Source organism: Ochotona princeps, chromosome 24 (assembly GCF_030435755.1).
Source record: "Ochotona princeps isolate mOchPri1 chromosome 24, mOchPri1.hap1, whole genome shotgun sequence".
Lineage (NCBI taxonomy): Eukaryota > Metazoa > Chordata > Mammalia > Lagomorpha > Ochotonidae > Ochotona > Ochotona princeps.
In genome coordinates, this window is record NC_080855.1 from 34,718,053 (window position 1) to 34,862,231 (window position 144,179).

General features: G+C 42.2%; 1 protein-coding gene and 2 pseudogenes across 2 annotated transcripts; 1 reads left to right on the forward strand and 2 right to left on the reverse strand.

Moving 5' to 3' along the window:
• Positions 1–18,907: 18,907 nt before the first annotated feature.
• On the reverse strand, positions 18,908–30,016 carry LOC131483166 (zinc finger MYND domain-containing protein 19-like; annotated as a pseudogene).
• A 164-nt stretch (positions 30,017–30,180) lies between these two features.
• On the reverse strand, positions 30,181–32,490 carry LOC131483167 (ras-related protein Rab-6A-like; annotated as a pseudogene).
• Positions 32,491–34,411: 1,921 nt separating this feature from the next.
• Positions 34,412–92,900, forward strand: LOC131483202 (cytochrome P450 3A6-like). 2 transcript variants are annotated; one of them, XM_058680612.1, is made up of 14 exons: positions 34,412–34,473; positions 43,757–43,854; positions 45,813–45,827; positions 50,400–50,436; positions 55,346–55,445; positions 59,438–59,551; positions 59,894–59,982; positions 61,907–62,055; positions 84,361–84,488; positions 84,673–84,739; positions 86,044–86,204; positions 87,927–88,153; positions 91,050–91,212; positions 92,823–92,900. In XM_058680612.1, exons 1-14 carry the CDS (start codon positions 34,412–34,414, stop codon positions 92,898–92,900), a joined length of 1,488 nt encoding a protein of 495 aa, XP_058536595.1. The 2 variants fall into 2 exon arrangements, with proteins under 2 accessions (XP_058536595.1, XP_058536597.1); XM_058680614.1 differs by lacking the exon at positions 45,813–45,827 and having other exon boundaries at positions 43,757–43,850; positions 50,384–50,436.
• Positions 92,901–144,179: the final 51,279 nt, after the last annotated feature.

Genomic DNA, 144,179 nt, shown 5'->3' on the forward strand with positions numbered 1-144,179 from the left:
GATAGGAAACAGCCCAGAATAGGCCATGGAAAGTTTCCCACTGACATACACATGGCATGGGTTGGGGCAGAGCAGGCTGAATCAGTTCAGTTCATTTGCATCTATGTCCCCTCTTAAGTCCATCAGCAATTGCTTCACGTAGCTGGTTGCACCTGTGTTTGGTGTGTAGAAGTTTATAATGGCAATCATTTCCTGCTGGAAGGTTCCCTTCAGCAACATGAAATGTCCATCTCTGTCTCTTTTGATGTTTGTCACGTTGAAGTCTAAATCATCTGAGATTAGAACAGCTCCTGCAGCCTTTTTTTTTTTTTCTTGTCTATTGGCATGAAATATCTTTTTCCATCCCTTCACTTTCAGTTTCTTAGCATCTTTTTTTGTTAGATGTGTCTCTTGTAGGCCACATATGGTTGAGTTCTGTTTGTTGATTCATTCTGTTAGTCTGTGTCATTTGATTGATGAATTTAGGCCATTTGTGTTTAGGGACTATATTGAGAGGTTGTGATTTTGAACTGCCATGAGCATGTGTAAGCATGTAAGTGTGTATTTGCGTCTTTTAGTATCTTTGATTGGTTGACTTTCCTCGTATGGATTTTATTGGGGAGGTCTTCCTATTTGCCATCTTTGATTTTGGTTTTCATTTTTTCTTTCTGGGTTTAGCACCTTCCTAAGGAGATTTTCTTGAGCTGGCTTCATGCTGACATATTCTTCGAGTTTCTCTTTACTGTGGAAGAATTTAATTTCATTCTCAAATACAAATGAAAGCTTCACTGGGTACATTATTATTGATTGGTAGTTGTTTCGTTTCAGGATTTGATAGGTTTTACCCCATTCTCTCCTTGCTTGGAGTGTTTTTTCTGAGAGACTGGCTGTGGTTTTTGTTTGCCTTCCTCTGAAATAATCTTATCCTTTCTTCTTACTTGTCTTAGAATAGTTTCCACTCCACAACTGGCCGCAATATCTAGTGCTGAGCTCATCTAAAACCAGGAGCCAGGAGCTTCTTCTGGGTCACTTATCTGGGTGTTCTTGGAATATCCTCAATTGCTTTTGCATGAGCTGTGTCACATTATAAACATTTAATTATTTGTAAGCTTGTGTAGAATTTTGTGTTTTTGTCCTGTAATTTGCCTTTAGGAACAGGAGCCTAGATGTGAACCAAGATGTGAAGTGAGAAACATCCTGAATCTTAAGTCTAGAGTGCCCACAGATTGCTGTGATGTATCACTTAACTCTGGTGACAGCAATTTGGTATTTTTGAAGCCAGTGAAGGTAAGAATTGTTACCATGTCAGTTTCCGCATGTCTATCAGTGCCCTGTCAGAATAAGTAGGTAAAATTGTAGTATGTTTCTCATATAACAATTCATACCAATAAGAGAAAAAATTAAAAAAAATAATCTTTTAGTTAAGTGTCAATTTTTGTAAAAGATTTATTTATTTTATTATAAAGTCAGATATACAGAGAGGAGGAGAGACAGAGAGGAAGATCTTCCATCCGATGATTCACTCCCCAAGTGAGCACAACAGCCGGTGCCGTGCCGATCCGAAGTCGGGAACCAGGAACCTCTTCCGGGTCTCCCATGCGGGTGCAGGGTCCCAAGGCATGGGGCCGTCCTCGCCTGCTTTCCCAGGCCACAAGCAGAGAGCTGGATCAGAAGTGGAGCTGCTGGGATTAGAACCGGCGCCCATATGGGATCCAGGTGCACTCAAGGCAAGGACTTTAGCTACTAGGCCATGCCGCCGGGCCCCAGTTAAATGTCAATTTAAAATGTGCTCTTGCCTTAGCTTGAGACTAGTTTTGCAACGTTGGGTGCATCAGTTAACTTTTCTGTAGTTTAGTTTAATTGTCTATGAGGTAGAGATAATAGCATTACCTATTTTGTGGGGTCTGTTGAACTGATTAAGGCAAACAGTATGTAGAGTGATACATTTTATTTATACTGTCTGAGATAGAGTTTGCATGTGTCTCTCTGTCTGTCTCATATTGTCTTCTCAGTAGTATAAGCTGCCACCTGTAACACTGGCACCTCATATTCATACACAGGTTCTACTCCCATCTTCTCTGTTTACAATCCAGGTTCCCATTGATGTGAGAATGCAGCAAAAGACAGTCCTTTTGCAGAGAATGAGAGACATCATGCTAAACAAAAGTATGGGATGTCAGTAGAAGGTTTTGTTTTCCAAATTTAGCGATACCAGCTACTGCTATACTCCTGGAGATACTATTCTCCTCAGCCAAAGTCAGAAGTTTTTAAGCTCTTACCTCCAATCAGATTGAAATTTTAGGATTTTTTCCCCTAAAATATCTATTCCCAGGTATTTGATAGCCTACTTACATATTTGAATATCAAGAACATTTTTGCAAGTATATTTCAAAATTAAGCCTCAGCTAATTCAAGTATTAGTGTATCAACATAAGACATTCCTCTCAGATCTTCTGTGACTTTACCACTCCCTTTCCATTGCAGGATAATGTAACCATTCTCCTGTTGAAAAAATACTTTAGAAGACACCCAAAATTTTCTTTCTCTCTTTCCCAGACATTTCTTTTACTGAGGACACATTTTCAGGCTTGCAACCATGTTCCAGCTGCCAACGTCTTTGATTTACATTTTTAAAAATAATTTTACTTAGTTGATTAGGGTACAAAGGGTAAAGGGCTACAGGAAAGTGAGTAAGACCATTGTTTCCACAATAATGCCATCACTTCCCCACCCTCTGCTTCGGGGGTCAGGAGAGAAACAAAGGGAGAAGCCCTACCAAGCATCCCACCCATCCCAGGTCCCCGATGTGAGGCACGCTCTGAGGGTCCTTCTTACGCAGTTTTGATAGTGCAACAGTACAGAATTGCTGCCAATCTTGGTGTTCTAAACACGATGAAATCTTTTCAGAATCCACTGGCTGACATAATCTCTTCATGGTTGGGGTAGTGAGATCAGCAGTTCAGTTGGGGGAATCTCCAAAGAAACTTCACCCGAGAGTATCTCAGACCTGATTCTTGTGTGTGCTTGCCACTACAGGGTCTGGCATAGTCCATCGCGCCAATCAGCTTATGCACATGCTGGTCAATTCTTTTGCTTCTTCTTCATTCATTCTGCATTTCAATAAATTTCTAATGTTCTCCACTGTGTCCTTCATTTCTAAAGATTTTGCTTGGTTTTGTTTCAGTGTTGCTGTTTCCTGTGTGACATATTACTTAAATTTATTGAACTCATGTATGTGTTTCTCATTATTGCTGAAAAGCTGTAACAATTTATCTGAATTCTGTGTCCCCTTTTCCTTGATGTCTTTTTCAGTTCTAAAGTTGGCAAAGGCTTGTGCTTCTTTGCAGGAAACATTAATAATATTCATTTTGCCTCTGTCTCATTTGCTCCTGAGCACCTTTGCCTGCATAGCCTTTCTCCCACTCCCAGTTTGAGAAATTTGCAGAATTACACATATACCAGCTGTCTTACATCTCTGGGTTTTTGATGATGCTCGTTTTACCAGAACATGCTGGACTTCAGTTCTTAGAGCCACCTGGACCTATGTTAGGTGGAACTGGTTGCATGTCAGTTTGGTACTTTTTTCTCCATCTGACCAGTGCAATGTGCCCAGCTAAAAGTGAGTTTGTTTTGACCTATACAGCTTTCTTTAGGGGTTCCAGGTTCACAGCCTTTGCCTTAGTAAAAACAAAACAAAAACGAAAACAAAAAACAAACAAAAAAACACCTGATGTGGCACTGTTGTGGCTCTTGGTTTGCTGTCCATTAGGTTTAGTTCCACTCAGTTTTTTGGGGGGTGGAATCTGTAGGATTCTATGTGGGAAAGGCTTTTAGGCTTTTTTTTTCCCTGTAGGACCAATTCAATGTACTGAGCTGGAAGTGAATTAATTCCCAATTTAGTGCATGCACAGTTGACTTGTCTCTCCAGTCCCACATCTTTTGTGTCGGTACACAAAATGGCATCTGGTGTGGCACTGTTGGATGTGGTCTATTTAATGCTCAGTTTTCCTTCAATATCCACTCTGTCTCTGCTCATTTTTGAATTACACAAATCAGCAGAACATGCAGTTCGATGCCTGGTTCAGCTCCTGGGTTCCCAGTGTACTCTGCTTGCCACCTGGCTGCAGGTAGAGCTCTGATTACCTCTTGCTGACTGCCACTTAGGTGTCTAGTCATTGCAAAATCACTGTTATCTTCACTGCTTCCCAGTGTTTGTGAGAGTCCAGGTGCCCTCTGCCAAAGGCCAGTTCTTTTCTGTTTCCTGGAATGTGCCCTCTGCTTCATCCTGGCTAATGGTTCTCCATCAGTTTCACCATGTACATTTCAAAACCTGAGAAATGCTTGATAATGGATCATACTGGTTTTGGTAAGTTTTTGCCAATGTTAACTGGTATGCATAATTTAATACATTTTGACAGGCAGTTAATGCTTTCATACTTCTGAAAAAATTACTGACATTTTGGTAGATGAAAATAATCAGGTTGAAAATCCCTCAATATTTGTATTAATTTCTTCAACAAGAATTGAATATTTCTATTTTTTCTGAAACCATTGTGTTAATATTACATTTCTGCTTTAGTCTTGTAATGTGATGTCATGTTTGTGTACTTTAAGTGTTAATCACACTTGAATTCAGAGTAAAAACCAATATGTCATGGGATATCCTCTTTTGATACATGTTACGTGTAAGCTGGTCTACCTGCTATTGAGAAGACGGAGTATTGAAATATATTTCTGTCTTAGCCGGTAACTAGTTGTGTCTCTTTGGATGCATCAGTTAATGTTTCTGTGGCTAAGTTTAACTACCTATGTAATGTTGATTATAAAAAATCCCTACCTCATGGGGTTCAATTGATGAGTACACACAGTACATAAATTGAAATTGTATTTATATGTGACTGAAGGTGCTGAAGATGAGCAAGAGAGAGAAATGGTGGGAGGGAAGCAAAGAGAGTGATAATGAGAAAGAGGGAGGGAGGGATGAATGGAGGGAGGCATGAAAGCAGGGAGGGAGGAAGAGATTGTTTAAATACCTGCAATCTTAGTTGAGCAATCAAAAATCAATCTAGGACTTAGAACCCTGAGCCTGGAAGTCTGTACTTTGACCTCAAGCTGCTCCATTTCTTTGCTGATGCCAAATCTTTTTCTCAGTAGCCCTTGATGCTAGTCTGATTGGAATGTATGGCCCACAACATCAGGAGAATAAGGAGTGGGTGCGTATTTTTGAACCCTCGAGAGACCCGAGGTAGACAGTCCTAAAGAGTGGTTGTTTATGAAAGAAGGAGTACTTTGGTTCTTTTAGGTCAATCCAGGTCATTTTCATTGGGATATATGAACAAAGAGATGCAGGCCTGCTCAAAGTCCACCACGTTGCATTTATCAAGCACTGAGGACCATGGTCTTGTCTTGAGGGAGAGAATTAAGGAAAGAAGGAAGAGTTGCTTATGTGGAGTTACTTATTAATGACTCCAACTATATTCCTTTTGATACAGGAGTTTTGATCTCCAACACTTAGGGGATAGCATGTTAATATTTCTTTATTCTGGAACTCATTAGCAGTACCACATTACAAAGTAAATAGCTTGGAAAAGAGGGTTGAGGGGAAGGAATGTGAGGGATAGAAGTAACAGGACTTAGCTTGATTAAGTATACATTTTTTAAATGTTCATTTTTGATGATGCTTGCAAGTTGATCAGGGTGGGGAGGAGCAAGGGTTAGGGGAAAGTCAGGGAGACCATTTCTTTGCAAATTTCTTTTTCTTCTTCTTCTTCTTCTTCCTTTATCTGGGAAAATGGGTATGTAGGGGTCTCACTACCCAGACTCCCAACCATATCAGGACCCAGCGATGGGGAATAGCTACCAAAGTCTCTAATATGGTGCATGTTCCAAGGGTTCTTCTTAAGTGGTTTTGGTAGTTATGAAATGCTGTCAGTCTCTGCTCTAAGGCTGTTGAAATCCTTACAATGTCTGTTGTCTGACATAGTCAACCTGAGAGTCCCCATTCGCCCTTACATTTGCTGTCATCAGTTGGTTGGAATAGTTGTATGAACTATTGTACCCTCTTCCCTATGCTATGGTACCAGATATCCTGTGAAGGCCCTGATGGGTTACCATATGCTTGGTGTGTGTCTGGGCCTGCCATTCATTGCTCCATCTTTTCCACTGAGTAGGGTGCTCTGGACCTCCTGACACAGGCCTTGCTGGACACCCACACTGGAGTTCATGAGCCAGGCACCTACTGTGCAGGTATGCCAAAAGACCCAGATCAGGTGAGCCAGACTCGCTGCCTTAACCCCTTCCCCCAAAACTCATGTACTTGGCACCAACTACTGCACAGCTGGGCCTGAGGCTTCAGGCCAGGAAACTGAGTCCTACGGACTTCCCATCTCCAGGTGCACATGGAATCAGCAGTTGCCTTACCCTCCCACCCCCATTTTTTAGAAAAAAGATATGATAGGCACATTGATGTGGTTAGCACAGATTTAACATTAACCATGCCCAGGATGCCTGCCAGCTATTAAATGTTTTTTCACAGCAGTGCAAGACTTACCTAGGTACAATGCAGCCTAGGTTATTGTCCACAATTGGAGAAGTATAACACTTTCAAAAAATGTTTGGGACCAAGGATTCCTTGAAAGCACTGCTTATTTCTGCAGATTTTTTCCTGAAATCATGTAAAGATAGAATGAAAATAGAGAATCTCTTGATAACATGAAGAGGTACTATCTTTTTTTTAATATTCATTTATTCATTAATTACATTGTATTACATGACACAATTTCATAGGTACTGGGATTCACCCCCCCTTCACCCCAAACTCTTCCCCCATGGTGACTTCCTTCACCTTGATGCATAACCACAGCTCAAGTTCCGTTGAGATTCCCTAATTAAAAGCTCACACCATACAGAGTGCAGCATCCCATTTGTCCAGTTCAAGTTCAATGGCTTCTTAGGGAGGCTCTCTCAGTTTTGAAGGCAGGGCCAGCAGAGCGTCACCTCAATCAATTAGAAGCTCCAACAATCCAGCAACAATCCAGGTATGATGAGGCTGGTGCAGAGTCCACTGATTGACATAGTCCATCTTAGAGTTTCCCCTTGTCCAGTTTTCCACTGGAAGCATATAGCTGAGGTGGTTGATTGATCTACTCCATTTTCCATCTTTTCTTGGTTAGTGCTTTGATTCCTTCATTTTGTTCAGGGGAATCCCCTAAGAAACTTTGAGGCATTCCCAGTCCAGGCTCCTACATGTACTACTAGTAAGCACAGTGCCCGCCACCGTCCATCACTCCGATCAGCTGGTGGTTTTAACCCCTGGGTTGGTTCTATTCTGAGCCCCGACCTCCATTAGAACCAATGAGTATCGCAGCTCTCCCTGGCTCTGCCCATCACACTCTCGTCCCTCACCTAAACCAGTGGGAAGTGTGCTGGTCGGGTGTTGCATTCCCTACTGGCACAGGCCATTTCACCTTGGCATTTTGTGTTTTGTACTTTTTTTTTTTTTTTATTGCACCCAAACCCGGCCAGGCCCCCTCACAGTTTCAGCGCTTGGGCTTGCCAGTGGATGACGTGAACTGACTCAGCCTGGTCTGCCTCAACCCGAGCCAAGTGTATGCCAGTGGGTCACATTCCAAAGCCTCTTCTGGGTTGTTTACCTCCATGCTTCTTGTGTTTATTTGTAGGGTCAGTGTTCTGTCAGAGGAACTGTTCAGATTCTTCCCTCCGACTCCTTCCTGGTGTCAGGCTTCACGCATACCAGCAGGTCCTTTGGCCAGCTCCGCTCTTCAATCCATCCTGGTTCCTGCTGTTGAGAGTTTCAGCCCAGTCACGGCTCGTCCACACCCACGTATATCTCATATATGGCTCAGTTGGGGTTGAGGCCTAGCCGAGCCCATCCCACATCTATCCTGGTCCTCTGGAGCATCAAACTGTGCTGCGGTCTAATCCGGCATGGTGCGTCAAGTCCAAATCGATATTTGTGCCAAGGGATTACAACTGTGACCCGACCAGAACTCAGCCCCATTCCAGTTCCTGCGCCCCTTTGTGGTAGGCTCCACGCAGCCAAGGCCTCCGCCACGCTCCCCAACCAGGCCTGTTGCCAGCCAGTGTTAAGCATGTCAGAGGTTGCTCTGGGTCAGCCCAGCATGCCCCATAGACTGTCATGCCTGCTGCATAGACTCCACTGGCCCTTCTAAACTGTCCAATGGGGTCAGAGATTCCAGGGGATTGGTCAACGCATGCTTCACACATTCTAGCCCCGAGTATGGTTCTCGAATGCTTGGCTGTGTTAGGCTGGAATCGTGGCGGGGACCCGAGTACCCAGGCCGCATGGCTGCCCGGGGTCAAGCCGCTCAGGACCCCGCCTGGATACTGCTAGCTCCTCCCCCGCTCCAGCCACATGGCGCGCTGAGGCGTTCCCAATCCGCTCCTCAGGATCCCAGGACAACCTCCCCACTCCCAAAAGGAGGCCATCAAACCAGGACCCCGGCAAATCAGGAAGCTGCCGGAGAGCCTCTCACCCCATGTACACATGTGCGTGGTGGAAAGCTTGGCTGTGTTAGGCTAGAATCGTGGCGGGGACCCGAGTACCGGGGCCGCATGGCTGCCCGGGGTCAAGCCGCTCGGGCACCCGCCTGGATCCTTGAAGAGGTACTATCTTTTTTTTTTAAATTAAATTTCTTCATTAATTACATTGTGCTGTAATTACATAGAATCTGGGATTCTCCCCACACCCTCCCCCCATGGTGGGTTCCTCCACCTTGTTGAATAACCACAGTTCAAGTTCAGTTGAAATTCCCTCTTTGCAAGTATTTGCCAAGTTAGAGTCCAACATCTTATAGTCCAGTCAAGTCCAACTATTTATTGGGTAGACCCTCTCTGGTCTGAGGGCAGAGTCAGCAGAGTATCATCCCAGTCAAATAAAAGCACTAATATACCATCTGCAAAAATTAACATCGTTATGGAATTAATTGACATGGTATTGAACACTCAATATGTTAAAAATAAATGCGCTTTCTTAACCACTTTCTGTGACCCCCCATTCACAGTTCAATTTTAGTTTATATACTACATATGACATAATATCCATAACATAACATGATATGCTTAACATCATATCACCTAAAATTAAGGCAAACATGTGGTATCTAACCTTTTGGGATTGGTTCATTTCCCTTAGCATTATGGTTTCCAGTTTGGTCCATTTGGCCACAAAGAACTGCATTTTATTTTTTTTAATAGCTGAATAGTATTCCATGGAGTAGATGAACCATAGCTTTCTTATCCAATCCTCTGCTGATGGGCATTTTGGCTGCTTCCATGTTTTTCCAATTACTGATTGTGCTGCTATGAACATAGGAGTGCATGTTGGTTTCTCATAAAACAAGTGTTCTGGATATATTCCTAGGAGTGCTATAGCTGGGTCATACGGTATGTCGATTTTGAGTTGTTTGAATATTCTCCATACTGATTTCCACAGAGGCTGTACCAATCTGCAGCCCCACCAGCAGTGGAGAAGGGTTCCTTTTACCCCGCAACCTTGCCAGCAAGTGTTGTTGGTGTTTTTCATGTGGGCCACCCTTACTGGCGTTAGGTGGTATCTCATTGATGTTTTAATTTGGATTTCCATTATTGCCAGGAGCTTGAGCATTTTTTCATATGATTATTTGCCATTTGGGATTGTTCCTTTGTGAAATGTCTGCCCATTTCCCATCCCAATTTCTTGAGTGGCTTGTTTATTTTGGTGTTTTGGCTGTTTTGTAATTCTTTGTATACTCGGGAGATTAGTCCTCTATCACCTATGTCGTGCGTGAAGATCTTCTCCCATTCTGTGGGTTGCTTTTTTACTTTGTTGATTGTTTCCTTTGCTGTGCAGAGGATTCTGAGTTTGATGAGGTCCCATTTGTTTATTCTGGTCTCGATTTCTACTGCTTTTGGTGTCCTTCTTAGGAAGTAGGGACCTACCCCTAGATATTGCAGAGTATTTCCAACATTTTGTTCCAAAAGTTGGAAGGTTTCTGGATGCAAGTTTAGATCTTTTATCCATTTTGATTTGATCTTAGTATATGGTGAGAGATGTGGGTCTATCTTTTTGTTTCTACAGGCTATCAACCAGTTGTCCCAACAGCATTTATTGAAGAGACCTTCCCATTTGCCTGGATTATCGTTTGCCCTTTTATCAAAGATTATTTGACTGTATCTGTTTGGGTTCCCTTCTGGTGTTTCTATTCTGCTCCATTGATCTTCCTCTCTATCTCTGTCCAGTACCAGGCTGTTTTGATAACCACTGCCCTGTAGTATGTCCAGAGGTCCGGGACTGTGATTCCCCCTGCTAACTTCCTGTTCTTCAGGATGGTTCTAGCTATTCGTGGTTTTTTGTGTTTCCAGATGAACCTTTGGATCATTGTTTCCAGTTCCATGAAGAATGTTTTGGGCAATTTGATTGGAATTGCATTGAATGTATATATGACTTTTAGCAATATAGACATTTTAATGATATTGATTTTACCTATCCAGGAGCATGGGATGTTACTCCATCTTTCGAGATCTTGTTCAATTTCTTTTTTCAGTAGTTTGTAGTTTTCCTCAAATAGGTCTCCTACATTTTTGATTAGGTTTATTTTCAGATACATCATGCTTTTCTCTGTTATTTTGAATGGTATCTTGCTGGTTAGATCTTTTTGCAACTTTGGGCTATTAGCATACACTATGGCTGTTGATTTTTGTTCATTAATTTTGTACCCTGCCACTCTACGAAAATCTCGTATAAGTTCTTGTAGTCTCTGTGTTGAGCCTTTTGGCTCTTCCATATAAAGAATCATGTCATCTGCAGATAGTGAAAGCTTGACTTCTTCATTTCCCATTTGGATTCCTCTGATTTCTTTTTTTGTCTTATGGCCTCAGCAAGTACCTCTAGGACTATGTTGAATAGCAATGGAGAAAGCGGACATCCCTGTCTTGTTCCAGATCTCAGTGGGAAGGGTTCTAGTTTTTCTCCATTCAGTATGATGCTGGTGTTGGGTTTTTCATATATTGCTTTGATTATGTTGTGAGTTTTTCCATCTATGCCTACCTTGGTTAGGGTTTTTTGCAAGAAGTTGTGCTGGATTTTTTCTAAAGCTTTTTCTGTGTCTATTGATACTATCATGTGATTCTTGTTTTTCAGTTTTTAGATGTGGTGTATCACGTTTATGGATTTTCTTATGTTGAACCATCCATGCATTCCCGGGATGAATCCTACTTGATCCGGATGAATGATCTGTCTGATGCTTTTTTGAATTCTGTTGGCTAGGATTTTGTTGAGAATCTTAGCATCAATGTTCATCAGAGAGATAGGTCTGTAGTTTTCCTTCTCTGTTAGTTCTCTGTCTGGTTTTGGGATTAAGGTAATGTTGGCTCCATAGAATGAGTTTAGAAGGGTTGCCTCTTTTCCTATTGTTTTGAAGAGTTTGTAGAGGATTGGGGTTAGTTCTGTTCAGAATGTTTTGTAGAATTCTGTAGTGACGCCGTCTGGGCCTGGGCTTTTCTTTGTTGGGAGGTCTTTAATCACTGATTCAATCTCTACTTCAGTTATGGGTTTTTTCAGGTCGTTTGTTGCCTCTGGGCTAAGTTTTGGCAGGTTGTGTGAGTCTAAGAACTTTTCCATTTCTTGGTGGTCTTCTGATTTGTTGGAGTACAGTGCTTTGTAGTAATTTCTAATGATGTTCTTAATGGTTGTAATGTCTGTTGTTATGTTGCCTTTTTCATCTTTGATGCTGTTAATTCTTGGTTTCTCTTGTTTTGTCTTTGTCAGTCGGGCCAGCGGGGTGTCTATTTTGTTTATCTTTTCAAAAAACCAGCTTTTTGATTCATTGATTTTGTGTATAGCTTTTTATTTCTATCTGGTTGATTTCCTCCCTTGTTTTGATGATTTCTTGTTTCCTTTTGTGTTTGGGGCTCATCTGCTGCTGCTTTTCCTATTCCTGGAAGTGTGTGGTTAGTTCCTGTATTTGACGCCTCTCTTGGGCCTTGACATGAGCTCGAATTGCGATGAGTTTACCCCATAGCACTGCTTTGGCCGTGTCCCACAAGTTTTGGAATGTTGTTTCCGAGTTTTCATTGGTTTCCATACATTTTTTGATCTCATCTTTAATTTCTTCCCTGACCCATTGTTCATTCAATAGCATATTGTTCGGTCTCCATGAGTTTCTGTATTTCCTTGGGCTTTTTGAATTGCTGATTTGCAGTTTCATTCCGTGGTGGTCTGAGAGGGTACATGGTATGATTCCGATCTTTTTGAAGTTATTTAGATTTGCTCTGTGTCCTATCATGTGGTCGATCCTGGAGACGGTGCCATGCACTGCTGAAAAAAAAATGCATAATCTGTTGTCTTAGGATAAAAAGTTGTATAAATGTCTACTAAGTCCAGTTGTTCTAACGTTTGTATGAGCTCTGTTGTTCCTTTGTTGAGTTTTTGTTTTGTTGATCTGTCTATAGTTGTTAGCGGAGTGTTAAGATCGCCCACTATTTTTGTGTGTGTATCTATGTCTTCCCTTAAGTCTGTAAGTAATTGCTTCACGTAGCTTGGTGCATTGGAATTAGGTGCATATATGTTCACGATTGTAATTACTTACTGATGGATCAGTCCCTTCACCAATATATAATGTCCTTCTCTGTCCTTTTTGATGTCTGTCAGCTTGAAGTCTAGGTCATCTGAGATTAGAACAGCTACTCCAGCCTTTTTTTCTCGTCCATTGGTGTGATATATCTTTTTCCATCCCTTCACTTTAAATTTCTTACAGGCTTTTCTGGCTAGATGTGTCTCTTGTAGGCAACAGATTGTTGGGTGCTGTTTGATGATCCATTCCGTTAATCTATGCCTTTTGATTGGTGAGTTTAGGTCATTTGTATTTAGAGATAATATTGAGAGGGTGTGATTTTAGGCTGCCATGAGTGTGTGTAAGTGTGCAAGTGTGTATTTGCGATTATTAGAGTTTCTGATCGGTTGACTTTCCTTGTATGGATTTTAGTGCGGAGGTCTTCCCATTTGCCATCTTTGATTTTGGTTTCATTTTTTGTTTCTGGGTTTAGCACCTTCTTGAGGAGATTTTCCAGAGCTGGTTTCGTGTTGATGTATTCTTCGAGTTTCTCTTTACTGTTGAAGTTTTTTATTTCATTCTCAAACACAAATGAGAGCTTTGCTGGGTACATTGTACTTGGTTGGCAGTTGTTTTGTTTCAGGATTTGATAGGTTTTACCCCATTCTCTCCTTGCTTGCAGCGTTTCTTCTGATAGATCGGCTATGATTCTGATTTTCCTTCCTCTGAAAGTAATCTTATCTTTTTGTCTTACTTGTCTTAGAATAGTTTCCTTGTGTTCACTTGAGGACCACATGTCTGGGTGACGATCTGTTTGGAACGTATCTACTGGTGGTCCTTCCTGGATTTGTGCTGGATTTATATTTTCAGTGTTCTGGAAGTTCTCCTGTATTATCTCATTGAGCACCCGTTGCAAGCCTGGCTCCTTTTCCACTCCATTGGGAAGGCCTATTATTCTAACATTTGATTTTTTGAGGTTGTCTTTCATTTCCTGTATGGACCTGTTGGCTTTCTCTAGATTTGTCTCCAACTGCTTGATGAGCTGCTGCCTTTCATTCTGATTGTCTTCCAATTCTGATATTCTGTCCTCTGCTGTGTTCATTCTGTTGGTTAGGCTTTCAATTTTGTGTTCTATATCGAGGATTCCCTTTTTGACTTGATTTATTTCTGCAGTGACATGGTTTTCGAATACCTTGGACTCTTCCCAGTGCTTCTCCCTGTCTCTGATGAATTTCATCACTAGTTTCTTAAAGTCTTTATCTGGTATTTCCTCTATGTCTTCATCTTGCATCTCAGATATTGGGATTAGTTTTTGGTTGTATTGGGAATGAGTACTTGATCTTTCCTCTGGGTCATTGCTTTTTCTGATACTTCTCATTGTGTTTTTATTTCTTGTTGTTTTGGTATTTTAGCGTCAATTCTGCTGAGCTGGCTCTGGTTTGGGTTCTCTGGCTGATCCTAGGAGTGTGTACTGCCTGAGTCACCAGCTACTTTCAGGGTGTGTAGATCACTGCCCCTAGCTGGGTTAGGAGGCTTTGTGGGCCAGCCCTAGTGCCAGGCCCCTTCCCTTGTGGCTCCCTCTCAAAGGCGGTGCCCTACAGATTCACTCTGCCAAGCCGTGCCTCGGCTCTGGGTCATGGGGCTAGCACAGCGGGGGTTTCTGCCTCAGTGCTGATCCGAGACTCTCCTTCAGGGCTTGAGGTTAGCACAGCAGAGGCCCCTGCTGATCGAAGCCTGAAATCCCCAACTCCAGTCGGGCTGGGCTGGTCTAGAAATCTCCGCTGGCCCCAGTGCCGAACTGCGCTCTCCGGGATTCCCACTCAGAGGCGCTGCTCCACTGACACTGCAGGCAGGTCTTTCAGAGCGGGCTCCTGCTGGGAGAACCTGTCAGGCCAATTCTGTGGAGCCTGCTCAGGTCAGGCCTTTCCAGCTGCGCCCAGGATGGGACTCCGCCCCAGAGAAGCCACTTCCTCAGCTGCACTCTCTCAAGGGTGAAAGCGGATCACCGAGAGGCATAGGACTGTGAGGGGCACGCAGACGTTCCCCCACTAGTCTGCTCCTCCGCCCAGGACGTGAGATCCCTGTCGGGCGTTGCCCAGCCTCTGGAGCTCAGTCCGAGCCCAGCAACAGGATCCACTGGACTCCCCAGCAGCCAGTCCACAGCTCGGAGCCGATATGGGAATCTCTGAGCCCCAGTCCCACAGCGCTGCTCTTGTTCCCTCTGCACTCTCCCAAAGCCCCTGAGCAGCTGAGAGGCAAGCCTCTGGGAAATCTCCCCTGCTTGTCCTCCACTTCTGCAGGGGATGATGCCCCCAATGATCAGTCCAGTAGCCTCCTTTCGGGGCTCCTGCCCTCCAGAGGACTGGTGCCCCTGTCGGTGTGGGCGCCTATCCTTCTAGCTGCCTCTGTCCTTGGGACGGTTGAGTCTCTCCCACCTTCCCCCTGCCTGGGATCGTGACTCACCAAGTTCCAAGGGCAGTGTGCTGTATATTCTTTCCCACTTTTTGTGGCTGTTCCTTCATGTCGTGTAGATCTTCTTGCTTTAGTGAGCTCCAGTGACCTTCTCGCTCTTCTCCCTACAATTTTCTGTTTCCTAGCCTGTTTCTCTGCTGGATCAGTTCCCCTCTTTCCCTCCTCCAACCTACACCAGCTCTCTGTGGTCGGCCATCTTTTCCGGAATCTCGGAGAGGTACTATCTTTTTTTAATTATTATTAAATTTATTCATTAATTACATTGTGTTGTTTTACACAGAATCTGGGATTCTTCCCCCTAACCTCCCCCCATGGTGGGTTCCTCCACCCCGTTGCATAATCATATTCAAGTTCAGTTGAAATTCCCTCTTTGCATATATTTGCCAAGGATAGAGTTCGAAGAGGTACTATCTGACCAGGTATGATTCATCAGTTAAGAAAGGTTGATGAAAAGAAAAATTTCAGGCCAGACCTGGATCCCATGTTCTCCACAGGAGTGGGAAATCCCAGTGTGTGTGTGTTTTGGGGGGGGGCAGAACACAGTAAGTGAAGGCCAGGAATTACTCCAGAAAGACTACAAATATCAAAAGCACTGTCAATGCAGGTAAGCGAGAGGACTGAGAGCTGGTGGTTTGAAGTTGGTGGTCAAGAAGACCTTTTTGGTTCAGACTGATGCTCCATCCCACATGAAAGTTCTGAGTTCTACTTTAACAATAGGTCTTTGCTTACTACCACACACTGCCCACATGAAAGCTAGGGCTTCGGGCCTATCTGGCAGGGCTAAATCCCAGTACATATCAGTGAGTGTCAGAACAATGGACAAGTCTCATTATGCTGCTCCATGACACCAACCATCACGCAAGAGAACCAGGTCTGAAGATAGATACTGTAGGTTGTATGTGAGCTTATCCCTGTGGAGATACAAGGCCCTCAGGTTAGTTTACCAGTTGGGGTGGTGAGGGGCTGAGCTAGGTGAGACCATGGAATCTGTCAACATTTACAGATACTGGACTTGAGAACAGGCTCAGCAGGTACAGGCTGAAGCACTCACATAAGCACACTAAAATGAGAAAGAGTAGGTCAGGCCAGATTGTTTCATCCACCAGCTCATACAAAGGCTAGGAAGGATGGGGTGGACTGTGCAAGGTGGGGGACTGGAACATGCTGGAAAGTGAGAGATCTGGGTTTGAAAGTGAGCCAATTGGGTGTACCTGGGCAACTCCCCCAATGGTACATAGCTCCTGCTGGCAAGCACATGATCCAGGCCTGGGTGTTGGGAAGGCTGGGTAAGGTAGATCTATCTGTTGACAAATGCATGGGCTTGTTTTGGAAGGGGACAGATCTGGCAGAGCCATGCAGAAATTAGCCAATTGGCAAGTGCAGAAACCAAGTTGGAGTGCTGATCATACTGGGCTAGGCTACCACACCTTCTTCCAGTTCACAAGAGCCAGGGATGGGAGCAGGTTGAGTAGGCACAGGTTGTAGCATTCACCAGTGAGAGTACAGGTCAGACTGCAACATCCAAAGGCAAAGGCCAAGACAGATGGGGCCTATGCCAAGCGAGAGCAGAGCAACCACTGGCTCGTGTGACATCTGTGACTGGACATCTGGGAATAATCCTGGTTGGGGAACTCAGAGGAAACCCTGGCAGGGTTGTGGCTCCCACTGGTGAGCATGATGTCTGGAGTGGTGGCAGCTATCTGATTTGGATATGGTTGCAGTCTCCCTTGGCATTTCTGTCAATTGGGTCTGGGGTGTGACAGACTGGTCTAGAATCCAACACTCCCTGGAGTTTGTGAGAACCAGAATGGGTGTAGGGTGGGGTTGGCTAAGTCTCTGTCCCTCCAAAGCCACAAGTGTGCTGTATCTGGATATGGACAAGGCTAGGATGGGCTGTAGTATCCAACAGTAAGAATAGGAAAGAGTAAGTGCCAGTCAAAAAAGGTCTCTGTTCCTGCTACAATAGAAGGTGGACTAAGCTGGGCTGGGCCATGAACCCTCTGATGTGCATGTGATCTAGCATTGAGACATAATCTGATGGAGAAATTTGGGAAATTTTTCCATCAGGACACAGTCCCTGCAGGTGAGTGCAAGAACCAAGAGAAGGAGCGGGCCATATCAGGCCAGGGAATGGTAACCACGGACATTCATTTAGCTCAGTTACAGGGTGAACCATTCTGGACCAGTTTGTATCACCCACTGGCAAGTCCAAGAACCAGAATGGGGTGTGGAACAAGTCAGGTCAGACCACAATACCAGGCAGTTCACATTAGGGTCTAGATGGGGGGGCTCCCTTGGCTAAGCTAGGCTGTATGCCCCACCAGCATGAGCTGGAACTGGGGGTGGCACTGAGCCAGACAGGGCTACAGCACTCACTGGAAAATGCTGAGGTGCAGTGGGTCATGCTGAAATGGGCTAAAGCTCTCAATCCGCACATGTGACACTTGAGGGGTAGGGAGCAAATGAACACAGTAAGGGAGGACATGCATGGAGCTCCTCCGCTGGATACTACTCCCACTGGTATGCATGAATGCCAGATTGGAGACAGACCAGTCTGGGGACAGCTACAATACCATTTTGCCTCATGTGAACTGGATTGAGGGAAAGCCATGCTAGGTTGACTGTTTTTAATGGTACATGCATAAACCAGAGTGGGTGTGGGTTGTCTGTGCTTTGTTGCAGACACTGACCCAGAGAGCAAATTCTGTCTAATTAAACTGCAGAACCACCTGGAGATTGCAAGATCCAAGGGTAGGAGTGAGCCCAAAAGGGAACAATGGGTACCTCTCTTCTGGGTTGCCAGTCTGATTGGTGAGTCTGAGAATCAGGACTAGAGGCAGGCATGGCTAGACAGAGAGTTGCACCTGCCATCATGTGTGTGGTCTGGATAGTGGGGCTGGTTGGTTTGAACTAGCATTTAGTGCCCATTGACATGTATGAGAGTTGAATGAGATGTGAGAAAGAATGCACCGGTCTGCTGTACACATTGATAAGCATGTGAACCAGAGCAGGGTAGTGGATCTGGTGTGCGTCATTGCTGTTTGCCCCAACTAGGCTGCAGCTCTCACTGGTTTATGTGTCCATGTGTGTGGTGGACCAGGTTTAGCTGCAGTACCCATTGGTTTGCGTAGAAAACATTGCTGGAGACAGAACCGACCCAACAATTGCAACCATCAGTGTTTCTTCATACGGTGATTGGGGTGACAAATTGTACCAGACGTAAGAATCAGGTTTGGGATCACCTCAGACATTTATTTGACTGTTAGATTCAGAACCCCAACCATGGAGAGAATCACAAGTTCCATGGTCTGACTGTGGAGTGCTTGAGTCAGTGCCAAGCAAACTCAGTGGATTATACTAAATAGTGGACAGCATAGCCAATTGCAAATAGAGGGTATGGTGGTACATTGAAGCCTGCAGAAGATATCTGGTACCATAGCAGAGGATGGAGAATGGAGTGCATTGATCAACTACCCCAGCCATGTATTGGCAGTGCATAGTGGTGCAAACAGAGACTTCGAGGTGAACTTTGTCAGCCAGTGAGTTCAGGAGTGATTTCATCATGTTTGGAGTGGCGAGACTGACAGCAAGTCAGACTATTGGACTATCAAAACCACCTGAGTAGTGTCCTCAGAGCCTACCCCCGATCAGAGACTCTGTGATGGCTGGGAGGCTGGGTGTGACTTCTCCCTTCATCTCCCACTTCCCTCAGAAACAGGAAGGAATAAAGGGAATTAATTAATTGATTAATTAATTATGCCTGGCCCTGTGCCATCTGAGGATCTCAGTAAAGTATTTTGCCACTTCTGCTCTTCCCTCTGCGTGCCCCCCAAAAAAACTGCACATGTATTTGCAAACATATTAACATATAAATAATGAGGGCATCAGGGGGTACCCAAACCCTGCATCTGGACTGGCACATGCTTCATCTGTGCCTTCAGTCCAGGCTCCAGTCTCATGGCACACCAAAGAGTAGCCCCACAGCCCAGTGATCGCTCGGGTTCCAGCTCCTGCAGGCAGCGGCAATTTTGCTCCTGACAGCCCTTCCTGTGGGCGGGCCAGTCCTTCTGCTTGCAATGGGACTCATAGTAGCGGGTCATTGGTAGCACCCATAGAAATTTTTTTTAATTATTTATTATTTAACTTCATTAATTACATTGTATTATGTGACACAGTTACAAAGATACTTGGGTTCTCCCCACCCCTCCCCAAACCCTCCCACCATGGTGGATTCCTCCACCTTGTTGCATAACCATAGCTGTTTCTCAATCACCGTGAAGAACAGATAGTGCCGCTCCTAGTAGTTGAATGAGTTCTCCTCTTCCTCCACCACATTCCTGTTGGCATTGTAGTGCAAAGTTATGCTCAGGATGGGGAACTGCTCTTCTATAGGATCTGTAGCAAACTTTTGAATCAGGAGCCAAAACAAGCTCTGCTGCCTCTACTTGCTAGAGGTCTCCTTGGCTTGGGGCAGCCAGCCCCAAGGCATGAGCTTCAGGTTGTGCAGGCAGTTGTCCATGGTCACAGCATTGAACGCACCACCTTGAAGCCAGCACCACCCCAGTGCTACTCCCACAGCATCTTGTGCAGGAGCCTGACAAATATTGGCCCTGGTTCTTGTCAAAGGTGTGTACAAAGATCTTAGCAGCATTTCTATTCACATCTTTTTTTAAATGTGTCTAGATACATCTTTCTTTTTTTTTTTACTTCTTTTTTTTATTATTATCATTTTATGATACAGTTCCATAGGCTCTGGGATTTTCCTTATCCCCTACCCAACTCCCTCCCTCTCACTGAGTTAATGTATATCATTACTAGAGCAGAGTTCTTCATGCACAATCATATGTACATCATTGCAGGCAAGACAATGGCAGAGAGTCCAACATCCTATTGTCAAGATATAGTAAACAATTTCAGTGGGAGTTCAACTTTGGAAGTAGAGAAGCATACTGCATTGTATCCCCGTCACTGGATATGATAGTCTCCATTGCATAGTTTCTATACATCCCGTTAAATGAAAAGTCACAAAACAAAATCAATAACAGAAAAAAAAGAAATTAACAACACCATGAAGCTAAATAACATGTTACTAAATGACTAATGTGTCATTGAAGAAACAAAAACGAAAATCAAGAACCTCCTTGAAGAAAATTATTCCACTGTATGACAAAATTAACAAAAAAATCTAAATGCATGAGATAAAGTTTCTGCTGATCTTTGTTGGTGAAATGTGTCTCTTGTAAGCAACAAATAGATTGATTTGTTTTTAAATTTACTCTACTAATCTATGACATTGATTAATGAGTTTAAGTCATTTACATTCAGGGTTAATACACATAGGTGATAATTTGATTCTGTCATACTAGCAATGGATTGTTCACTGATTTAGTATTCTGTTGATATTTTATTGAGATGTTCTTCACATTTGTATTTGGTTTTGCTGGGTGCTATTCCTTTTCTCTGTGAAGAGAAAACCTTAATCATTTATAGGCGAGGTTTGAAAGAGGCATAGTCTTGTAAGTTTTCTTTACTGTGGAAGAATTGTATTTCATGGTGGGGGATGCCCCTGCCGGGTCGGACCCAAAGCTGGGGACTCACGCCAAAGACACTGCTGAAAGGCAGTGAACGAGTCCTCGGCCTCCCCCAGGACCCAAGAGAGCTCTTCCCTCAGGGTAAGCCCGCATGAGGGAACTTGGGAACTAGGTTAAAATTCCTAGCTCTGCCCTCCCACTATGATCTTTTGGCTGGGCGAGTTTCGGAGGGGTTCGGGCCTTGTGGTTGGGGGCAAGTGCAGCTCCCTGCAATGTGGCACCTGTGGGGGGTGTCCCTTTGCCTGCTGGCCGCCCAGTGGTGAACTTTGGGTTTTTAAGATATCTAGTTGCTTCCTGGGGTCAGCCATTACTAAGGCCTGTTTTAGTGCAGGTGAGTAATGAATTTTGGGTGATTCGCAGTGATAGGTTCATGAAAATTTCAAGCATGCGAGGCAACTGAGACCCAGTGGCTTGGAGGGAAGTATTAATAAGATAATTTGGGTTAGACAGATTCTCCAGCCCATTTAAGAATCCAGAGATGGGCTGGTAGCATAGAACATCCCTGTTCACTACTCACCAGCCCACACCAAAGCTGAGAATGGGGGCCTCCTTAGCAGTGTTGGGTACTATTACCTGGCTTGGTGGTGGAGTGGTCACATTTGGCAGGGTCAAGACACTATCCAGCATGTGAGAGAACTTGGTCTGAGGTAGACTCTGTGGGATTGTGTGGGCCTAAACCTGTGGAAATACAAGTTTCCCTGGTTAGCTCTCAAGCTGGGGTTGCGATGGAGTAAGCTAGGTGTTACCATGTCACCTGCCATCACTCACAGGTAAGGGAAACCACAAGAGTCAGGGCAGGTCAAGGCAGCAGCACCTGAATGTGCCTCCTAAAACAGGGTATGGGGTGGGCAAGGCTGCCACTGGAAGGGGGCAGAATGGGCAGGGCCGAACAAACCTTAACTCACAAGAAACAACAGAAATCAGGTTGGAGCACAGGTCTTGCCAAGTAGGTCCTTGCACCTACTGGTCTGCATGAGACAGGGATGCTAAGCCACAGCATCTAAGGGGCCAGGACAAGTGGGGGGCTCTGCCAAGCTGAGTCAGAGCAACCACTGGCCTTCACATGATCTAAGGCTGGGAATAGGCCCAGTTGGAGAGCTAAGGCAACACCCTAGCTGCGTTATGTAGCAGAACAATGTGGCCCTAGAAGGTCAGGGAGCACAGGATTACAGTTGATTGGGTAACATTTGCAGGAGGACAACAAATGGCTACCGTTTGCATACCTGATTGGATATCATTTGTATAAGAACAGTTGAGTGGACAGCATGTGTATGAGAACACTTGGTGGAATATACAAGACAAAAGGAGTTCCAAACAAGAGTACAGAAACAGTTCATGGGTTTTGTTGCTAAGCTCAATACCTCCACCCTTATCCTATATGACCCTCAGTGTATAAACTCTGATGCCACTAATAAACTTCAGCTTTGACCATCAGTCAGGGTTCATGCGTGTTTTTATCTGCTCCGTGCACCAAGTTCATCGCTGTGGGACAGCGGCAAATACCTGTGCTGCTCCTTCGGGAATTTGTCATTAAGAAGCGAACTCAGTTTATTATGTGTCACATGCACATTCAGGCATATGTGCTGCCAGAACAGATGTTTTCAGTGGTTGCAGAAAATGGTTTGGGCGCTGTACTTCTCTCTGGATGTGGAGTTGTTAGCTTGTTGAGTCAGGATGTACATCCTTGCTTAGTGTGGGTGCTCAGCATGCTTGATTTCATCATCCTGGGCTCAAGGTGCATTGGCCGAGAAATGACCAAACAGTCTTTTCCAGATATCTGCTAGTGACACTGATGAAATGATAAGTTAATGAGTCAAAGGCAAGATTTTTCACACTGGAAGATTGTGCTGCTCCTTCTGAAAGTTGCCATTCAGAAGCACACTGAATTCCCTAAGTGTCACATGCACATGCAGCCATATGTTCTGCCAGAGTAGTTGTGTTCAATGGTAGCTGAAAATGGTTTGGGCGCTGAACTTCTTATTGGACATGGAGTACTTGGCTCATTGAGTGAGGATTTACATCCTTGCTTATGGTGGTTACTGAACAGGTTTGATTTCATCACAGTGGGCTCAAAGTGCATTGGCCGAGGAGTGACAAAAAGGGTTTCCAGGAGATCTGCTACTAACACCAATGAAATGTGAAGTTAATGACCCAAGTGGAAGAATTTTGACACTGGAAGACCCATGCTGCTTCTTCTGGAAGTTGCCATTCAGAAGCACATTCAGGGGTTTAAACTTCCAGCAGCTTCCTGGCTGCTGGTGGGCCTCAGGATGGGGCATCTTACTCAAATCCCGACTCCAGCCACCATGTGCACATGGTGAGCTGTTCCTGGGCCTGCTTGTGTTCAGGGGCTGCTTCCTTTGGGGTGAGTACACTGAGGGGGTAATTCTCTGTGACTGGGTAGGTCCGGGGCCCACCCACTGCCCTCATTAAGTGGTGAATGGGATTGGGGAGGGGCTCGACCTTGGGCCTGGGGGTTTAAACTTCCAGCAGCTTCCCAGCTGCTGATGGGCCTCAGGATGGGGTGTCTTGCTCAGATGCTGATTCCAGCCACCATGAGCACGTGGTGAGCTGTATCCAGGCGGCCAGTGCACCATTTGGCACCGGGCTCTGTCTCCTGGCCATCCGGCTGGGGAGCTCTGGTATTTTGGTTCTTTGAATCACTGCTTAGTTAGCTCCAGTTTGATCCCACTGTGCTTCTGGGATCTGAGTCAATCCTAAAGATTCCCAATGACAATAACTCTTCCTTTGAAGAACTTGTAATCACTGAACAATGCTGACCACTGAGCACGAGTTCATGCAAAAGCTAAGGGTTGGGGCTTGTCTAGCAGGATATTCTATTACCTGACACGATGATGGATCAGCAGACTGGTCACATTAGGCAGGGCTATAACATTAATTATAGTGGATAAGTGTTGGTTGGGCTTAGCCACAGCATTAGCTGGCTGAGGCTGGCACTGGGAGCTAATTCTGTTAAGTCAAATGCCAGAACCACCTGGAGAGTGCACAATCTGGGAGTGGGAGTGGCCTAGAAGGGAAATAGTGGGCACCTCCCTCTTGGTTTACCATGCTCACTGGACAGCACAAAAACCAGGACAGGGGCCAGGGTGGCTAGACAGAAATGCACCTGGTAGTAGATGTATGGGCTGGATAGTAGGTTTGTTGTGTTGAACGAGGCTTCAATGCCCATTGATATGTGAGATAGCTAAATGGGATGTTGGACAGACTGGACAAGCCTGCAGTACATACTGGCAAGCATGGGAACCAGGGTAGAGGACAGAACTGGTGGCAGTTATGGGGAGTCGCCCCAACTGGGCTGTATCTCCAACTGATTTGCGTGAGGACTGAATATAAAGTGAGCAGGATCAGGATGGACTACAACACCTGTTGGTTCACGAGGGAGACAGGGCTGGAAACAGAACGGACCCAGCAATCACAACAACCAGCATGTGCATAAGCTGATTGGTGTGACGAATGGTGTCGGACTCTGTACTAGCAAACTTGCGCAAGAATCAGATCAGGCCAGGGATCATCTCAGATGAAGTTTCTTTGGAGATCCCTCCAACTGAACTGCTGATCTTAGAACCCCAACCATGGAGAGAATGTCAGCCAGTGATCTCTGAGTAGGTTTCATCGTGATTGAAATGGCGAGATTGGCAGCAATCTAGAACCGATGAACTATCAAACCTGCTTGAGCAGGACCCTCGGAGCGCACTGCCTGTTGGGGATCTGGGATGGATGGGAGGTTGGGTGGGGCTTTTCCATTTATTTCTCCCCTAACCCCAGATACAGGAAAAAATGATAATATTAGTGTGGAAACAATGGTATTACCCACTTTCACCCTGTAGCCCTTGACCCTTTGTACCCTAATCAACTAAGTAAGATGATCAAAAATTAATTAAAAAATAATTGTATTTCATTTTCAAACACAAAAGAAAGCTTTGCTGGATACGTTATCCTGGGCTGACAATTTTTTTGTTTGTAGAATCTGGACTATGTTGCTCCATTCTCTTCTTGCCTGTTGAGCTACCTGTGAGAGGTCTGTGAGTTTACTTGTCAATCCTTTATATGTGAGTTGATTTTTTTACGTGCACATTTAAGGTTCTTTTCCTTATGTTCAATTGAAGAGAGCTTGATTATCATGTGTCTTGATGAATATCGCTTTTGGTCAACCATGTTGGAGTTCTGTACCCCTTCTGGATATTGTTTCCCAATCCTTCCTCTAGACTTGGGAAATTTTCCCTTATAATATCATTAAATATATTTGTAAACGCAGCTTCTGTTTCTGCACCTTATGCGAATCCCTTACTTTTGTATTTGGTCTTTTAGTAGTGTCTTTCAATTCTTGAACAGTTTTTTTTTTTTTTTGCCTGATCCAGCTCTGCTTCCGGTTTTGTTATTGTTGTTGTTGTTGTTGTTTATTTCCCCCTCGTGAAAGGAAATATCTTCTAATTTTGACATTCTTTCTTCTGCCTTCTTCATTCTGTATTGGTGACTCTCCACTGTACTTTTTTCTTTTTAAAGATTTATTTTTATTACAAAATCAGATATAAAGAGAGGAGGAGAGATAGAGAGGAAGATCTTCCGTCCGATGATTCACTCCCCAAGTGAGCTGCAATGGGCTGGTGAGCGCCGATCTGATGCCGGGAACCAGGAACCTCTTCCGGGTCTCCCACGCGGGTTCAGGGTCCCACTGCATTGGGCCATCCTCGACTGCTTTCCCAGGCCACAAGCAGGGAGCTGGATGGGAAATGGAGCTGCCAGGATTAGAACCGGCGCCCATATGGGATCCCGGGGCGTTCAAGACAAGGACTTCAGCCACTAGGCCACGCTGCCGGGCCCTCCACTGTACTTTAAATTTGCTCCACACTATTCTTCCTTTCTAATAAATCAACTTTCATTTTATTCATTTCCAGTGTGAAATATCCCTTAAATTACTTGAATGCCTGGTTTACATGCTTCTTGTTGTTGATAGGAAGTTTTATAACAAGTGTTTTGAATTATGTATACCCCGTTTTCTTGATGTATTCCTCAGTTAACTCTGAAGTTGGCAGAAACTTTTGCTCCTTGGCAAGGAAGTCTTCAGTAACATTCATTGTGCCTCTGTCTCTTCTTTTCTTTTGGTCATTGTACTTCTGCTTTGCAGATTCTTCTCCTTGGGGCAGGGTTCTAAGCTCTTCCATCCACAAGTCTACAGTTCAATTTTACTTATTGTGCTTGGGTTCTTTGTTTGCAGTCACTTGTGCCACTACCTCCAGCAAGTTCCTGGTCTGGACTCTTTTGTTAGATTTCCACCATGGTCTCTGTAGCCCTAGCTCCTGGCTCACCAGTCTCCTTCCCTCCTGGGATACAGTGCTGAGGCTGCAAAATTTGTCTGAACAACCTGCCTTCCACTCCCAGGTGGAGCAAGTCCCGGGATTATGAAGACAAATGGTGTCCTATATAAAGAGGTTGTTGGTGATGCTGATCTTGCTAGAACCTGTTGGCCATTTGGTCTGAGTGCCACACGGACCTATTTTGACCTGTATAATGCCATAGATGGTATTATTTTGTGGGACCAGTGCAATGCACTGGACTCAGTGATTTCTTGCCAAGTTCAGTGCATGCACAATTCATTGCTGTCCCCTGCATTCTTACGTTCTTTGTCACCCTGCAAGAAATGGCACCTGTTCTGCCACTAGTAGTGTTTTTGATCTGCTGGCTATCAGGTCTGTGGTATACTTCAACCTATCTTGGATGAAACCTATAGGATGTCATGTTGTTGCAGTTCACTGCATCAGAAATGAGTTCACACACAGCTCAATGCATGAGCAGTACTGTGCATGGCCTTGACTCCTTAAACAAAATGGTGCCTAATTCTGCTCTAGAAGGCTGACTGGGCTGTGAAATATATTCTGTTTCTGCACTGCCCACCTGAGATCTGCTGCTCTTCCCCTTCTCCTATGCAAATCAAACAGACCAGCTGGACGATTTGGCCTTTTAGTAGTGTGTTTTAACTCTGAATAATTTTTAGTGTGATCCAGCTTTAATTCCAGGTTTTTGATTGTTTCCCAATTGTGAAAAAGATAGTTCCAAATATAAGATTTCTTGTTCTGAATCCTTCATTTTATTATTGAGAATTTCCAGTGAATCTTTAATTTGCTCTATTGCATCTTTCATCTTCAATAATTCTGCCTGATTTAGTTTCAGTGTTTCTATTTCATGTGTGATATACTCCTTTAATTGTTTGAACTCCTTTATATTCTTTTCCTTCTTGATAAACTTTGTAATGAGTTTTCTGAATTCTGTTTTCCCCATTTTTCTCAATGTACCTCTCAGTTACCTCTGAGTTTGGCAAATGCTTTGTCCACTTTGTAGGGGAGTCTTCAATAACATTTGTTGTGCCTTTGTTTCATACTTTTTTTTTTTTTTGGTCATTTTAATTTTGGTTAGCAGATTTTTCTCCTTTTCAGGCAGGATTCTAAGCTGTTTCACTCATTGTTCTAAAGTTCAGTTTCACTTATTGCAATTGATTTATGTTTCTTTGTTTCCTGTCACTTGCACCACTCCCTCCAGTGAGTTTCACATCTGGGTTCATGTTAGATTTCCACCATGGTCTCTGTAGCCCTCACTCCAGGCTCACCACTCTACTTTCTATGATCCCCTGTGTATGCTGCACCATTGTCTATACAACCTTTCTCCCACTTCCACTTGGGGTATGTCCCAGGAATAGGGAGTCACAAGGTGTCATAAAGAACTAGGTTGTTGTTGGTGCTGGTCTTGTTTGAACATAAGATGTTAAAGTCGGTGTTATTTTTGACGTGGAATCAGTGCAATGCACAGAGATCAATGTATTCCCTCCCAGCTAAATGCATGCACAGCTTAATGTTGTCTTTGCAACTCTCATAGCTTTTCCCATTGTGTACAAAATGTTGCCTGTTGTGCCACAGGTGGAGTTCTGCATCTGATGGCTATTAGATCAGGGATCTCTCCAGAATAAGATTGGGTGGAACTTTGTTGCTGGTGAAGCTCTGGCTGCCCATGAAATTCAGATTGCCTTTCACTGGCTGCTGCTAGGGTATCTGATCACTATATGAGCACATCATTGTCTCTGTTGCTTTCTGTTGTCATTCAGTCTCCAGGTACCTCTCTACCATCAGTCTGTCTTCTCTGATTTCCTGAAATGTGCCGTCCCTGCTTCTTTCTAATATTTCTCCATCTGTTTAAATCTTTTCTTATCCTTTTCTGTCATCTTGATTCTCAGACACAGAATTGCATGCACTGGTTTGTTCCCTAGTGACTGCAACATCCAGAGCTGATCTGATCTGAATGGTGTCCATTTTTGCCCGTGACAATGTAAAGAAGAGCAACTGATATGGAAATGGTTTTTATTTTCTCAAATGATTAGGCCTAGAGATACCACGTAATCCAAAAAATGCTATATTTGGTGATATTCTGAAGAGAATGGAAAAGTCTAACTGTAAAATACATGCTCAGGCTCACCTCAATCAATTCTGAAACAGTCAAAAGTTAGGACACCTGAAATATTCATAAATTAATGAGTAGGAAAATAAATGATATATACATAATCTGTAACACCATGTAACCATTATTACGATTCATACGCATGACGATTGACATATTATGCCATCTTAGTCCACATGTTGTTTGATCTTCATGTGAACTGTCCAGAATGGGCCGACTTGTCAGAACAGAGCACACAGTATTACTTTCCAGGAAGTGAGAGAAGGAACGCGAGGAAAGCATTTAGTGGAACAGGATTTTCTCTTGGAGTGATGTGCATATATGAAATGAGATTGAGAGTTTGGTTGTCCAAAAATGTGAGGTTTATAAGTTCCAGTGGTTGTTACTTTTATGATTAATTCAAAATTGTGGGGTTTTTTTTATTTGAAGTATGGAGTTAGGGGAGTGAGAAAGAGAGAAAGAGAGAGGGAGAGAGAGAGAGAGTTTATATACCATTTTCCCTTCCCAAATGACCTCAGCATCCAGGACTTTGGCCAAATCCAGGAACCTGAAATTCCATCCAGGTTTCCCATCTGTGTATCATGGACCTAAGCATATGGGTCGTATTTTTCAGGTGTTTTACTGGGGTGCTTGTTCAGAAATGTAGCAGTGGGAGTTGAACAGGTGTTTCTGTGGGAAGCCAGTATTATAAATAGTGACTTAATCTCTTACACCACAATGCTAGCCCCTAAAATGTTTGATTTATGGTGTGTGAATTTCACCTGTATAGATTTTCTAATCTCTGATGCAAATGCTTACAAGTATGAGACATGTCACATTGTGCCTACTAAGCGCAGGGGCATTGTGGTGAGTCCTGCAGAATTCGGGTCTGTTTCTGACAGTCCCAGTGCTGTGTTTTTAGTATAAAACCCAAGATTCAGAGCCTGGCCTGTATTTTGACTGCTTCCTTATTGCCTGTGTATTTCTAAGATTCGTTTCCCTGTGTAATCTTTTCTTTCTCATATTTCTGTGCACTCAGGCTTGGGTATTTTTAATTTTTTAGTTAAAAGGTAGAATTAGAAGGCGAAATAGAGACCTTCCGTTGTCTGCTTCCCTCTCCAAATGGCTGCAACAGCTGGGATTGAGGCAGATGAAGCTCCATAGCCACAAGCTTCAAATAGTTTACCTACATGGTTGCAAGGGCCTGTAAACTTGAACCATCTTCTGCTGCCTTCCCAGATGCATTAGCAAGGAGATGGATTGGGTGTGGAATAGCTGAACTCAAACAGGTACCCCAAAGGGATATAGGCTCTGTGGGTAGGGGATTACTTTGTCATACATTCTAATCTTTCAGTTACATGGATTGACAGTCACTGTGAATTTTCTGTTGGAACTGTGATTGTTTGCAAGTGGGGCCCTCTCTCCATCTATATACTGAGGTAGTTGATAAGATTTCCTAGGGAGAGGATGCCATGGTCAATTCCTTAGATGTAGATAGGAATCCACTGTGTTGTACATGCACTGGGTCACTATGGCCTGGCGAAACCCAACACATGCAAGGAAACATCTACTTATAACTTCTGGGCAACTTGAAAGGAAGCAAAAGATGCCATTTGCTTCAAATATGGTCTGCACATGGCTAGGTGGACTGAAACAACACTAGTAAGTCATTGGACAGATCAAGTGTGGTCTTGCAATGCTGAATGCATTCAAAATATAACTGTGGGTGTTGTGAGCTATTGCAGGGACTGAAGCAAAGGAAGGACATTACACAGTGCATGCCCTATCTGGAGGTTGACCAGAGGATGGCCTTCATAATGCCAGGCTGGGATGACTAAGTAAAGGTGAGGAAAGCATGAAGAGCTCAAGGAGGTAGGCCAAGTGCTGCTGTGAGCATATTGCTTCTTAAACAAGCCATACTGATACTACTGCTGAAATTTCCATGACTTTGTAGTACATGATCATATTAAAAAAGGAAAAAAATTAAGAAAAGGTATCTAATTTTTCACTGGACTATGCTGAACCTTTTGTCTTTTTGTAAAATACAAATAATGAAGACACTGACTTTAGTAACTGTGAGACTAAGATATCATCTCCATGAGACAGGTCGCAATGAGGAGCTGTCATATGTTATTACCGAAGCAGAGAGGGTCAAACCAATATTCACATTGCAGCCAATGAGAGGAAGCGGGACAAATTGGTGGGCTTTGGGAGCAGGGTAAAGTGAAGGTGTGGCCGGCATTAGCAGGAACAGCATTTGCTGACTGGCTGTCCTGAGGCTTTTCCAGGTTTATGTCAATCATATCTTTCCTCATTCTGTCCTGTGTATTTTCTATTTCAGGCAAAGCTGTTGCCACAAGTCAGAAGAGCTTCTTTACATTTATTTTGCTTTCTCACTAGTTTCAATAAACATGGCATTTAGCTCATTGGCTTTCCTCTTTCCCTCCTCAGTAGACACTTGCTTCTTGTCAACAAGATCTGTTTTAATTTGTGCTAGCATGATGATATCATCATTTCCTCTTTCTGTTCTGATATTATCAACCCATTTTGGAGTTTGCTGGAAGCCATTAACATTTGTAATATTGTGAACTACTATACCTGCAAAAGAATCAAGGATGTCACTGGGAATGAGGCTATGAACATGTGCCTGACCCACAGTATTCCACACATTAGCCTGGCTTTTCTATCCTCCAAATACATTGTCTCTGATTTAAAAAAAATAAAAAGAAAGAAAAAACAATGCCAGGTATTGCCTGATATATGATGTCTAAAATGTCATGCATGAATTTGGTGATGAAGAATGTCTTCCCAATGTTCTACTCCCCCAGGACACCAATTTGAATTTCCTCAGCAGAATCCAGAAGTGTCCTCTTGTAGATATGATGGAGCCAGAGGAGATGATGCTGTCTTGTACCAGAAGTCTTCCCTTACTGATACCTGCTCCCACCAGCTAACCATGAAGAGAAAGCAAGCAAGAAAGAAAGAAAGGAAGAAAGAAATAGAGAAATAGAGAAAAAGTGGAGTTCCAACGCAACAGTGGGTACAAACCCTGGGTAGGAGCAAGGCTGGAGGGCAGCAGCCTCCACTGCTCCCCTGCAGATTCGCCCACTAACATTGAGGGAGGCCCATGACTTGCGGAGGTGGAGGACAGTGTTGACAAAGCTAAGGCTGCTCTCATGGTGCCCAAGGCGAGTTCCTTTCCCTGCCTCAGCACCCAGCATGGAGCCCAGCGGGGAGAGGCTGAGGGTGGTGAAGCGGCATCCTCAGATGTATCTGGGACCTCTCACACAGAGCTCTTAGCTCCCACAGCTGCCTACTGCCACCATTGCCACAGGCCACAGGCCAGAATGCCCAGTGTACAAGCCTCTGGCGCCACACAGAGCAGCCTGGGTGTTAGCTTGCTACCTCTTTGGCCGATGGCTTCTTGTTTTAACTGCTTGGGAAAGTCTCTCTTCTATTTGTTTGATTCCACAATGACAAAGTGTGCCGGAGACCATCTCCAGCTGACTTCAGAGCTTGCAAAAGATGCATGGATTAGCTAAAAGACAAGAAGAGGTGGCGACTTGGACTGCTACGACATGATGCTCATATTGGACAACTCAAGAAAGTTCCCTCCATGACTTATACACAAATCATCATGAGCTTTTGCACATTCAATTGTTTCATGTTTACTTCATTATAAAAGGATAATTACAAAAATAATCCTAAAACCATCATTATTGTTTTGCTTCAGGGAAAATATTTTCAGTAAGCTATTACTCATTTAAACCTGCAACCATCCAGCTGAAGCCAGAGAGTCCACGGTTCGCAGCACATGTGGTTATTTAGTGACAGGTGGTTTGCTTATATCCAAAATCAATTTTCACTAAACCTAAACTAATATTACTTAAAATATCAAAAATACTAAATTAAAAAGAAAGCTCATAAATGAAAGGAATTTATAAAGACGTGTATCACAAATTCTTTATTAAATTTTTGATCACCTGATCTAGTACTGGTTCAATTGTTTTTTGTTTTTGTTTTGCTTTTTTTTGTTGTTGCTAAATGGCAGTGGAAAGGATCAGGGCAACTAAGCCTTGCTATGAATAGAAGGCTTTTACAAGAAACATCTTTTTATCTTTTTAAACTATTTTCTTCCCCTATATATAAGTACAAATATAAGTTTCAACTTTTAAGCCATTGTTATTTGAAGTTTCACATTAGTCTCCCTTTATAAGATGCACCATATGCTTTGTGCTTTCCGTGGTGAGAAGCCAAAATGTGTCATTTCATGTGTTGTAACAGTTGAAACCTGCAAATAAACAAACTCTTTGTACCTCAATTATTGCCATCTGTTCCAATACATCATCAAGACATTTCTTGAGGAAAACAATCCTTATATTATGGCAAGCTCCAGGCCAAAGATTGGCACGTAACAGGATGTTGGGGAACATTGTGGCTCAATTACATTATTGTATGCTTTTAGCTGAGTATCATTGACTTAAGTTGTTAAAGACGCTTTTACCATAATCTGATTGATTAGTTTCAGGTGTTAAAGCAGTTACAAGAATCATTTCAAATTTGCAGAAAAACAACACCACCAGCCTCAGGAGAATTCAATGAAATATCAGACAGGTGATTGAGTATCCATACAATGGGGTGAGGCAGCAATGAGGTGACCAGACACATTCTTTCGGGATTTGCCACGCAGCCAAGAATCCCTCATAGCCTTGCTAACCGAGAGCAATGCTCATTTCACACCCATGTCCTCTGACACAATTGCATGACTTCCCGCAAAGGTGGGAACCAGCACATTATCACGACTGCTTATCTCCTAGGGCTGCCATGAGGATTGATTAAGAAAGGTGTGAGATATTTTGTAAGCCATGCAGTGCTGTGGAGAGGCACAAGAGTTGTCTATTATTAGAGAGACATTGCAGGAGGAACTAGAACATGTGCACTAATGATAAAGTCCTACTTGACTTCTGCTCAATGGCTTCAGAGCAGTGCAAGGAGGACAGAAGGGACATCCTATGCCTTCTCCCAGCCTTTGTGGGCTGGTTTCCATATCAGATTAAGGTATGGAAACCATCCATTAAATATGCCTCCTACTGACTAGAAAGTTAGATGGTATGTTTTTCTATCCCTTCAGTCCCAAAGAAGAAATACAGAGTTATCTTTTTAAAACTCTGGGTGTAGTCTATGCTACCTAAGGTGACATCTACCACAACGTTGATGGCCAAGGTAGTAGAGATCCATGTGGATATTTGGCCTGTTCTCTTGTGTTTTTACTTCACACCCATTCTTGGTGTACATGAGCTTCCTGTAGATAGAGAATCCAAGTGAATGAAATCTAATTAATCTATTGCTGGGCTCTGAGTACACAGAACACAGCCTGAATTAATGTAGCCCAAAGGCAGCAAAGATTCCATCTGCCCCACACTTCAGGAACTCTGTGGCAACAGAATCCTAGTGGATCACCCACCATGTTAGTCATGGGGACTGAGGCCCTGATAGCTCCTCTTGCTGTGGTAATAATCCAGGAAGATGCAATGTTCTCCACAGAGTCACTGAGAATGGTTATAAAGGGTCTAGCAATATTACCTGACTCAACCAACCTGATGACACCCACTGTGCTAGACACTAGAGGTATAACAGAGATTGAGAACCAGGGCATGGCTTTGAGATGCTTGTGATGTGGTAATGAAAGCACAGGTGGAGGTGATGGTGATGCTGGAGGGCAATAAGGACAGTGACACAAATGAATGTATGGGTCTGATGATATCTGGAGGAGAGAGTGCTGGTGTGTTTGAGGAGTTTGGTGAAGAAAGATGCTACCAGTAGGGTTTCTGTGTGCTTTGGGATTTGAGGGAGGAGTAGCAGAAGGTCTACTCCTATCTATTGGCAGTCAGAGGAAGCTTCATGAGTAAGATGCCTTGGTGTAGGTTGTTTGTGTGAATTTCAGATTATTTAAATGTGGTAAGCTGTAGAGACAGTGGTAGTTTGAGGAGATTTGCTATCATAGTTTCACTTGTGTTTCTGATGTAACTAGCAAATTAATAGCATTTCTTATTTTTTTCAAATTGATTTCACACAGAATATGAGCCTAAGAGATAACCAAGGGGTGTCTAAGATTCTTTGCCAACTGCCAAATTGGAGCGAGCCCAGATGGCAAGCAGGGCAAAAGTAAATCATCTACTCTTGCAGTTCCAGCCACACCTAATTTCTCAGTACATAAATATTCCAGTCACCTTGACTGGATCACAGCTTACAGGGCAGGGTAGCTGTGCACACACAGCCCAGCAAAGAGCAGCACACACAGCTTCAGAGAACACTCAGAGGAGAGAGCTGCAGTAGTGAGTGGCAACGGACCTGATGTCAGACATTTCCTTAGAAACCTGGGTTCTGGTGGCTACAAGCCTGGTGCTCCTGTATCTGTGAGTAGTTGTCCATCTGATTTCTCCTGTAGTCTTGCATCTGGAACGGTAATGAGGCTTGCATTGCATTTGTCTATTTTGATGAAAGGAGAGGAAGTTGTCCAAAACCTGAGTGACAGCAATAGCACGGTAATTACTGATTTCAGTGAGACAGCTAATGTATCCAGTTCCCCATCTCTGTTTGTAGGAATGCTTAATGACATCTGTTTCTGAGAAAAGATGCTGATTGACTCTCAGTTTGACCCATGCTGTCTAGTTATAATTCAATTGAGATAGGTTATAAAAACATGGCTGCCAAGTGCAATGAGATCCTCAGCAAGGACCTACACTCTAGAGATTCTGAGGGAAGAAGAGGTTTACTTGCACTGATTTGGAGTAGCTTTGCCTTCTGAGTCTGCATCAGGGCTGGAGGTGTGTGGAAAATCATTCCCTGTGTGTTTGGTTGGCTTTTTTGTTTCTCCTTTCCGCTGCACAGGCATCCTAGACACCAAGCAATCTAGTGCCTCAGATTTCAGTGGAGGCTCAGAATCTGTTCTTCTGCTCCTCAGTGCTCCCAACCCAGAACTCCCCTCCTCTCAGCTCTCTCCTATGAATTGAATCCTCAGCCTTGCACTAGGTCAGTGGTGATTTTCAGAGAGGGGCATACATGCCAGTAACCCCACAGCTTTCTTTCCCTTTTTCTCATGGTTTCTGTGAAATTGGCATTTAGTATAGACATTTATTTTCCCTCTGATATTCCTCTCCAAGTAAGCCTCAAGAAACCAGAACACCACCAAATCAAATTTATATTTTCTTTTTCATTTTTTAATTTTTCTTTTAATAGTTTTCATCATTGGGAGGGATCCATGTCCATTTATTAGAGTTCTGCTTAGGGTGAGAGACTGAGGTATGGAGGAATGTGTGTGTGACATATGCTTCAGTGTTGTTTGTTTGTTTGTTTGTTTTGTCCTGAGTCTGCAGTGGAGTGAGCAGCAGGTTTTATTCCTTGATGTCAGACTACCTGAGATGTTAGGAATGGGGATCAGTCTTTTGATGATGCCTTAGAGAACCACATTTGGGAAGAATGTCTCAAGGATGTTATTTCTGTAGTTTTGATACTTTTGAGAAATTGTTGCTTTCTTTACTCTAGTGGAAATTCTGTCCAAGGTCTGATGGTTGACAAGGTCCACCTATTGCATCCACAAACCTAGGAAGATGTTGCAATGCTTGGCCAGAATTGTCCAACCCGTTCTGTTTGCCATGCTCAGATGAGTCATTTGATATCCACTACTGGCCTAGAGCAACTTACTGTCATGACACAGGCACGCATCTGGACATGTTGTCAACCATACAGGCATCAACAACTGAAGCAGCCCAGTCCCAACACATGTTCCCCAAAGTTGCACAATATATCCTGTGATTTTCCTTGAGGCCTGCTTCTGAATCTAGTAGTTTCTTTGGAGTCCTCTAAGAAACCTCACTTGGAGTAACTCATTCTTGATTCTTGACTTTCAGTGAAGGTCAGGTGTGCTATGTCGCTTATTGCAACCAACACATAGAGCACTGCATGCAACTGCTTGATCAGTTCCCCCAAAGACCCGAACAAGGACAGCTCCCAGCCCTGGTTTTTGCCATCTTCTGCTGCAGCCTAGCCCTGCTCAGTCCACAACATATCTGGTTGTCATGAACACCTGTGGATGCAGTGGCTTAGCTCAGCCTGCCTCACTTAAAGACCCAGCCCTGACATGCGCCAAGTGTCACCACTGTCTTGTCCAGCCTGGCCCACTTTCAGCCCTGGTTCTTGTGCTCACCAGCAATAGATATAGCCTAGCAGGTGAGTGGCCATAGTTCCTAAGCCAGGGATGTTCACAGCACCGAATCATATGCCATCCAGAAGGTTTTGCAGTTCAGCCTAACACAACTCATAAACAGTACAGGCACATGTTAGCTTGTGTAGCAGTCCAACTCTGCCCAGCCCAATTCCAGATGGGATCACCCACAGTCCCAGTTCTCACACTCTCCAGCTGAGGCAGCAGATAAGCAAGGGAGGCCCTGAATTTCCCCACTGGACTTGCTCCCAGACCCTGGAATTTTGTGTGCCATCAGGTGCTGTAGTCCAGTCTGAAATGGCCTGCCCCAAATTTCAGCATTCACCAGCAAGTGCTACAACCTGGCTCAGCCTGCTGATCCCCAGCCCAAGATCCCACTGACAGTGTAGCTACCTAGCCCATACTCAGCCTTCACGCGAGCTGGCAGGTATTGCAGTCCAACCCAACTTGGCTTGCACCCTGTCTTGCCACCCACTGTCCCGGCTCACATGTATGCCAATCTGTGCTTCAGCCCATCCTGGTCTAGCCTGTTTCTAGCACCAGATCTTGTGCTCACCAGCAGGATCTGTGCCCAGCAGTGGTGATTCCCACGTTACCCTGCCAGGCCTGCTCTAGCAATAGTTCTTTCGTATGTTGGCAGGTGTTGCTACCCAGACTGGCATGGTTAGACTCAGTCCTGGCTCTCACTAGTGGGCACTTTGGCTTAACCCAACTGACCTGAATCCATTCTGGTTCATAGTAATGGGTACTACAGCCTAATGCAGCCTGGCCCACTCCCAAACCAAGCTTTCATGTGACTCAGTAGGCCCTGTAGCCTAGCTCTGCCTGTCCCATACCCATTCTGTCTCCCTGAGGATCAGTGACTGATGGAGTGTAGCCCAGTTCAGCCTGCCCAAACCCAGTCAGTGCATGTTGATGGATGATGGGGCCTTGCCCAGCATGGCCCACCCACAGCCTTGGTTGCCATGTTTACCAGTGAGAGTTACAATCCAGATGAGTAGTCCTGAGAGTTACTCTACTAGGCCTGGATCTTTTGTGTTAGCGAAGATTGTGGGTGCTTCAATTCAGCCAGGCATGGCCCCTCCATAGTCTCAGCTCCCACTGGCAGGTGTTGTAGTCAGCCCAGCTGGATGACCCATACTCTGTACTGGCTCCTGTGTGTTGCAGCAGGATCTGTGGCCTGGCCCAGCCTGACCTCTCCCCAGACATAGGCAGACACAAATGCTGACAAATGCTGCAGACTTACCTGACCTGGCCTGACCTCAACTCTGACACTTGTGCTCCCAAGTGGGATCTGCAGTTGAAAAGGAACATTCTCTAAGTTCCACTACCAGGCCAGCTCCCAGCTCCAGATCTTATGTGTACCCTGCTTGCCATCATCTGCTCTCAGTGCTGGCCCTTACATGTACTGGTAAGTGATGCAGAATGGCTTTTTGTAGCATCTCCCAGTCCCAGCTCCCACAAGAGTCATTTAGATTCCTTTCAGGTGAGTTATGTGGTCCAGCCTGGCTTGGCCCTTCACTGCCCCCAAGCTGCAGGTGCTGTAGTCCCACAGAGGTGAGCCCATATGTTCCCTATAGAATCTAGCCCCAGATCTGATTTCCTTGCATTCTGCTGTGTTCTGTAGTTGAGCCAGATGTGTAGTAACTCCTGCACTACAAGCAGATGGGCACTGTGACCTAGCCTAGCCAGTCATATTCTCCAGCCACAGCTTTTGGGAGTACCAGCAGGTGGTGGACAAAGCCATTTAACCCAGCCTGAATCTCTCATGTGTGTCAGTGCCTTGGCCTTATGCAGAAGTGCCCTACTGTTTTCCCCACTCCTAAACCATTGTATATTGGTTCCCTCACCTACCTGCAAGTTCAGTGGTCTGGAGGGTGGAAGAACCCAGAAGTCATTCCTTCCTTGTCAAAATGCACTCAGCAGTTCCTCTTTCCCAGGCCAGTCACAATGCTGCCTGCCATACAGAGACCAGAATGATGCATGCCTGCTGGGAATCCTCTGTATTCTTCACTAATCATGAAAAAAAAAATCAGAAGCTTTCCTGGCATGCCGGTATAGGTAATGCAGATTTGGCATTAGCCAGGCCCAAATCTTTGCAAGCTACTTGTACTTGTTTTCCTCAGCAGTGTAACACTTGCCTAGGTACAAAGCAACCTATGCAGTAGCATGGAGTTGGGATCCATTTTCAAGTGTTCCCCTACCTAAACAGTTCTCACACAAGAGCATGACTAAAAGCCGTCTAGGACATCCAAGAGAGGAATTGGATTTTATGGTAAGATTCCTTGTCTCACAGAGCAGTTGAGGAACAGGATTGAGTATGGGAGAGGCATCATTCATGTCACATTTGATCTCTACTTCTTGTATACGTCTGTGTGGATTGGTGAATCTTACTGAAGCGAAACTAAGAGCTGCAAATCTTGACACTTGAAATAAGGTTTAGGAATTCTTGTGGTAAATACTTAACTTTCTGATGATATTAGAGTTTTGCTTTGTTTACATAGTATTATTTTTTTGTGTGCTTGTTTGTTTGTTTTGGTTTTTGCTTCTTTTTTTGACAATAGGAAGCCAAGGATTCCCCAACCTACACTATAATTTTATGTTGTCTAGTGTAAACCTACTATTCTTTTTTTAAGATTCATTTTTATTTATAAGGCAGAGTCAACAGTTTTAAGGAGGTACAGGGCTTCCTAGCACCTGCTTTTTCATTCCCAAATGATCATAGTGACTGAAGCTGAGCTGTTTTGAAGCCTGGATCCTGGAGCTTCTTGTAGGTCTCCCATACTGATGCAGGTTGCAAGAACTTGAAAATCCTCCACTTTTCCAAGTCACATGCAGAAAGGTGGATCTTACTAGTGAAGCTTTACATGAACTGCTCCCATATGGGATGCTGGCTCCAGAGGCTCATGATTAAACTTCTACTCAACTGTGCTGACTCCTGAACTTATGAATGACATAGTGTCACCCTACAGAGCTGGTGGCAGAATAAATTATTTTCTCAATTTCATTTGAGAGGTTATGTGACAGACGGAAAGATTAGAGATTTATTATATGCATATATTATATACATTTTATGTATAATAAAAATGATTATTATACATAAATAATGAAGGATTACAGAGTGAATTCAATGAGAAAAAGATTTTTCATCTGTTTGTTGATTCAACAAGTAGCCCCAACAGCTGATCTGATGCCAGATGTCAGAACTTTTCTGAGTGTCCTATTTGTGTTGCAGGGGCCCAAGTACTTGGATGACTTTGCTTTACCAAACACATTATATAGAACTGGACTGGAAGTGGAGAAGCCAAGACTTGAACTAATGTTTTAATAGGAAGCTGGCACTGGAACATAGTAGAAAAAAATTAATTTATTGGCCATTGTGGCAATAATACAGCATGTAATGGAATGGGAATAAGCAAAGCCCTTCAGCCCTGCAGAATTTGGCACCTGGTATCTTACTTTCAATACTTGTCCTACTGGAGGGATCCCAATGCCCTATTGTAATAGCTTGGGGTGTCTGGCAACCAAATGCATGGGTGTTCATACAGTTTTTCAGTTTTACGAAATCCCATAAGATCTACTGAGTTGACAGTTTGGTACCCTATCCTGCCCTAAAGACTAATATCTCAAGAGGCTTAATCAAAACTCACATCATATAAAACATGTCATATGTATTCCATAATGTATGCACCTGTTACTGTGAAGAAGAGTGGAAGACTTGTTGCTAACAGAGTGGCTGTATATGTGAAATCATTTGTAAAAAGTTTGTACTTTGGTAACACTTGCTAAATTTCCCACCATGTGGCCATCCATGTAGATTTTACAGCTTCAGCCTTAAAGTAGTTTCCACTTCTTCTGCTTCTCTTCCTCTGGTCTGCTATCTCAGTGTCACTGTAGTGAGCATTAACAAGGCTCCAGGACCTCAAATATTGGAGTCTATATATGACAGTAAAACCAGGTATCAGGTAAGTATGGCCTGAAGTGCATTGGTCTCCATGGTTTTGGTTCAGAAATGGTTGAAAGGCAGAAGAAATAAAATTGGTGCTTTGTGACTGAACATCTTGAAAAGAGTGAATGTGCCTGGTGTTGTTTACAAGGTGAGTATCAGCAGTTGTAATTGTGGTTTTCATGAGAGAAGGCATGGCTTGGGTATGAATCCTTGAATGTTAGTTAAGGGAAGATATGCATAGTCACATATTCCCAAGTTCAGATCAGCTAGATTGTCTTAAGAAAATACTTACATTGGCCCTGACATGATGGTATAGAGTTTAAGGTCCTCACCTTGAATGCACCGGGATCCCATATGGGCACCAGCTCTAATCCCAGCAGCTTCACTTCCAATCCAAATCTCTGCTTGTGGCCTGGGAAAGCAGTCGAGGACGGCCCAAAGCCATGGAACTCTGCATCCACATGGGAGACTTGGAGGAGTTTCCTGTTTCCTGGCTTTGGATCGGCACAGCATTGGCTGTTGTGGTCAATTGGGGAGTGAAGCATTGGAAGACCTTCCTCACTGTCTCTCCTCCTCTCTGTATATCTGCCTTTCCAATAAAATAAATAAATCTCCTATTTACCTTTTTTTTGCCACCATTAAGATTTTATTTTTTTTGTTTGTGTGTTTGTTTTGTTTATTTATTATTTTTAATACATTAATTACATTGTATTATGAGACACAGTTTCATAGGTACTTGGGTTCTCCCCACCCCTCTCCAAACCCTCCCACCATGGTGCATTCCTCCAATTTGTTGCATAACCACAGCTCAAGTTCAGTTGAGATTCCCCCATTGGAAGCGTATACCACACATAGAGTCCAGCATCTTATTGTCCAGTCAAGTTCAACGGCTTCTTAGGTATACCCTTTCTGTTCTGAAGACAGAGCCAGCAGAGTATCATCCCAGTCAATTGAAAGCTCCAACATACCATTAGCAAAAATTTACATCACCATGGAATTAATTGACATAGTAATGAGTAACCAATATGGTAAAAGTAAATGCGAGTTCCTAGCCACCTTCTGTGACCACCTCACTTACATTTCAATTTTAGTTTATACACAACATATAACATACATAACATAACAAGTTATACATAACATCATACCATCTTAAATTAAGGCAAACATGTGGTATTTAACCTTTTGGGATTGGCTCATTTCCCTTTGCATTATGGTTTCCAGTTTGGCCCATTTGGCTAAAAAGAACTGCATTTTGTTTTTTTTAATAGCTGAGTAGTATTCCATGGAGTAGATGAACCAGAGCTTTCTTATCCAATGCTCTGTTGATGGGCATTTTGGTTGCTTCCATGTTTTTGCAATTACTGATTGTGCTGCTATGAACATAGGAGTGCATGTTGGTTTCTCATAAAACAATTGTTCTGGATATATTCCTAGGAGTGCTATTTCTGGATCATACGGTATGTTGATTTTGAGTTGTTTGAATATTCTCCATACTGATTTCCATAGAGGCTGTACCAGCCTGCAGCCCCACCAGCAGTGGAGTAGGGTTCCCTTTTCCCCGCAACCTCGCCAACAAGTGTTGTTGGTGCTTTTAATCATGTGGGCCAGTCTTACTGGCGTTAGGTGGTACCTTATTGATGTTTTAATTTGGATTTCCCTTATTGCCAGGGAACTTGAGCATTTTTTCATATGTATATTTGCCATTTGGGTTTGTTCCTTTGTGAAGTGTTTGCCCATTTCCCATGCCCATTTCTTGAGTGGCTTGTTTGTTTTGACATTTTGGTTGTTTTGTAGCTCTTTGTATACTCTGGAGATTAGCCCTCTATCACCACTGTCGTGCGCGAAGATCTTCTCCCATTCTTTTTTTTTTATTTTTTAAAATTAATTACATTGCATTATGTGACATAGTTTCATAGGCTCTGCAATTCCCCTGTGCCCATGCCCATGCATCCACCCCCCATGGTGGATTCTTCCACCTTGTTGCAGTATTACAGTTCAAATTCAGGCAGGATTCTTTCGTTGTAAGCCTATACCAAGCATAGAGTCCAGCATCTCATTGTCCAGATAAATTCATCGGTTTCTTCAAAACAACATCTCCGATCTTAAGGTAGAGCTAGCAGAACATCATTCTGATCAATTAAAAGCCCCAACATAACATCAACAACAATTTATAACATTATGGAATTAATTGACATGGTGTTGAGTAACCAATATGTTAAAAAAATACAAGTTCTTAACCACATCCTGTGACTGCTTCATTGACATTTCAATTTTAGTTTTTATACAACCAGCTTCTATGGCAATAAGGTACTATTCAGCTATCTTGTGTCTATTTTCACTTTAGTATTTAGCAGTTTATAGTGTTGAAGCATAATTTTGCTGAACCTGGCAGTTTTTAAGGTTATAAAACTGACTTATAACTCTAACAAGGCATATGCTAACAGTTTAGGTGCATAACAATTTTAGGAGAGGTGTGCAGAGAAAGCTTCAATACCCTAGTGAGGAGTAACTAATCATTTGTCTCCTACCTAGTAAGATATATGTAAATCCACGCAATAAATAAATATTAGAAAAAGAATAGAAAGGAAAATACATTGCTAAAACTGCTCACATTTTCATGGCCAATGAAACCTGCAAACACAACTTTAATTTTGTGGAAATGGGGATGCCAATAATTCATTTTGAGTAGTTTTCTCCCTGTTCATATCTTACATGTAGGGCAGTACCCCCAAACATGAATTTCAAACAAAAATTTTATATGTAATACATGTAATGTATTATATATGTAATCTATGTAATATATTATATATGTATATATAATATATAATATTTAATATATAATTTATAATATCTAATATAAAACATATATTATATAATATATGATATATGATATATAATATATAATATATAACATATAATCTATAATATATAACATATAACATATAATATATAATATATGACATATAACATATATAATATATATGTATATTATATATGTGATATCTAATATATATTATTTATATAAAATTAAAAATGCTATATATATATGGTGTGAAGGCAGATTTAAGAAGGGCCATGTCCTAAATAGGATATGGCTTATAGAAACAGAATGCAAAGCCTAAAATTGAAAGCAAACTGCAAGAATAATGACATCAGAGACTCTTAGTGACTCCCATATTTGTTGGAGGCAGTTATGCAACAACTTGTACTCAAAGCAAAGAAAAATTATTTTCCCCAGTTTGAACCCAGAACAGGAATCTTTACTGTATTTGAGTGAATGAAATAACTTGCAGGCATTCCAGCCTGAACCTCTCAGTATCATTGTCATTTGGGGGAGATTTTCAGGGACTCAGTCCAGGATTGGGGCTTTGAAGACTTCAGAGTCTTTACCAAGTCATTACAACTTCTTGGTGGAGTTGTTGTAACGAGGAAGTAGATAACGAGATCTGCTGTTAATCATTTGGCTATGTGTTACCTCCCTAGCTTGTCTATGCTGGTATCTGAGCAGGTGTCCACTACTTTACAGATATGGCACCTCTACACATGGCCTTTTTAAGAAGCTGGGAATTCCTGGGCCAACACCTCTACCTTTCCTGGGGACGCTCATGGAGTACCGCAAGGTGAGTGTCATTTGAACTGTTGTTTTTCTTCACATATTTGCATAGACTGTTGTGGTTTATGAAATGAAGTTCTCCACAGGGGACATGTTTTTTTTTTTTGACAATCTTCACATAATTAGGGTAAAAACCTTCAAAACCTACAAGAAGATGGGTAAGACAATTAGCTCCGTATTGTTTCCTTCATATATCTGATGTAAAAGGGGATTTTAAGGCAGAAGCCCCACCCAGTCTCCCACTCACCCCAGGTCCCTGATGTGGGGCATGCTCCGAGGATCTTTCTCAAGTGGTTTTGATAGTTCAACAGTTATGAATTGCTGCCAATCTCGCCACTCCAAGCATGATAAAGTCGTTGAAGAATCCACTGATTGACATAGTTCATCTTGGAGTCTCCATTTGCCCAGTTTTTCGCTGCAAACACATAGCTGAGGTGGTTTACTTATTCTGCCCTCTATCTTTTCTTGGTTAGGGTTCTGAGTCCAGCAGTTCGATTGGAGGGATCCCCAACGAAACTTTGCCTGAGGTGTTCCCAGACCAGATTCCTGTATGTACTAGCAAGTCCAGGGCCTGGCAGAGTCCATTGCCACGATCAGCTGGTGGTTGCAACTGCTGGGTTGGTTCCGTTTTCAGCCCTGTTTTCCACTGAAACCAATGGGTGCTACAGTCCAGCCTGGTTCTGCCCAGCACTACTCGGCTCTCACACAGACCAGTGTGGCCTCAAGTCTAGACAGAGCGACCCACAATAAATCCCCCACCAGGCCCACCCACTACCCTGGTTTGCCAGTATGTGCAGCAGACCAGACCAGTCTGTCCCACATCCCATTTGGCTCTCGTACATGTCAATGGATTTTGCAGCTTAGTTCCATCTAACCAACTCAACTATCCAGCCCTCACGGATGATGTTGGCTGTCTCTGTCTAGCCACCCCAGTTCCTGTTCTACTTTGTGTGCCCTTCCATGCGGGTGGTAACCCAAGAGGGAGGAGCCCTCTATTTCCCTCTATTTCCCTCCCTGGCCACTCCCACTCCCCGGATTATGCACTCTCCAGGTGGTTCTGTGGCTTAACTTGACAGAATTAACCCTCAGTGTCAGCTACTGCTGTGGCTTAGCCCAAACAACCCTCACCCACTCTAATTGTAGATTACACCAGTAGGATCAATCAGCCAGCCTGGTTTTTCCCTGATCTGGTCCACATGCAGTGCACAGGTGTTGTAGCCCTGCCTAGTCTGGTCTGCTCCCATCCCACCTCACGCTCTCCAGTGGGAGTAGTTGTCCAACAAGGGAACCACCCCTTATTCCCCTGCCGGCTCTGCCCCCTCACTTCTTGGTTGTCACATGTGCTGTTGGGTGCTGTGGTCACATCCGGCACAGGCAACCTCACCTTGGCTTTCTGTGTTGTGTACTGCTTTTGTTGCAACCAAACCTGGCTCGACCAACACTGTTCTGGCATCTGGATTAGCCAGTGGATGATGCGAAGTGATTCAGCCTGATCTGCACCCAACCCTTGCCAAATGTATGCCAGTGGGATAATTTTGATAGCCTGTTCTGGGCTGTTTCCTTTCATGCGTCTTGTGCTTACTGCAGGGTCTGTGTCCCGCCAGAGGAGTTGCCCAGGCTCCTCCATCAGAACCCCTCAGAATGTCAGATTTAGTGCACACCAGTGGGTCCACGAGCCAGCACCACTCAGTTCACCTCCTGTCCTAGTAGGAATAGTGGCTTTTCCTGACTGTCCCTCAACCCAATCTGGGTCTTGCTGTTGGGTGTTTCAGCCCAGCCACGGATCATCCATACAGCTCACACATGGCTTAGTAGTGGCTGAGACCCAGCCTAGTCCATCCCACATCTACCCTGGTCCTCCAGAACACCCGAAGGTGTTGCAATCTGGCCTGGCCCGTTGCATCCAGTCCACACTTGTGCCAAGGGAGACTGCAACTGTATCCTGCCCAGAACGCAGCCTCTCTTCAAGTCCATGCACCCTTTGGTGGGCACCTCAACCCAGCTAGGGTGTTGCCTTAGTTCCCCAACTGGTCCTGTTCCCAGCCATAGATGGTTGCTCTGACTCAGCTTGGCGCTGCCCCTCACCTGTCCCGACCCTTGCCTTAGACACTGTGGCTTAGTGTCAGTGGCTCACGTAGACCAGTAGGTGCAAGAACCTAGCTCGGTATGTCTTGTGCTCCATCCTGGCTTCTGATTTTACATATGGGCGAAGGTTTGCTCAGTTTTGCCCAGTATGCCCATTCCATTGCCATTTCATACATTGACCAGCTGTTGGAGCAACTTTGCCCAGCTTGTCCGACTCCCAAATCTGAATCACGTGTTCACCAGTTGAACTATGACCCACCAGGGGAGTTTTCCAAGTTTCTCCACTAGATTCCCTCCCAGACGAAGTTCTCATACATGCCATTGGGTTTTAGGCCAGTGCCCGGCATAGTCTGGCCTTCCTTTTGGCCTTGCATGAGCTGGTGAACATTGCAGCCCAGCCCACCCCACACCCTATTCAGAATGCACATTCGGGTTCTACTGCCTTGACCAGTCTAGACTGTTGTCAGTTCTTTAATCTGTGATTGATGACAGGCTCCTTGGTCACACCTAGTTTAGTCCATCACCACTCCATCTCTTGAACTAACCCATGGGGTTAAAATTTCCATATGGTTTGGTCCACACATCCCCCACAGAATCTTCCCCCTGATATGGTTCTTTTTTTTTTAATTTATTATTTTTATCACAAAGTCAGATATACAGAGAGGAGGAGAGACAGAGAGGAAGATCTTCCATCCAATGATTCACTCCCCAAGTGAACCACAACGGACTGGTGCGTGCCAATCCAAAGCCGGGAACCAGGAACCTCTTCCAGGTCTCAGATGTAGGTGCAGGGTCCCAATGCATTGGGCCGTCCTCGACTGCTTTCCCAAGCCACAAGCAGGGAGCTGGATGGGAAGTGGAGCTGCCAGGATTAGAACCGGCGTCCACATGGGATCCCGGCGTGTTCAAGGCGAGGACTTTAGCTGCTAGCCCATGCCGCCGGGCCTGCTGATATGGTTCTCAAGCGTGTTTGTTAATGTCATGGCCCTGCCTAATGTGACCAATCTCCACTGGGTCCGTTCTGTTTCCAGGCCTGTCATCCACTTGAACCAATGTGTAATGTGTTCCAGCTCAATCCTGCCCACTTCTTACTCCATCCTCACGCAAACCAGTGGGAGCTACAGCCTAGTTGGGGCGTCTCCCCATAACCCCCCACCAGGCCTGCTCCCTTCCCTAGTTCCCATGCATGCCAGTATGTACCACAGGCTTGTTTAGTCTGTCCCACATTCCATTAAGCTCTGGTACTTGTCAATGGGCATTGAAGCCTGGTTCAACTCAACTAACCTACTATCCAGCCCACACACATACTGGCAGGTGCCTTTCTGTCTAGCCATCCCTGCCCTTGTCCTGGTTTTCATGCTCTCCAGTGGGAATAGCTAACCATGAAGGAGGTGTCCAGTATTTGTCTACTAGGCCACTCCAACTTCTGGATTACGCACTCTCCAGGTGGTTCTGACATTTAACTTAACAGAATTGGCCCTCGGTGCCAGCCTCTGCCATCTGATGTGGCAAAGCCCAACCAACCCTCACCCACTCTAATTTCCTGATTTCTGTTCTTTTCTGTGAGTTGAGGATTGCTTCATCCTATCCAGTCCACCCTCTTCTGGTCGCATCTCGGCCCACCCACATTCTATTTTAGGATGCACCTTCGGGTGGTGCTGCCTTGACCTGCCAGATTGCCATCGGTTTCTTTACCCATAAGTGATGGCAGGTGCCATGGTCACTCCTAGCTTAGCCCATCGCCACCCCAGCTCACGAGCTAGCCTGTTCTGGTGCCAGGCTCTGCCTGCTTGTGGCCCAGCAGCAAGCTATATTTCCATAGGATTGGGCCCACCATTCCCCCATAGAGTTTACCCCTCGACTAAATTCTCTCGCTCACTAGTTGGTATCTTGACCCTGCCAAATGTGACCAGTCCACTATTCCATCACCCAGTCAAGTAATTGTACCTAGCCCTGCCAGACGGGCCCCCATCCACAGCTTTGGTGTGGACTGGTGTGTGGCATTCAGTGATGCTTTATGCTAACAGCCCATCTCAGGATTCCTAATTTGGCTGGGGAATCAGTCTGGCCCAAATAGATCTTTTGTATATTCCCCTTGAAATCATCAGATCTCAGTCCGACTCTTGCCCTGAAGTTTCCTGACCATGTTACTGGTAATCACCAAGAATTCATGCCTCTCCTATACTAAAGCTGGCCTTACTCATGGGTGTCCATATTGTAAGAACCCCAGAGCTTGCCACTGGGCCACCAGCAGGCAGAGCCTGGCACCAGTTGATGGGCTGGCCACCCAAATCTAAGGACTCAGTCACTGCCTTTCGGCAGCGGCCTTGGCCTGAGTCCCCCGCATAGGATCCCACCTGGCAGGAGCATCCCGCCACAGCCACACTGTGGGGAATTGCAAGCTGCCCCCAGCCCCCAGTCCCAAGGCCCGGAGTCCTGGAATCCTGACAAGTTTTAATTTACTAACGTACTGACAGATGTTTGGATCACTTCCAGGTGATGGAGAAGTTTAGTCTGGGCTCAAAATCCTATTTGCCTCAGTAAAAGAGGACATTTTGGAGTCTGGTATGGTGGCCATGTAGCTAAAGTCCTTACCTTGAATGCTCCAGGATCCCATACGGGCTCTGGTTCTAATCCCAGCTGCTCTGCTTCCCATTTAACTGTGTTTGTGGCCTGGGAAAGCAGTTGAGCATGGCCCAACGCTTTGGGACCTGCACCCACATGGGAGACCTAGAAGATCTAGTGGATCATGGTTTTGGTTCAGCAAAGATCTGGCCATTGTGGTCACTTGGGGAGTGAATCATCAGACACAAGATTTTCATCTCTGTCTCTCTTCCTATCTATCTTTCTTTCTATCTGTTTGACTTTGCAATAAAAATAAATGCATAATTAAATAGGGAATGTTTGTGTTTCATCAACACTCGATGCTCAGCTGTGACTTGATATTTACACTGTGTGAGCATTATGAAGAGAACTTTCAGTTTTCTTTGGCACTTTCTCAGGAACATAAAGCAGAGCTTGGTATTTGGACAATGCAGCATGTGGACACCATGTTGACTCATGAAGCTGTATGCTCAAGATTCCAGTTTTCCTGACTGTAGCAGAGGTCATAATAATGTTTGGTCTCTTCTCCATGCATAGCTTTGAAACTTTAGTTTATTAGGCACATAGCTATTTACAACCAGAATATTGAACGTATTTTGTGTATTTATTTGTTAACAAGTAGTTCGGGGAGAGGAGATTCAGCTTTGATGTGCATGTGTACTCTGCAAATGCCTTCAATACCCATGACTACACTGGGTCAGAAGTTCAGACGTTCAGCTGAATCCGGGTCTTCTGAGTAGAATGGAGGTACCCTGTTAGTTGAGCCATCCCTCATGCAGCCTAGGATGTGTAACAGTGGAAATTTAAAGTGAGGAGGCAGGCCCAGATATGTGACACAGATACTCAACTATAAGAGAAGTGACTTAGCTACTATGCTGGAATACAGGTCCATATGCAGTTATTATAAGATCCTGGGTCGGTTTTTAGCCTAGCAGTTAAAAACCTTGCCTTGTAGCACAGGAATCCCATATGGGCACTAATTCTAATATCGGTGGCCCTGCTTCCCTTCAACTCCCTGCTTGTGGCCTGCAAAAGCAGTAGAAGATGGTCCAAATCTTTGGGACCCTGCACCCTTGCAGGAGACCCAGAAGAGGCTCCTGGCTCCTGACTTCGCACTGGCTTAGCTTAGGCCAATGTGATCACTTGGGGAGTCAATCATTGGATGGAAGTTCTTCCTCTCTGTCTATCTGATTTTGTAATAAGAACAAATATATCTTTAAAAAATAGTATGCTGGGTTCTGTGTGTAAAGGTGATATTTGCTCCTCTTGCCCATACTGTGATCCAAAACTGGAAGGTGAGTTCACATGCATTCTTTCACCAATGCATTTTCTTACTCAAAAAGCATACCCAAGAGTGACCTACATTTTTGAGAACAAAAGAGATTAACTGATGTCTTTAGCTTCTTAATTCTGTCAGAAGTCTAGAAATTTCATGAGATCTAGAGAAGTGAGTGGATGGATCCCTGTGAACCTCACAGCTTTCCTCAAGTCTCAGTTTCCTCAAGTGCTTATGGAGGAAAATAATTGCTGGTTTAGGAGATTTATGGAGACCACAAAGGCCCAGGAAAATTCTTCACAGTGACAAGGGTTGCGTCATATCTGTAGACAAGGTTAAGCCACCGGGTTTCCACAATATTTAGGGAAACTCAAGATTGCCTTTAAATTCTGTACTTCAAATGTCTTCTTTCTTTTTCTCCCAGGTATCTGCAAATTTTGAGATTCTGAATAATTAATGTGTAATAGTATTAAGCTAGTTGTAATTGCATTTTGTTCAGTTTACTTCAAATGTATCGATATCAAGTTTACTCTGTTTACAATAATAATCACATATCATTTCATTTCCCTTCACAGGGTGTGTTGGATTTAGACATGAAATGTTTAACCAAATATGGAAATATGTGGGGGTGAGTATTTGGAAAGCTTCCTCATTCTGGTGAGGTACTCACTGTATAAGGGACAACCTTAGCTCAGAGCCTTTTGATTTAAGCTTATCCAGGTTAAAGTTGTAAAGGCTTGTTCTACCAAAGACTGCATATACCCCACGTGTCAGTGTCTGAATTTGGTGTAAATGTTGTAGGTCATCAACGTTTTCAGCTGTTGTTGACCAAGGGACCCCAATTTGAACAGGGCATGGTTGTTTTATATTTTGGTTACTTTTGGATCAATAATTGAGTATAATACACTTTTCCAGGACATTCTAATATGCGATTGTGTCCACATGATAGCATATCTTCTGTCTGTTGATTCCTTTTATTTATTTTTTGAAGGTTATTCTATTTTTTTATTATATTTTGGACAATCTTGACATAGTTAATTATGGTAAAAAGGTTCAAGGGCTACAGGGAAGTGGGTAAGACTATTATTTCCATATTGTTTCCTTCATGTATCGGAGGTAAGGGGGGTTATTGAGGGAGAGGCCCCACCGAGTTTGCCACCAACCCCAAGTCCCGGTTGCAGGGCATGCTCTGAGATACTTGCTTAAGTGGTTTTGTTAGTTCACCAGTTATGAATTGCTGCCAGCCTTGCCACGCCAAGCACTATGAGGTCGTTGAAGAATCTACTGGTTGACACAGTCCAACCTAGGGACTCTGTTTGCCCAGTATTTCGCTGCCAACATATAGCTGAGGTGGTTGATTGACTTGTTCTTTCTTCTTTCTTTTCTTGGTTAGGGTTCTGAGTCTGCCATTTCAATTGGGGAGATCTCCAAAGAAGCTTTGCCTGAGGTGTTCCCAGACCAGATTCCTGTATGTACTAGCAAGCACAGGGCCTGGCACAGTCCATCACCACAATCAGCTGGTGGTTGCAGTAGTTGGTTTGGTTCTGTTTTCAGTCCTGACTTGCACTGGAACCAATGTTGCAGTCCAGCGTGGTTCTGCCCAGCACTACTCGGCTCTCACACAGACCAGTGTGGCCTCAAGCCTAGACAGAGCGACCCACAATAAATCCCCCACCAGGCCCACCCACTACCCTGCTTTGCCAGTATGTGCGGCAGACCAGACCAGTCTGTCCCACATCCCATTTGGCTCTCGTACATGTCAATGGATATTGAAGCTTAGTTCCATCTAACCAACTCAACTATCCAGCCCTCACGGATGTTGCTGAGTGCCTCTCTGTCTAGCCACCTCAGCCCCGTCCTAGTTTTCATGCCTTCCTGTGGGAGTAGTGACCCAAGAGGGGGAACCCACTATTTTCCTCCCCATTCTCTCTCAGTCCCGGTTTATGCACTCTCCAGGTAGTTCTGTGGTTTGACATGACAGAATTAGTCCCCAGTGCCAGCTTCTGCCAGCTGATGCTGCAGCTAAGCCCAAACAACCCTCACCCACTCTAATTTATGCTTGCACCAGCAGGAATAATCAGCCCAGCCTGGATTTCCCCTGATCTGTTCCACATGCAGCGCACAGGTGTTGTAGCCCTGCTTAGTCTGGTCTGTCCCAATCCCAGCCCACGCTCTGCAGTGGGAGTAGCTGTCCGGCGAGGGAACCAGCCACTTAATACCCTTGCTGACTCTGCCCCCTCCCTTCCTGATTCTCACACGTGCTGATTGGGTGCTGCAGTCACATCCAGTACAAGCAACCTCACCCTGGCATTCCATATTGTGCACTGGTTTTTGTCGCCACCAAACCTAGCTCGACCCACACTCTGTTCTTGTGTTCAGATTTGCCAGTGGATGACATGAACTGATTCAGCTGGGTCTGCCCCCAAACCATGCCAAGTGTATGCCTGTGGGAAACTTTTCATTCTTAGGGTGGGGGGTGGCCTGAAACTTCTGCAGGGTGGCGGCTGCAGGAGGCACCCCTTGGAGGTGGAATTCGGCCAGGGACCCAGGCCAAATCCATGGCCCTGAGGTGGTGGGCAGGTCCTTGGCTTTGGGCAAGCTCTGAGCTTTTTATGATACGGAATAGCTGCTTGGGGACACCCATGAATAGGGCCAGCTTTAGTGTAGGTGAGACAGGATTCCTGGTGCTATCCAGGAACAGGGGCATGAAACTTTAGGGCAACAGTCATAGTTCCCCTTGGCACTAGTGTGGACTGGGACTGGATGCACCAGGCCAGGCCAGACCCCAACACAGTCTGGTGTCCTGGAGGACCAGGGTAGATGTGGAACAGACTAGGCTAGGTCTTAACCCCTACTGAGCCATTTGTGAGCCATATGTGGGTATGGACGAGCCATGGCTGGGCTTAAACATCCAACAGTATGAACCAAAATGGGTTGAAAGTCAGCCAAAAAAAAGCCACTGTTCCTGATAGGACAGGAGGTAAACTGAGTAGTGCTGGCTCATGGACTCCCTGGTTTGTGCAAAATCTGGCACTGGGAGGGGTTCTGATGGAGGAGCCTGGGCAACTCTTCTGGCAAGTCACAGTCCCTACAGGTAAGCGCAAGAAGCATGATAGAAACAGCCGAGATTAGGCCATGGAAAGTTTCCCACAGGCATGTTGATTGCTTTTAACAAAGTATCTAAATTCTGTTACCTAAAGAGCATATTTAAAATGTGATTTTGAAAGAATGATTATTGGTCAAGCTGGCATGTGGTATAGATGGTTATTTCTCCACCTATTAGTCATGGCATTTTATATGAACTCCAGTGTGTGTCCAGCTGCTGCACTTCTGATCTGACGCTCTGCTGACTGCTTGGGAAAGCAGTGGAGACTGACTCAAAAACTGGACCCCTAACCCACATGGGAAACTAGAAAGAATCTCCTGTTCACATGTTTGCTTCAGTTCAATTCTGGCATTTATGGCCAATTGGGGAGTGAATCAGAAGATTGAAAATTTTCCTCTTTGCATCATTCCTTCTCTCTGTGGAATTTACTTTCAAAAAATGAATGAATGAATTGAATTCTTTAGAAAAGAGAGAATAACTGAGAGATACAAGTAAATATGTTGTATATATACATAATATCTATGCAATATATATGCCTATATGTATGTATTAGTCTCTGCAAGTGTATGGGTTTTTTTTTTTTTTTTTTGGTTTTCAAAAATTTAAACCAATAGCTTTTGCAAAGATAAGTATACAAATTTCTTTGCCTTTTTTCCCCCTGAATCTAGTGAGTAAACATAGGGTTATTTAAACTACTTGGTCCTCTCTTGGGTTGATATACTTGATGACATACAGGGTACACTTTTCATTTTCAGCATTCATAAAGAGGTATAACTGATAGGATTGGAACCTATGTGCAAATGGGAGAAGATTTCGCCTCTTCCTATTTTTTTTTTTAATTTCAGATCTTGTCTCATCAAACTCTTAGAGCTGGTCCAGGAGCTTCTGAGGTAACATGGCGTACAAAAGTGTTCTAAGAACATGCAGCACTGGACCTCTTTTCACTCAATCCTAAATTCCCCTTGCAGGATTTAGTATTTGTCAGTCTTAAATGATTCACTTGCCTTTGTGTTTTAATTGCATAATACCATTTTTTTAAAAATGCAAAAGAAGAGCATCTCTGCCATTAGTTGTTTCATGCCACCAATGCCAAAGAATGCTGGGGGTGGTAGGTGGGGGGAGCCAGGAGCATAATCCAGATCTCCCATGAGGGTGACAGGAAGCAACCACCTGTGTGATCACCTTCTGTACCTCAGGATCTTCTTTGACATAACATGGAGTCTGGGGTTGGATCTTCAAATAGAACCTAGCCAATGCAGTATAGGATGTAGTGACTGACTCCCATTGTCACTAGTAGGGAAATGCTCACTCCCTTATTTGACTTCATGCTGTTGTAAATTTCCTATTTTTCTTCCTGTTCTTCATCTTGTTTTATGGATTTCATGTAAAGGTATGTATGGTAGCTGTGTAAGACAGACTATCATATCCAGACATGAAGACACAATGTAGTATGCATCTCAATTTCAAAATCACAAATGGACTCACAATGAAAGTGTTACATATACCATAACAACAGGATGCTGGACTCTCTGCTACTATGTATACATATAATATCAGGATACTTAAATAGCAGAATGTTGGACTTGTGACTGTTTATGAAGGACTTCACCATAGTAATATAGTGGAAGGGTAATCTAAGCATTTATGGAACTGTATCATAAAATAACAAAATGGGAAGCTGAAAAAATAATGAAATACATAGTATTACAAAAGGGTTTGTTGAAATTGTGTATGATGAACAAATTATGCATAAGTTAAAACTTTACCTCAAATTCAACTTATCTTTTACTTAGTGAAATTTGAAATCCTCTTATCTTTTAAATTCTTTGAACCTAGATCTAAGAAATGCTCTAAAATTCTTTCAAAATATTTATTGATTATGTTTTCATAATCATAATGGCAAAGAGAAACAGAGAAAGAGATATTTTCCCTTTGGGTTTTGAGTCCCTGTGTGGCCAAATAGCTTGTATGAGACCAAGGAAGGCAGGAGTCAGGAGGCTTATTCAATCTTCAACATGGATGTCAGGATCACAAACACATGGGCCATCTTCTGCTGCTTTCCCAGGCTGCTACTTGTGAGCTGATTTTAATGTTGAGCAGACTTTCCAGTGATGATTTTCAATTGCTATGCCACCATGGCAGCAATCTAGTATTATTTCTATATGTGTGATTTTCATGATGAGCTGTTTAGTTTCTAAATTTATTTTACTTTTCTTAGGTGATCTTGCCTTTATGAAGACAAGTGTGTCTTCTGTGATTGGAATCTTACTGTACATCCTACTCTAACTTGAACCAAAAAGGGATGTTGCTGTGTGTTATACAAAAGGAGTATGAGAAACATGACATCAGGATCCAAGTGTGGTTCCTGGGCTTGGCTGTGGCTATTGCATTAAGCTTGCTGTGTTTAATCATTTCTGTTTTCCCATAATAGATTGTATGATGGTCGACAGCCTGTGCTGGTCATCACTGATCCAGAGATGCTGAAAACAGTGATGCTGAAAGAATGTTACTCCAGCTTCACAAACCGACGGGTAGGCATGCTTATTATTCAAGTTTAAGTATTAATTGTTAAGCTTTTATTCTTAAATATTATATAGTACCAAAATTATCAGGGAAGTTTCATGTGTGTTTCATTTTGTTTTTCATTTCATTTCGTAATTAGTGTATTTCTCCAGTGGCAAGTAGAAAACAAACATTATTCAGATCAGATTTCATTTTTCACTTCTCTCTCTCTCTCTCTCTCTCTCTCTCTCTCTGTGTGTGTGTGTGTGTGTGTGTGTGTGTAGCTAGCCACATGGAGCAGATATGTAGATTTGTGTAACTAGCAGCACAAACAAGATGAGAATTCTTTCATTACAGAGATTCCCTCTTACTATTTTGTTGGAGCCACAACATGCATCACATCCATTACTTTTAATAGATTCCTTAATGGATTCCTTACAGGAATTTTTACTTTTTTACTTAGATTTTGCCTAATGTTCATTTTATTTTTTCAAAGTTGAAAGAAAAATATTTATTTAAATTTTTAATTTTTAAAACTGTTTTTTGGATAAAGTTTAGTTGGCGCTGGAGTCTCTTCCCTTTCCTCCAAGTTCTCTCCCCTCTCCTCTTTTATCCTCTCCAGTCTCACAATGTGTGTCTTCCATGAATTTTCCCAAGTCCATTATGATGCCACTGGAGTGTCTCCCAATCCTGTAGGAGACAATGTCCCTCTTCTCACTATTGCTTGTACTGCCCATAAATAACAAAGAGCTAGTTCTGTTGCACCTTCCTTAGGGCCCTGGTATACAAGAATTAACTCACAACAAAATGACTGACAGTCTCATGCATGCCTTTTGTTCATTGTGCTTTTGATATCAAATCTAAAAATTATTTGCCTAGCACTTTTTTTTTCCAATTTTATGGCTATGTTTTATGCATATAATCTATTTTGACCTAATGTTTATGTCAGGTTTGAGGTTTAGACTAGTGTTAATTTTGGGCTATGTGCTATCCAATTGTTTCAACACTCCTTCACTCACTTCCTCAAATTGCTTTATCACCTTTGAAAATCAGTTAGTACTGATTGTGTGGGTCTAGGTTTCATCATCTGTTCTGTTGTACTGATCACTCTGTCTAATCCTCCAATAATGCCATAGTGTCTTGGTAATGGTAGCTCTATAATAACCCTTAACATGTAGAGTGAATTCTCCCGTTTTATTTTTCAGAACTGGCTTAGCTGTTCTTGGTCTCTTGTCATTCCATACAAAGTTAGGATAGTTCATTTTTATCTACAACAAACCACAGATGAGCTGTGTTAGAGTCTGTGTCCTTAGAGTTGTGAGTCTGTCAGTCTATGACCATAGCATGCCTCTCCATTGTGTTAGGTTTCTTTGATTCCTTTCATTAACATACTGCTATCAGTATATATATATATATATATATATATATATATATATATATATAATATATATATATTCTATCTATCTACCTATCATCTCTGTCTCTATATATCAGCATCTATATCTATTTCTGTATCTGTTAAACTTTCTACTTAAATTGTTTATTTTTATCAGAAGTGACTGAAATTGTATTTGTATGATGTCTTCATAAGTTTTTACATGAAGGTGATTTCTGTGCATTGGTCTTGTGTTCTGACTGATGGGAATGGGAACTATTGAGTTTCCCCATTACATTGTGTACTGACTGAAAGACTTTTCTTGTGTTCTTTTTGTATAACAGCATGTTTGTTTTTTAAGATTTATTTATTTTATTACAAAGTCAGATATACAGAGCGGAGGAGAGACAGAGAGGAAGATCTTCTGTCCGATGATTCACTCCCCAAGTGAGCCACAACGGACTGGTGCACGCCGATCCGATGCCGGAAACCAGGAACCTCTTCCGGGTCTCCCACATGGGTGCAGGATCCCAATGCATTGGGCCATCCTCGACTGCTTTCCCAGGCCACAAGCAGGGAGCTGGATGGGAAGTGGAGCTGCTGGGATTAGAACCGGTGCCCATATTGTATCCCGGGGCTTTCAAGGAGAGGACTTTAGCTGCTAGGCCACCCCGCCGGGCACATGTTTTTTTTTTCTTAATTAAGTTGAAGAAATTTGCTGTATTTCTGTATTTAGGTTTTTTAGGCACAAGTATTGGAAATGTTCATTTTAAAACAAAGTATAGTTTTACAAGTTGGAAAATGTTTCCTAGAATTTTGAATTGCTAGACCAGTCTGAGGATGGTCGATATAATTCTCCTTTTCCTTTTCTCTTTGTGGTGTGAGACAAATGGACTTCCATGCAATCTCATATTTCTTCAGAATAGCAAATAAGTTTATTTTTTTAAAGATTTATTTATTTTGTAAATGAAGGGCAGACTTTATAGAGAAAGAAGGTGAGACAGAGAGGGAAGTCTCTCATTTACTGGGTCACTCTATAAATGGCCACAATGGCCAAAGTAAATTTAATCAAAGCTCAGATCCAGGTGCTTCTTTTGGGTCTCCCATGTAAGTGCAGGTACCAGATGACTTCACCATTCACTGCTGTGCCTCTAGGGTATATGCAGGAAGCAGGATCAGAATGCTGATCTAGCATGTAAGGGTTGATATAGGATGTCAGAACTGTAATGAGTGAGGGTTAGCATGCAGTGCCAAATACTGGCCTCATGATAGGTTTGCAGTCTCAGAGGTATTATCTACCTTAAAAAGTGATCATAAAAACTATGTTTTTGGTTGCATATAATACATTTTTTAAATTTTACTGTTGGTATTTCAATAAAAGTAGAATCAACTGATTAGGTAGTGAACATGTTTACATGTTAACATGTTTAGAGTTTAATTTTGTAAAGGATTTTTCATTTAAATATGCCAGAAGCCTGTTACTGAAAAAGATGGTGGCAGGAGAGAAAGAATAAAACAGAGAGTGAAAGAGAGCAAGAGTGAGACAGAGCATGAGTGTCCATCCATTGGTTCACTCCCAGATTGCTGCAATGGCCAGAGTTTGGCCCATATGAAGGTCAGAGTCAGGAGCTTCTTGGTTTTCCACATGGATGCAGGAACCAGAACACTTTGGTCATTCTCCTTTGCCTTCCTCTGCCATTAGCAGGCATCTGGATTATAAATAGCACAGTAGGTGCAGTTATGGGGTCCCACTGATACTGTTCCTTGTATTTTCTTGTAGTTTTCTTTATGCCAGGGCTTATGAGTTTTTCTCTTTCAGTGTTTCATTCAATAAAAAAATAAGTTGTTGTGAAGTATAGATGTGCCACTCTGTATCAGGATGCTGAATCTTATTACGGCACAGTGTTATGGTGCCTGCCATTCAACATCCTTCTCTATTTCCTCTTGCAGTGCTTCAAAGCCTCCTTTTTGTTCAGAATGTGTTATAAAAATTCTACACATGAGAGAAAAGTTTGGTGTTTGCTTTTCTGTGTAATGTTTATTTGTTTTAATATAATAAGCTTCCATTCCATCCATTGTGCTGTGAATAACAGGATTTCAGTGTTTAGTTCTTTGTTTGATACTATGATTTCATGGTTTGGTGGGGGAATAAATATCTCAAAGCAGAATATCTAAACCTAAATGAAATGTATTTTTACTTTGTAAGGAAAGTTCTCTTCTTTTATCAGTTGTTGTTCATGTGCATGTTTTTGTGTATAGAGAGTAGGGCAGAGTGGAAAACAAAATTGTTTCAAAGAAACATACAGGCTTTTTTGGCCATCTGGATGTCCACCAGCAATTCGTATCTGTTGTGCTCTATATTAGAGGATGTTTCTATTTCTGTTTAGTCTCCTGGAATGACAGATTCTCTGATATATGGCGAATTGATTTTTATAGGAAAATGGAAAATAAATGCCTCAGAACACAGCGCATCTACTCTCTTATGAGGCTAGGGATTTAGAATAATATTAATGAGCACATAATCTTAGCATACCAAGTGGTAGACTTCTACTAAATAGTTTGAAATGCCTGATGTGCATGTAATAAACACAACAGTGATGATCTTCAGAACTTATATTGGGCAAAATATCTTTATTTGAATTTTAGTCTTTTGGACCAATGGGATTTATGAAAAGCTCCATCACCGATTCTAAGGATGAAGAATGGAAGAGAATAAGAACACTGTTGTCTCCAACCTTCACTAGTGGAAAAATCAAGGAGGTAACAAATTAGTATATGTTAATTACAAACTTAACTGAGTCTGGAAAAAAAATGGAGAGACGATCCTAGTCCATTTGAAGCGGAAAGTTTATTGGCACCAATGTTCCTTAAACTGAGCTTTTCTCTTTATAATCTAGAAGAGAATCGCATTCATTAAAAATGTTGATGAACTACCTCTGCTTTGATAATCCAATCCTTTTGACTTGAATATTTACTTTTAACTGTGGATGAAGTGGTGTGTATAGAGTCATTTTATCACTCCTGCTTCGTTAGAAAACTATTTCCTTATGTGACCTGGATCTCTGCATCTCACTGTGGCTGGTGTTGTGTGTGTGTACTTAGATGCTACCCATCATTGCCCATTATGGAGATGTGTTGGTGAAAAATTTGAGTCAGGAAGCAGAGAAAGGCAAGCCTGTCAATTTGAACAAGTAAGTAAGAATGTATTTGTGGGGTTCTGGGCTCTTTCAGTACATGGCATGGAGTTGAAATTTTCCTTCGGGAATCCCTAGAGTGAACATACGAAAGAGTGTATGTTGTGCTACAACTCCAGTGATTCCACCAGAAAGGATAACATACAACACAAAGGAAGTTGGGGACAGACTGGGTTTTCTTGGAATAGAGCACATAATACAGTTATCAGCTTGGCTGTCACTTTGGCTATTTGAGAGACAAAATTCATGTGTAGAAAAAAGGAATATGATTCTGTGGAAGTTTTTTTTTTGTTTTTGTTTTGTTTTGTTTTATTATGTTTTGTTTAAGTTGGTATGGAATTGGGATTGCGAACTAAGGGAAGAATTTGGTACAAATCGGGAAGCAGGGTCTACGCCAGGAGAGTCCCAGTGTGTGTGTGTTTGTGTATGGGAAGAACCAAAATGCCTTCATGGAATTGCTGATTATATTAGAAAAATGCTAAATACTGAAGTATATGTTTTACTTCAAATTTCTTGAATATGTGGAGAGAGAAGGCCCAGAAAATCCTTTGGGGATGGCAACAAAATAATTTGTTAGCTAAACTTGAATATTTATTTATATTATGTATATTCATTTGGTGTGACAAAAGAACTAGAGCGAGATATATTCTGTGTCATGATCCTAAATATCTGCAACAACTAGGGATTAGCCAAGCTTAAGCTAAGAACCAGGGATTCAATCTAGTCTCACCTGGGGTTGGAATGACGCAAGTGCCTGACTTAATACATGGTATCTCCAAGAATGTGCATTCGCTGGAATTTATTAGTGGAACTGCTATTTGGACAGAGGACTAACATATGGAATATGGCATCAAAATTAGCATCATTTGAAATTTTTGAAAATTTTGCTTTCCCAGTCAGAATGTACTAATTTTGAATTATTTAGGAGTCTGCTTTGTAAACTATGAATTCCTGGAGAAGCAGATAGCATTTCACACAGTTATGAATTCTTCTTGTTAATAAGTTTAATGTAGAGTTATCATATTTAACCACAGTCATCCTTGGATATACCTTTTAACGGGAATTCTACCCTCAGGGCCACCTCAGATTCTGGAGATGGAAAAGAGGGTGTATTTTAGAGCTTTGTCAATGAATGAAGGGAAGGATTGATTGTTCTGTAATTCAGATCAGAGTGTTGATATTTAGTAATGTGTTAGGAAAAAATCATCTTTCCAGAAAGTTTCTAAGGTGAGGGAAGACCTGGATGAGCGCCATCTTCATGAGTTCCAGGGAAGAGTGAATTATTCCAGCTATCCTGCTAAAGCTTAGGTCTTACATCCAAATACAGAGTTCTGTAACCTGTGTGATTATGGTCTTTAACTCTGCTTGAGCTTAGATGCATCTCTAATTTTACTAGAGTCCCTGCTACCCAGGGCAAAGACAACTGTATCTTCCACCCTTGATATGTTTCAGTGTGAGTGATAGTAGTAATGATCATTCTGATGATCTAGGTGGTAGTTCTATTTTTTAAAATAAAGATGTTTATCTCAATGAGACATGAGAGAGAGAGAGAGAGGTAGAGAGGGAGCTATCTTCCATTTGCTGGTTCACCAGACTAGGTTGTTTGAACGCATGCATGTGCTGCATGTGTGATAGGGAACCAAGCTGTTAAACTACCATCTTTTGCATACTGGGATGTGTTAGCATGAAGCTAGATCAGAAGTGCGGTGGCTGGATTTGAAACAGAATTCTGACTGGTGATACGTGCTTACTAAACCTCAGCCACTGAGCCTCAATGCCTGCCTCCGGATGTGGTCCAGGAATTGTTTGGCTCTCTGCTGTTTTGCTTGACATGTGCTTTCTCAGCACTTCCTGCTGCATGTGTGGCTCAAGAATGGCAAGTAGGTGCTGGTTTTAATTGTCCTTGTATCTCTCTCCACAGAATCTTTGAGGCATACAGCATGGATGTGATCACTGCAACATTATTTGGAGTGAACCTTGATTCCCTTAGAAACCCACATGATCCTTTCTTAAAAAATCTCAGGAGGTTATTAAATCTTAATTTCTTTAGTCCTTTACTTTTCTCAGTCAGTAAGTATTGCACCATTTCTTCCTCTTTTTATAATGTCTTTGAGAAGTAATTCAGAAGCAACAATGTACCCATTTTGTTTTTTTATTTTTTTTTCTTGCACTCTCCCTTTTCCTTTCTTTTTTAAAATTATTTATTATTTAACTTCATTAATTACATTGTATTATGTGACACAGTTACATAGATACTTGGGTTCTCCCCACCCCTCCCCAAACCCTCCCCCCATGGTAGATTCCTCCACCTTGTTGCATAACCACAGCTCAAGTTCAGTTGAGATTCCCCCATTGCAAGCGTATACCAAACATAGAGTCCAGCATCTTATTGTCCAGTCAAGTTCAATGGCTCCAATGTACCCATTTTAAATGTACAGTTGTCATCACTGTTGCCAATTCTAGAAAATTTTTGTCACTCCAGCAATTCTGTTCCTTCCCTCATCACTCCTTGCCCATGTACCACTAATCTTTTATCTCCAGATAATGACTATTTCTTAAATTGTGTTCAAATGGAATTGTGTAATACATGTTCCCTTGTGATTGGCTTATTTCAATCATTGTTAGGTTGTCAATGATTTTCTATGTTGATGTGTGTGTGTCATAACATCATTTCTATGTAGCAGCAAGTAACATTATTCCATTATGTAACTTTTCATTTTTTTAAATCAATGGATTCATTAGTTGCTGGGCATTTGAATTTTTATTGCTTTGGCTTGAAAACTGTGTTCATTCTTTAAAAATTTATGTTAAATTCATGATTTTATATCCATTTCAATCTTTTGAATGTAAGTTCAGTAGTAGAATTTGTGGCAATAATTCTATTTAGCTATTTCAGTAACTTTCAAGGATTTTCCATAAAACCTGTATAATTTTGCTTTCTCACCTAGAGTATGTAAGGTTCCAACTTTTTCTCTTCCTTGCCAGTGCTTGACTTTTCCATCGTTTTCATCATATAGCCTCTCTAGTGAATAGAATTCATAACCCATTTTGGTTTAAATGTTCATCCTCAAATTGATAATCACATTAACCAACATTTACCATTTTCATGCCTTCTCTCAATAATTGTCTACTTAATTTCCAGTGTCATAATACTTGAATTATTTTTTCTGTGTTTTTGAGTTGCAAGAAATCTTTATATTTTAGATAAATCTCCTGACAAATAAATTGCTTGTAAGATTTCTCCTGATTTTTGTCTTTTACCACTCTTGACAGTTGCTGTGTAAGTATGAATAATTTTTTGTTTATTCCAGTTTTATTAATTTCTAAATTTTTATCTTATAATACAATTCCATAGACTCTTGAATTTCTTTTACCCCTCTTCAAATCCTCACTTCTCTGATGTCCCCTATATTATTGCAATAGTATGTTGATTAATAAGCAATCATATGTCACTCATTGTGCTATTTAGACATGCCTTGATCCTGCAGGTATAGAAATGGCAAAGGTTGCAGCATCCTACTTTTTCCAGTTCTGTGGGTATCTTTTAGCTGTATAGATAGTAGCTGTGTAAGTGCAAATGATTAACTTTTGGTAATGTAAAATTTATGTGTTTCTTTTTACTGTTTGTGATTTGGGTATCAATTCTAGGAATCCATTTCCAAGTCTGAAACCATGAACTCAACCCTTATGGCTTTTATGCTAGAATTGTATAGTTTTATATCTGCTGTTGATGCATTTAATGTTTTAAAGATTTATTTTTATTGATTTGAAAGACAGAGTTACAGAGACAGCGAGTGAGTTGGGTGTAGAGGTGAGAATGAGGGATTGAGAAATTTTCATCTCTGATATGGCTTATTTCCTAAATTGCCTCAAGTACTGGGGGCAGGGCAAAGCCAAATCCAGGAGTAGGAGCTCCATGAATGTCTTTAAATGGTGCATGGGCCTGAGAACTTGTGCCATTTTCTGCTGCATTTCCAAGGCATATTAGCAGTAGCCTAGATGGGAATTGGTTTCAGCAGGACTTGAACCAGAACCCATATGAAATGCCTCTGCTGCAGAAAATGACTTAGTTTCTCACAACACAGTGCCAGTCCTTGAAGTTAGCTTTGTACAGAATAATAAATAAGGATCTGACTCTTCTTTTGGCCTGTCACTATCCAATTGTACCAGCACTAAATGTTGAACTTAATAGCCCATCTCTTATATGGAAATAAATCATTCATGCTATTCAGTGGAAAAATGGAAATAATGTTTACTTCTGGACTCAACTTCCGTTATTTTGATCTCTGTCTATACAGAAGGCCATGTCCCATTTGCTGTGGTCTTTTAGCTTTCTGTATGTTGAACCTGGGAGTTATGAGAGAGTGATTTTTTGTCTGCTGATTCCTTCCTCAAATAACCATAACACTTGGAGTTGAGCTAATCTGAAGCCAGTAGTCAACATCCTTTTCTGTCTGTTGCAAAGATTCATTTATTTATCCGAAAGTCAGATTTACAGAGAGGAGGAGAGACAGAAAGTAAGATTGTGCATGCGCTGGTCGACTACCCAAACGGCCATAACAGCAGGAGCTGAGTTGATCCAAAGCCAGAAGCCAGGAGGTTCTTCCCTGGATTTCCATGCAAGTACAGGGTCCCAAGGCATTGGGCCACCTCTACCGCCTTCCCAGGCCACAGGCAAGAATGGATAGAGGAATAGCAGGAATACAAACTGGTGCCCATAAGGGATCCTGGCTTATGGAAGGCAAGAATGTTAGACACTAGGCTACTCTGCCAGACCCTGATTGAGTCATTTAATCTGCAGACAGATTATTGGTCAGGTTACCTCTGCACAGACCTTGATATCTAATGTTATTATCAGAGCAATATTAGTTTCATAGTATGAATCTGAAAGTTTCTATTCTTCCAAGTATTTTTAAGTAATTAATTTTATTAGTTTTTGATGCAGTTCCATTGTTTTTGGGATTTCCCCTCCCACCTCCTAAATCACCTTCCCTTTCTTAGTATCCCTTTTAGTATTACAATAGTATATTCCATCATAAACAGTCCATCATTCTGTTTTTAAGTGTATCCTGACATTGTAGGTATGGACAATGGCAGAGAGCCATCATCCTATTGTTAAGACATATTTAACAGTTTCATTGGAAGACCATTTGTAAGTTGAAAGTAGAGTTGCATACTGCATTGTATCTTCACTCCTGTTCAAGAAAGTCTGTATGACATAGTCATTAAATATACCGATAATAAAAAGCCATAGAAAAATCAAGAACAGGAGAAATATAGATAATTTACTCCATGAAGTTAAATAACATTCTACTGAATGACAAATGTGAAACTGAAGAAATGAAAAAGGAAATAAAAACTTTCTTGAAGAAGCTATGCTACTGTGTGGCCTATGTGTCACTGAATAAATCTGTAGGAAAAAAAACTTAAAAAAAAATAAAAAATATCACAACTCATGATATGTGGCCAAAACAGCATTGAAAGGATATTTATACCATGAGATGCTTACAAAGCAATCAAAATCTCAAATAAATGACCTGATAATGCATCTCTTTTTTTCTTTTCTTTTTTTCTCTTATTAAATTTATGCATTAATTACATTGTGTTCTAATTTCATAGGAAATGGGATTCTCCTCACACCTCCCCACACCCTCCCCCCATGGTGGGTTCCTCCACCTTGCTGCATCATCACAGTTTGAGTTCAGTTGAGATTCCCTCTTTGTAAGCATATGCCAAGCATAGAGTCCAACATCTTATAGTCCAGTCAAGTCCAACTACTTCTTGTGGAGACCCTCTGTGGTCTGAGGGCAGAGCCAGCAGAGTATCACCCGATCAAATAAAAGCACTAACATACCATCAGCAACAATTAACATCGTTATGGAATTAATTGACATAGTATTGAGCAACCAGTACATTAAAAATAAATACGATTTCTTAACCACATTCTGTGACCACCCCATTCACATTTCAATTTTAGTTTATATACGACATATGACATAACATCCATAACATAACATGTTATGACTAACATCATATCATCTTAAATTAAGGCAAACATGCGGTATCTAACCGTTTGGGATTGGCTCATTTCCATTAGCATTATGGTTTCCAGTTGGGCCCATTTGGCCACAAAGAACTGCATTTTGTTTTATTTTTTTAAATGGCTGAGTAGTATTCCATTGAGTAGATGAACCATAGCTTTTTTATCCAATGCTCTGTTGATGGGCATTTTGGTTGCTTCCATGTTTTTGCAATTACTGATCGTGCTGCTATGAACATAGGGGTGCATGTTGGTTTCTCATGAAACAAGTGTTTTGGATATATTCCTAGGAGTGCTATTGCTGGATCATGTGGTTTATTGATTTTGAGTTGTTTGAATATTCTCCATACTGATTTCCATAGAGGCTATACCAATCTGCAGCCCCACCAGCAGTGGAATAGGGTTCCCTTTTCCCTGCAACCTTGCCAACAAGTGTTGTTGGTGCTTTTATTCATGTGGGCCAGTCTTACTGGCGTTAGGTGGTACCTCATTGATGTTTTAATTTGGATTTCCCTTATTGCCAGGGAACTTGAGCATTTTTTCATATGTTTATTTGCCATTTGGGATTGTTCCTTTGTGAAGTGTCTGCCCATTTCCCATGCCCATCTCTTGAGCGGCTTTTTTTTTTTTTTTTTTGGTGTTTTGGTTGTTTTGTAGTTCTTTGTATATTCTGGAGATTAACCCTCTATCACCTACGTAGTGCGCGAAGATCTTCTGCCATTCTGTGGGTTGCTTTTTTACTTTGTTGATTGTTTCCTTTGCTGTGCAGAAGCTTCTTAGTTTGATGAGGTCCCATTTGTTTAATCTGGTCTTGATTTCCACTGTTTTTGGTGTCCTTTATAAGACGTCGAGACCTACACCTAGATCTTGCAGAGTATTTCCAACATTTTCTTCCAAATGTTTGTAGGTTTCTGGATGTAGGTTTAGATGTTTTATCCATTTTGATTTGATCTGAGTATATGGTGAGAGATGTGGGTCTATCTTTTTGTTTCTGTAGGCTATTAAACAGTTGTCCGAACAGCATTTATTGAACAGATCTTTCCATTTGCTTGGATTGTTGTCTGTCTTTTTGTCAAAGATTATTTGGCTGTATTTGTGTGGGTTCCCATCTGATGCTTCTATTCTGCTCCATTGATCTTCCTCTCTATCTTTTTTTATTAATTATTTTGCATTATGTGACAGTTTCATAGGCTCTGGGAATCCACCCACCCCTCCCCACGCCCCTCCTCCCCCTCTGGTGGATTCCTCCACCTTGATGCAGTATTACAGTTCAAATTCAATCAAGATTCTTTCCTTGCAAACGTATACCAAGCATAGAGTCCAGCTACTTATTGTCCAGATGGGTTGAACAGTTTCTTGGGGAGACCATTTCTGGTCCAAAGTTAAAGCTTGTAGAATATCATCACAGTCAATTAAGAGTCCCAATATAACATCAACAGCAATTTGCAATGTTATGGAATTGACATGGTTTTGAGTAACCAGAATGTTACAAAAAAAAAAAAAAAAAGAAAAGCAATTCTTAACCACAACCTGTGATTAGCTCATTGACATTTCAATTTTAGTTTATATACATGACCGGCTGCTATATACCTCAAAATGGCTATAAGGCACCATTCAGCTGTCTCATGTCTATTTCATTTTAGTATTTAGCCATTTGTTGTGTTGAAGTATAATTTTGCTGATCTTGGCAGATTTTAGGATAATCTAGACTGGCTTGTAACTCTAACAAGATATTTGTCAACATTTAAGGTGCAGAACATTTTTTGGGGGGCAGGTGTGCAGGAAAATCCTCAACACCATGGTGAGGAGTGACTAATCTTTGTGTCCCACCCAGCGAGGCATGAGCCAATCCACGCCAGCTCTTTCCTGTCAGATGCCAAGCTCTACTTTTTGTTGTTTGTCTATTTACTTTAGGATTTTGTAGTTTGTATGATTATTTGTTTGCTATGAGGGGTTTTCGGAGTGATCCCCATGGTCACTGCGAGGGAGGGTGGGGGTCCAGAGGTGGAGCCAGGCTCGGACCAGAGAAAGCTCTCCTCCCTGGTCCCGAAGGACATTTATTGTTCTTCTGTTTGTGCGGACCGCTCAGGGCTTCTGGTTGTCTTTCCGATGATATTGGTTTCTGCACGGTAGAGTTTGGACTTCTTCCATCCCCTGTGGAAGCTCCAGTTGGGGGTGGGTGACCTCAGAGTACTCGGCCTCCGAGGGCATCCAATTCCCTGTGGCCTCCTTGGCAGTTGGGATATAGTCCTTGTTGCTCGTATTAATAATTTGTGGTGAAGGTCTGGGAGTCTTCGTGGTTGGGATCTAAGCGTCCTCCTTACCACCTGCTCCACTCTGGAGTGCCCCCCTGCTTCACGCACATGACCTCCTGTTAATAACGTCCATCCACAGAACGTCCATCCACCAAACAATGATCAATTACCAACAGCCTCAAAAACTCAAGCATATGGCACAGCATAATTATAATTTCTCAATATTAACCCTCAACACAAATGGCTTAAATTCATCACTGAAAAGGCACCGATTAGCCGACTGGGTTAAAAATCAGGATCCAACTTTATGCTGCTTGCAAGAAACACATCTAACCAGAAAAAACTTCAAGAAACTAAAAGTGAAATGGTGGAAACACATATTCCATGCCAATGGATGAGAAAAAAGGCTGGTGTGGCAGTCCTATTCTCAGACGATATGGACTTCAAAGTAAGGAACGTCAAAAAGGACAGGGAAGGGCGCTACATTTTCTTGAAAAGGAGGATTCAACAAGAACCAATCGCCATTCTTAACATTTATGCTCCTAACCTGGATGCACCCAGCTACATGAAACAACTACTTTTGGACTTAAAGGTAGACATAGATGAACATACGATCATTCTGGGAGACCTGAACACCCCACTAACACCAATAGATAGATCAACACAGCAAAAGCTCAACAGAGAAGCCACAGAACTCACACAAACAATAGAACAACTGGTCCTAGTAGACATCTATAGAATATGTCATCCTAAGGCTACAGAGTACACCTTCTTCTCAGCAGTTCATGGCACCTTCTCCAGGATAGACCACATAATAGGACACAAAGCAAGTTTAACTAACTACAAAAATATCAGAATCATATCATGTACCTTCTCAGACCATCACGGAGTGAAACTGGAAATCAACAACTCAAAATGTCCCAGGAAACATGTAAACTCCTGGAGGCTGAACAATATGCTATTAAACAAACAATGGGTTAGAGAAGAAATTAAAGACGAGATCAAAAAATTTATGGAAACCAACAAAAACCCAGATACAAAAGTCCAAAACTTATGGGACACTGCCAAAGAAGTGTTATGTGGTAAGCTTATTGCAATTAGCGCACACGTCAAAGCCCAAGAAAGGCAACAAATGCAGGAATTAAGCACACACCTCCAGGAACTGGAAAAGCAACAGCAGAAGGACCCCACAAACAAGAAGAAACAAGAAATTATCAAAACAAGACAAGAACTAAATCAGAAAGAAATTTAAAAAAACCATTCAGAAAATAAATGAATCAAAAAGCTGGTTCTTTGAGAGGATAAACAAAATAGATACCCCACTGGCCCGAGTGACAAAGAAAAAACAAGACAAAGCAAGAATTAGCAGCATCAAAGATGGAAAAAGCAACATAACAACAGACATTGCTACCATTAAGGAAATAATTAGAAATTATTACAAAGAATTATATGCCAACAAATCCGATAACCACCAAGAAATGGAAAGATTCCTAGACTCCCACCATGTACCAAAACTCACCCCAGAAGCAACAGAAGAGCTGAATAAACCCATTACCGAATCAGAAATACAATCAGTGATTAAAGAGCTCCCAACAAAGAGAAGCCCAGGCCCAGATGGTTTTAAAACAGAATTCTACAAAACATTCCAACCGGAGCTAACCCCAGTCCTTTACAAGCTCTTCAAAACAATAGAAAAGGAAGCAACTCTTCCAAACTCATTCTATGAAGCTAATATCACCTTAATCCCAAAACTGAATAGAGAATTAACAGAGAAGGAAAACTACAGACCGATCTCCCTGATGAACATTGACGCTAAGATTCTCAACAAAATCCTAGCCAATAAAATACAAAAAAACACATGAGATAGATCATCCATCCAGATCAAGTAGGTTTCATCCAGGGAATGCAGGGATGGTTCAACATAAGGAAATCCATAAATGTGATACACCACATCCAAAAACTAAAAAATAAGAATCAGATGATAGTATCAATAGACGCAGAAAAAGTTTTCTACAAAATCGAACACCACTTCCTACTAAAACCCTAACAAAGTTATGCATTGAAGGAACAATCCACAACATAATCAAAGCAATATATGAAAAACCCAACGCCAGCATCATACTGAATGGAGAAAAATTAGAACCCTTCCCACTGAAATCTGGAACAAGACAGGGTTGTCCGCTTTCTCTATTGCTATTCAACATAGTCCTAGAGGTACTTGCAGAAGCCATAAGACAAGACAAAGAAATCAAAGGAATCCAAATGGGAAATGAAGAAGTCAAGCTTTCACTGTTCGTAGACATGATTCTTTACATAGAAGAACCAAAAAAACTCAATACAAAGACTCCTAGAACTCACACGAGAGTTTGGCAGAGTGGCAGAATGCAAGATAAATGAACAAAAATCAACAGCCATAGTGTATGCAAATAGCCCAGAGAGGGAAGACGATCTAACCAACAAGCTGCCATTCAAAATAACAGAGAAAAGCGTGAAATATCTGGGAATGAATTTAACCAAAAGCGTAGAAGACTTTTATGAAGAAAATTACAAAACACTCAGAAAACAAATAGAACAAGACCTCGAAAGATGGAACAGCATCTCATGCTCCTGGATAGGCAAAATTAATATCATCAAAATGTCTATACTACCAAAAGCAATATATACATTCAACGCAATCCCAATCAAATTGCCCAAAACATTCTTCATTGAACTGGAAAAAACGATACACAGATTCATCTGGAAACACAAAAAACCATGAATAGCCAGAACCACTCTGAAGAACAGGCACTTAACCGGGGGAATCACAGTACCGGATCTATGGACATACTATAGGGCAGTGGTCATCAAAACAGCCTGGTACTGGCACAAAGATAGAGAGGAAGATCAGTGGAACAGAATAGAAACAACAGATGAAAACCCACACAGATACAGTCAATTAATCTTAGACAAAAGACAGACAATAATCCAAGCAAATGGGAAGGTCTATTCAATAAATGCTGTTGGGACAACTGGTTGATAGCCTGTAGAAACAAAAAGATAGACCCACATCTCTCACCATACACTAAGATCAAATCTCAATGGATAAAAGATCTAAACCTACATCCAGAAACCTTCAAGCTTTTGGAAGAAAATGTTGGAAACACACAGCAACACTTACGAGTAGGCCCTGCCTTCCTAAAAAAGACTCCAAAAGCAGTAGACATTGAGACCAAAATAAACAATTGGAACCTCATCAGACTAAGAAGCTGCTGTACAGCTAGGGAAACAATCAACAAAGTAAAAAAGCAACATTTCTCTCTATCTTTGTGCCAGTGCCATGCTGTTTTGATAACCACCGCCGTATAGTATGTCCAGAGGTCTGGAACTGTGGTTCCCCCTGCTAACTTCCTGTTCTTCAGAATGGTTCTAGCTATTCGTGGTTTTTTTGAGTTTCCAGATGAACCTTTGTATCATTGTGTTTCCAGTTTCATGAAGAATGTTTTGGGCAATTTGATTGGGATTGCGTTGAATGTATATATTGCTTTTGTCAGGATAGACATTTTAATGATATTGATTTTACCTATCCAGGAGGTTGGGATGTACTCCATCTTTTGAGGTCTTGTTCCATTTTTGTTTTAAGTAGTTTGTAGTTTTCCTTAAATAAGTCTCTTACATTTTTGGTTAGGTTAATTCCCAGATACTTCATACTTTTCTCTGATATTTTGAATGGTATCTTGCTGGTTAGATCTTTTTCCATCTTGGGGCTGTTTGTATACACTGTGGCTGTTGATTTTTGTTCATTAATTTTGTACCCTGCCACTCTACCAAATTCTCATATAAGTTCTAGCAGGCTCTGTATTGAGTCTCATGGTTCTTCTACATAAAGAATCATGTCATCTGCATATAGTGAAAGCTTGACTTCTTTCTTTCCCATTTGCATCCCTCTGATTTCTTTTTCTTGTCTTATGGCCTCAGCAAGTACCTCTAGGACTATGTTGAATAGCATTAGAGAATGCGGACAACCCTGTCTTGTTCCAGATTTCAGTGGGAAGGGTTCTAATTTTTCTCCATTCAGTATGATGCTGGCGTTGGGTTTTTCATATATTGCTTTGATTATGTTGTGGATTGTTCCTTCAATGCATAACTTTGTTAGGGTTTTAGTAGGAAGTGGTGTTCGAAGTGTTGAAAACTTTTTCTGCGTCTATTGATACTATCATCTGATTCTTGTTTTTTAGTTTTTGGATGTGGTGTATCACATTTATGGATTTCCGGATGTTGAACCATCCCCGCATTCCCGGGATGAATCCTACTTGGTCCAGATGAATGATCTGTCTGATGATGTTTTGAATTCTCTTGGCTAGGATTTTGTTGAGTATCTTAGCATCAATGTTCATCAAAGAGATAGGTCTGTAGTTTTCCTTCTCTTTTGGTTCTCTGTCCGGTTTTGGGATTAAGGTAATGTTGGCTTCGTGAAATGAGTTTGGGAGGGTTGCTTCCTTTTCTATTGTTTTGAAGAGTGTGTAGAGGATTGGGGTTAACTGTGTTCGGAATGTTTTGTAAAATTGTGTAGTGAAGCCGTCTGGGCCTGGGCTTTTCTTTGTTGGGAGGTCTTTAATCACTGATTCAATCTCTGCTTCAGTTATGGGTTTGTTCAGTTCATTTGTTGCCTCTGGGCCAAATTTTGGCAGGTGGTGTGAGGCTAAGAACTTTTCCATTTCTTTGTGGTCTTCTGATTTGTTGGAGTACAGTGCATTGTAGTAATTTCTAATTATGTTCTTAATGGTTGCCGTGTCTGTTGTTATGTTGACTTTTCCATCTTTGATGCTGTTAATTCTTGATTTCTCTTGTTTTTTTCTTTGTCAGTCGGGCCAGTGGGGTGTCTATTTTGTTTATCTTCTCAAAAAACCAGCTTTTTGATTCATTGATTTTGTGCATAGTTTTGTTTGATTTCTATCTGATTAATTTCTTCCATTGATTTGATGATTTCCTGTTTCCTGTTGTGTGTGGGTCTCTTCTGCTGTTGTGTTTCCGAATTCCTGGAGGTGTGTGTTTAGTTCTTGTATTTGGCGCCTCTCTTGGGCCTTGACATGAGCTCCAATTGCGATGAGTTTGCCCTTAGCACTGCTTTGGCCGTGTCCCACAAGTTTTGGAATATTGTGTCAAAGTTTTGATTTGTTTCCATAAATTTTTTTTGCAAGATTTATATTATTTTCATTACAAAGTCAGATATACTGAGAGGAGGAGAGATAGAGAGGAAGTGGAGCTGCTGGGATTAGAATCAGCAGCCATATGCGAGCAAGGCGAGGACCTTAGCCACTAGGCCATGCTGCCAAGCCCCAAGTTTCCATAAATTTTTAAATTTCATCTTTGATTTCTTCTCTGACCTATTGTTAGTTTAATAGCATATTGTTCAGCTTCCAAGAATTTCTGTATTTCCTTGGGCATTTTGAATTGTTGATTTCCAGTTTCAATCCATGGTGTTCTGAGAAGGTACATGGTATGATTCCTATCTTTTTGAAGTTTTGTAGATTAGCTTTGTGTCCTATTATGTGGTCTGTCCTGGAGAAGGTGCCATACACTGCTGAAAAAAATGTATAATCTGTGGTCTTAGGATAAAAAGTTCTATAAATGTCTACCAAGTCCAGTTGTTCTATTGTTTGTATGAGCTCTGTTGTTTCTTTGTTGAGTTTTTGTTTTGTTGATCTATCTATTGTTGTTAATGGGGTGTTAAGATCACCCACAATTATTGTGTGCATATCTATGTCTCCCCTCTAAGTCCGTAAGCAATTGCTTCACATAGTTAGGCGCTTGGAATTTGGTGCATATATGTTCACGTTAGTAATTACGTCCTGAAGGATCAATCCCTAACCAATATATCATATTCTTCCCTGTCCTTTTTGATGTTTGTCAGATTGAAGACTATATCATCTGACATTGGGACAGCTACCCCAGCCTTTTTTTCTTGTCTATTGGTGTGACATATCTTTTTCCACCCCTTCACTTTCAGTTTCTTCGCATCTTTTTTGGTTAGATGCGTCTTTTGTAGGCATCATATGTTTGTGTTCTGTTTTTTGATCCATTCTGTTAATCAGTGTCTTTTGATTGGTGAGTTTAGGCCATTTGTGCTTAGGGATTATATTGAGAGGTTGTGATTTTTAGCTGCCATATGTGCGTGTAAGCGTGCAAGTGTGTGTTTGCATCTATTAAAATCTCTGACTTGTTGACTTTCCTCATATGGCTTTAATTGGGGAGGTCTTCCCATTTGCCATCTTTGATTTTGGTTTTCAGTTTTTCTTTCTGGGTTTAGCATCTTCCTGAGGAGATTTTCTAGAGGTGGTTTCGTGCTGATGTATTCTTCTAATTTCTCTTTACTGTTGAAGGATTTCATTTCATTCTCAAATACAAATGAGAGCTTTGCTGGGTACATTATTCTTGGTTGGCAGTTGTTTTGTTTCAGGATTTGAAATGTTTTACCCCATTCTCTCCTTGCTTGGAGTGTTTCTTCTGAGAGATCGGCTGTGATTCTGATTTGCCTTCCTCTGAAAGTAATCTTATCCTTTCTTTTTACTTGTCTTAGAATAGTTTCCTTGTATTCGCATGAAGGGAGCTTGAGGACTACATGTCTGGGTGAGGCTCTCTTTGGGTTGAATCTGCTGGGGGTTCTCTGTCTTTCCTGGATTTGTGCTGGATTTATATTTCCAGTGTTCTGGAAGTTCTCCTGTATTATCTCATTGAGCACCCATTGTGAGCCTATCTCTTTTTCCACTCCTTCGGGAAAGCCTATTATTCTAATATTTGATTTTTTGAGGTTGTCTTTCATTTCCTGTATGGACCTATTGGCTTTCTCCAGATTTGTCTCCTACTGTTTGATGAGCTGCTGCCTTTCATTCTGATTGTCTTCCAATTCTGATATTCTGTCCTCTGCTGTATTCATTCTGTTGGTTAGGCTCTCAATTTTCTGCTCTAGATCGAGGATTCCCTTTTTGACTCGAATTATTTCTGCAGTGACATGGTTTCCGAATTCCTTGGAATCTTCCCAGCGCTTCTTTTTGTCTCTGATGAATTTTATCACTAATTTCTTCAATTCCTTATCTGGTACTTCCTCTATGTCTTCATCTTGCATCTCTGATATTGAGATTAGTCTTTGGTTTTTTTTTTTGGGGGGGGGAGAGTGCTTGATCTTTCTTCTGAGTCATTACTTTTTCTGATACTCCTCCTCATTGTTTTGTTGTTTCCTGTCGTTTTGGAATTTTAATCTCTGACTTGCTTGTCAACAGCTGCTGCCCTCGGTGCTGTAGCCTATAGGAGGTGTGATTCAGCTGCTGCTGCATGGAACGTTGGCATAAGCGTAATTCTTCTTACTCTACTGTTGACAGCAGATGATGGTGGGGTGGGTTTTGGGTTGTTTCATTTGCGCCTGGGTTTATGTCTCTGCAATCTAGTTCCGTTGCAGCTAGTTGCTAGGTGTTGTCTTGCGTATGCCAGTGGGGATAGGGTATAGATGAGAGACTTTGCAACCTCGGGCTTCTTATCTTTGCTTTGGGCAGATGTAGAGCTTGCGGTTCCATACCCTGCTATACCTTCACAAACGTGCTCCCCTGTTGGGAAGCACACTGCCATGGCCCTGCTTGCCTGTGCTTCTTCCCGGATCAGCAGATCTGTTGGGTGGCAATACTGCCTTAGGGGCTCTAGCTGAGCACAATAGTGGATTCTGCCTGATTCTCCAACTGCTTGTTGCTTGGAGTCTGCAGTTCACAGCCCCGAGCTGGGTCAGGAGGCTCTGCGGCCCTGCCCTGGTGCCAGACCCCTTCCCCTGCAACTGCCACTCAAAGACGTTGCGCTTCTAGGAGACACAATATTGTGTCCCCGCTAGACCACATAGGCAGACTGTGCCGAATAGGTTCCGGAGGTTGGATCCAGCACAGCAGGAGGTTCTGCCCCAGCCTCTAGCTGCCCACAGCTGCTGGGAAACACACTATTGTGTCTCTGCTAGTCCACATTAGTAGACTCTGTCGAGCAGCGTTCCTCCTCTGGAACTTAAACCTAGTACAGTAGGGGCCTCTGTCCCTGCCTCTAGCCACCCGCAGTTGCTGGGGGACACACTACTGTGTCTCCACTAGTCCACATTAGCAGACTCTGCTGAGCAGCATTCTGCCTCTGGAGCTTGGATCGAGCACAGCAGGGGGTTCTGCCCCAGCCTCTAGCCACCCACAGTCGCTGGGGGACACACTATTGTGTCTCTGCTAGTCCAAGTTAGCAGACTTTGCTGAGCAGCGTTCCGCCTCTGGAACTTGAACCGAGCACAGCAGGGGGTTCTGCCCCAGCCTCTAGCTGCCCACCACTAGGTATCCACAGCCCCGAGCTGGCTAGGAAAGCTCTGTGGATCCAACCCTAGTGCCCTGCTCCTCTCCCTGTAGCTTTCTGTCAAAAATGCTGCCCCGCTGGGGTTGGCAGATTTTTGAGCAAAGTCCTGCCTCTGGGGTTTGAGCTGAACACAGCAGGCTAATCCACCTGAGTCTTCAGTTATTTGCTGCGCCCAGTTCACAACTCTGCCTTGCTCCCATGCGAAGCTTCTTTCCCTGTTGCATTCTCTCAAAGGAGTGGAGCTGTGGAAGGCACGTAGCTGTGCCCCTCTTAGCCTGCCCTACCATCCAGGTTGGGAGGCTCTGGCAAGTGTTGCCCAGCCTCTGGGGCTCTGCCTGAGCACAGCAGGAGATTACACTGGAGTCTCTAGCAGCTAGTCCACAATTTGGAGCTGATTCGGGGATTGGTGTGACCCAGCCCCAGAGCGGAGCTCTAATCCCTTCTGCACTCTCTCAAAGCTGCTGACCTGCTGGGAGGCGCATTGCTGGAAAACACCCCCTGTTTGTCCTCTACCTCAGCACCGGTTGATGGCCCCTATTTTCAGTCCTGTAGCTACCTTTAGGGTCTCCAGCACTCCAGTGGCCTGTGCCCCTGCAGGTGTGGGCATTTTTTTTTTTAGCTGCCTTTGTCTTCTCTGGGTCAGCTGAGACTCCGCTGCCTTCCCCCTGCCTGGGACCACGACTCACCAAGTTTCATGCAGTGTGCTGTCTTTCCTTTCTGTCGTTTTATGGCTGTTCCTTCATGCTGTGTAGATCTTCTTACTTCAGTGAACTCCAGCGACCTTCCCTTTCCTCTCCCTGCAATTCTGTGTCTCCTGCTTTGTTTGTTTGCTGGATTGGTCCCCTCATCTCTCTACTCCACCTTATACCAGCTCTCCACGGTTGGCCATCTCAGTCCCTGATAATGCATCTCATGGATTATTAAAACATAAAAAGTGAACAGGAAGCAGGAAATGATAAAAAAATCACATCAAAATGAATTGAAACTAAAAAACTACACATAGCAACGGAAATGAGCAGTTTTTATTTTTGTTTTTTTTTTGAAAGTTTTTTGGTGATGTTTATGTCAATTGAAGTAGAAACGGTGTAGGATCAGGGCAAAATGGGTGAAACCATTGTGTCCACATTTTCCTCTCCTTCTTCCTGTATATGGGGAAGGAGAGAGTAAAGGGAGAAGCCACAGCCGGCCTCCAAAACACCTCAGTACCGGAGGAATGGGGCATGGCAACAGATGTCATTGCAAAGTCCTTGAATTGGAGCATGCCTCAAAGGTTTTGCTCAAGAGGTTTCAACATTGATCTCACAGATGCAAGGATGAGGATATCTTTCCAAGGTTCATTGGTTGGCACAGTCCACCTCTAAGTTGGCTCTGATGTGTGCTGTCATGCTTCATTGGGGTAGTTGTCCAGTTTGTTCTGACCTCTTTGCTATGGTACTAGGTGTCCTCTGTAGGCTCCAATGGCCTGACATATCCTCCATGTGCTTCTGGATGTGCTGTCTACTGCTCTGTCAAAGCCACTGAGGAGGCCCAATTGGGACACATGCACCTCCATTGACAGACCGCTGATACTGCCACTCTCTCCATGGTTGGAATTATGAGTCTAGCAGTTTTGCTCTGGGATCCTGGAAGCACTCTTGTCCCCTGTGGTATCAGATCCAACTCTTCTGTATGCACCCACTCTTATGGGTACAGATTGTTCTTTCTCCCATATCATCCTATGTTCACAATGATAATTGCAATTACTAGGTCAGATCCATCTCGAGCCCCCTTTATTTTTAGGTTTATTTAATTATTTATAAGCTTTATTATTATTGTTATCATCATTTTATGAAACAGTTCCATCAGCCCTGGGATTTCCATTATCTCGTTCTCTAACCCCACTCCACCCACTGAGGTCTCCCATAGCACTGCAACAGCATAGTTCAAAATAGAGTGTCACAAATCCATCGTTGTGGGCATGGACAGCATCCCATTGTTAAGTCAAATTTTCAACAGTTTCACTGGAAGTGCATTCTCGATCCAGAAGTAGATTTGCATACTGCACGGTATCCTCACATCTGAACATGTTATTCTCCACTACACAGTGTAAATCCCCCAAAGTGAAGGGCCACCAAACAAAATCAACAACAGAAAGAAAAGAAATGAAAAACACCATGAAGTTAAGTAGCATGCTACTGCATGACTAATGTGTTGCTGAAGAAATAAAAAAAGGAAATAAAAAACTGATATGAATAAAATGATGCTACTGTATGACCTGACTCAGTAAAGAATAATGAGAAAAATAAAACATGTTTTGAAGAAATGTAATTAAAATATCAAAATCCATGAGATCTAGTTTCCGCTGATTTTTGCTGGTGAGATGTATCTCCTGTAGGTAACAAATAGATGGGTTTTGTCTTTTTAATCCAGTCTACTTCTCTATGACATTTGATTGATGAGTTTAAGCCATTTACATTCAGGGTGAATATAAATAGGTGGCAATGTGGTCCTCTCATTTTAGCAATGGGTTCTTCATTGATTTGGTCTATTGTTGTTTTCTACTGCAATGTTCTTCACATTTGTCTTTCATTTTGGTGGTGCTATTCCTTTTTTTCTGTCAAGATAACATCTGTAACTATCCCTTGTAGGGCAGGTTTGGAAGAGGCATATTCGTTTAACTTTTATTTATTGTGGAAGAATTTTTATTTCATTTCAAAGACGAAGGACAACTTTGCTGTGAACATTATCTGGGCTGACAATTCTTTGCTTTTAGAATCTAATATGTTGCAACATTCTCTTCTGACATGTAGAGTTTCCTGTGAGAGATTAGCTGTCAATTTAATTGCCATTCCTCTGTATGTCAATTGATTATTTTCACTAGCATATTTAAGGAACCTTTGCTTATGTTTGATTGAAGAGAGCTTGATTTCCATGTGTCATGGTAAAGATTGCTTTGATTCAACCCTGTTGGGAGTTCTGTGCCCCTCCAGAATGTTGTTTCCCAATTCTTTCTCCAGATTATGCAGGATTTGTTTTATTATATCTTTAAATATGTTTTTTAAACCCAGCTTCTCTTTCTGTACCTTCTGGGACTCTCGTAACAATTATATTTGTCATTTTAATAGTGTTTCTCAGTTTTTAATACATTTTTCAGCTTGACCCAGGTCTGCTTGCAGCTTTTTGTTTGCTTCCCCTTGCTGAAAGGAAATATATTCAAATTCCGAAATTCTTTCTTCTGCTTCCTTCATTCCATTTTGAAGATTCTCTACTGGACTTTTAATTTGCTCCACTGTATTCTGAATTTCTGATCTATCAGCTTTCATTTGATCCATTCCTGCTACTTCCTGTGTAACATATTCCTTAAACTCCTTGAACTCCTTCTTTAAGTGCTTCTTGTTGTTGATAAGAAGCTTTATAACAAGTGTTTTGAATCCGGAATCCCCCATTTTCTCTATGTCTTCCTCACTGATTCTGAGGTTGGCAAAGATTTTTGCTCCTCTGCAGGGGATTCTTCAGTAATATAAATTGTGCTTTTGAGTCATCTTTTGTTTTGGTCATTTTACTTCTGATTATCAGATTCATCTCTATGGGGCAGATTTCCAAGCTCTGTCACCCACAGGTCTGCAACTCAAGTTTACTTATTCTGGTTGGTACATGGTTGTTCGTTTGCAGTCACTTTTACCACTTCCTTCAGCTAGTCTCATATCTGTGCTCTTATGTTAGACTTCTACCATGGTCTGCGTATCTCAGCTCCTGGCCCACCACTCTCTATTTCCTGTAACCCTGCACTATTCTTGCACCATTGTCTGTTGAATGCTTCTCCCAGTTTCAGTTCACGTAATTCCCAAGATGATAGCATATGTGCAGCACACCCTTGTCCCTAGAGTGGCAAAGCTTTTGCCACACTGTACCAAATGACAGCTCATGTGAAATTTGTGGAGTTCTTCATCTGCTGGCCATTAGGTCTGGGGGCCACCTGGACCCATTTTGGGTGAAACTTGAAGGATGGTACATTGTTGTAGTTCATTGAGCCACAAATGTGTTCACTTACAACTTAGTTCATGCACAGTTCTGTCTCATAGCCATTACCTCCCTACACAAGAGGGCACTCGATTTGGCTTTAGTGGACTTAGTTTATAAAATCCACCCTGTTCCTGCACCACCTATTTGAAATTTGCTGCTCTGTCTCTACTCCTGGTCAACTCAAACAAACCAGCAGGTTGGGCAATGCTTTGACTGGGTTCACCTCCTGAGTTTTCAAGGAGTCCCGCTTCTCACTTAGTTTCTGGTGGATTTCTGGCTCCTGGTGCAGTTCAGATCACCACTTGCTGAATGCTACTGATGTATTCAGTCACTGTAGCACCACACCATTGTATTCACTGCTTTACTATGTCTATTAGTCTCCAAATGCCCCTCTGGTGTTAGTCTGTCCTCTCCTATTTCCTGGTAGGTGTCCTCTCTGCTTGACCCTGGCTAATATTTGTCTATTTAAATGTGTCATAGCCTTATTCCACCAGCTTGATTTTCTCCAGTCCCATTTCTTACACAAAAGAATGGGTGCTGTGGCCCACCCCAATCCTGTCCTCCACATAGTTAGCCCTCATGTACACCATTGGGAGCTATAGTCCATTCAGAGTGACCTCCAAAAACTTCCACTGAGCTGGACCCGAGTCCTAGTTTCTGTGTCTGCCAGCATGTGCAATGAATTGGTCCAGTCTGTCTTACCTTCCCTTCAGCTCTTGTACACATAATTGGCCATTGAAGCCTAACTCATCTCAGCTGACTCCACCCTCCACCCCACACTCTTGCCAGTGGATATCAGCACCTGTCTAGTCAGGTCTGCCTCCAGCCCTGGTTCTCAGGAAAAAGCTATTTTTTAAAAGAAGTTGAACAAAGCACTGTTTTACCCAGAGTAGCAAAGAAAAGCAAGAGAAAAAACAAGTTAATTTAGAAATAAAAAAAAAAACATCCTAATAAACCTGTCAGTTGATCTCTTCTTGCTGTTTGGATTCTTTGATCACTGTGTGCTGTTCTTTATTGCTTTAAATGTTTTACAGTCTAGCATGAGCCCCTCACATCGGCATTTGCCAGTTGGTGTTCTACCATGGCTCAGCCTTGCTTTCCTCCTCCCGTCCTGGCCATAATGTGAACTGGTTGGTATTGTGGTCCAACTTGTCCAACCCACACTGCATTGTTGTGCTCAGATTCGCCAGAGGGTCATATGAATTGGCCCATCCTGGCTTGCCCCAGACCTGAGCCATAAACTGGCCTGGTCTTGGCTGCTTCCTGCATTGAATCTTGTGTTTACCTGCAGGGACTGTGTACCAACAGAGGAGTTCCCTAAGCTCCTCCCTCAGATACTGTTCCAGTGCCAGGTCTCTCACATACAGGTGGCTCCATGCCCAGCCAACATAAATATACCCTATCCTAACAGGAACAATGGCCTTTCCTGACCTGACCTCACACATTGTTGGGTGCTTAGCCCACCAAAGCCTGGTCCACACCCAGGCATGGCTCACGCATGGCTGTCCTTTATCCACCCTGGTTCTCATGAGCACCAGTGAGTTCTGAATTGTAATCTAGTCTGTCACACACCATATGTAGTCCACACCATTGCTGAGGTACATTGCAGCCATGTCCAGACCAGATTACAGCCCCCACTCTAACCTCACACTCACCAGATATGACATTATTCAGCCTGGGCATCCCCTTAACTCTGCAACCAGGCTTGTTCTCAGGCACAGATGATGTGCATGGCACTCGTTGCTCTGGTCCAGCTTGGTATATCTCCTCCCCTGTCTTGCGCTTTGCCTTCAGATGCCGTAGCCTAGCCTGACTTGGCTTGTCCTACTCACAACTTTTGTAGGTAGTGCTGCATCCAGGCCTTACTCAGTCTATTCCCATCTCTGCCTCATGTAAACTGGTAGGTATGATAGCCAAGCCTGGCATGACCCAAACTACTGCATAGTTTTTGCATTTGTTATTTCGTTAAGGTTTGCTTGGCCTTGCCTGTTCCACAGCCTTTCAAAACCATTCTACACTTGTCATTGGGTGGAGCTACCATGCAAAGCATGCCCATTATCCAGACCTGAGACATGTGTTCACTAGCGAGAACTATGGCCCACCAGGGGAGTTTCCAATGTTCCTCACCTTGTCCAATTCCAGACCTAGATCCCACACATGCCAGGTGGTATAGATCCATACCTGGCATAGCTTTCCTTTTCATCCCAGCCTTTTCATGAGCTGGTTAATGTTTTGGCCTGGTCTGCCCCATACCCTGTTTTGTGGTGCATATACAGGTGCTGCAACTGGAACCTGCTGTGCCTGTTCCTACCCCCACTATCCATGAGTGCCAGCAGGTTTCATGGTCATGCCTAGCTCAGCCCAGCACTATCCCAAATCTTCGGCTAACCAGCAGTAGTTGTGATCCCACAGGATTAGGCCCACATATCACCCACAGAATCGACCCCTGGACCTGCTTCTCTATTGTGCTGGTGTCATGGGCCAGCCTAATATTACCATTCCCCTATGATGGCACTGACTGTCGGATACTGTGATCTAATCCTGCCAGGAAGGACCCTAGCCCTAGCTTTTGTGTGAGCTGGCATGTGGTGGTCAGCAGTGTTTCATGCTAACAAGCCCAACTCAGTTCTGCCATTTTGCAGTCCATCAGCCAGACCCAGACCTAGCCTCTCCCTCCATATGGTCAGCTCTCAAGTACAATGGCCTTGTTGCTGGGAGTTCCTCAGGAATCATTTCTTAATGCAACAAACTCCCTGAGTGGTCCTGCCTTCCCCATATCCCTTTGCCCCTTTCCCTAATGAATCCACAATCATTGTGCCCATCAGTGCCTGGGTTCTCCAGCTCAACCTTTGCAAGCGTAGTGAGTGGTGTGCTGGTCCAGAGCTCTACCTGCCCACCGATGTCCCAAGCTCCTGGTACATGCACTAGCCTATTGCTTTACCCCTTTGCCCACCCATAATTCATGCCTATTGAAGTATTCCAGGCCTGGTCAACAAGCACACCAGGGCAGCATATTGCCCTGTGGCTCTGCCTGCCCCTATCCTCACCTCACCTGGCACTAAGAACATGAGGAATACCCAGGTTTGCTTGCCTGCTTAGATGTGAACTCTAAGGCCCTCATGTGCCCTGCTGTGATATGTCCTCCTCCCCCTACCAAGCCCATATCCTCAGACTCCCATGAGCTGTTACAGACCCCTCAGCATCTCAGCAAAGGAATGTCAGTTTTAAAATTCTGTATCCCCCATTTCCTCAATGTATTCCTCAGATTACTTCACAGTTGATAAAATTTTTTACTTCTTTTTGTGGGGGAGGCATTATAATATTCATTGTGCCTGTCTCTTCTTTTGTTCTTGGTCATTGCACTTCTGATTAGATTTCTCTTAGGTTGTTTTCTAAGTTGCGTCACCATGGGTCTACAGTTCATTTTAAGGAATGTGTTTAGTACTCTGTTCTTCATTTGCAGTCACTTGTGCCATTCTATCTAGTGAGTTTCAGTCAAGGGCCCTTTCATTGCAAAAATGGAGAAAAGGTCATTGATGGTCCATTCTAGCAATGGCCTCTGTATGTGGTTGTGCAATTGCTCAGTATTTGTTCTGGAAAACTAAAGAAAATGCTGAGGGAATGCTTCCTTGTTGAGAACCCTGAGGACTTTCACTGTCCTGATTCAGAGATTGTAATTCCGTCACATAAATTTTGCTTTTCATTATCATTTCTTTTTTTTTCTTTCTCCTGTAGCACTCTTTCCTTTCCTTACCCCAGTATGTGAAGCATTGAATATCAGTAGGTACCCCAGAGATGTTACAGATTTTTTGAAAACCTTTGTTGAAAAGATTAAAGAAGAACGTCTCAAAGATAACAAAAAGGTAAATCTGATGCTACTTGTATGAGGATGTTCTTTTTTCCCCCAGGTTTTGGGGTTTCAACCATATGATCGTTTTGAGATATAGTATTAAGATGATGACTCAGGCCACTCAGAGAGCAGCCGCAGTGCTGAGCTCCTGATGGACTTCTGATATGGGGTTATCTTGTCTTTGACCTCTCTTTCAGCACCGAGTGGACTTTCTGCAACTCATGATTGACTCCCAGAATTCCAAGGAAGTTGATTCCTACAAAGGTAACCAAGAATGCATGGGAAGCTCAGAGGGAGAAATGGCTGTGTCAGATGGTAGATTTATTTTCAGAATTCTGAAGAATTTCCATGTTGTCCTGTGTAATTGTTGCTGGAAATCTGAATTTTTCATGAGCTCCTAGGTGCAGTTCATCATTGGACTACATTCTAAATGTCACAATTTTATTTGTAGCCCCTTCTTGTCCCCTTAATTTAACTCACATATACGTAAGTGAAACATCCTTTAGTTTTTATACAGTAAAATCTTATTATTTTACACTCAGTGTTTACAAATATTTTAAGTAGAATTTAATGTATTTTCCTTAAGGACAATGCTACCACATATTATCCAAATGGTGTACAGGTTGCACTGTGCACGTGTGACAGGGAAGCTTTCTCCTGACATCACCTAACTGAATTTCTGGTAAGGATAGTGTAATAAAGAGAGGATAGCAGTGCATGGGATAGGCTGGGATAAAGTGAACTCAAGGAAATATTTTATTTCCTGACTCTGTGTGAATAACATTCATCTGTTGACATTGAATTTCTTCTTTATTTTTTTTTCTTTTTAAAAATGTCTATTGGAAATGCTACTCAGATTTACAGAGTAAAAAAAAGACAGAAAAGACTTGAACCACTGATTCACTCTCTAAGGGCCACAATGGCAAGAGTTTAGCCAATCCTAAACCGAGAGTCAGGGGCTTTTTCATACTCTCCCTTGCCATTGCATAACCCTTACCTTTGATCCTACTCTGTTGCTTTCCCAGGCTGTAAGCAGGGAGCTAGATGGGAAGTAGAAGAGCTGGGATAAGTCCTGGCAGTGTGATGCTGGCAATGGGAGGTGAAGCATTAGCCAATTGAGCCAACCTGCTGGGTACTTTACGTTTTTTTCCTACAAGAATTTTGAAACGTTTGAGATCTTTTTGTTCCTTTAAGTATTTATTTATTCAAAATAAGAATTAAAGTGGGAACCAGAGAGTGAGTATTCCTCCATCTCTGGTTGATTCCACACATGACTGCCATGGCTGGGGCTGGGCAGGGATAATCCAGGAACCTGGAAATCTACTGTGCATGTTCAGAGGCACAAGTAGTGTAGCCATATATTTATTCCTTTTCAGAATCACTACCTCAATGCTGAACTGGAATCAGGAACCTAGACATGAATTCAGCAGTCAAATGCAATGCTGTCTCTGTAGGCAGTAGCTTAACTTGATGTACAGTAACATCTGTTCATATATGGATTTTTTCATCTACTCTAGGGTGATTCACAATGACCTATTTTGCTTAAAATGTTTTTCTTCTCTTGTTAGCTCTGACTGATACAGAATTGGTAGCCCAGTCAATTGCTTTTCTTTTTGCTGGCTATGAGACCACTAGCAATATTCTTTCTTTCATCATGTATTTATTGGCCACTCACCCTGATGTTCAGCAGAAGCTGCAGCAGGAGGTTGATGCAGCTTTTCCCAATAAGGTGAGTGAATGAGTGGTACTTGGGATGGGTTCACTGTGGGGCAGGAGTAGTGTCTTGATAAAATGCCTCCAGAGCACTGTTCAGGGGACTTCTTGCAAAGTATGCAGTGAAGATACTTCATTTACCAGTAAAGGAATAATCTAAACAGAAAAACTCATGGGGAAAAAGGGCTGAAGGTGCTACTTACAGAACTACAACAACTTCGTAAATCAGTGTTTGTCCTATGTGTCAGTTACAATAATCCACAAAGGCACCTAGAAGGAGTCTTTGTTACTCAAGTCTGTGGCCATTAGGTCTGCTTCATTTGGCTGGATTTTGTTTGTAGAGCTGTTGCATGAGTGAAGCTGCCAAGGGCTGTTCAGGGCTGGCCAGGGTGGCAGACTCTGTTCTGTTTCCTGCCATTCTCATTCTCCATTCACACCACCAGTGTTAAAGAAGACATGAGATGATCCAGGGTGTGTGCTGTCGATTTTGCGATTGTGAAGGAGCCTGGAATCTAGTGTGGCATGGCTGTTTGATGGCCAGATAAACACAGCCTTAAGCTATGCATAAGGGACTGTTCTAGAAATAATATGTGGAGTGAAAGTGTTTTCTTTTCTCTGTAGAACCTCACTTGACCTGAATTTATTGTCATATTAATATATATATAATGGGTATCTAGTAGGACAATTAGAAAAACCACTTCTTTCTTCATTTATTTTAAGAGACAAATGCAGAGAAAGGAAAAAGAGAAGGAGGGATAGGGAGATATTTCATTTTCTTGCCACTCCTTTATGTCCACAATGCCAAGTGTGACATCAGGATGAAGGCAAGAGTCAGAGTTGCTGATGGTCTCCCTTAATGGTGACCAGGACAGAAAGTCCTGGAATGCACTATGTTGCCATTTCCAGATCATTACCTGTGAGATGGATGAAAATGAAATAGATACCTCCTGACCTTCATGAGGGATGGTGTCATTGCAAGTGGTGGCTTCACCTGCTACATGCCAAGCTTGGCCCTTTCCAATATTTTATATGGGGTCAAAGCAGTTTCTAACCAGCATTTTTGAGGAGAAAATTCTGAGGCAGATTAAGGAATTTTCTGCTTTTAATGTTCCATTTTGTTGGCAGTGCTGTAGCCTCTTTTTGAGAGGTGACTGTGACTTTGCATATTTTTTTAAGCACAGTGTTCTACTCTGTCTTTTCAAAAATGATTTGTCATTTTTTTAAATTGAAAATTGGATATACAGAGAGGAGCAGAGACAGAGGGGAAGATCTTCAATCTAATGATTGATTCTCCAAGTGGCTGCAACAGCCAGAAATGAGCCAGTCTGAAGCCAGGAGCCAGGAGCTTCTTTTGGGTTGCCCATGCAGGTGCAGAGTCCCAAGGCCTTGGGCTGTCCTCAACTGCTGTCCCAGGCCACAAGCAGGGACCTGGAGGAGAAGTGGGGATGCCCTATTTAGATCCAGCACCCATAGAGGACCCCGGCACATGCAAGGTGAGTTCTTTAGCCATTAAGCAACCACACCATGCCCAATGTTTATCTCTTTCATACGCACGAGGCAGCATGAGTGTTGTAAGGCCATGCTCATGTTTTCTGGGCCTGGTTAGGGGTTTGTCTCAAAATCTCCTTGTTCACAACTACTTTCCACATCTGAATGCACTGTTCATTAAACAGGATGGAGGACACATCTGTTTTAATTTCAAATCTCATTTTGTCAAAATCTGTTTCTTTCTACCCAGACACTTGTCACATCTGATGCTGTCATGCAGATGGAATATCTGGACATGGTGGTGAATGAATCATTCAGATTATACCCAGTTGGCAGCAGAATCAATAGGACATGCAAGAAAGACGTTGAAATAAATGGGGTATTCATTCCCAAAGGGACAATTGTGGCAATTCCGATGTATGTCCTCCACCGGAATCCAAAGTACTGGACAGAGCCTTGTGAATTTTGCCCTGAAAGGTACAGGATCCCTGGAAAGGGGAACCTATGTTGAAACAATTTAGTGCAAGCATATGTGGTAAATCTGTGTGAAGACAAGGAACGCGTGAGAACAGAATCATTTGTGTCCATTATTTTTAGAAGCTTTTCTTATGGAGAAATAATGATTGTTTTCAAAATTGTTCAAAGTGATAACTGGAGAAAGGGTACTATTGTCATCCTTAAATCCAAACCTTTGTTGCATCTGGTGAGCTTAAATTACACAGGAGGCTCTGAAAATGCTATGCAATTTTCTATTAGGGACTTGAGTGTGTGAATTGTGTGTTATTGTGGATCCTGGATGCTGTCTTCTACTGATATACATAGAAAGTATATACATATAAATATTCATATAGTTTTTGCAATATTTGCATTTAGCTGTAATTTATTAACTATAGTTTATTTTAGGTGTACAGTCTTTTAAAAATTCTTTCCAGTTTTCCTATGCTAATTACTTTGACTGTGAAATGTCGCAGTACTTATAGAAAAGCTTTCCACCTTGAATCTGGTGGACTCTTCCTGTAAAGCAATTGTAAAACCACAGGCTGTGCTAATGAGAAGTCCTCATTGCGGATGGACAGAAGAGTCTGTCAGGTCAGAAGAGTCTGGGTACCCTGATCCTGGTTCTAGTTGCTATCTTCTGGCAGCCAACAAACTTACTTAACAGTGAGTGAATCCTTCTTTCAGTGTGAAGTCACTGGCTCTCAAAGCTGTTTGCTACTCTTGGAAGTAGTAATATAGGTCAGGTTTGGGATATTGTACACTTTGGAAATGGTTGCTCAGCTACCATTGTTGTTTTGGTAAGGAAAATGAAGAAATTTGTAGAACACTGGCTGGCAAGTCAGAAGTCTTGGGATGCAGACATTTTTATTACATACAGATGGATTTTCTGTTGACAGAAATTTTGTTGTGGGCATGTTGTCCCTACTGATGGCACAGAATGCTCATGTGGTAATTATAAGTCAAGTAAATTAGTGGTCACATAATCCTTTGTTTTCAAAGCCATGAATTCTTTGTATCCTGAGGCCAGGATTTCTACTTTCTGTAGCTTCGTTCATGTTCGGCGATAAGTACATAGGGTTCTCTTCGATTGCTTTAGTCACCAACCTTTAAGTGTCAGTGCTTGGGCCAAACAATGAGAACATTGGATGTTATCAATGTTGAAGCTGGAGAATGTTTGAAATATTCCCATATGTAATAGAGAAATGCAAGTCTATGGGGGCACTTCTACTGCATCTGCATGGGCCTAATATTTGTACAAATACCCACAACCTATGTCAGCTCTCTCATACACTACATTGCTCTGATGATATGCTATTGTGACTAAAATATTTACTGCCCTCCCTCTGTTGGTAAGATATTGTGAGCAAAGCAACCAATAGTGCCCCAGTGCATTGGCATAGCAGCTGAAGTTTTTGCCTTGCACACACCGGGATTTCATGTGAGTGCTGGTTAGTGTCTGGAAGCCCTGTTTCCTATCTCACTCCTTGCTTGTGTCCAGGGAGGCAATCAAGGATGGAACAGGGTGTTGTGAACCGGCACTCATGTGGAAGACTTAGAGGAGACTTCTGGTTCTTGTCTTTGAATTGGCTCAGCTACAGCAATTGTGGCCACTTTGGGAGTGAAAGAGCAGATGGGGATCTCCCTCTCTGTCACTCCTCCTATATGTATATCTGACTTCCCAATAAAAAATGATAGATTAATCTTTCAAAAAGGAAAAAACCTATAGAAACCTAAGAATATTGTACAAAACTGTAACTCTATTTTAAAATCAAAGAACAATATTCCATGGTCATTCTCCCAGTATAAACATTATCTTCTCAATACCATGAACTATCCATAAATAAATGATGGCTTTATATTCAAATAATTTTTTTAAAAGATTTATTATTTTTATTACAAAGTCAGATATACAGAGAGGAGGAGAGACAGAGAGGAAGATCTTCTGTCCGATGATTCACTCCACAAGTGAGCTGCAACGGGCTGGTGCGCGCCGATCTGAAGTCGAGAACCAGGAACCTCCTCCTGGTCTCCAATGTGGGTGCAGTGCCCCAAAGCATTGGACCGTCCTCAACTGCTTTCCCAGGCCACAAGCAGGAAGCTGGATGGGAAGCATGGCTGCCGGGATTAGAACCGGCGCCCATATGGGATCCCGGGGCATTCAAGGCGAGGACTTTAGCTGCTATGCCACGCTGCCGGGCCCTATATTCAAATAATTTATGACCTGATTGAAGAGATACATATCACTGATGTTATTGAAGTATGATAGCATCAAATGTCATGTCAGTATCTCACTTAAACAATTATGGCAAGAGAGAAGGAGTATGCTGGTGGGGAGTAATGTCAAGGAGTATTTGATGGAGAATTTGGAAAGAGAATAAGACTATGGATACGGAGTGTAGTGAAAGAAAGGTGAAAGAGAATGAGGAGGAAGACAGGTGGGAAGGAGGTTGGAGTAGAGAGAAAATAGGGGTAGTTTAGTTTAGATACCAAGAGGCATCATCTTCCTTAGTTAACATATGTCCATATGGTTGTCAGTTGAAGCAGGAACCCGCTTTCCCTTCCACCATTCTTACTTCTCATATGTGTTCCAAAATGTGATCTCATCACCACCTTCAACATAATTTTAAAGTGCAAAGGTAAGTGTCTTTTTAAATAGCACTCACATTATCTCACCAGCGAGACAGAAAAGTCCTGTGTGGTGAGGGTAATTGCTAACTGGAACAGCTCTCGAATATAGAACTCTTAAAGCTCAATAACAGTAAGATTTGAATGGCCAAGCCATAATTATTTCAAAGGTCCAATTGATAACTCCAGCTAAGTGATTCTTGTGGTTCTACACATCACTAACGTGTGCTCATTTCTGTTGTGGAATCAGGTTCAATAAGAAAAACAAGGACAAAATCAATCCTTACACATACCTTCCCTTTGGAGCTGGTCCTCGAAGTTGCATTGGCATGAGGTTTGCTCTCATAAATGTAAAACTTGCTCTCGTCAGATTAATACAGAACTTCTCCTTCAAGCCTTGTGAGGAAACTCAGGTTAGTGTACTTCATGTAATGAGAATGCTTTTCTGGCATTTTTTAAAAAAACTGAACACTGTTGTGTTCGAATAGAATATTTTGTCATTACATCATTAGGTTTGGTTCTGCTTTTCCTACATCCCTGAATGCTGCCCTAAATCTATACTCTTAAGTGTCACTTTTGTCCTTGAATAAATCTTCAATAATGTGTTTTAGGGGGCTCATCCCACTGATAGCATGCAAAAAACATGCTTTAAGAATGATTTGACTTTGATTTGGAATTTACTTGAAACAATATTACCAAGAGATCTGTGTATTTCTCCAATGCATGTGTATAAATGGAATTTCAAATTTAAATATGATCACTTGTTATGTTCATAGTAAACAATGATCTTCTGCCTTCATGTCCATTAATGTGAGAATTTATAGAACAGAATCAGTGAGAATCAATAGCTCATTATATTTGATCATCAGCATCACATGTGTCAGGTTTGTTTCAGAACTTCAATGTGACGATCAAGATAGATGAGAACTAATCTGTGACTTTGCCTATGCCTTAGGAGGCAAATTAATTGTTATATTTTGATGTTCTGAAGTACATACTTTCGTAACCCTCAGGTGAATATTAGCATTTTTACAATTAGTTTTGATTTGGTGTTTTTAATTCCTCTCCCAGGATGTTTCAGTTTATAGCCTTCTTGATTCTATCTTCAAATGCCAACTGTTAATGCCATGAAAATGCAGTAACAGAGGTTTGAACTGCCATGTGATTGTGTGGAATGGCTGCTAAAAATCCCAGTTCCAGTGGTTGTCAGGAGCTGTCCAGTGTTCATCTTTTTCCATCTTTCTCTGGATTTGGTCCTGTGTTGAGCTATTGCAGAGTGTCATTACAGAGTATGGGCACATCGATTCCTGCTAGGGAAGGCCTTAAGAAACTTATGTCTAGAGTTTAAGTTGCATTTAATATTCATCTCCTTGACCTCAGTATGTTTTCTGCAGAGGAACCTAGGAGGGTAGAATTGGTCACCAGCTGAAATTCAGTGTGTAAGTTTATAAGTGTGTGAAGAAATGGAGTCATCACTTGGGAAAGCAGGTCTCTGCCACACGTGCTATGGGATACCTCCTCCTTGGCAGGCTTCCAGTCATCTTCACACTGCTCTTCCTCATGTCTGTGAGGAGTTGATGCAGCTTGTCTTTACTGAGATGAGACCTACTGCATGCTTTCCCACACTAAATGAATAGATCCCTGATAATGGAGCTAAGAGGATTCAAGAAAGCTCTTCAGAACTTCAGAATTCCCGCATTTACAATTCATAGTACAGTTGGAAAACAAGAGGGAATGTTAGAAACAAAAAGCACATATTTTCTTTTGCATCCTTAAATGCAATTGACTTTTCCATAAGGTCAGAATTATTTATACACTTGAAATATGTTATCCACTCAAGAGTAATTTACGTTTCAACATAGAAAAATTAACTTCATGAGACTTTTCTAAATGTGTCAACCATATGGTCAGGAATGATGTTAGCATTTTTCTGTATCATTATTCTTGTAGCTTTTCTGTTTTGCTTCTGTTATTGATTGTGTTTAATTTTCTGTTCCTTTGTATGTTTACTTCATTGTTGCAGATGCCCCTTAAATTAACCACACAAGGAATCCTCAAGCCTGAGAAGCCCATTATTCTAAAGATTGTGTCAAGAAATTGAACTGTACATTGTGCTTGATTATCTGTGGAGTTCGTCTTTGCTGTTCATGAAAGATGTACACAAACCACCAGAGACCTCAATGCATTTTCATAATAATGGTTGGAAATAATGTTGTAACTAAGCTGTGGCACACAAAGAAGCATTGCAGGGAATGGGCACATACAACCATCTGTGTGTGCAGAGTACTTTCTTTTGTGTAATAGAGAGGAGCTGACTAAATCAGTGCCAGATATGTAGATTCAAACACTCTGGTTCTTGTTGATCCTCTCTCTTCCTCTTCTTTTAGTCTTCTCATCACTTGCTTAGCTGGATCACACAATATAACATTCTTAGTAGTTTACCAATAATACTAAAAACAAAGATTTGAATAAATGAGGTCACCCAAGTAGTGACATTTGTATTTTTTCTTGCTTGTATTTACTAGAATAACCATTAAACATGCCAATTTCTTTAAATATTTTTTCTTCTAATACATTCTTGCTATTTAAATGGCAATCTATGGTACTGAATCAGTGAGAACCAATGGCTGACATTTTACATCCACATGAACACACTGTGTGATGCCACTTCAGGAATTCCAGATTGATTCTTAAGGTATATTACAGGGAGAGGATATTTAAACACTGTTCATCATTTTCCAGATCATATAAGGAACTCAACAGCAAACCCCAAGTACCTTGATCAAAAACTAAGAAATTAACAGAAAAAAGAATATGAGTAGATTGTCAGTATTTCAAGTCACCAGGCAATGCAAGTCAAAACTACAATGGAAAGTAACCTCCTGCCAGTTATAATGGCTATTTTCAAGAAAAACCTATAAAAATTGTTGTGAAGTTGTGGAGAAGAAATAGAAGAGGTAGTGTTTTTCAAGATTGGACAACAGGTCCCAAAATGGCTAAATGGAAGGTATAATTGTGAATGCTCCACATCACATTCTGCTGGGTGACTGCAGTTCATACTAACAGTTTTTTTGTTTGTTTTTAATAAAGAGCTAGAAGAGATTAAAGGCCCCAAGTGTAAAGCAGTGGTGTACAATGTCAGTGCTAATTAATCTGACTTGATCAATACATGCTGTATAGATGTATTGAGACATCAGAGTGTGGCTCATTATTATGCATCATTGATGTGTGCAAATCAAATAATTTCTTCCTAGAGTGCTCAATAAGTTTCATAAACAATGTGGTAAGTTCAATGTTCCAGATCAAATCCCTGGAGTTCACTGCTCAGAGTGACTAGCTGGATTCTGGAGAGAAATTTCTGAGTTTCAGTCATTCCCATTATCAGCCTCAGAGATGTTGCCCTGTGAGTTGTGAAGAAGAGAATTTTATGGCAACACTCTTGACTACTTGTATTTATGGACTAAAGAACTACCCCAACATCTTCTCCCCCCAATTGTCCCTTTCCTTTCCCAATCTCTGTGCCATGTGGCAGAGTTATGGGTTATCCCTTAAACGCATTTTGATGATTTTTCTTTCTGTGGACTCAGTGTCTGATCGGACAGAGAAATGCAGTGAGGGACTCTCCTGGTCTCATTGTGTTGATATCGATATTATTCAGGACACGTACTTCTACCGTACAGACTCTTGGCATTGGGAAAGCAGCAGAAGGAAGGTCAGTGTCCCCTACCCTAGTCATTCTCTCCTGAGTCAGATCATAAAACTCTCCTGCTTGAGTGTGCCCCTCTGTATTTTGAAAAATGAAGCATTGCTGTTCCCAATGACACAGAGGTGACTATGGTTAAATAGATTCTGCATGTTACATCCTCTTGCACTTCGTGTGTTTTTTTCCTGTGAATTTGTCTTTTCATGGAGAAGCTTCAGATGTGAACCTGTTAGCGAGCCAATTCTGAATATAAAGTTCATCATTACTTCAAACTGGAAAAAGGAGACATTCACTCTGGTGGCAACAGTTGGGAACTGTGGTGAAGACAGTGAAAATAAGAATTGTTGCTGCATTGTTCTCACATTTCTGTGATGTATAGTTAGCAGGAGGTAAAATTCCCATGTGCTCTTTTTATTTTAAGTCAAATTAGTAACAGAAAATCTTTAAACATGTGCTTTGACTTAGGTGCACATTTGGTATATACTGTACTTTTTTTGTGTTCCCTGTTCTAGGGACAGGCATTATGTTTCTTTTGGTGTACTGTTGGGTCCTAAGGAATTGAATAAAATTTTTTTTTCCTCTCAGGGCATGCACAACAATGATTCTGTGTTTGCAGACACCCGATTGCAAACTGGAAATTCAGTGATAAAACAGCACAGAAATGTAGTTTGTGTCCCTTGTACAAGTGATTTGTTGCTTGTTATCAGTCCTAAACAAATGCTTTGAGGCTTTTCCCTGTGTCTCTTTTTCATGGCTTTCTGTACAGAATTTCTTGGCCTAAGGAATTCCTGCTTCCATTTTGGGCATTGTTTTAAATTCTGTTTAATTTGAAATGAAGAGAGTGAGAGTGAGTGAAAGACCCCAGACCCCCTCCACTCTGCCATCCCCTGTTCATCTGAGCAAGATCCCAGGCTGACTCTTCTAGCTCCCAAGTTAATCCACAGGTCACCCGAGGCTGCCTAGGAGATTCAGGGGGTGAAACCAAGCTGCCGCCAGACACTGTATGGCCAGATGCAAATCTTCCATCCTCTACTATGGTTCCATTTGTTCTCTGCAGGCTCCAGTGTAAGGCATATCCTCCATATGCATCTGAATATACTGTCCACCGCTCCTTCAAAACCACTGAAGAGGCCCAGATCTGACACATACATTCCATGTTCAGACCATGGAACCTACAATTTCCTCCATGGTTGGAGCTTTTTAGCCAGCACTTCAGTTGGGGGGATTCCAAAAGAAACTATCTGAGGCAATCTCAGACCCAATTGCCAATACAGGGTCTGGCACAGTCTGTCATCCAAATCAACCTATGCACAAAGAGTTAATGCCAATGGCTGGGTCAGTAATCTCAAATCCTGTCTTCTGAGCAAATTAATGTGTATTGCAGCTTAGCCACATCCTTTTCACCACACACATTTAGCGTTCATGCAAACCAATGGGAGCTGCAGCCTAGTCAGAGTGAGGTAGAATAACCCCTACCAGGCCCAGCTTTGTATAGCTTCGCACCTGTTTTGGCCTTTGACTTTGGGATGGGTGCCACAGTCAGGCCTGATCTTGCCTGCAACCAGTCCTGACACTTGCAGGCAGGTGCTGCAATCTGACCCTGCTCAGTCTGCTCCCATCCCTGGCTCATGTAAGGCAGTAGGTGTGACACCTTAGCACAGCATGACTCACATTCCAGCCTGGTTTCTGCACTCACCAGTAGGCTAAGGTTTGCTCAGCCAGCCTATTCCACCCACATCCAAAACCAACCCACAAACTTGCCAGTGGATGGAACTATCTTGCCTAGGCTGCCCAACCCAGACCTGGACCACCTGTTCACCACTGGATGCTTTGACCTACCAATGAAGTTTCCCAAGTTCTCCCATTTAGCCTGCTCCAAGATATGTCACACATACCAGAGGGTATTAGGCCCTTGCCTAGACATCTGGTCCCCTACCCTCACCATAGCCTTGTATGAGCTAGGGGATGTTGTGTCCCAGTCTGCTCTACATCCTCTTTTATTGTGTTCATGTGGGTGCTGCAGTCTGGACCTGCTTAGCCTGAGCCTATTCACAGAACCCCAGTGTTGGCAGGTTCCATGGTCATGCCTATCTCAATCCCTCACCTCCCAAACTCTTAAACTAGCCAGTGGGACTTGTAATTCCACAAGGTTAGACCCATATATCCCCTAAAGAATCTACCCCTGAACCTGATTATCTTGCATGCTGGTTTGTGTCATGGGCCAGCCTAATGTGACCTGTCACCTGTTCTGACACTCACTGTCAGATCCTGGGATATAGGCCTTGCAGACATGCAACAAGCCCTAGCTTTTTTAAAAATTTATTAATTACATTGGATTAGGTGACACAGTTTTATAGGCACTGGGATTCACCCCAACCCTCCCCGGGCCCTCCCCCGTGATGGATTCCTCCACTTTGTTGCATAACCATAATTCAAGTTCAGTTGAGATTCCTTCATTGCAAGCATATACCAAGCACAGAGTCCAGCATCTTATTGTCCAGATAAGTTCAACGGCTTCTTGGGGAGACCTTGTCTGGTCTGAAGGTAGAGCCAACTGAGTAAAATCCTGATCAATTAGAAGCTCCAACATAACATCAGCAATAATTTATAATGTTATGGAATTAAATGACATCGTATTGAGCAACCAATATGTTAAAAATAAATGCAAGTTCTTAACCGCATCTTGTGACTATTTCATTGACATTTCAATCTTAGTTTAAATACAGCTGGGTTCTATACATGTTAAAATAGCTATAGATTATTGTTCAGCTGTCTTCTGTCTGTTTTCATTATAATATTTATTTATTTATTTTTAAAGATTTATTCATTTTATTACAGTCAGAAATACACAGAGGAGAGACAGAGAGGAAGATCCTCCTTCCGATGATTCACTCCCCAAATGAGCCACATCGGGCCGATGCGCGCTGATCCGATGCTGGGAACCAGGAACCTCCTCCGGGTGTCCCACCTGGGTGTAGGGTCCCAAAGCCTCGGGCCGTCCTCAACTGCTTTCCCAGGCCACAAGCAGGGAGCTGGATGGGAAGTGGGGCCGACGGGACCAGAACCGGTGCCCATATGGGATCCCGGGGGCATTCAAGGTGAGGACCTTAGTGGCTAGGCCACACCGCCAGGCCCAATTTTATTTTTTTAAAGATTTATTTATTTCATTACAAAGTCAGATATACAGAGAGGAGAGACAGAGAGGAAGATCTTTCATCCGATGATTCACTCCCCAAGTGAGCCGCAACGGGCCAGTGCGCGCCGATCTGGTGCCGGGAACCAGGAACCTCTTCCAGGTCTCCCATGCGGGTGCAGGGCCCCAAAGCATTGGGCCGTCCTCTACTGCTTTCCCAGGCCACAAGCAGGAAGCTGGATGGGAAGTGGAGCTGCTGGGACAAGAACCAGCACCCATATGGGATCCCGGCGCATTCAAGGCGAGGACTTTAGCCACTAGGCCATGCTGCCGGGCCAATCATTATAATATTTAGCCTTTTATAGCATTGAGGCATAATTTTGCTGAACTTGGGATTTTTTTCGGATATTCCAGACTGGCTAATAACTCCAAGGAGACATTTGTTACCAGTTTAGGTGCAGAACAATTATAGGAGAGGTGTGCAGAGAAATCCTCAATATCCTAGTGAGGAGTAACTAATATTTCATGTCTTCCTCACACCTAGTGGGGTGATGGAACATTACTCCGCTGTCCTGAGCTGTTATGGAATAATATAGGGTATTAAAAAGTATATTAGGTTGTGCAATTCTTTGATGTAGATCATAAGCAGTCTGACTTCCCAAAGTCTTATTGCATGTGCGATAGGCGATAGACTATTTGACGTAGAGATAATATTATGTTTTTTAGGTACTATTTTACATACTGACATCATTTCATCTTAAATTAAGGCAAACATGTGGTATCTGACCTTTTGAGATTGACTCATTTCCCTTAGCATTATGGTTTCCAGTTGGGCCCATTTGGCACAAAGAATTGCATTTTGTGTTTTTTAAATAGTTGAGTAGTGTTCCCTGGAGTAAATAAACCACAGCTTTCTTATCCAGTCTTCTGGAGAAGGTCATTTGGGTAACTTCTATGTTTTTGCAATTACTGATTGTGCTGCTATGAACATGGGGGTGCATGTTGGTTTCTATGTAACATTTTGGATATATTCCTAGGAGTGCTATTGCTGGATCATATGTTATGCAGATTTTGAGTTGTTTGAGTGTTCTCCATATTGATTTCCATAGAGGCTGTACCAAACTGCAACTCCACTAGCAATGAAGAAAGGTACCCTTTTCCCTGCATCCTCACCAGCAAGTGTTGTTGGTGGTTTCCCTGCATGTGGGCCAATGTTACTGGTGTTAGGTGGTATCTCATTGATGTCTTAATTTGGATTTCCCTTATTGCCAGGGAGCTTGAGCACTTTTTCATGTTTGTTTTCCATTTGGATTTGTTCCTTTGTGAAATGTCTGCCCATTTCCCGTGCCCATTTCTTGAGTGGTTTGTTTGTTTTGGCAGTTTGGTTGTTTTGTAGTTCTTTGTATACTCTGGAGATTAACCCTCTATCACTTATGTAGTGAGCAAAGATCTTCTCCCATTCTGTGGGTTGCTTTTTTGCTTTGTTGATTGTTTCCCTAACTGTGCAAAAGCTTCTTAGTTTGATGAGGTCACATTTGCTTATTTTGGTCTTGATTGCTATTGATTTTGGTGTCCTTGTTAGGAAGTCAGGACCTACCCCTAACTCTTGCAGGGAGTTTCCAACATTTTCTTCCAAAGTTTGAAGGTTTCTGGATGTAGGTTTTGGTCTTTTATCCATTTAGATTTGATCTTAGTGTATGGTGAGAGATGTGGGTCTATCTTCTTGTTTCTACAGGCTATTAGCCAGTTGTCCCAACAGCATTTATTGAAAAGACCTTCCCATTTGCTTGGATTGTCGTCTGGTTTTTGTCAAAGACTATTTGGCTGTATTTGTGTGGGTTCCCATCTGTTGTTTCTATTCTGCTCCATTGGCCCTGCTCTTTATCTCTGTGCCAGTAACAGGCTGTTTTGATAACCACCACCCTATAGTATGTCCAGAGGTCCAGAACTGGAATTCCCCCTGTTAGCTTTCTATTCTTCAGGATGTTTCTAGCTATTCGTGTTTCTTTTTGTGTTTCCTGATGAACCTTTGGATCATTGTTTCCAGTTCCCTGAAGAATGTTTTGGGTACTTTGATTGGGATTGCATTGAATGTCTATATCGCTTTAGGCAGTATACGTATTCTAATATATTGATTTTACCTAGCCAGGAGCATGAGATGTTACTCCATCTTTTGAGGTCTTGTTCAATTTCTGTTTAAAGTAGTTTGTAGTTTTCTTCAAAAAGGTCTCCTATGTTTTTGGTTAGATTGATTTGTAGATATTTCATACTCTTCTCTGTCATTTTGAATGGTATCTTGCTTGTTAGATCTTTTTCCATCATGGGGCTGTTTGCATACACTATGGCTGTTGATTTGTGTTCATTAATTTTGTACCCTGCCACTCTACCAAACTCTCACATAAGTTCTAGCAGGCTCTGTGTTAAGGCTCTTGGCTCTTCCATATAAAGAATCATGTCATCCGCATATAGTGAAAACTTGACTTTTTCATTTCCCATTTGAATTCCTTTGATTTCTTTTTCTTGTCTTATGGCCTCAGCAAGTACCTCTAGGACTATGTTGAATAGCAGTGGAGAAAGTGGACATCTTTGTCTTGTTCCAAATCTCAGTGGGAAGGGATCAAGTGTTTCTCCATTCAGTATGATGCTGGCATTGGGTTTTTCATATATTGCTTTGATTATGTTGTGGATTGTTCCTTCTATGCCTACCTTGGTTAGGGTTTTTATCATGAAGTGGTGTTGCATTTTGTCGAAAGCTTTTTCTGCATCAATCAATACTATTATTTGATTTTTAAAAAAGATTTTATTATTATTGGAAAGCCGGATATACAGAGAGGAGGAGAGACAGAGAGGAAGATCTTCCACCCAATGTTTCACTCCCCAAGTGAGCTGCAACGGGCCGGTGCGTGCCGATCCGATGCCGGGAACCAGGAACTTCTTCCGGTCTCCCATGCGGGTGCAGGGTCCCAAAGCCTTGGGTTGTCCTCAAATGCTTTCCCAGGCCACAAGCAGGAAGCTGGATGGGATCAGAGCTGCCCGGGTTAGCACCGGCACCCACATGAGATCCCGGGGCATTCAAGGCGAGGACTTTAGCCGCTAGGCCATGCTGCTAGGCCCTATTATTTGATTTTTGTTCTTCAGTTTTTGGATGTGGTGTATCATATTTATGGATTTCTGACTGTTGAAATATCCCTGCACTCCCGGGATGAATCCTACTTGATTCAGGTGAATGATTTCTCCGATGTTTTTTTTGAATTCTATTTGCTAGGATTTTGTTGAGAATCTTAGCATCAATGTTCATCAGATAAATAGGTCTGTAGTTTTCCTTCTCTGTTGGTTCTCTATCTGGTTTTGGAATAAGAATATATTGGCTTCAGAGAATGAGTTTGGAAGGGTTGCTTCCTTTTCTATTGTTTTGAAGAGTTTGTAGAGGATTGGGGTTAGTTCTGTTTGGAGTGTTTTGTAGAATTCTGTAATGAAATCGTCTCGTCCTGGGCTTTTCTTTGTAGGGAGATCTTTAATCACTGATTCAATCTCTGCCTCAGTTGTGGGTTTGTTCAGGTCTTTTGTTACCTCTGGGCTAAGTTTTGGTAGATAGTGGAAGTCTAAGAACTTTTCCATTTCTTGGTGGTCTTCTGATTTGTTGGAGTACAGTGCTTTGTAGTAATATTTAATTATGGTCTTAATGGTTGCAGTGTCTGTTGTTATGTGGCCTTTTTCATCCTTGATACTGTTAATTCTGTCTTTCTCTTGTTTTTTCTTTGTCAGTAAGGCCAGTGGGGTGTGTATTTTGATTATCTTCTCAAAAAATCAGCTATTTGATTCGTTGATTTTGTGTATAGACTTTTATTTCTATTTGATTTATTTCCTCCCTTGTTTTGATGATTTCTTGTTTCCTTTTGTGTGTGGGGCACTTCTGCTGCTGTTTTTCAAATTCCTGGAGGTATGTGTTTAATTCCTGTATTTGATGCCTTTCTTGGACCTTGACATGAGCTCCAATGTGATAGGCTTACCCTGTAGCAATGCTTTGATGGTGTCCCACAAGTTTTGGAATGTTGTATCAGAGTTTTCATTGGTTTTCATATATATATATATATATATATATATATATATATATATATATATATATATATATTTATATATATATATTTTTATAAATATATATATAAAAAATACATATATATATTTTTTACCAGTTTAGAGCTTTTTAATTAAAATTTCAATTAAAAGCATGAACAATAACTCACAGATTTTTTTCAAGTGTCACTGATGCTATTGAAAGACAATATCCATTTTCAAGTGATGACATAGTTTATATAATTAGTATGTGTGCAGATAGGTGTGTATATATGTATTTGTTCATACACAGGCAAGTTTTTACAAAGGTGTTATTTAAAAGGAAAGTGACAGGATCCCTTTCAGCACCATGATGTTAAATTCCAGCCGCTGTTCAGTACTTCACTATCCAATAAGATTTTTTTTCTTTTTTATTAATTATTTCGCATTATGTGACAGTTTCATAGGCTCTGGGAATCTTCCACCCCTCCTCATGCCCCTCCCCCTCTGGTGGATTCCTCCACCTTGATGTAGTATTACAGTTCAAATTCAATTAAGATTCTTTCCTTGGAAACGTATACCAAGCATACAGTCCAGCTACTCATTGCCCAGATGGGATGAGCAGTTTCTTGGGGAGACCATATCTGGTCCGAAGTTAGAGCTGGTAAAATATCATCCCAGTCAATTAAGAGGCCCAATGTAACATCAACAGCAATTTGCAGCATTATGGAATTGACATGGTTTTGAGTAACCAGTATGTTAAAAAAAAAGAAGCAAGTTCTTAACCACAACCTATGATTTGCTCATTGACATTTCAATTTTAGTTTATACACAGGACCGGCTCCTATATACCTTAAAATGGCTATAAGGTACCATTCAGGTGTCTCGTGTCTATTTCATTTTAGTATTTAGCCATTTGTTGTGTTGAAGTATAATTTTGCTGATCTTGGCAGATTTTAGGATAATCTAGACTGGCTTGTAACTCTAACAAGACATTTGTCGACAATTAAGGTGTAGAATATTTTTGGGGGGCGGGTGTGTAGGAAAATCCTCAACACCATGGTGAGGAGTGACTAATCTTTGTGTCCCACCCAGCGAGGCATCAGCCAATCCATGCCAGCTCTTTCCTGTCAGATTCCAAGCTCTACTTTTTGTTGTCTATTTATTTTAGTTTTTTTAGTTTGTATGATTGTTTGGTTTGAGGGGTTTTCGGAGTGACCCCGATGGTCATTGCGAGGGAGGGTGGGGGTCCAGATTTGGAACCAGGCTTGGACCAGAGAAAGCTCTCCTCCCTGGTCCTGAAGGACATTTATTGTTCTTCTGTTTCTGCGGACCACTCAGGGCTTCTGGTTGTCGTTGCAATGACGTTGGTTTCTGTACGGTAGAGTTTGGACTTCTTCCATCCCCTGTGGAAGCTCCGGTTGGGGGTGGGTGACCTCAGAGTACTCGGCCTCCAAGGGCATCCAATTCCCTGTGGCCTCCTTGGCAGTTGGGATATAGTCCTTGTTGCTCGTATTAATAGTTTGTGGTGAAGGTCTGGGAGTCTTCATGGTTGGGATCCAAGCTTCCTCCTACCACCTGCTCCACTCTGGAGTGCCCCCTGCTCCACGCACATGACCTCCTGTTAGGAGGTTGTCAGGATCGCACCCGAGTCCCCCCTCATGCATTGGTATAGTAGTTTTACTATTGTTTAGTGCCGCTTTGAGTCTGTTGTCTATGAATTACCAGATTTGATCTTGATAGGCTATATTGTACTTTTTCCTCACTCTTTTTATGGTCCTGAAAGACTTCCCTGTACTCCCTCCCCATCACAGATTAACATAGGGTATTGAGGGTATAGTAGGCTTTACAGTTTTTCAATGTAGATCTTAAGTATTCTGACATTAATTGTTGGTTTATAGATTATATCACATTATCTTATTGCATTGGATACAGGTTGTTAGAGATTGCACTAATATTACAATATACAGGTACTATCTTCCAAGTTGTCATCTTTTCATCTCAGATTAGGGCAAACATGTGGTATTTAACCTTTTGGGATTGGTTCATTTCTCTTAGCATGATGGATTCCAGTTGGGCCCATTTGGCCACAAAAAACTGCATTTTGCTTTTTTTAATAGCTTAGTAGTATTCTGGAAAAAATAGCCGACCATGGAGGGTTGATGTAAGGGGGAAGGCAGAGAGAGAGGGCCAAAAAGTGCCAGAACAATGAGCAAGTATATTTAGAAATAGTATAAGCAGGTGTGTGAACCTCCCAGGACACTGCGGAATCAACAAGATCCATGCAATCTGGAGAATCAACCAAAAATAACAACAACAAAAAACCAAGTCAGCGCTCGGTGGTTCGGCTTAGTGGCACAGCAGCTCAAAAAAGGTTAGTTAAGAACCCAGCAGGGGAAAGGCCGGCGGGAATTTTAACCGGAGGATACATAGGCAACTTTAGGAAATCGTTGCACAAAGCCCCTCCAGTGGTGGCTAGAAACTGCATGAGTGCTTAAACCTGTAGCAATGGTGGCGATATTAATAACCTTGGCGGGACTCAGGCAAAGACGGGGATGGCTACCTGACACACACTCCCCCATAACCAAATGCCACGGTACCGGGAGGGTGCTAGGACCCTGAAGTGCAGTATCCGGCAGCCGAGGCAATGAGGGTGAAATCCCCAGGATCACAGCTAATCTAAATTCTGGGCCAACACAGTCCAGGGGAAAGAGGCGGTAGAGTGGGTCTGCCAGATCCCGTGCCTCAGACATAAAAAAAAACAAAGCAAAAAAAAAAAAAAAAAAAAAACAACAACAAATAGACAAGACCCAGAAGGGCCTCCTAGGCCCTGAAACCTGAGGCCCTGAAACCTGAAACCCAGAAGGGAAACAAACAAACAAAAACAACTCCCTGGTCCAGAAGGAAAACAAAAACCTAGGCCAGCAAGACCGCAGGCCACCCACTAGGTGGCAACAGAGGTCAAGGGTGAGAATCCAGTAACACCTTGGGCCACAAGTATGAGCTGCAATAAGAGAATTAGTGAAGTAGAAACAGCTAGCGCCACCCCAAAAAGCCACCATAAAGACTGGTCAATCGCAGAGGTTACAGATGAAGAAATTAAAGACGTCTCTGATAAGAAGTTCAGAAAAATAATTATAAAACTCTTCAGAGACAATGAAAAACGATGGGATGAGCTCAAAGATTTCAAAAACCACATAATCACAGAAACAAAATTACTCAAAAATGAGATCCTAGACTTGAAGCACAAAGTTGAGAGCTTAGCCAACACAATTACAGCAGCAGAAGACAGGATATCCGACTTGGAAGATTCCCAGAATGAAAGCAGGCAGATTATTAACCAACTAGAGTCACAACTACACAAAGCGACCAAGATGATCCAGGAGATGAATGACAACATCAAGAAGTCAAATATCAGAATCATGGGGCTCCCAGCACGAGTGGAAAGAGAGACAGGCATACAACCAGTACTTGAGGAAATTATGCAGGAGAACTTCCAAAATACCTGGAACATGAACCCAATCCAAATTCAGGAAGGCCAGAGGACTCCACACAGGGTTGACCTAAAACGATCTTCCCCAAGACTCGTGGTAATCAAGTTACCCTCCAATGAATACAAAGAAAGAATCCTAAGGTTAGCACGAACCAAAGATAAGCTTACATTTAGGGGCAAGACCATCAGAATTACTGCCGACTTCTCAGAGCAGACGCTCCAGGCAAGAAGGGAGTGGAACAAAATCTTTCAAGTACTGAAAGAGAACAACTGTCAACCAAGAATACTCTTACCCAGCAAAGATTTCATTTGTATACGAGAACGAAACTAGATGCTTCCATAGCAAAGAGAAATTAGAAGAATATGCCAACACAAAACCAACTCTACAAAATCTCCTTTAAAAGTGCTACTCCCAGAGAAAAAGGAAGCAAGCCATAAGCAAGGGTGGCAATCTGGGAGATCTCAATAAAGTCCATCCACAGAAATGACAATCAATTACCAACAACCTCAAAAACACAGGCATATGGCATGGTTTCCATATATTTTTTGATCTCGTCTTTACTAATTTCTTCTCTGACCCATTGTTCGTTAAATAGCATATTGTTCAGCTTCCAAGGTTTTCTGTATTTCCTGGGGCATTTTGAATTGTTGATTTCCAGTTTCAATCCATGGTGTTCTGAGAGGGTACATGATATGTTTCCTATCTTGTTGAAGTTATTTAGATTTGCTTTGTGTCCTATCATGTGGTCAATCCTGGAGAAGGTGCCATGCACTGCTGAAAAAATATAGAATCTGTGGCCTTAGGATTAAAAATTCTATAAATGTCTACCAAGTCCAATTGTTCTATTTGTGTGAGTTCCTTTGTTTCTTTGTTGAGTTTTTGTTTCGTTGATCTGTCTTTTGGTGTTAATGGGGTATTGAAATCACCCACAATTATTGTATGCATATCTATGTCTTTCCTTAAGTCTGTAAGTAATTGCTTCAAGTAGCTAGGCGTATTGGAATTTTCTGCATAGATGTTCACGATGGCAATCACTTCCTGGTGGATCTTTCCTTTCACCAATATAAAATGTCCTTCCCTGTCCCTTTTGATGTTTGTCACATTGAAGTCTATATCATCTGAAATTAGGTCAGCTACTCCAGCCTTTTTTCTCCTCCATTGGCATGAAATATCTTTTTCCATCCCTTCACTTTCAGATTCTTGGAGGCTTTTCTGGTTAGATGTGTCTCTTGTAGGCAACAGATAATTGGGTCCTGTTTGATGATCCATTCCGTTAATCTGTGCCTTTTGATTGGTGAGTTTAGGCCATTTGTGTTAAGAGTTAATATTGAGAGGTTGCGATTTTGCCCTGCCATACATATGTGTTTTTGTGGGTGTTGGTTTCTCTTTGATTGCCCCTCCTTGTGTGAACTTTAGTGGGGAGACCTTCCTGTTTTCCATCTTTGCTTATGATTTGCCCCGTTTTTTCTGGATTTAGCACATTTCTAAGGAGATTTTGTAGAGCTGGTTTTGTGCTGGCATATTCTTCGAGTTTCTCTTTGCTATGAAAGTATCTGATTTCGTTCTCAAATATAAATGAGATCTTTGCTGGGTACATTATTCTTGGTTGACAGTTGTCCTCTTTCAGGATTGGGAAGATCTTTGTCCATTCTCTCCTTGCTTGTAGGGTCTCTTCAGAGAAGTCAGCTGTGATTCTGATTGATTTTCCCCTCTATGTGATCTTTTGTTTGCTTTGTACTTGTTTCAGGATTCTTTCTTTGTCTTCGTTGGAGTGGAACTTGAGCACCATGTGTCTGGGTGAGGATCTGTTTGGTTCGTATTTATTGGGAGTTCTGTGTCCTCCTGGATTTGGGCGGGGTTCATGTTCCAAGTGTTTTGGAAGTTTTCCTGTATGATTTCGATGAGAACTATTTGCATTTCTGATTCTCTTTCTGCTCCTTTGGAAAGTCTTATAACTCTGATATTCAATTTTCTTAGGTTGTCTTTCATCTCCTTTATGGTCTTGTTGGCTTTGTTCAGGCTTCTCTCCAGCTGTTTAATGAGCTGGGTACTTTCATTCTGCGTGTCTTCAGTTTCAGAGATCCTCTCTTCTGCTGCATTTATTCTGTTAGTTAGGCTCTCAACTTTGTGCTCTAAGCAAGGATTCTGCTTTGACTTGTTGTATTTCTGTGACTATGTGGTTCTTGAATTCCTTGAAGTCTTCCCAGTTCTTCTCATTGTCTCTGACAAATTTTAATAATATTTTTTATATTAATTTTCTGATAGAACTTCCATGTCTTCATCTCGCATCTCCAAAATAGATAATGACTTTTGGTACTTCTTTGGTGAGGTACTGGCTCTCTCATCTGGATCATTGTTTTTTCTAATGCTTCTTCCCATTGCATTATTATTTGTTGTTGATTTGCGGGAATGTATTCTCTGATTTGTTTATCCACAGTTTCTGGTCTCAGTGCAGTGGTCTGGAGTAGGTATGAGTTTGCTACTGCTTTATGGTTTGCTTACAGAAGAGAATTTATTTGAGTTCTATTGGGGACGTTTGGTGAGTGTGGGGGGTAGCTTTGTTAACCCCTGGGTGTAAATAAGGCTCTGTAGCCTGGTTTCTCTAAGGTCTGTTGGCTATTTCTTTGTCCTGTGTGTGTCTTCAGGGGTAGGACGTAATAGCAGCACTTTGTAGCTTCAGGGTCCTTGTCTCTGGTCTTTGCGGATTTGGGAGACCCCCAGCACCCCTCAGGCCTATGAGGAAGTATGCGTCAGGCCGTCGGGGGCTCTAGCTATGTGCATCAGGGACACTGTCTTGGAGCCTGCAGTTGTGGAGCTGCCCAGCCCTGTTCTGATGTGAAACTCAGGCGCTGGTGTGCTGAGGGTCTGCCCAGCAAGGTCTCGCAGAAAAAGCGAAGCAGCACATGTTGCCTGCGCTGCACCACTGGGGGACCTGTAGGAGCTCCACGCCCAGCCCCCACACTAGGTGGAGCCTTTGATTCTCACACAGCCTCAGTCTGGGAGAATTCTGGGGAGGAGAGGAGCATCAAGCAGGGTTGAGCTCCATATGGTTCTCTCAGGGATCTGAGGTGCTTTTCACCCCAGCCGCCCCCACTTCCCTGGGACCCTGGGCAACTCAGCGCAGCTGGTGCCAGTGCCACAAAGCCGCCAAGCCTGGTGCCACCAGGGGCCCATGCTGCTCTGAGCGCCAAGCAGTCTCACAGCTCTGGTCGCTGAAAATTCCTCCAGGAGGGGAGGGGGTCCCTGCTGCTGGTGGGGGCGTTCACAAAAGGCAAACTGTCCAGCTGTCTCCATCTGCCATGGGTCGGCTGGGTTTCCCGCTAATGCGCCCCTTTCTCTGGATGACTCCACATTTTGAGTGGGTCGCTGTGTTCCCTGCCTTCTTTCTCTGGATTCCTTCCGAGTTATGTGTTTCTTCTTGGATGCTCGAAGTCCAGGGAGCTTCTGGAACTCTCCATGCAGTTCCTTGGTCCACTGCACCAAGCCCTAGCTTTTGTGTAGGCTGGTGTGTGGTGGTTGACAGTGCTCCACGCTAACAAGCCCAGCTCAGGTCTCCCATGTGCCCTGGTGCATTGGTCTGATCCATAAAGGTCTTCTGGCTTCTCCCCATGTATACGGCAATGTCACAGTTGCTTAGCTTACCTATAGATTCAATGGCCCTGTCTTTGGGAGCTCCTCAGGAGTCATTCCTCACCTGCAAGATACTCCCAGAGTGGCCCTCCCTACTACCTATTACATGCTCCTTTCCCCATTCAATCCACAATCATTGAGACCAGGACTGTATGAATGCTCCTGCCCTGTCTTTGGAAGCTGAGTGGCTTGTATGTTCATCTGAGATTCTCCTAACCACCAGGGTCCCAAGCTCCACATGTGCTGGCCTGTTGCCTTACCTGTCCACACACCCAAGATCAAAGTCCATTGGAGTTCTCTAAGCCTGGTTCACCAGCACACCAGTGCAGTATGCTGGGACGCTCTCCTCAGCCAGGACCGAACACATGGAGAAATCACCAGGTTCATTCCATCTGCCTAGAGGTAAGGTTCCAGGTCCCAACATGCCCACCAGTGCTATAACTGTGTCCCTCTCCTCCCCAAGCCTTCATCCATAGGCCTCCACGTGTTCCTGACCATTTGATGGCCAGTGTATCACCAACACAGCAATGGTAGTGAGTTGCCACCAAAATGAATTATTTTTATTGATTTGAAGGACAGAGTTACAATGAGGGAAAAGGAGTATGAGTGTAGAGGTGGGGCGAGAGATTGAGAGAGGAATTTTCATCTCTGATTTGGGTTATTTCCCAGACTGTCTCATTGGTTCAGGGCAGACAAGGAAAGGCCAGGGTCAGGATATTTGTAAAGGTCTTCACACAGTGTATGGGCCTGAGAACTTGTTTCATTTTCTGATACCTTCCCAGAGTACATTAGCAGGATGATAGATACGAAACAAAGCAGCTTGTAATTAAAGCAGAACCCATATGAGATGCCTCTGCTGTGGAGTGACTTAATTTCTTGCACCACAGCTCCAGCCCTTGGAGTTAGCTTTGTACAGAATGTTTAACAAAGAACTGACTCTATTCTTTGTGTGTGTCTGTCCAATTTGCCAGCAATATTTGCTGAATTGGAGGCCTCATTCCTTAAATGGTTGCAATATGTTCACAAAATTTAATGGATCATGAAAATAAAATTTACTTCTAGACTGACTTTCTATTATTTTGATCTCTGTCTATACTGAAGGCACTACTGCACTTGCTGTGGTGATATAGCTTTCTTTATTTAAAAACTGGGAATTTTCAGAGAATGATGTTCCATCTGCCAATTTGCTCCTCAAATAACCACAATATTTGGAGTTGAAAAAATCTGAAACCAGAAGTCAGGATTCTCCTCTGGATCTCGTGAATGGGTGCCCAGCTCAAAAATTTAGTCCATTCTCCACTACTTTCACAGGCCATAAGCAGGAGCTAGATGGGAGGTTGAGCAATCCAGATATGAAACAGTGCCCATATGGACTGCCAGTTTCATAGAACAAATCTAGATGTACTCATTTTTCTTCCCTGGTTTGCAAATTTTTTAAAGAAGTGACACTAGTTCTTTAAATATATTCTTGTGTCCATCTTTGAAGGCATCTGGAATTGGGAATCTCATCTATCCCTGTTGTCCTTGCAAAGATGAAGAAAAGACTATTGATGCTCTAGGTTCCAGTGATGGCATCTTTGTTTGAATGTGCCATTGTTCATCCATTAGCTTGGCAGTCAAAACAAGTGTGGAGGGAGTACTTCCTGGTTGAGAACCCTGATGACTTTTACTCCTCTGAATGAGAAACCATAATTGTACCACATGAAATTTGCTTTTCATTGTTTTTTTTTTCCTATACCACTCTTCATTTCTTCACTCCAGTATATGAAACAGTGTATATCACTAGGTAAACCAAAGACGGGACAGATTTTTTGAAAATGTCTGTAGAAAAATTAAAGAAAATTGCCTCAGGAATAGGGAGGTAAATTCAATAGTACATGAGAATGGTCTGCTTTTGGCAAGTTTTGGGAACTGTAACTATGATTCATCTTTTAATCAAACATTTACTTGATTTTATTGGAAAGGTGGATATACAGAGAAAAGTAGAGACATAGAGAAAGATCTTCTGTGTGCTGATTCGCTTCCCAAATGCCCACAATGTCTGGAGCTGAGCCAATCCAGACAGGAATTAGGAGCTTCTTCTCAGTCGCCCACGTGAGTGCAGAGTCCCAAGGCTTTGGGCTCCACTATTGTTATCCCTGGCATAAGTGGGGAGCTGGAAGGGAAGTAGAGCAGTTAGGGCATGAACTGGTGCCCATATGGGATTTGGGATGAGGATTTAGCCACTAGGTTATTGTGTTGAGCCTAATAGTTGTAGGTTTAAGGTGAGTTTTTGTATTTCTTGGGTGTTGAAGAATTTTGGGTTTGTAGAAGTGATATGAAAATGAGTCAGTGACAACATTTGTGTGTGTGTGTGTGTGTGTGTGTGTGCATTTTTTAATTAAATTTGTTCATTAATTACATTGTGTTCTAATTTCATAGGAACTGGGATTCCCCCACACTTCCCCACACCCTCCCCCCATGGTGGGTTCCTCCACCTTGTTGCGTAACCATAGTTCAACTTCAGTTGAGATTCCCTCTTAGCAAGCATATGTCAAGCATAGAGAACAGCAACTTATAGTCCAGTGAAGCCCAACTAGTTATTGGGGAGACCCTCTCTGGTCTGAGGGCAGAGTCAGCAGAGTATCATCCCGATCAAATAAAAGCACTAACACATTATCAGCAACAATTAACATCGTTATGGAATTAATTGACATAGTACTGAGCAGCCAACATATTAAAAATATATGCGATTTCTTAACCACATTCTGTGACCAGCCCATTCCCATTTCCATTTTAGTTTATATACTACAAATGACATAACATCCATAACATAACATGTTATGAATAACACCAATCTTCTTAAATTAAGGCGAAATTGTGGTATCTAACCCTTTGGGATTGGTTCATTTCCCTTAGCATTATGGTTTCCAGTTTGACCTATTTGGCCACAAAGAACTGCATTTTGTTTTTTTTAATAGCTGAGTAGTATTCCATGGAGTAGATGAACCATAGCTTTCTTATCCAATCCTCTGTTGATGGGCATTTTGGTTGCTTCCATGTTTTTGCAATTACTGATTGTGCTGCTATGAACATAGGAGTGCATGTTGGTTTCTCGTAAAACAGGTGTTTTGGATATATTCCTAGGAGTGCTATTGCTGGGTCATATGGTATGTCGATTTTGAGTTGTTTGAATATTCTCCATACTGATTTCCATAGAGGCTGTACCAGCCTGCAGCCCCACCAGCAGTGGAGTAGGGTTCCCTTTTCCCTGCAACCTCGCCAACAAGTGTTGTTGGTGCTTTTATTCATGTGGGCCAATCTTACTGGCTTCAAGTGATACCTGATTGATGTTTTAATTTGGATTTCCCTTATTGCCAGGGAGCTTGAGCATTTTTTCTCATATGTTTGTTTGCCATTTGGGATTGTTCCTTTGTGAAATGTCTGCCCATTTCCTGTGTCCATTTCTTGAGTGGCTTGTTTGTTTTGACATTTTGGCTGTTTTTTAGCTCTTTGTATATTCTGGAGATTAGCCCTCTATCACCTACGTAGTGCGCAAAGATCTTCTCCCATTCTCTGGGTTGCTTTTTTACTTTGTTGATTGTTTCCTTTGCTGTGCAGAAGCTTCTTAGTTTGATGAGATCCCATTTGTTTATCTTGGTCTTGATTTCTATTGCTTTTGGAGTCCTTTTTAGGAAGTCAGGACCTACCCCTAGATCTTGCAGAGTATTTCCAACATTTTCTTCCAAAGTTTGAAGGTTTCTGGATGTAGGTTTAGATCTTTTATCCATTTGGATTTGATCTTGGTGTATGGTGAGAGATGTGGATCTATCTTTTTGTTTCTACAGGCTATTAACCAGTTGTCCCAACAGCATTTATTGAACAGACCTTCCCATTTGCCAGGATTATCATTTGTCCTTATGTCAAAGACTATTTGGCTGTATTTGTTTGGGTTCCCATCTGTTGTTTCTATTCTGCTCCATTGATCTTGCTCTCTATCTTTGTGCCAGTACCAGGCTGTTTTGATAGCCACCGTTCTATAGTATGTCCAGAGGTCCAGGACTGTGATTCCCCCTGCCAACTTCCTGTTCTTCAGGATGGTTCTTGCTATTCGTGGTTTTTTGTGTTTCCAGATGAACCTTTGCATCATTGTTTCCAGTTCCATGGAGAGTGTTTTGGGCAATTCGATTGGAATTGCATTGAATGTATATATAGCCCTGGGCAATATAGACATTTTAATGATATTGATTTTACCTATCCAGGAGCATGGGATGTTACTCCATCTTTTTAGGTCTTGTTCAATTTCTTTTTTAAGTAGTTTGTAGTTTTCCTCAAATAGGTCTCCTACATTTTTGGTTAGGCTAATTCCCAGATATTTCATACTTTTCTCTGTTATTTTGAATGGTATTTTGCTGGTTAGATCTTTTTCCAACTTGGGGCTGTTAGCATACACTATGGCTTTTGTTTTTTGTTCATTAATTTTGTACCCTGCCATCAGTGACAATATTTACAATAAAATGATAGACATGACAATTAGCATTTTGAGTGATAGTTTTGAGATGATGATTCACGCGACTCCAGTCAGACCTCCGGACTTGTGATGGGTCTTCTCAGAGAGCAGTTGAAGTCCTGAGCTCCTGATGCATTTCTGACAAGTGGTTATCTTGTCTTTAAAATTTTCTTTCAGCACCAAGTGGATTTTCTGCAACTGATAATTAAATACCAGAATTGTAAAGTAGTAAATTCCTAAAAAGATAACCATGGATTTCTGTGAGGTCTTGGTGTGGAACCTCTGAGGGAGTGTTTGTTCCAAAATGTGCATGCAATTTTCCAGGCAGATGAGCAATTCTTCCAAATTGCAGAAAGATGTGTGTTCAGATACGACAGTGGTAGCCAGAGTGAATTCTCCCAGCCAGTGACATGACCACAAAAATTGTAGCACTTCATGCCAGAAAGCCAGTGAGTGGTCAATGGATCACCATTATTGGTAGAACAGTGGCAGATCCCCAGTCACATCAATATCCCTGTGTCAGAGTCTCAGCCTGGAAAGGTTCGTTTATACATGGAATAAGTCACTGTATCCAGAGCTATTTTATTAAGGGGGACTTCTTGGTGAAATTGTGCTTACTGGCCTAATCTCCTATAACGTTTCCTTTTTATGCTTGTAGTACACATGCACCCTGTTGGGAACACTTTTAAGAATTTGTGTATTTGCAGTTTCTTCTGAAACCTCTAGCTACTAGTTTGATCATGCAATGATGGGTTTCAAATTAACCTATGGGCATTGTGCTGGATGTGAAATAACTTCTTACATCTCTAATTTTTGAGAGCTAGAAGTGATCATTGCTACTGAGTTGTCGCCTTTCTAGATTACTTCTGTGATCAAAATGTGGAAATCAAATTTATTTACAGAGACCCAGAAATGAGTTACTTCCATTGATACCATACAAAGTGGTGCCAGTGAACTTTATTTTCCTCCATGTTGCATTATTTTGTCTCTCAAAAACATCCCCAATCCATAACCTATTTCTTTAACATAAATATTCCCATCATATTAAGTTTCAACCTACTAGCTTCAAGAAGATAGTTTCGCAAACTATCTGGCAAAATAATTAAGAACATCATAGTTGGCTTAGGTAGTAGGAGAGACTGATCCCAGTACAACCATGTAACTATATCTTTGTATGCATTTCAATCTAATTTTTCTTTATTCCAGTTTTATTGGAAATTTTAAATTTTTTTTTGTTGAAATAGGACACAGCAAGTGAACCAGTATGCACTCCTATCCATTAATTAACTCCTTAAATGTTCACAATGGCGATGGATGTACTAAACATATTATAAAAATTGTACATGGTAAACCCGAACAACCAAGATGGTGGAATAGGATAAGGATGCATTTACTCAGATGGAGAAACATTAGCCAGTGTGAAGCAGAGAAGACACATTCCAGGAAATTGAAGAGAACAGAACAACAGCAGAGGGTTGCCAGTGGACAGATAGACACAGGATACGAGCAGACACAATGGTGTAGCATTGCAGTGACTGATAAACCAGAAGCATTAGGTAAATAGAGATCTGAACTGCAGTGGCAGTTGGAACTCCACCGGCAACAAAGGTGCTGGATGCGAAGCAGGGCTTCCAGGGTTAGAACCAGCGCCCATATGGGATCCTGGCACGTGCAAGGTGAGGACTTTAACCACTATGCTATCGTACTGGGCCCAAAATACATTTTTTATAAGTTGCTAAATAGTATTCCACTGAGTAGATGTATCATAGTTTCCTAATTCAGTTTTCTGTTGATGGGCATTTCATTTGCTTCCATGTTTTAATTATTATTATTATTGATTGTGTTGCTGTGAACATAGGGGTGCAAGTTGCTTTCTCATGTAACAGGTTTTAGATATATTCCTAGAAATGATATTGCTGGGTCATATGGTATGCAGATTGTTAGTTGCCTGAGGATTCTCCATACTAATTTCCATAAAGGCTGCACCAGCCTGTAATCCTCCAGCATTGGAGTAGTGTTCCTTTTCCCCCATAAGTGTTGGTGGTGGTTTTCTGTATGTTAGCCATTCTTATTGGAGTTAGGTGGTACCTCAGTGATGTTTTAAATGGGCAGACACTTTACAAAGGAACAAATTCAAATGGTTATCAGGTTAAGAAAAAGTACTAGAGCTGCATGGTAATAAGCCAAATCTGTAATTTTGATTGCCACATTTGTCCTTGAATAAACACTCAATGATGTATTTTTTGTGAGCACTTATCACACTGGCAGCATGCAAAAAACATGTGTAAAGAATGATTTGACTTTGATTTGGAATTTACTTGAAACAATATTACCAAGTTATCTGTGTAAGTCTTAAGGACAGTGCATGATTGGCATTTCAAATTTAAATACAATCACTTGTCATGTTCATAGTAAACAATGATCTTCTGCCTTCATATCCATTAATGTGAGAATTTATAGAACAGAATCAGTGAGAATCAATAGCTCATTATATTTGATCAGCATCACATGTGTCAGTTTTGTTTAAGAACTTCAACGTGACGATCAAGATAGATGAGAACTAATCTGTGACTTTGCCTATGCCTTAGAAGGCAAATTAATTGTTATATTTGATGTTCTGAAGTACATACTTTTGTAACCCTCAGGTGAATATTATCATTTTTACAATTACTTTTGATTTAGTGCTTTTAATTCCTCTCCCAGGATGTTTCAGTTTATAGCCCTCTTGATTCTATCTTCAAATGCAAACTGTTAATGCCATGAAAATGCAGTAACAGAGGTTTGTACTGCCATGTGATTGTGTGGAATGGCTGCTAAAAATCCCAGTTCCAGTGGTTGTCAGGAGCTGTCCAGTGTTCATCTTTTTCCATCTTTCTCTGGGTTTGATCCTGTGAGGAGCTCACCTGACTGTTTCTTTGATGCCTACCAGGGAAAGCCCTAGGAAACTTATGTCTAGAGTTTAAGTTGCATTTAACATCAATGTCCCTGATTTCACTATGTTTTCTGTAGAGGAACCTAGGAGGGTAGAATTGGTCACCAACTGAAATCCAGTGTGTAAGTTTATAAGTGTGTGAAGAAATGGAGTCATCACTTGGGAAAGCATGTCTCTGCCACACGTGCTATGGGAAACCTCCTCCTTGGCAGGCTTCCAGTCATCTTCATACTGCTCTTCCTCACGTTGTAAGAAGTTGCTGCAGCTTGTCTTTACTGAGATGAGAACTATTGCTTACTTCCCCACACTGAATGAATAGTTCCCTGTGAATGACGTTAAGAGGATTCATGAAAGCTCTTCAGAACTACCAAGTTTTCCTAATTGCCATTAACAGTACAGTTGGAAGGCAAGAAGGCATGATAGAAACAAACAAGCAAACAAACAAAAACACATTTTATTTCGCATCACAAAGTTGGAATTTTTTCCCATAAGACCAGATCTATTTATACACTTAAAATGTGTTGTCCACTCAAGAATTATTTACATTTCAACGTAGAAAAATTAACTTCATGAGACTTTTCCAAATGTGTTAACCATATGGTCAGGAATGATGTTAGCATTTTTCAGTATCATTATTCTTGTAGCTTTTGTGTTTTGCTTCTGTTATTAATCGTGCTTCATTTCCTATTTCTCTGTATGTTTACTTAATTGTCGCAGATTCCCCTATATTAACCACACAAGAACTCCTCAAGCCTGAGAAGCTTATTATTCTAAAGGTTGTGTCAAGAGATGATCTTGATTATCCTTTGGACTTCGTCTTTGCTCTTCAGTGTATGCAAAACACCAGAGAGCTCAATGCATTTTAATAATAATGGTTGGAAATAATGCTGTCACTAACGTGTGGCATTCAAAGAAACATGGCTGAGAATGGGCATATTCAGCCATCTGTGTGTGCAGAGTACTCTCTTTTGTGTACTAGAGAGGAGCTGACTAAATCAGTGCCAGATGTGTAGATTCAGACTCTCTGGTTTTGTTGATCATCTTTTTCCCTCTTCTTTTATTCTTCTCATCACTTGCTTAGCTGGGTCATACAGTAAATATTCTTACTAGTTTTTCAATAATTCCAAAATAAAATGGAATAAATAAGATCATCCTAGTGATGTAATTTGTATTGTAACAGTTTGTATTATTCTCTAGTAAATATCCATTAACTATGCCAATTTCTTTTGAAAATTTTCTTGTAATACATTCTGGCTATTTAAATGGCAATCTAGGGCCAGCACGATAGCATAGTCCTCGCCTTGCATGCGCCAGGATTCCATATGGGCGCTGATTCTAACCCCAGCAGCCCTACTTCGCATGCAGCACCATGCATGTGGCCTGGGGAAGCAGTAGAGGATGGCCCAAAGTCGTGGGACCCTGCACCCATGTGGGAAACCTGGAAGAGTTCCTGGCTCCTGGCTTCGGATTGGCTCAGCTCCTGCCATTGCAGTCACTTAGGGAATGAACCATCAGACAGAAGATCTTCCCTCTGTCTCTCCTCTTCTCTGTATATCTGCCTTTCCAATAAAAATAAATAAATATTTTAATAAATATATAAATAAATGGCAATCTATGCAACTGAGTTGGTGAGAATCAACGGCTCACATTTTGCATCCTCTCGAACACAATGTGTGAAGTCTCTTCAGGAAATCCAGATTGATTCTTAAGGTATATTAGAGTTAATTCACTGTGAATTTTTCCATTTTGTTTCTTCTGTCAACAAGATCATATGCCATGATAAAGTGGAATTTATCCCAATGTCACAAGTAGGTGACAACATTCAGAATTCAATGCATGCGGTATTCAAAACGGAAACAGTATCAAGAACAAACTCTGTGATGATTTATTTATTTATTTATTATTTTTAATTCATTAATTACATTGTATTATGTACACAGTTTCATAGGTACTTGGATTCTCCCCACCCCTCCCCAAGTCCTGGTCGCTGGAGCCAATCATGATACAAACGTATTTCAACAAATTCATGGAGTATCTGACATTGTGGACAGTGGGTAATCCAAGGCCTGCAATGCTGACATTGGTTAGGATCCCTGCTAATTCACTTCCATCTAACTCCCTGCTAATATGCCTGGGAAAGAGGCAGAAGATGGTCCAAGTCCTTGTCTCCCTGTACTGTGTAGGATACCCAGATGGGGTTCAGGCTACTGGTTTTGGCCTGGCCCAGGCCGGAACATTGAAGTCATTTGAGCTGTGACCCAGTGAATGCAAGTTTTCTGTCTCTTTCTCTTTTTTTTTTAAATTTTATTTTAAATTCATTAATTACATTGCATTATGTGACACAGTTTCATAGATACTTGGATTCTCCCCACCCATCCCCAAACCCTCCCACCATGGTGGATTCCTCCACCTTGTTGCATAACCACAGTTCAAGTTCAGTTGACATTCTCCCATTGCAAGCATATACTAAACATTGAGTGCAGCATCTTATTGTCTAGTCAAGTTCAAAGGCTTCTTAGGTATACCCTTTCTGGTCTGACGACAGAGCCAGCAGAGTATCATCCCGCTCAATTAAAAGCTCCAACATACCATTAGCAAAAATTTACATCACCATGGAATTAATTGACATAGTAATGAGTAACCAATATGGTAAAAGTAAATGCGAGTTCTTAACCACCTTCTGTGACCACCTCATTGACATTTCCATTTTAGTGTATACACAACATATAACATTCATAACATAACTTGTTATACATAACATCGTGTCATCTTAAATTAAGGCAAACATGTGGTATTTGACCTTTTGGGATTGGCTCATTTCCCTTAGCATTATGGTTTCCAGTTGGGCCCATTTGGCCACAAAGAACTGTATTTTGTTTTTTTTAATAGCTGAGTAGTATTCCATGGAGTAGATGAACCATAGCTTTCTTATCCAATCCTCTGTTGATGGGCATTTTGGTTGCTTGCATGTTTTTGCAATTACTGATTGTGCTGCTATGAACATAGGAGTGCATGTTGGTTTCTCATAAAACAATTGTTCTGGATATATTCCTAGGAGTGCTATCACCAGATCATACGGTATGTTGAATTTGAGTTGTTTGAATGTTCTCCATACTGATTTCCATAGAGGCTGTACCAGCCTGCAGCCCCACCAGCAGTGGAGAAGGGTTCCCTTTTCCCCACAACCTCGCCAACAAGTGTTGTTGGTGCTTTTATTCATGTGGGCCAGGCTTACTGACCTTAGGTGGTACCTGATTGTTGTTTTAATTTGGATTTCCCTTATTGCCAGGGAGCTTGAGCATTTTTTCTCATATGTTTGTTTGCCATTTGGGATTGTTCCTTTGTGAAATGTCTGCCCATTTCCTGTGTCCATTTCTTGAGTGGCTTGTTTGTTTTGACATTTTGGCTGTTTTTTAGCTCTTTGTATATTCTGGAGATTAGCCCTCTATCACCTATGTCGTGCGCGAAGATGTTCTCCCATTCTGTGGGTTGCCTTTTTACTTTGTTGATTGTTTCCCTTGCTGTGCAGAACCTTCTTAGTTTGATGAGGTCCCATTTGTTTATTTTGGTCTTGATTTCTACTGCTTTTGGAGTCTTTTTTAGGAAGTGAGGGCCTACCCCTAAGTGTTGCAGTGTGTTTCCAACATTTTCTTCCAAAAGTTTGAAGGTTTCTGGATGTAGGTTTAAATCTTTTATCCATTTGGATTTGATCTTAGTATATGGTGAGAGATGTGGATCTATCTTTTTGTTTCTGTTGTCCCAACAGCATTTATTGAACAACCTTCCCATTTGCCTGGGTGGTGTTTTGTCTTTTTGTCAAAGATTATTTGGCTGTATTTGTGTGGGTTTCTATTCTGCTCCATTGATCTTCTTCTCTATTTTTGGCCAGTACCAGGCTGTTGTGATAACCACCACACTATAGTATGTCGAGAGGTCTGGGAGTGTGATTCCCCCTGCTAACTTCCTGTTCTTGAGAGTGGTTCTAGCTATTCGTGGTTTTTTGTGTTCCCAGATGAACCTTTGTATCATTGTTTCCAGATCTGTGAAGAATGTTTTTGTCAATTTGATTGGGATTGCGTTGAATGTATATATTGCTTTTGGCAATATAGACATTTTAATGATATTGATTTTACCTATCCTGGAGCATGGAATGTTACTCCATCTTTCTAGATCTTGTTCAATTTCTTTTTCAGTAGTTTGTAGTTTTCCTCAAATAGGTCTCCTACATTTTTTGGTTAGGTTTATTCCCAGATACTTCATGCTTTTCTCTGTTATTTTGAATGGTATCTGGCTGGTTAGATCTTTTTCCATCTTGGGGCTGTTTGCATACACTATAGCTGTTGATTTTTGTTCATTAATTTTGTACCCTGCCACTCTACCAAACTCTCATATAAGTTCTAGTAGTCTCTATGTTGAGGCTTTTGGCTCTTCCATATAAAGAATTATGTCATCGGCATATAGTGAAAGCTTGACTTCTTCGTTTCCCATTTGGATTCCTTTGATTTCTTTGTCTTGTCTTATGGCCTCAGCGAGTACCTCTAGAACTATGTTGAATAGCACTGCAGAAAACGGACATCCCTGTCTTGTTCCAGATTTCAGTGGGAAGCGTTCCTGGTTTCTCCATTCAGTATGATGTTGGCGTTGGGTTTTTCATATATTGCTTTGATTATGTTGTGGATTTTTCCATCTATGCCTACCTTGGTTAGGGTCTTTAGCTGGAAGTTGTGCTGGATTTTGTTGAAAGCTTTTTCTGCGTCTATTGATACTATCATGTGATTCTTGTTTTTCAGTTTTTGGATGTGGTGTATCACATTTATGGATTTCCGAATGTTGACCCATCCCTGCATTCCAGGGATGAATCCTACTTGATCTGGATGAATGATCTGTCAAAAATTTTTTTGAATTCTCTTGGCTAGGATTTTGTTGAGTATCTTAGCATCAATGTTCATCAGAGAGATAGGTCTGTAGTTTTCTTTCTCTGTAGGATCTCTGTCCGATTTGGGGATTAAGGTAATGTTGGCTTCATAGAATGAGTTTGGAAGGGTTGCTTCCTTTTCTATTGTTTGAAGAGTTTGTAGAGGATTGGGGTTAGTTCTGTTCGGAATGTTTTGTAGAATTCTGGAGTGAAGCCGTCTGGGCCTGGGCTTTTCTTTGTTGGGAGGTCTTTAATCACTGATTCAATGTCTGCTTCAGTTATGGGTTTGTTCAGGTCGTTTGTTGCCTCTGGGCTAAGTTTTGGTAGATAGTGGAAGTCTAAGAACTTTTCCATTTCTTGGTGGTCTTCTGATTTGTTGGAGTACAGTGCTTTGTAGTAGTTTCTAATTATGTTCTTAATGGTTGTAATGTCTGTTGTTATGTTGCCTTTTTCATCTTTGATGCTGTTAATTTGTGCTTTCTCTTGTTTTTTCTTTGTCAGTCGGGCCAGCGGGTTGTCTATTTTGTTTATCTTTTCAAAAACCAGCTTTTTGATTCATTGATTTTGTGTGTAGTTTTTTTTTTTTTATTTCTATCTGGTTGATTTCCTCCCTTGCTTTGATGATATCTTATTTCCTGTTGTGTGTGGGGCTTATCTGCTGCTGCTTTTCCAATTCCTGGAGGTGTGCACCTAGTTCCTGTTTTTGACGCCTCTCTTGGGCCTTGACATGAGCTCCAATTGCCATGAGTTTACCCCGTAGCACTGCTTTGGCCGTGTCCCACAACTTTTGGAATGTTGTGTCAGGGTTTTCATTGGTTTCCATAAATTTTTGGATCTCATCTTTAATTTCTTCCCTGACCCATTGTTCATTCAATAGCATATTGTTCAACCTCCAAGAGTTTCTGTATTTCCTTGGGCTTTTTGAATTGCTGATTTGCAGTTTCATTCCGTGGTGGTCTGAGAGGGTACATGGTATGATTCCGATCTTTTTGAAGTTATTTAGGTTTGCTTTGTGTCCTATCATGTGGTCGATCCTGGAGAAGATGCCATGCACTGCTGAAAAAATTGTATAATCTGTGGTCTTAGGATTAAAAATTCTATAAATGTCTACCAAGTCCAGTTGTTCTAATGTTTGTACGAGCTCTGTTGTTTCTTTGTTGAGTTTTTGCTTTGTTGATCTGTCTATAGTTGTTAGCGGAGTGTTAAGATCGCCCACTATTATTGTGTGTGTATCTATGTCTCCCCTTAAGTCTGTAAGTAATTGCTTCACGTAGCTTGGTGCATTGGAATTAGGTGCATATATGTTCACGATTGTAATCACTTCTTGATGGATCAGACCCTTCACCAATATATAATGTCCTTCTCTGTCCTTTTTGATGTCTGTCAGCTTGAAGTCTAGGTCATCTAAGATTAGAACAGCTACTCCAGCCTTTTTTTCTTGTCCATTGGCATGAAATGTCTTTTTCCATCCCTTCACTTTAAATTTCTTACAGGCTTTTCTGGTTAGATGTGTCTCTTGTAGGCAACAGATTGTTGGGTCCTGTTTGATGATCCATTCCATTAATCTACGTCTTTTGATTGGTGAGTTTAAGCCATTTGTGTTTAGAGATAATATTGAGAGAAATTGATTTTGGGCTGCCATGAGTGTAAGTGTGCAAGTGTGTATTTGCGACTATTAGAGTTTATGATTGGTTGACTTTTCTTGTATGGATTTTAGTGGGGAGGTCTTCCCATTTGCCATCTTTGATTTTGGTTTTCATTTTTTCTTTCTGGGTTTAGCACCTTCCTGAGGACGTTGTCTAGAGCTGGTTTCGTGTTGATGTATTCTTCGAGTTTCTCTTTACTGTTGAAGTATTTGACTTCATTCTCAAATACAAATGAGAGCTTTGCTGGGTACATTATTCTCGGTTGGCAGTTGTTTTGTTTCAGGATTTGAACTGTTTTACCCCATTCTCTCCTTGCTTGGAGCGTTTCTTTTGATAGGTTGGCTGTGATTCTGATTTCCCTTCCTCTGAAAGTAGTCTTATCCTTTTTTCTTACTTGTCTTAGAATAGTTGCCTTGTATTCACTTGAGGGTAGTTTGAGGACCACATGTCTGGGTGACGATTTGTTTGGGTCATATCTACTGGGGGTTCTTTGTCCTTCCTGGATTTGTGCTGGATTTATATTTCCAGTATTCTGGAAGTTCTCCTGTATTATCTCATTGAGCACCCGTTGCAAGCCTGTCTCCTTTTCCACTCCTTCGGGAAGGCCTATTATTCTAATATTTGATTTTTTGAGGTTGTCTTTCATTTCCTGTATGGACCTATTGGCTTTCTCTAGATTTGTCTCCAACTGTTTGATGAGCTGCTGCCTTTCATTCTGATTGTCTTCCAATTCTGATATTCTGTCCTCTGCTGTGTTCATTCTATTGGTTAGGCTTTCAATTTTGTGTTCTAGATCGAGGATTCCCTTTTTGACTTGATTTATTTCTGCAGTGACATGGTTTTCGAATACCTTGGACTCTTCCCAGTGCTTCTCACTGTCTCTGATGAATTTCATCACTAGTTTTTTAAAGTCCTTATCTGTTAGTTCCTCTATGTCTTCATCTTGCATCTCAGATATTGGGATTAGTTTTTGGTTGTATTGGGAGGGAGTGCTTGATCTTTCCTCTGGATCATTGCTTTTTCTGATACTTCTCATTGTGTTTTTGCTTCTTGTTGTTTTGGGATTTTAGCGTTGATTCAGCTGAGCTGGCTCTGGTTTGGGGTCTCTGGCTGAGCCCAGCAGGGCTTACTACTTGAGTCACCAGCTACTTTCAGGGTGTGTAGATCACAGCCCCGAGCTGGGTCAGGAGGCTTTGTGCGCCATCCCTAGTGCCAGGCCCCTTCCCTTGTGGCTCCATCTCAAAGGCGGTGCCCTACAGATTCACTCTGCCGAGCTACGGCTGGGGTTTGGGTCACAAGGCTAATCCAGCGGGGGTCTCTGCCTCAGTGCTGAGCTGAGACTCTCCTTCAGGGCTTGAGGTTAGCACAGCAGAGGCTCCTGCTGCTCGAAGCCTGAAATCCCCAACTCCGGGCTGGGCTGGGCTGGAAATCTCTGCTGGCCCCAGTGGCGAACTCGGAAGCGCTGCTCCACTGAGGGCTGGAAGAGCTGCTCCACTGAGGGCTGCAACACTGCAGGCAGGTCTTTCCGAGCTGGCTCCTGCTGGGAAAACCTGTCTGGCCAATTCAGCTGAGCCCGCTGGGTCTGGCCTCTCTAGCTGATCTCAGCTGGGGACTCCGCCCTAAAGAAGCCACTTCCTCAGCTGCACTCTCTCAAGGGTGGAAGCGGATCTCTGAGAGGCACTGAGCCCTTGATGGGCACACAGATGTGCCCCCACTAGTCTGCTCCTCTGCACAGGACGTGAGGCCCTGTCCAGCGTTGCCCAGCCTCTGGGGCTCAGGGCGAGTCCAGCAACAGGATCCACGGACTCTCCCAGAGCCAGTCCACAGCTCGGAGCCAATGCGGGGATCTCTGAGCCCCAGTCCCACAGTGCTGCTCCTGTTCCCTCTGCACTCTCCCAGAGCCGCTGAGCAGCGGGTAGGCAAGCCTCTGGGAAATCTCCCCTGCTTGTCCTCCACTTCTGCAGGGGATGATGCCCCCAATGATCTCTCCAGTAGCCTCCTCTCTGGGCTCCTGCCTTCCAGGGGGCTGGTGCCCCTGTCAGTGTGGGCGCCTATCCTTCCAGCTGCCTCTGTTTTCCCTCGGGCGGTTGAGCCTCTGCCGCCTTTCCCTTTCCTGGGATTGTGACTCACCAGGTTTCTCGCAGCATGCTGTATTTTCTTTCCCACTTTTTGCGGCTGTTCCTTCACGCTGTGTAGATCTTCTTGCTTTAGTGAACTCCAGTGACCTTTTTTCGCTCTTCTCCCTACAATTTTGTGCCTCCTGGCCTGTTTCTCTGCTGGATCGGCTACCCTCCTTCCCTACTCCTCCCTACACCAACTGTCTTCTGTCGGCCATCTTTAAGCCCTCTCTGTCTCTTTCTCTTTATCTTCTGATAAAGAAATGAATTTTTAAAGTTCATGGAAAATGAAATTGAGATATTTTAATGCAAGAAATTGAAATCTATGCATACAATGGTCTTAAAAAATTTTATGGAAAATGTATTATGAGAAACCTATATTCAAGCTTAATTTACAAAATAGAGAATGGAGATTTTTAGGATGACAACTGATTGGATATCATTTGTATTAAAAACAACTGATTGGATAACCTTTATCTGGGAATAATGGATTGGACATACAAAACAAGAGATCCTTTCAGACAAGGGTTCTGTAGACAGGATTATTAACAAACTTCATTTATTGACCATCAAAAAAAAAAAAACAAGGAAAACCTGTGAGTCAATCTCAAATTTTTTGCAAAACATGAATTTAACTTTTTAAAGATTTATTTTTAATTGGAAAGTCAGATATATAGAGAGGAGTAAAGACAGAGACAAAGATCTTCTGTCCGGAAAGGAGAGGAAAGATGGCCGAACGCGAAGAGCTGGTATAAGGTGGAGTACAGAGAGAGAGGGACTGATTTAGCAGAAGAACAAACCAGGAGACACAGAATTGCAGGGAGAGGAGTGGGAAGGTCACTGGACTTCATTGAAGTAAGAAGAACCACACAGCTTGGAGGGACAGCCAGAAAAAGAAAAAAAGGAAAGGCAGCACGTTACGTGAAACTTGGTGAGTTGCGACCCCAGGCACTGGGAAGGCCGGCAGAGTCTCAGCCAATACAGGGAAGACAAAGTCAGCTAGAAAAACAAGTACCCACACCAGCGGGGACCACAGACGACTGGAGTGCTGGAGACCTTAGAGGTGGTTGCAGGATTGAACATAGGGCCATCAATCGGTGCAGAGGTAGAGGACAAGCATGGGGGGTGGTCCCAGTCGCGTGCCTCCCAACAGAACAGCACCTTTGAGAAAGTGCATAGAGCACTGGAGCCCCACTCCAGGGAGGGGTCACAGAACTGCCAGACACAGCTCAGGGCTATGAGACTCAGGCGCAACTTCCTGCTGTGCTCAGCAAAAGCCCCAGAGGTGGGGAGCCACTCAACAGATGTTGCCGACTTAGGCAGAGGTGCAGGCAAGCAGAGACACAGCAGCATGCCTCCCAACAGGGAAACACCTTTGTGAAAGTGTAACAGGAAGAGGAGCGGGGCACTGAGGCCAGGCTGCAGAACTTCCCTACCCAGCCCAGGGCTGTGGATTTCAAGCAGCAAGTGGCTGGACACTCAGGCGAAATTTGCTGCTGTGCTCAGCTCCAGTCCCAGAGGCAGGCGCCATTCAAAAGAGTCTGCTGACCTGGATGGAGGCATAGGCAAGCAGGGCATAGCAGTGTGTTTCCCCACAGGGGATCACATTTGTGAGAGTGTATTAGGGAGTGGAACTGCACGCTCTACATCTACCCGGAGCAAAGTTAAGAAGCCCAACTTTACAAAGTCTCTTATCTATACTCTATCCCCATGGGCACACGCAAGACAACACCTAACCAACTAGCTGCAACGGAACCAGATTTCAGAGACATAAACCCAGTGGCAAACGAAACAACCCAACCCCCGCCACACCATCGCCTGCTGTTCCCATTAGAGCAAGAAGAATTACGCTTCTGCCAACGTTCCATGCAGCAGTAGCTGGATTACACCCGCTTTAGGCTACAGCACTGAAGGCAGCAGCTGTGGACAAGCAAGTCAGAGGCTAAAATCTCAAAATGATAAGAAATAACAACACAATGAGGAGAAGTATCAGAAAAAGTAATGACTCCGAAGAAAGATCAAGCAACCCCCCCAAAAAACAAAAACTACTCTCAATCTCTGAGATGCAAGATGAAAACATGGAGGAATTACCAGATAAGGAATTTAAGAAAATAATGATAAAATTCATCAGAGATAGCAAGAAGCATTGGGAAGAGTCCAAGGAATTAAAAAAAACCATGTCACTGCAGAAATAACTTAAGTCAAAAAGGAAATCCTCGATCTAGAGCACAAAATTGAGAGCCTAACCAACAGAATGAACACAGCAGAGAGCAGAATATCAGAAATGGAAGACACCCAGAATGAAAGGCAGCAGCTCATCAAACAGTTGGAGGCAAACCTGAACAAAGCCAACAGGTCTATACAGGGAATGAAAGACAACCTCAAAAAGTCAAATTTTAGAATAATAGGCCTTCCCGAAGGAGTGGAGAAAGAGATAGGCTTGCAACGGGTGCTCAATGAGATAATACAGGAGAACTTCCACAACACTGGAAATATAAATCCAGCACAAATCCAGGAAGGACAGAGACCCCCCCAATAGATTCGACCCAAAGAGATCCTCACCCAGACGTGTGGTCCTCAAGATCCCCTCAAGCTAATACAAGGAAACTATCCAAAGACAAGTAAGAAAAAAGGATAAGATTACTTTCAGAAGTAGGCAAATCAGAATCATGGCCAACCTCTCAGTAGGAACACTCCAAGCAAGGAGAGAATGGGGTAAAACAGTTCAAATCCTGAAACAAAACAACTGCCAACCAAGAATAATGTACCCAGTGAAGCTTTCATTTGTATTTGAGAATGAAATTAAGTTCTTCAACAGTAAAGAGAAACTCGAACTATACGCCAGCATGAAAACAGCTCTGGCAAATCTCCTTAGGAAGATGATCAACCCAGAAAAAATGAAAACCAAAATCAAAGATGGCAAATGGGAAGGTCTCCCAACTAAAATCAATATGAGGAAAGTCAACAAATCAGAGATACTAACAGACGCAAAAGCCCACTTGCACAAGTACACATGCTCATGGCAGCTCAAAATCACAACCTCTCAATATTATCCCTAATATATAACTATAAGTTACACAACAAATATATAACTATATGTTACACAACGAAGTTAATTGTTACTGAGGGTATGTTGGAGCCTTTAATTGATCGGGTTGATAATCTGATGGTTCTGCCCTCGGACCGGACAGGGTCTCCCCAGGAAGCTGAGGAACTAGATTGGACTATAAGATGTTGGGTTCTATGTTTAGTTTGTGCTTGCAAAGAGGGACTCTCAACTGTACTTGATCAGTGGATATACAACAAGCTGGAATATTCCACATGGGGGGAGGGCGGTGAGAGGGGTGGGCTGATTCCCAGTTGCAACGAAACTGTATCACATAATACAATGTAATCAATGAATAAAAAAAGTAAAAAAGTATTATCCCTAACACAAATGGCTTAAATTCATCAACCAAAAGACACAGACTTGCAGAATGGATCAACAAACAGAACCCAAGCATATGTCGCCTACAAGAGAAACATCTAACAAAAAAAGATGCTAAGAAACTGAAAGGGAAGGGATAGAAAAAGATATTTCACGCCAACAGATGAGAAAAAAGGCTGGAGTAGCTGTTCTAATCTCAGATGACTTAGACTTCAATGTGACAAACATCAAAAGAGACAGAGATGGACACTTCATATTGCTGAAGGAAACCTTCCAGCAAGAAATGATTTGCACTATAAACATCTATGCATCAAACACAGGTGCTCCCAGCTAATTGAAGCAATTGCTGATGGACATAAGAGGGGACATAGACACACACACAATAATCGTGGGAGACCTCAACACCCCCTTAACACCAATAGACACATTAACGAAACAGAAACTTAACAGAGAAACAATAGAACTCACACAGACCATAGAACTAATGAACTTGGTAGACATTTAAAGAATCCTCCACCCCACGGACACAGAATATATATTTTTTTCAGCAGTGCATGGCACCTTTTCCTGAATCGACCACATGATAGGGCAAAAAGCAAGACGCACTAACTTCAAAAAAATCAGAATCATACCATGCACCTTCTCAGACCACAAAGAAATAAAGCTGGAAATCAATAAATCAAAATGCTACAGGAAGTACCTAAACACCTGGAGGCTGAACATTATGATACTAAAGGAACAATGGGTAGGAGAAGAAATAAAGGACGAGATAAAAAAATTCATGCAAACCAACGAAAACTCAAATACAACATTCCAAAACTTATGGGACACCGCCAAGCAGTGTTGCATGGTAAGTTCATAGCAACCGGCGCCTAAGAAAGATACCAATTACAAGAGTTAAACATGCTCCTCCAGATACTAGAGGAACAGCAACAAAATGACTCTGCAACCAAAAGGAAACAAGAAATCATCAAAACAAGGGAGGAGATAAACCAAATTGAAATTAAAAAAAACTATTGACAAAATCAATGACTCAAAAAGTTTTTTTTTTTTTGAGAAAATAACCAAAATAGACACCCCACTGGCTCACCTGAGAAAGGAAAAACAAGACAAAACAAGAATTAATAGCATCAAGGACGAAAAAGGCAACGTAACAACTAACACTGCAACAATTAAGAACATAATTAGAAATTACTACAAACAACTGTACTCCAACAAATCAGAAGACCACCAGGAAATGGAAAGGTTCTTAGACTCTCACCACTTATCAAGACTTAGCCTAGAGGAAACAAAAGACCTGAACAAACCTATAACTGAGGCACAGATCGAATCAGTGATAAAAGTTCTCCCTACAAAGAAAAGTCCAGGTCCAGACAGTTTCACTACAGAATTCAACAAAACATTTCAAGGAGATCTGACCCCAATCCTCCACACACTCTTCAAAACAACAGAAAAGGAAGCAACCCTTCCAAACTTCTTCTATGAAGCTAACATATCCTTAATCCCAAAACCGGATAGAAAGCCAACAAAGAAAAAAAACTACAGACCTATCTCTCTGATGAACATTGATGCTAAGATTCTCAACAAAATCCTAGCCAATAGAATTGAAAAAAACACATCAGACACATCATTCATCCAGACCAAATAGGATTCATCCCTGGAATGCAGGGATGGTTCAATGCACCACATCCAAAAACTGAACAACAAAAATCAAATAATCGTATCAATTGATGCAGAAAAAGCCTTCGACAAAATCCAACACCACTTCATGTTAAAAACCCTAACCAGGGTAGGCATAGAAGGAATAATACACAACATAATCAAAGCAATATATGAAAAACCCAACGCCAACATCATACTGAATGGAGAAAAATTGGAATCCTTCCCACTGAGATCTGGAACAGGACAAGGATGTCTGCTGTCACCACTGCTATTCAACATAGTCCTAGAGGTACTCGCTGAGGCCATAAGACAAGACAAAGAAATTAAAGGAATCCAAACTGGAAATGAAGAAGTCAAGCTTTCACTATTCGCACATGACATGATCCCATACATAGAAAAATCAAGAGACTCAATACAGAGAGTTCTTAAACTTAAGAGAGAGTTTGGTAGAGTGGCAGGGTACAAAATTAATGAACAAAACTCAACAGCCATAGTGTATGCAAATAGCCACAAGATGGAAAAAGATCTAACCAGCAGAATACCATTCAAAATAACAGAGAAGTATGAAGTATCTAGGAATAAACCTCACCAAAAATGTAGGAGACTTTTTTGAAGAAAATCACAAAATACTTTAAAAAGAAATTGAATAAGACCTCAAAAGATGGAGTAACATCCCATGCTCCTGGATAGGTAAAATAAATATTGTCAAGATATTCATACTACCAAAAGCAACATATATACATTCAACACAATCCCAGTCAAAGTACCCAAAACATTCTTCAGGGAACTGGAAATAATGATCCAAAGGTTCATTTGGAAACACAAAAAACCATGAATAGCTAGAACCATCCTGAAGAATAGGAAGTTAACAGGGGGAATCACAGTCTTAGACCTCTGGACATACTATAGGGTGGTGGTTATCAAAACAGCCTGGAACTGGCCCAGAGATAGTGAGGGGGATCAATGGAACAGAATAGAAACAACAGATGGGAACCCACACAGATACACCCAAATAATCTTTGACAAAAAAACAGACAATCCAAGCAAATGGGAAGGTCTTTTCAATGAATGCTGTTGGGACAACTGGCTAATAGCCTGCAGAAACTGGAAGATAGACCCACATCTCTCACCATACACTAAGATCAAATCTAAATGGATAAAAGACCTAAACCTACATCCAGACACTTTCAAACTTCTGGAAGAAAATGTTGGAAACACCCTGTAAGAGCTAGGTGTAGGCCCTGACTTTCTAAATAGAACACCAAATCAATAGCATTAAGATCAAAATAAACAAATGTGACCTCATCAAACTAAGAAGCTTCTGTGCAGCAAGGGAAACAATCAACAAAGTAAAAAAGCAACCCACAGAATGGAAGAAGATCTTTGCACACTATATAGGTGCAAAGGTGATGGGGGCTAACCTACAGGTTATACAAAGATCTCCAGAGAAGCCAAAACACCAAAACAAACAAACCACTCAAGAAATGGGCATGGGAATTGGGCAGACGTTTCACAAAGGAACAATCCCAAATGGCAAACAAACATATGAGAAAAAATGCTCAAGTTCCCTGGCAATAAGGGAGATCCAAATTAAGACAGCAATGAGGTTACACCTAACACCAGTAAGAATGGCTCATATACAAAAAACCACCAACAACACTTGTTGGTGAGGTTATAGGGAAAAGGGAACCCTACTCCACTGCTGGTGGGAATGCAGGTTGGTACAACCTCTATGGAAATCAGTATGGAGAACACTCAAACAACTCAAAATCTACATACCATATGATCCAGCAATAGCACTCCTAGGAATATATCCAAAACACCTGTTTTACGAGAAACCATCATGCACCCCCATGTTCATAGCAGCACAATCAGTAATTGCAAAAACTTGGGAGCAACCGAAATGCCCATCAGCAGAGGATTGGATAAGAAAGCTATGGTTTATTTACTCCATGGAATACTACTCAGCTATCAAAAAACATGAAATACATGTGTTTGTGGCTAAATGGGCCAAACAGGAAACCATTATGCTAAGGGAAATGAGTTAATCCCAATAGGTCAGATACCACATGTTTGCCTAAATTTAAGTTGAAATGCTGTCAATCTGAAAAATGGTCCCTGGAAGATGTAGTATAATTTCTACCTCTAACAACCTGTATCTCTTGCAACAACATATTGTGATGTAATCAATGAACCAGCAATCAATGTGAGGCAGACTGCTTATGATCTACATCAAAGAACTGTAAAACCGAATGCACTTTTTAGACCCTTTGCTTCTTGGTAATGGGGAAGGAGAGCAGAGAAATCTTCCACCTCTTTAGAATGAGTGAGGCAAATGTAGAGCATAACCTATCAAGAACATAACAGGTAGCTAATAGACAACAGACTCGAATCAGCATTGGACAATAGTAAAACCACAAAGACATAGTGGGTATCGAGAGCGATCCTGACAACCTCTTAATGGGAAGTCATATGCACAGAGCAAGGGGGATTCCAGAGTGGAGCAGGTGGACAGGAGGAAGCTTGTATCCCAACCCTGGAGACTCCCGGATCCTCACCAAGGACTATCAGTATGGGCACCAAGGGCTAAATCCCAACTGCTAAGGAGACCACGGGGAATTGGAGTGCCTTTGGAGGCCAAGTACTCTGAGGTTGTCCACTCCCACTTGAATCTCCCACATGGGATACAAGAAGTACAGATCCCTCCTTACAGAACCCAATGTCACCAGAACAACAGCCAGGAGCCCTGAGTGGTCTACAGAAACAGAAGATCAATAAACTCCCTCCACGAACAAGGAGGGGAGCTTTCTCTGCTCCTTACTTAGTTTCAATACTGGATTCCCACGTTCTACTGCAATGACCATCAGGGTTGCCCTGGAGCACGACAAAACAAACAAACAACAGCAACAAAAAAAAATTAGAATAGGCCGAGAACAACAAGAAGGGCCTGGGACTAGACAGGAAGTGATCAATGGGGACTAGTCCATACCTTATATGGTAGGACACGAAAATAAACTACTCCTAATGAAGGTATGGAGAATTTCTCTGCACACCCCCCCAAGAGTGTTCTATGCCTCAGCGGGTGTCTCATGCCTTGCTAAAGGGATAAGCTAGTTTAGACAATCCTAAGATCTGCCAAGTTCAGTAAAAATTATGCTTCAACACAATAAACTGCCAAGTACTGGAATGGAAACAGACATGAGACAGCTGAATAGTGTCCTGTAGCCAATTTAAGGAAAATAGAGGCCGGTTGTATACGAACTATAATTGAAATGTTAATGAAGTAGTCACAGGATGTGGTTAAGAACTCCCATTGTCTAACATATCAGTCACTCCACACAATGTTAATTAACCCCACAATGATGGAAACTGTTGTTGAAGTTATGTTATGGCTTTTAATTAGTCAGAATGATATTCTGCCAGCTATGTTTTCAGACCAGAGTTGGTCTCCCCAAGAAACTGTTGAACTGATCTGGACAGTAAGATGCTGGACTCTATGCATGGCACATGCTTGCAATGAAAGAAACAAGACTGGATTTGAACTGTAATACTGCAACAAGGTGGAGCGATCCAGCATGGGGGAACAGCACAGAGAGGGGATGGGGGAACATCAGAGCTTATGCAACGTTGTTATAAAATGAAATGTAATAAATATATATCTTCTGTCTGAATAATTGTTCCCCAAGAGGTCGAAATTCCTGAAACTGAGCCAATCTGAAGCCAGAAGCCTCTTCTCTGAAGCCAGAGCTTCTTCTGAGTCTCCCTTAAGGGTATGTGATCCCAAGGTTTTGGGCTGTCTTCAACTGCTTTCCCAGGCCACAAGCAGAAAGCTGGATGAGTCCAGAGCTGAGGTAGAGAAGCATTGCTTGATGCCACCCTAATCCATATTAGGATGAATTCAGAATTGGGGACATTTGATTTTTAACCTATTATTCTGATATGAGATGTAGGTGTGCTAAGAAATGTTAATTGCTGGCCCAGCCTGTGGGCCTAGTGGCTGAAGTCCTCCTCTTGAATGCCCCAGGATTCCATATGGGCACTCGTTCTAATCCCTGCAGCCCGCTTCCCATCCATCTCCCTGATTGTGGCCTGGGAGCGCAGTCAAAGAATGTCTGAAGCCTTGGAAACTTGCACCCATATGAGAGATCTGGACGAAGCTCTGGGCTTCTGGCTTCGAACTGGCTCAGCTCCAGCTGCTGCGGCCACTTTGGGGAGTAAGTCATTGGACTGAAGATCTTCCTCTCTAGCTCTTCTCATCTCTATGTATCTGGCTTTTTAATTAAGAAAAAAACTTTTAAAAATGTTAATTGTTAAGTTAAATGCCTATACCACAAGTAACCTTTTAATTTAATTTCGGAAATTTTTTAACATCCACTCATGCTCCCACATTTTCTGGGTCAGAAATAGAAGGTAGCAAAAAAGCAGGTATTAAAAACAAATTACCACCCTAATATCAAATTACAGGGAAATAGCTAAGTAAATTTGGTGTGTCCAACCTTACTGAAATATGGTGGAGCCATGAAAGAGCTGATTGCAAAGACTGTTGAGTAGCACGAGCAATGCTTCTAATAAAGCAGAACAAATAGTACAATGGAAAACTGTAACAATGATAAAGTTCCCAGTCCTATAAGAAGTGGGTTTGTGCATGGCCAAGAGCGGGCAGAGAATCATGGAAAAATCACAATTAGATTGTGGGTGGCAGGCTTGCTTCAGGCTTTTTTTTTATTGATTTCAATTAATGTTGCTGCAAAGTTGTTCATCCAAAGAACAATAAAAGCCATTAACAAATAGAACAATCACACTTGAAAATCAAAATCATTTTTTAATCAAGCTGAGAGGCTAAAACCTCATTTCCCTCAGCCAGTGCACACATTCAAAAGTCATCAATACCGATTAGGTTTCCTTCGTTGTGAAAAGAGGCAGCCACGAGGACTGCAGAGATGCAGTAGACAAGGTGTGGGAAGCCCGCATCTGAACTCAAGCTCTGGCCTTTGCTTCTGTTCCCTAATGGAAGCCCTTTCACCCCTTACATCTTCAGTTTCTTCATATGCAGTGTGAGGATAACAACATGCACTTCCACCTCCTAGGGTGGTGCTCAGGAATAACATGACCCAGCATGTTTTCACCAGATGTAAATAGTTGTTCAGTACAAAGCTTTATCATGATATACAGACTACTTACTATACTTTGAAACAATAATGTCAGGCACCACTGTGGTCTGGACATAATTTAAGTGCATCCCCTACAAGGTGTAATTGCTAGAAGTGTAAGCCTAAGTGTGACAATGTGGAGAGGTGGTGAAAACTTTAAGAGGGCCTAATGTGACATGGCTATAGGCTGCAGTTGGTTTTGGGAGATGAGTTGCAGAAGAGTAAGACTGGCCCCTGTATCTCTCTGACTCCCTGTCTTGCCATGAGATCCCTCCCTTTTATCCATGCATTCCCACCATGATGCATCTGCCACACCGTGATATAGCTAAGGGGAACCCACAGAAGAAGTCAAATACATGGGGCAATCTGATCATGGCATTTCAGTTTCCAAAATTTAGATTAAGAAATTTCTTTTAAAAAAATAATTAATTTATTCATTTGAAAGTTGGAAAGTTGGAATAAAAGGACAAAAAATCTATAATAATAAAATAAAAGGGGGGCTTTTCATATTCTAGCTCACATTGCAAATTGTCTACAAGAACAACATTAGTTTTGGTTAAAGCCAGGAGCCCAGAACTCTCTCTTGTGGATGAAAGGGGCCCAAGTTGGCTGTCTTGCAAGGCACATTAGTAGGGAGCTAAGCAGCCAGAACTTGGACAAGCAGTCTGATGTGGGATGTGAGTTTGGCAAGCAGCAGCTTAATCCTCTTTAGCACAGTACCTGTTCTTGCCTCTCTCTTTTATACATTACTTAGGCCCCAGTGTTTTGCTATAGCTATAGAAAATACACTAATGAGGTCCTATTTCTCCACTACCCCACTTTAGTTGACAGCAAGGCCAGCTTGTGCCTGTGGCTGCTGAGTGGCTTTGGTGAACTCTTGTATTCTCTGCATACTCAGTGCAATGAAAATTTCATTAAGTGACAGAAGCTTTCCAGTTTTGGCCTAGGAGGAAGAATAATCAGGGACATGCTGTGGCTTTCTTCCTTCTATAACATTCTTAAAAGCCCGTGAAGAGAAGATAGAATCATTGATAAAGAATATGATGAAATCTTCCACAGCTTCATGGGGCCAGTTACATGAAAGATGCTTCATATAGGTGACCTGTGAGGAGCCGTGTACTATAGCCACACTGAAGCCATTTTGAATATAGACCTTTGGGATAGTGGAAAACCCTCGGTTGGCTAGATGCTTGGGAAAGAGGTTATGAAACTAATCACATGCTTAGCTTCAATTGTTTCTAGCAACTGTTTTACAATGTGATTTATGCTGTACCTGCCAACATCTTGTACCTACACTATTATTAATGTAGTGGTTACTATTGTTGATATGGTGGCTGCTCAAGAACAATCGGTCTTGAGACCATGGCCTGCGTCCCAGTTTCTCCTTCCCTCCCTGAGCCTTAGTAACTGAAGAATATAAAAACCCTCAGTTGAAATCAATAAACTGACAGCTTGATCAGACCTATTGTCTTTCTGTCCATTCTTTGTGTCTCTCGTCCCTTCATTCTCTCCTAGGTGGTTGCATCTCCCGTTGACTGTCCTGCTGGACAGGACAATTGGCACCCAACATGGAGGCGTGCAGACCACTGACAGAGAGAACACCGTGCCATCATTCATGGAGAGGCCTCTCGTGGTGTTGAACTGAACACCGGTTGAGCAGTTTCACGGTTGGCCCGCCGGAAGTCGAGCTCATGGGAACTATTCATGGCGCAAATCTTATGGAGCCAAGGTAAGATGGGACAAGCATTATCATAGCAAGAACTATTCTTGGTAAGTCTTATAGACTCATTCAAGACACGAAGAATTAGGGTGAAAAAGAAAGACCTCAAAACCTTTTTGGATTTCGTTGGTCAGATTTGTCCCTGGCATCCCCAGGACGGTTCTATTGATGAGAAAACTTGGTGTGGAGTAGGTGATTGTTTTTAAGATTATTATGAGGTTTTTGAGCCTGAGAAAATTCCTGTTACTGCCTTTAATTATTGCACTTTGATTTAACAAAAGTAATCTGATAAAGAGTGCTCTAAATCAACTATTAAATTAGCCAAAAGCATGAGATGAACCTATGTGTGCTTGTTTCATAAAATATCTCCAGGTTAAAGTATGTTAAAGAAAACTTGGACATTGCAAAAGATTTGAGAGTTATATGTCTCTGTTCTGACATGTTTGGTGTTTGTGCTTATGTTTGTTTGGTCAATATTGTTGGTGTTCTATTATTTTTGTCCGGACAAAGCTAAATTTTGTTTTATTACTCTTTCTCCAGTTGTGTCTTTGTCTTGAATTGTTAAGTTGTTGTTCTTGATCTGAATTGGGTGCGTGTGTGACTGACTGACAGACGAGATGGGATGGACCATGACTGACCCCCTTTCTATCTCCTGGTAAACAATTTTAGAGAGGTCTAATGGGGTTGTTGCTGATTCAAGAGGCTTCCACAGCCTAAGCATTGCGTGTCTGGAACCTCAGGTGATCACTGACATCACACATAAGAGTGCTAATTTGTTAAATCCACTAGAGTCACTGTGTATACTGGCTTCCAATGCAGGACCATATATTCAGAGTCATAGTAAAATTAATAGTACACCTTGCTGTATTTTAGTATAAAGATTTATCATCTCAGTCAGTTTGCATTTACCTGTGCTGTGATGGGCTTATATCCTGATGCTGGATACTAATCCTTGCATTGTTACTGTGCCTTCTGATTGATCTAGGTTAGCAATTTTATGCAGCTCAAAAGAAGTTTCATGTGTTCCATTGAGCTCACTGAGTATGTTCCAAAATTTGAGACTTAAAGGAGTTAACTTAGACAGAAGTAAATCTAGTTCATAGTCTTAAATTAAAGTTTACTCTGACAAAGATTGAAACCTAACAATTCTTTTACATCTAAGTTCTGAAGCTCAAGTGTTCAAACTGCTAACCGAACTCACAACCTGCTAGGCTGGGAGAATTACAACTATGTTATGTCTTGCTATTTAGACTTCAACAAAGAGAGGTCTTTCAAGTGCCAGAATGTACACCGAACATCTGATGACTTCTGCCTTCTATCAGGAACCACTAGATGGACCCCCTACTGCTGCTGTTACCCAATGGCACCCCATCTCAGCAGGAAGTAGCTAAGAGTGGATGATGATGCCCCTTTTCCCTAAAAGCAGTAGGGTCCATTTCTCTGTTTGGAAATGTAGGAGCCAGATGGGATAATAGGCAGTTAGGGTCTCTGGTTCCTGATAAAACTGTCTTGTATACATGTAACAATGTTAGCACTATGAGATTCTTGAATGTTAGTATTTTCAACAATACTTGTACATTGTTAAGTATGTCTTTTTGAATCTCACCAGCCAGCTGCTCCCCCAATATACCATCATATATGTGTCACCCCAGTAGAAGTCCACAATGTTTTGGCCAGAGTGATAAAAATCAATCAATATCTCCAGGGACAATGGTCTAGCACCTTCCTAAATTTCACCAGTTAGCCACCAGTATAATTCAAGTAAATGAGATCTGAGTTCCACCCATATGATATTCTAAATGGCATTAAAGAAGAAGATATGCTAAAATTAAAAAGAAGATATTCATTAAAGAGAAAATATTCTAAATGGCATTAAACTGGCAGCTTGCATGTTCAAGGAATGGAGCAGGATTATGGCCTTAGAAACCTCGATGGTTGCTGCACTAGTAGTCACCATGCTCTTCCTGCACAGCATGCACAAACAGCAGGCCCGGGAACAAGTTGTCATTCGACAAGCCATGATGGCACTGGCTGTGGAAAACTCTAGTGCTCCGGTTTGGCTGAGCATGATGCATTAATAGGTGACCAGAGACAGGTAAGATCTGACAGGACTGGCGACCAACCTAAGACATGGACCCCACAAACCCCGGGCCGGACTTCCCAAGTGATAACCCCCCACATCATACCATGCTGTTCCAGTCTTCAAAGAAGCTCATCTAATATAATGGGGCACAGCTTTTGCCGGATAAGCATTTAACCAATGATGGGCACCTTTCTGATACCCTGCCAACCTAAGACAGGGAGCCCTGGATGACTGGCAGGGCTGCCCAGAGACGGGTAAGAGCTGAGGGTCCCTCAGAATGAACCTAAGACAGGCAGCGCTTTTCTTCCCTTGACGAACCTTTTCTTTTTGCCACTTTCGTTGATATATAGATAAAAGGGGGAGTTGTCAGGAGCCGTGTACTATAGCCACACTGAAGCCATTTTGAATATAGACCTTTGGGATAGTGGAAAACCCTCGGTTGGCTAGATGCTTGGGAAAGAGGTTATGAAACTAATCACATGCTTAGCTTCAATTGTTTCTAGCAACTGTTTTACAATGTGATTTATGCTGTACCTGCCAACATCTTGTACCTACACTATTATTAATGTAGTGGTTACTATTGTTGATATGGTGGCTGCTCAAGAACAATCAGTCTTGAGACCATGGCCTGCGTCCCAGTTTCTCCTTCCCTCCCTGAGCCTTAGTAACTGAAGAATATAAAAACCCTCAGTTGAAATCAATAAACTGACAGCTTGATCAGACCTATTGTCTTTCTGTCCATTCTTTGTGTCTCTCGTCCCTTCATTCTCTCGTAGGTGGTTGCATCCCCCGTTGACTGTCCTGCTGGGCGGGACAGTGACCTAGGTTCTCAGAGGCTCCATTGCCTCATCAGGGGACTGAGGGGATAAACTGAGGTGTTACAGTCCTTGCTATGCAGTGAGTTTGTCTTGTTTAAGTCCCTCAAAGTTAAGTTTACATCCAACCTTGAGCCATCAAAGATGCTACTTTGCCTCTTTCTTCCTACCAAGTTTTGCCATGTTTACTGATGGAGACACACTGCATGTGTTCTCTGCCATCCCCTTCACACACGCACAACAAGCAAAGGAGCTGGTTTGAACAGAGAGTTCCACGTACATACACACACACACACACACACACACACACACACACACACACACACACACACAGTAGCACTGCAAACTCAGGATGGGAGGAGAGGAACACAGCTCCAGGCCAGCACCTTGCCACCTCCTACTATAATTTTGGGAGGTCAGTAATTTTCTAGGAATCAGTACTTTCAAGCATATTTGTTTCTGGCTGATTCCAAATGAAAAGATTGCTTTTGATGATTTTTTAGAGCCACTTAACATTTCTCCAGAGAAACGCAGACATGACTGACTCCTTCATAGTTGCAATCCAGCCAGGCTCTGGACCTGTCCCTCCCAGGTCTAGTCCCAAGAAGCACATTAGCTCCCAGAAATGAAGCTCTCCTGGCAAGCCTAGGCCTCCTCCTCTGGGGAGGTAAGGTCCCCAACCCAACTCATGTAGTGATCCCCAGTGTGATGTCCACAAAGCCCAGAAGTGGGACCCCACCATCTGAATTAAAGGATTGGGAACCACTAGATAATAGAACGTCACAGGGGAGCTTCCTGTTTCCCAGCATACAGGAACACCAGTTCAAGCCAGAAGTGGGACCCCACCATCTGAATTAAAGGATTGCAAACCACTAGATAATAGAACGTCACAGGGGAGCTTCCTGCTTCCCAGCATATCATACAGGAATACCAGTTCAAGCCTAAATACAAAATTTTAAATCAGTCTCTAGCTCATGTGACCAGGAACCTGTCAGATGAAAATCCAGTAACTTTGGCCCATGCCACAGATTTAGAAGCCAGGAAAGAATTCTGGCTCCTGGCTTCCTTGTCAACCAGGCCTGACAATTAGTGCAGTGTAGGGAGTAAATTGAAGGATAGAAGATCACAATCAGTTTTTAAATTGTCTTTCAAATAAACATATCTTGGGGAAAAATTAGAATCTCAAGAGTATTTTTGAACCAATGTCCAAAATTTGTCAACAGAGGCAATGAATTCCAGCCACCCAAATCTATGCCATGGAATGAAAAAGGGAAGATCTGTCTGGGCAGAGAAGTACACACAGTTCTTCCTGCTCACTCCCACACTACCAAGACTGCCACAAATGGCTTACAAACCAAACCGTCAGCCCCTGGCTTCAATGCTTCCCTCACTGCCCTGGCATGGCCCTCATGCCATGCCTGCCCTATTGCCATCAACCTTGCCATCCCCATCTCATCTTTCACCTAAGCCAAATCTTAGCACAGCATCGCCCAACTTTGCCCTCCTCAGCCCAATTGTGCCCTGCCTCGCCCACTTTTATCCACAGTTAGCTCATCCTAACTCATCCTCAGCCCACTTTAGACTGGCCTCAGTCAGCCCTCAGCTGTTTTGTGCCGACCATCACCCACCTCCCTTACCTCCATTACCCTGGAGTTGTGATAATGTCTGGGTGGGAGAGGACTCACAGTCCACCCTAAGGCTGTCTTTGCTCTCCTGTGCCAGCCCATGCCCACTCTTGGCCAACCCTAGCCCCGCCGTGTCTACCCTGGCCTTCCTGTGCCTACTCTCACCATCATGTGCCCGCCCTTAGCCTGCCCTAACCTTACCTCCTCCCACCTGCACCTTTTCTCTGTACAGCCCTGCTTCTCCCTCACCCACATTTATCGCACCCCCACATACACTTCCCGAGGAGCTCTCCTACCAGGACATGACCTCTACGCAGGGCTCTCATGCTCTACCTCTATCCTTGGCACACCCCTTCCTGTTACCAATACACAGGATGATGTCACAGAGGAAGATGTCACAGAGGAAGATGTCACAGAGGCTCCAACCTTCACCTACATTATATGCAGATTTCTGTCACTGCTCTCACTGGGACTGTAGGCAGGATGGGTGTCTGCCAGATGTGGTGTGCACACCCACCCTGCTGGGTGCTCCTCCCATGGTGTCTACTTTCCAGTCCGTCATGGCATAAGAGGTCTTAATTGAGACACTGTAAAGGGCTTAGGCTGAACATGGTCTAGCTTTAAACAACCCCACAGCAGGTACGAGTATGTGATAAACATTCCTAGAATTAACTGCTGATCACACAGGTCAGGCAGATAATGGAGGAAAATTCCCCAGGATACAATGTACAATGCATGATTCTTCTGAGTTGATGAACCTTGCCCTTAATCATTTCTGAAACTTGAGATCCTGGTTAAGGACATTATACTACCAGAAATTGCCAACTCATTTTATACTACTGTATTTCCTCTTTCCATTTTCACACACATTTGAATAGGCATAGGATACACTGCATGTACACAAGGCTCTGAGCATATTTCTAACCATCTTCTCACCCTGAGAGGTGGGGCCCTGTTCTCTGGTGTCCCTACATTGGGATCCTGTGCTGGGACCTATGGTACTGTGCCAGCCCAGACTGCCACTGGGGACTGGCAATTTGTAAGCACACTGTCCCCCCCACCATGCTTCACTCATAATGTACCTGTGGGTGTTCTCTGGGAGCCTAATAGAGATAAACCATGCACACGAAAAGGAAGAGAAAGCAGTGAACACGATGGCACATTGCATCATCCCATTCTGCCTGCTGAAGACAGGAAATGGGGGAGGAAGATGGAAACTAAGGGCTTCCCAAAATCTCAACATCCTCAGCATTTGCCAGTCACACGGAATGTCAATATTGACCTTGTGGGCTAGTACTGGCTGGGCAGTGAAGGGGCACAGCGTCCAGGCCCATTGGAAAGGGGGCAGCTGCAGAGAAGACAAGGAGCCTGTTACTGGGAACTAAGGCTGAATACAGGCTAAGTTTATGTCACTCATATGGTGCCCTTCTGCTTACCCATCCCAAATTTTTACTACAGTGAAAAGACCTTTGGTGTCTAGTCACTCTGTCAGAGTCCCCAGCAAGACTGTTAGGGATCCTACTAGCTGAGCCATTTCAGTTGTTCCCAGGGTGTGCATTCTCAGGAACCTGGTGTGGAGACATTTACGGACTCAGCCTTGGCTCTCAAAAAAGTGCTGTGGGCTTCCAGGCAGCATCCAAGCTCCTCTGCCACATATCTGCCTTGGGAAGGGTGTCTTAAAACTCCCATGTCCAGACCTTAAATTAACAATTGCTGTCTACAAAATTAATGTTTGCCTGCTTTGAGTGAGTCTACAAGTTACAGTTTAAGTACATCTTTTTTGATAAGCTTGTAAAACTTTTACCTTTTCCATTTAAGTGCTTAACTGCTAAAATAGTATTCAGTAATGTTCCAGTAAAACCTAAGACTTAGCACATCATGTATTTAAAAAAAAAAACAAACTGGAAAAGTCTGATATACAGAGAGGAGGATTGAAAGAGAAGAAGATCTTCTGTCCATTGACTTACTTCCCAAGTGGCTTTAACAGCTGGGGCTGTGCCAATCTGAAGCCAGGAGCCCAGAACCTCTTCGGGTCTCCCACTCAGGTGCAGGGTCCCAAGGCTTTGGGCCATCCTCGACTACCTTCCCATGCTATAAGCAGGGAGCTGGATGGAAAGCAGGGTTCCCAGGATAGGAACCAGCCCCCATATGGGATCATGGTGCGTTCAAGGCGAGGATTTTAGCTACTAGGCTACCAAGCTGGGCCCAGCAGAATCTGTTCTAACCACTTATTTAGTTTTCCTAACAACATTCCAATCCTATCAAAGGAGAAAACAGGAAAGATTGGAGTTCAGGAACCATCCAGAAACACCACTTACAGCTTGCTAAAAAAAAGAGTCATTTCGTTATTTACATATAATTTTAGCTACATTAATACATCTCATAAACTTTAATAATTAGAAATAAATGACTTTATTTATTACCAATAATAAATCCGAGTTATGGCAGCACATTTGATGAAAATTATCTAAATTCTGCAGTCATTTCATATAATCAAGAAGCCACCACTCAGGCTATATGTTTGGACACAATACAGGTAACCCTAAACACTCAGATTTCATGACACAGAAATTAAGACATTACATAATTTGTTTGGCATATTCTCTGTTCAAAAGACGCATCCCCTCCAAAAAACTCTCCTTAATATAAAATTTCATGTTTTATCCACAAGAATTGCCTCAAATCACTTTTATTTGGAAATTTAAAAAGAAATGAGTGAACAACAAAATGTTCTTCTGGACTCTGTATTTTTGATTTTAATTTTGGCCTATCAGGGTCTTCCGCCC

Excerpts from the sequence above, each read along its gene's own strand:
- LOC131483202 (XM_058680612.1), top strand. The coding sequence starts at position 34,412 with ATGTCAGACATTTCCTTAGAAACCTGGGTTCTGGTGGCTACAAGCCTG. Across the intron at positions 34,474-43,756 it reads AGCCTGGTGCTCCTGTATCT|ATATGGCACCTCTACACATG; the intron begins GTGAGTAGTTGT and ends ACTACTTTACAG. Across the intron at positions 59,552-59,893 it reads CTAGTGGAAAAATCAAGGAG|ATGCTACCCATCATTGCCCA; the intron begins GTAACAAATTAG and ends GTGTGTACTTAG.